Source organism: Tachysurus vachellii, chromosome 3 (assembly GCF_030014155.1).
Source record: "Tachysurus vachellii isolate PV-2020 chromosome 3, HZAU_Pvac_v1, whole genome shotgun sequence".
Taxonomy (NCBI): domain Eukaryota; kingdom Metazoa; phylum Chordata; class Actinopteri; order Siluriformes; family Bagridae; genus Tachysurus; species Tachysurus vachellii.
The window spans coordinates 25,240,106-25,382,289 of record NC_083462.1 but is presented as its reverse complement, the minus strand read 5'-3'; the positions used below and the strand labels follow the sequence as shown (position 1 = coordinate 25,382,289).

General features: G+C 37.4%; 15 protein-coding genes and 1 pseudogene across 20 annotated transcripts in view; 6 read left to right on the top strand and 10 right to left on the bottom strand.

Annotated features, from left to right (window-relative positions):
- gmds (GDP-mannose 4,6-dehydratase) overlaps positions 1 to 7,979 on the top strand; it is a 64,426-nt gene extending 56,447 nt beyond the window's left edge. For all 3 annotated transcript variants that reach the window (XM_060866450.1, XM_060866449.1, XM_060866448.1), the window contains 2 exons: positions 7,196 to 7,264; positions 7,356 to 7,979. In XM_060866450.1, coding sequence (XP_060722433.1) covers positions 7,196 to 7,264; positions 7,356 to 7,418 — 132 coding nt within the window. In that variant the 3' untranslated portion in view covers positions 7,419 to 7,979. The remainder of the gene's footprint in view (positions 1 to 7,195; positions 7,265 to 7,355) is intronic.
- A 7,685-nt stretch (positions 7,980 to 15,664) lies between these two features.
- foxc1b (forkhead box C1b) lies at positions 15,665 to 17,573 on the bottom strand. The gene has a single exon (XM_060865001.1). It carries the CDS (start codon positions 17,254 to 17,256, stop codon positions 15,982 to 15,984), a length of 1,275 nt encoding a protein of 424 aa, XP_060720984.1. The 5' UTR covers positions 17,257 to 17,573; the 3' UTR covers positions 15,665 to 15,981.
- Positions 17,574 to 20,130: 2,557 nt separating this feature from the next.
- On the bottom strand, positions 20,131 to 23,488 carry foxf2b (forkhead box F2b). The gene is made up of 2 exons (XM_060864999.1): positions 22,337 to 23,488; positions 20,131 to 21,519 (listed from the first exon to the last, which is right to left on the bottom strand). Exons 1-2 carry the CDS (start codon positions 23,253 to 23,255, stop codon positions 21,323 to 21,325), a joined length of 1,116 nt encoding a protein of 371 aa, XP_060720982.1. The 5' UTR covers positions 23,256 to 23,488; the 3' UTR covers positions 20,131 to 21,322.
- A 4,714-nt stretch (positions 23,489 to 28,202) lies between these two features.
- Positions 28,203 to 29,560, bottom strand: foxq1b (forkhead box Q1b). Its single transcript, XM_060864998.1, has one exon. The coding sequence runs from the start codon at positions 29,450 to 29,452 to the stop codon at positions 28,550 to 28,552; it is 903 nt and encodes a 300-aa protein (XP_060720981.1). The 5' UTR covers positions 29,453 to 29,560; the 3' UTR covers positions 28,203 to 28,549.
- A 25,185-nt stretch (positions 29,561 to 54,745) lies between these two features.
- exoc2 (exocyst complex component 2) lies at positions 54,746 to 77,470 on the top strand. The gene is made up of 28 exons (XM_060866447.1): positions 54,746 to 54,863; positions 57,708 to 57,835; positions 58,606 to 58,782; positions 58,933 to 59,059; positions 60,012 to 60,131; positions 61,116 to 61,240; positions 63,830 to 63,910; positions 64,375 to 64,520; positions 64,683 to 64,764; positions 65,054 to 65,156; positions 65,235 to 65,353; positions 66,342 to 66,455; positions 66,563 to 66,687; positions 66,775 to 66,843; positions 67,984 to 68,141; positions 68,236 to 68,357; positions 70,071 to 70,132; positions 70,247 to 70,327; positions 70,450 to 70,509; positions 70,698 to 70,759; positions 71,134 to 71,200; positions 71,623 to 71,739; positions 73,630 to 73,771; positions 74,773 to 74,828; positions 76,055 to 76,177; positions 76,292 to 76,353; positions 76,486 to 76,545; positions 76,963 to 77,470. The coding sequence occupies exons 2-28, from the start codon at positions 57,718 to 57,720 to the stop codon at positions 77,054 to 77,056; spliced, it is 2,772 nt and encodes a 923-aa protein (XP_060722430.1). The 5' UTR covers positions 54,746 to 54,863; positions 57,708 to 57,717; the 3' UTR covers positions 77,057 to 77,470.
- A 2,551-nt stretch (positions 77,471 to 80,021) lies between these two features.
- Positions 80,022 to 84,879, bottom strand: irf4b (interferon regulatory factor 4b). Its single transcript, XM_060866442.1, has 9 exons — positions 84,251 to 84,879; positions 83,783 to 83,980; positions 83,435 to 83,621; positions 83,246 to 83,328; positions 83,021 to 83,135; positions 82,792 to 82,899; positions 81,588 to 81,920; positions 80,696 to 80,808; positions 80,022 to 80,506 (listed from the first exon to the last, which is right to left on the bottom strand). The coding sequence occupies exons 2-9, from the start codon at positions 83,978 to 83,980 to the stop codon at positions 80,345 to 80,347; spliced, it is 1,299 nt and encodes a 432-aa protein (XP_060722425.1). The 5' UTR covers positions 84,251 to 84,879; the 3' UTR covers positions 80,022 to 80,344.
- Positions 84,880 to 86,214: 1,335 nt separating this feature from the next.
- Positions 86,215 to 89,273, bottom strand: LOC132843254 (syntaxin-11-like). Its single transcript, XM_060866443.1, has 2 exons — positions 89,166 to 89,273; positions 86,215 to 88,336 (listed from the first exon to the last, which is right to left on the bottom strand). The coding sequence occupies exon 2, from the start codon at positions 88,328 to 88,330 to the stop codon at positions 87,434 to 87,436; it is 897 nt and encodes a 298-aa protein (XP_060722426.1). The 5' UTR covers positions 88,331 to 88,336; positions 89,166 to 89,273; the 3' UTR covers positions 86,215 to 87,433.
- A 1,303-nt stretch (positions 89,274 to 90,576) lies between these two features.
- LOC132843255 (syntaxin-11-like) lies at positions 90,577 to 92,627 on the top strand. 2 transcript variants are annotated; one of them, XM_060866445.1, is made up of 2 exons: positions 90,577 to 90,702; positions 91,498 to 92,627. In XM_060866445.1, the coding sequence occupies exon 2, from the start codon at positions 91,498 to 91,500 to the stop codon at positions 92,323 to 92,325; it is 828 nt and encodes a 275-aa protein (XP_060722428.1). In that variant the 5' UTR covers positions 90,577 to 90,702; the 3' UTR covers positions 92,326 to 92,627. The 2 variants fall into 2 exon arrangements, with proteins under 2 accessions (XP_060722428.1, XP_060722427.1); XM_060866444.1 differs by lacking the exon at positions 90,577 to 90,702 and adding an exon at positions 91,223 to 91,282.
- Positions 92,628 to 93,177: 550 nt separating this feature from the next.
- LOC132843256 (syntaxin-11-like) lies at positions 93,178 to 94,347 on the top strand. The gene has a single exon (XM_060866446.1). The coding sequence runs from the start codon at positions 93,218 to 93,220 to the stop codon at positions 94,043 to 94,045; it is 828 nt and encodes a 275-aa protein (XP_060722429.1). The 5' UTR covers positions 93,178 to 93,217; the 3' UTR covers positions 94,046 to 94,347.
- Positions 94,348 to 97,465: 3,118 nt separating this feature from the next.
- LOC132842430 (leukocyte elastase inhibitor-like) lies at positions 97,466 to 98,525 on the top strand (annotated as a pseudogene).
- A 2,445-nt stretch (positions 98,526 to 100,970) lies between these two features.
- LOC132843251 (leukocyte elastase inhibitor-like) lies at positions 100,971 to 109,736 on the top strand. 2 transcript variants are annotated; one of them, XM_060866440.1, is made up of 8 exons: positions 100,971 to 101,102; positions 101,731 to 101,908; positions 106,985 to 107,065; positions 107,420 to 107,560; positions 107,935 to 108,052; positions 108,425 to 108,567; positions 108,830 to 108,997; positions 109,092 to 109,736. In XM_060866440.1, exons 2-8 carry the CDS (start codon positions 101,741 to 101,743, stop codon positions 109,497 to 109,499), a joined length of 1,227 nt encoding a protein of 408 aa, XP_060722423.1. In that variant the 5' UTR covers positions 100,971 to 101,102; positions 101,731 to 101,740; the 3' UTR covers positions 109,500 to 109,736. The 2 variants fall into 2 exon arrangements, with proteins under 2 accessions (XP_060722423.1, XP_060722424.1); XM_060866441.1 differs by lacking the exon at positions 106,985 to 107,065.
- Positions 109,737 to 113,969: 4,233 nt separating this feature from the next.
- LOC132843246 (trypsin-2-like) lies at positions 113,970 to 115,441 on the bottom strand. Its single transcript, XM_060866433.1, has 6 exons — positions 115,319 to 115,441; positions 115,087 to 115,237; positions 114,744 to 114,994; positions 114,381 to 114,517; positions 114,190 to 114,291; positions 113,970 to 114,106 (listed from the first exon to the last, which is right to left on the bottom strand). The coding sequence occupies exons 1-6, from the start codon at positions 115,356 to 115,358 to the stop codon at positions 114,059 to 114,061; spliced, it is 729 nt and encodes a 242-aa protein (XP_060722416.1). The 5' UTR covers positions 115,359 to 115,441; the 3' UTR covers positions 113,970 to 114,058.
- A 2,865-nt stretch (positions 115,442 to 118,306) lies between these two features.
- LOC132843250 (trypsin-2-like) lies at positions 118,307 to 119,755 on the bottom strand. 2 transcript variants are annotated; one of them, XM_060866438.1, is made up of 6 exons: positions 119,664 to 119,755; positions 119,413 to 119,566; positions 119,080 to 119,330; positions 118,714 to 118,838; positions 118,523 to 118,624; positions 118,307 to 118,419 (listed from the first exon to the last, which is right to left on the bottom strand). In XM_060866438.1, exons 1-6 carry the CDS (start codon positions 119,701 to 119,703, stop codon positions 118,372 to 118,374), a joined length of 720 nt encoding a protein of 239 aa, XP_060722421.1. In that variant the 5' UTR covers positions 119,704 to 119,755; the 3' UTR covers positions 118,307 to 118,371. The 2 variants fall into 2 exon arrangements, with proteins under 2 accessions (XP_060722421.1, XP_060722422.1); XM_060866439.1 differs by having other exon boundaries at positions 119,413 to 119,563.
- Positions 119,756 to 120,798: 1,043 nt separating this feature from the next.
- LOC132843248 (trypsin-2-like) lies at positions 120,799 to 122,310 on the bottom strand. The gene is made up of 6 exons (XM_060866436.1): positions 122,215 to 122,310; positions 121,954 to 122,104; positions 121,616 to 121,866; positions 121,228 to 121,364; positions 121,029 to 121,130; positions 120,799 to 120,921 (listed from the first exon to the last, which is right to left on the bottom strand). The coding sequence occupies exons 1-6, from the start codon at positions 122,252 to 122,254 to the stop codon at positions 120,874 to 120,876; spliced, it is 729 nt and encodes a 242-aa protein (XP_060722419.1). The 5' UTR covers positions 122,255 to 122,310; the 3' UTR covers positions 120,799 to 120,873.
- Positions 122,311 to 125,130: 2,820 nt separating this feature from the next.
- LOC132843247 (trypsin-2-like) lies at positions 125,131 to 126,675 on the bottom strand. Its single transcript, XM_060866435.1, has 6 exons — positions 126,565 to 126,675; positions 126,304 to 126,454; positions 125,966 to 126,216; positions 125,578 to 125,714; positions 125,363 to 125,464; positions 125,131 to 125,255 (listed from the first exon to the last, which is right to left on the bottom strand). Exons 1-6 carry the CDS (start codon positions 126,602 to 126,604, stop codon positions 125,208 to 125,210), a joined length of 729 nt encoding a protein of 242 aa, XP_060722418.1. The 5' UTR covers positions 126,605 to 126,675; the 3' UTR covers positions 125,131 to 125,207.
- Positions 126,676 to 129,466: 2,791 nt separating this feature from the next.
- Positions 129,467 to 130,996, bottom strand: LOC132843249 (trypsin-2-like). Its single transcript, XM_060866437.1, has 6 exons — positions 130,901 to 130,996; positions 130,640 to 130,790; positions 130,302 to 130,552; positions 129,914 to 130,050; positions 129,699 to 129,800; positions 129,467 to 129,591 (listed from the first exon to the last, which is right to left on the bottom strand). Exons 1-6 carry the CDS (start codon positions 130,938 to 130,940, stop codon positions 129,544 to 129,546), a joined length of 729 nt encoding a protein of 242 aa, XP_060722420.1. The 5' UTR covers positions 130,941 to 130,996; the 3' UTR covers positions 129,467 to 129,543.
- Positions 130,997 to 142,184: the final 11,188 nt, after the last annotated feature.

The window sequence follows — 142,184 nt, the reverse complement described above, 5'->3', positions numbered from 1 at the left end:
CTCCTTTAGGGTGGAGCTGAACGCAGCTGAAGACCTTTCTGTGAACTGTGTGGTGTGCACTCGAGAACATTCAGCGGTTCCATTTAGCCCGTTTGGATTTATACTTCCATTTTATTCATTCAGACGCTGATTTAAAGCTGTTTTATGAGCACTTTGGTGAAGATGGATTTCAGGCAGCCAAAAGGTTTTTTTATTGTTAATTTTCCAGGCAGTTTCGAGGAAGGCCTTGTCCATTCCAAAGCAAAAATTACTTTGACACAAATATCTTGAAATCTGACAGCAATTTATTATTATTATTATTATTATTATTATTATTATTATTATTATTATTATTATTATTATTATTATTGAGGTATTCTTGTGCCATACATGTGAAAATTGGCTAAAACCTTTGTATGCATGTGTGTCCATGTCTTGTCAGAGTGCACACAGGGGCAAGTTTGTTCTGAGCTGCTGTTTCTCTTAAATTGTGGAATTATGTGGATTATTAGGGATTAGGGTTATAGCCTTTTGACATTAAAGAGGGATTAGATCAATGATATTATTCTAGTAAACACGTTTCCAGACGGAATCTCGAAAGGCACAGATTGACATGAATTACTGCAGTTTCACCCAATTTCAATTCAGATTTTATTTAAGATATTTTGTTACTGTGAATTGGGAGAAGGGGGAACAAACGAGTGGTTTGGTGATTTAAAGAGTAAGGATCACAGAGTATAATGGCCTCATTCAGAAAATAAGACTCTGTATAGTTCTTAACCTTTTTATTCTACCAGCCAATAAAACACTCAATCCTGCACCTCATTTTTTTCAATTAAATATGAACTATTTGATATAATAGGAGGTATTGTTTTTGACATCCCTACTAATGATGATATAAGCTCTGTGTTGGAGTGTAATGGACAGCGTTTTGAAAACCGTGGTGTAGCCTGATATTGTCTGGTTTTTGTAGTTACTGTAGACTGTATGGATATTGATGTAGCTCCAGTCTCAGACTTTATGGTTATTTATGCTTCTCATATCTGGCTGGTTGGCTGTGTGTCTGTGGAAACTGAAGCTGAGCATCAGTAGACTACAAGGCTGTGTGCAGTTTGTAGTATGTGACTCTGTGTATCAGCTTGTGTGTGTGTGTGTGTGTGTGTAGTTTTGTTACTCTGGGAGACTCTGCAACTGGCTGCACGTGACAGATTTATGATGATATGCAGTGTAATAGGTCAGAGCCGTTAAATCCGAGTGCGAATGATGTCGTAAAGTGTTTGGCCGCGTGCCAAGCTGAGCTCAAATCTGTAGTAAACTTGCTCTTCGATGCCCAGTGTTTCCTCTAGGTGACCATATACATCAACTTGACTTTTATTGAGCACACTTCAGGGCTGTAAGTCTGCCGTTCACAGGCAGATCCTGTGTTCACACAGTTGCTACTGTGTTTCTCTACGTCTCATTTTCCCTTTCGCTTTAGGCCGTTCTTTTACCCGTCTGTCCATGTCACTCTGACTCAGAGACGAGGCTGTTCATATGGAACGTGCCCCGAGTAATACGCAGTTCTGAAACTGGAGGGATAGAGACGAGTCTGAGTGCAAGAGAGAGCAAGAGTGAGAGAGAGAAATGATGACAGATGAATAGTGAAGGGGACTAAGAAAGAGCTATGCAGCAAGGGAGGCTGAGGCAGGGAAATAAATGGAGAGAGGGAAAGAGGGTGTAAGTTCTCCCCTGGCCTTCTCTCTGGTATTTCCTGAAGGACTTTGACTGAGCGGAACCACCCTGGGCCCCACAGAGGGGAGAGAGGGAAAAGGAGAGAGTGTGTTTTGTGGAAGAGTGAAAGAGTTCATAGGAACTATAACTAGAAGGAATAGAGCATGGAAAATGTGGCCCAGAAACCAGGTGATTTTGGCTTTTGTTTGGATGTTTTTAAAGCATTGCTGAAAAGACAGGGTAGAAAATGTACATGAAAGAAAGATCACAAGTGTAATTTTCTAGGCACGAAACTACTGTCTTGTTCATGCTAATATGGGTGCATTTGAAAAGTTTTTATTCCACTCTATACGTGGCTGTATACGAGTTGCAAAACTTTCCGTCCACACTGAAATGTAAGGATAGGAAAAGGTCTATACTAAGCATGCACACACTACCTGAGCCAAATGGTTTGTCATTGACACCATGCGGTTTGATGTGCTGCATGCCAACCAAAAAAGGCATTTAAGGGTAGCAACTAAATATAAGGTAGCCAAAGCTCTGACAGTGATTGCAAAGTATTTATTCTGTATATTACTATGATCAGTTGTGAAACAGTGACCAAAATACATGGCACCAGACAGCAATGTTCGTGTTAACTTGTCCTCTATTTTAGATGCTTTAGAGTCAGGATCACATGACAACAGTGACCTATCACAGGAAAACAGACATCAGCGTTTTTCCAAAAATCTACAGTTTCAGTTGGAGAACAGTTTTAAAAAAAGAATCATTTTCTATTTGAAAAGAAAGAAGGAAAAAAAACCCCACAAAATAGCTTTTGTGCTTTTAAAATATATCTTTATTAGTGTGGACAAGATCTGAGCAGTTGTGTGGGAGAGCTATGAGAGTGGAGGTTAATTGCAGGTTGCCCTTTGTAAATGGCTTGTCTCTGGGCTCGTTATCTTGATTGACTAATTAACTCTGGCTCTCTCGCTCGCACTCTGTCAGTCGCTGAACTCCTGACACCTCACATTCCTCACTCACTCTCGCCAGAGTGGCCAATTTTTCATCACAACCACGAATGGTTGGTGAAAATATATGAGAATTTAATCTCACCAACATCGCCTTCTGACTGACTGCATCCTGTGCAGGCTCATATTAGCATCTGTGTGAAAGAAACGCTCTTTCCTGGTGCCGGCTTTAAAAAGGGGGAGTCGGCTTTATATGAGATCTGACTCAGGAATCCTCTTCTAAATAAAACTGAGGAATATTGATGATAACTGTTGCTTACCTGCTATCAAATTCCTTTAAAAGGTGCTTTAGTTATGTTAAGGTTTGGAATTTGAGTGTATTTAAATTTTAAGTAGTCTGTAATGTTATCCATGCAATCTCAGGAAACTTTTTGTGTTCTTTTTCAGGGGTGACTAAGCCTCAGAATCAGCTGATTTTATCCTTTAATGAGGACATGAGGCTAGATAAAGTAAGCTATAAGAAATGCTGTATACTAATTGTGGTACATTAACATTTTGGAGAGGTTTAGTCTTGTATGTGCTGTATGACATCAGAGAGTTTGGGATAAGGTTGCTGAGTCTTTCCCACACACCCACATGGCAGGCCCTCTCCTGTATGTGAGCATGCTGAGGTCAAACCCACAAAACACTGGATTGCCTGATTTTTTTTCAAGCCCTAGTGAGGTGGGCGGCAAACTTCCTGGCCCTTGCTCACACACCCCGGACATTTTTGCACGTTTTTGGTGTAAAAGACCAAATGTTCTTTTTTAATCCCTGATTCTTAACAAATTGTATTCACGACTTCCTGTTTTTGTTCTTGCTTATAGAGACTCTCTATTATATATAAAACTTATGAAACCTAAAATAGCCTGCAGACCAGTGTTTATGGGTAAAAATATGAACTTGTACGGCATATATGTATGTATATATACACACACACAGGGCTATGGTTTTCTAGTGAATCATTGGGAGTATGACCAAAAAGGTTTGATGATGGTCTCATTTGACCATAAACACAAAGCTAGTTGTAGTCCTAATGATGCTTGGCAAAGTGCTTTTTGTGTTCCCAGAAAGGGTTTTTTTCTCACAACAGTTAAGTTTAACAGCCACATGAGTCAAGGAAAGTGTGCAACTCTAAAACTATGGTCTGTGGGCTCTTCCCCCACCTCCTTCACAATTCTTCTCACTGTGTAGGGAATCAGCTTGCTTAAGCGCCTAATTCCTGTTTCCTGTTTCTAACAGTTTCAGAGGTGAAGCAGTTCTGTTATGGCCCTAATTGTGCTTAATATTACTGTTCAACTCTTAGGTATTTAGTGTATGCATTACCTGATTCGTGATTATCTGTCTGTTTTACATTCACAGCATTATATTGAAGCTCTTTGTCTTTTCCCATCCATCAAGAATGACTGAAGGTTGTTTGCGTTTATTCAAAATATTCCTTAGTGATGCCAGTTAGGGCTGCAGCAAGTAAGCGACCAATTTTAACAAAATTCAATGAGGAAAAAAACTATCAATGAATTTCATTATCAGTTAGAAAGGACTATATTATGGAGCTAGAAACTTTAGACTAAAAACGCACTCTTATGCAAAAAAAAAAAACAACACATTTTACGTTACTCTAATCTCTTTGCCTCATGACATTAATACTTTTGATTTGTAGATTCATTTGTAGGAATATTTACATTTATGCCGTTTATTGAGTTGTCCTAGCTTATACAGTTTTCTGGCTATTACACATTTTATGATGGCTATAAATTTATCTTTCCTGCCTAATTATAAACTTGTTTTAGTGCTATTTTTGCCAGAAAGTTGGTAGTTTCTTTGGCAACCCAGTAGGCTGAAAATGACTGGACATGGTGGTAAATGATTAGGTCACAAGATAAACATTTTCTCACTTCAATACACATCTTATTATACTAAATGTATTGTACATTCATTTTATTATAAATTTTATTATAAATGTATTATACATTTAAGTATTGTGCGGTACAGTGCTTTGTATTCTTAGTGTCTCTTATATGTTATGTGTCAAGTCATGTCACTGTAATACTTTTAGTTACCATTGAACTCAGTTCCTAAATGTTTCGATTCGATGATACCTAGCTTTGGAAATAGACAGTCAATCTTTACCCTGCACACAGGTTTTTCAGTTAGCAAGAGAGCTGATGGATATTTATTTTGCCTTTATCTTAAATTTCTCTGGTCAGAATTGAAATTCAGGCCATACATACTGCTGTGAAAAAGAAAGTGTTGAACCAGTAAAAAGTACAGATAATGTTAGTTAGATAATGTTATGCTGTGACAGATTATCTAATAAACGTCAGAAAATTAAAATAATGCCCTTCTATTTGATTTAGCTTAATTAGGACTTCTGTAGTTGATTAAAATGCTGCAAAGAAATACTTTTTTAAATACTTTCTTTTTTTGTTAAACTATAATCCAGTTTTCAAAGTAGTTCTAATGAGAATTTTTTCAGTTTTGTGATTTTTATTTTCAGTTATTTAAGTGAATAGTTTGAATAATTGTGTTTATTTTATAGGGTAATTTGAAACTGTAAACTCTAAAGTGTTTGGTAAGTCTTTGAATGGTTATGAAAAGATAAACTGAATAACCCTTAAGATGGCGTGCGGAAATTATGTTGGGGGGGAAAAACTGATGTATTGCATTAGTCTATAAATATACCAAGTGTGTCAAGTCCGTCAAAACACCGAGTGACAATAGGATTTGAATTCGTCATCTCGCTCACAGAAGAATCACTTTTAACAAAGGTGATCAGAATGTGTGTGAAAATGTTACCACAGGTTTCTTAACTCTCATGTCTCAACGCGCACCACCTTTTTATTGTGTCACTGTAAAGATCTATACTCACGGCAACACAGATTTATGGTGTTTGAATTTAATTAATACATTGGCAACGACAATACTTTCTCAGATCATTTCGATACCGATAGCAGATTAGAAGCTAGCAGTACAGCTCTGGGTGTGTATGACTGTGATTTATGACTGACATTGTTTTGTATGCGCTCGCGCACACACACACACACGCACACACACACACACACACACTGCTCAAACACCTTTCTCAATTAAAGTATGCTCACGCCCATGCTCCGTGATGAGTTGTCTGGTTCTATTTCTTTAGTTCCCAAGAACTTTTATTTGTCTTTTTTCTAGTCAGTCATGCTGTAGCTTCATGTCAAGCATTTAAAGCTACAGACCTAAAATTCCAATATAATCATAACAATAATCATTTAATTTATATCTGTCTTGCACAGACATCCAAACAAACATAAACACACGCACTGTTGTTCTGTTTCATCCTCTGACAGCAACATGAATTAACATGCACCTCTCTTTTTTTATTTTCCCCTGAATCTTTTTCACTGAATATATATATCTCTTAGGTTTTAGGTGATATTTGTTGAACTCAGTGAGTGGCCAAACCAGCTGAGATTCATTTAGCTGTCAGCAAATACTAATTATGATTAATATACTTCTTTAATACATGCCTTGGGTCTGAAAGTTTAATGCTCTTGCAGGGTTTTGATGAATGCTGTTTGACATCAGTTTTAAAGATTTATTTGTATGTAATTAAAATTGTTTACTTTTCAAATGCTAGAATTAGTATTAAAAAACTGCGCTGTTAAGGTAAAAGCTAAAACTACAATAAACATTTTTATACCTGAAAAAATTTAATGGTATAACTGATTTAAAAAAAAAAAAAACTTGCATCCAAAGCTAACTGAAGGTTTTTAAGAAAACAAATGAACTTGTTAAAATGTAAGTTTCTGCATTATAACGTTTGTCTAACTAAAGTTTAGTGTGCTAATATTCAACATCTTAAGCCTAAATTGTCATACGGTGTAAAATACACTTAAAGACAACTTTTAGGCTGTCCAGAACTGAAATTTCAAAACTACAAAAAAGAAATTAAAATTAAATGCAGAAACTGAATACAAAACTAATACAACCAATCAAAGAATACAGTAAATTAAAGCAAACATATACAAATTCATGCATTATAATCACTTGTTATGGTTCAAAAATGAGGGAGTGTTAAACTGGACTTCACAAAAGTGCTATTAATGTGTGTGAGTGTGTTTGTGTTCTGGTTCCTTAGCGCTTCAGTGTAATCAGATCAGCCATAAAGGCTTCTCAAGCTCTTTAAGCTGGCACCCTGAGAATCTCCACTAAAAACCCATTTCTCACTCTGCCTCTGAAGGAAAAGGGCAAAAAAATGGGGGGAAAAAGGAAACAGAGAGCATGAGATTGGCCATTCAAGTCCCATAATCCATCATGCTCCGTCACTGGGCAAGAGTTTGGGAGGGGGAGCCATGTTGGATAGATGGCTGCCTTTGCCCTCACTTGCCCCAAGAGATACCAAGCCTGACACCTCTGTGTGTGTGTCTCTGTGTCTCTGTGTGTGTGTGTGTGTGCTGCAGTATAGAGTGAAGGAGAAAGTATAGTGTTGTAAAATATGGGAGGAGAAAAGCTCAACTCTTTTGCTCTGTCTTTAGGATTATCTGCAAGGAGACAGCACTAAAGCGCTGCAAAAACTTGGCTGGAAGCCGCAAGTGACCTTTGAGGTGAGAACTGGAACCCCTTCACTTCAGTTTTCCATGTCTAAGAAACTGACCATGATTCTAACTGTGTGCATGTGTAATGTTTTTTCAACAGGAGCTTGTTAAGGAGATGGTGGATGCTGATATTGAGCTCATGAGGAGCAACCCAAATGCATGAGCCCACACGCTAGCACATCTACATACCATGGACCTGTGTGTGCCCAAGAAGGAACATGCTTTAGTCTCTTTTCTTTTTTCTTTCCAGGCACTCAGTCCTGCCTGCTGTCCTCTAGATACAGAAAGACTGAATGCTGATTTTGACATTCCACATTTCTTTTATACTATTATTTGTCTAATCACAATCAAGAGTGTATGTGGGGGGTGTTTAGCATTTATCTTTTCTCTATACGTTTTCTTTTAAATCCAGTTTTATATAGTTTCTTATTACTCTCAAAATTGTGATGAGGGTGTGTGCACATATGTAATGAAATTATAGTTTTTTAGCATTTTACATTGGGATGATTTTCTAAATAAACATTGGATTTCAGACAAAAATCTATATAGAGGCTTAATATATGCTGATAACCATCCTTGATAATTATTTGGATGATTTTAAACATGTTTAATCATGCCTTCTTTGATATTTAATAGTTTGATTTTTGATTTTTTTTTTTAATTATTATTTAAATTACATGTTTGTTTTATCTTGGTTATGCTTATTAAAAGGGGTTTCAGATAATATCCAGAATTGTATCTCTTATTATTGTTGCTTTATCTAATCAACGGTGTTTAGTTTTTTTGGTTAATGTTAATATTGAACAGATTTGATACCGTTGTAGTCACTAGCTGTAACAATGCAGGTCATTGCTGATTATAAGACTCATTTTTAATTTAAATATATTAAATAAAAATACCACATTAATAAAATTGTAGACACATGGCCAGCACATTAATATATGGTCCTTCCCCAAGCTGTTGTCACAAATTAGGAACCACAAAATAGTCTAGAATGTTGTATGCTATAGTTTAAATTTTTCTGTTCAGTGGAACTAAGAGGTTCAAACATGTTCCTGCATGACAGTGTCCCTGTACACAAAGTGGTACAAACACAAGTGTCCTCCAGAGCCCCGACCTTAAACCAAACGAACACCTTTTGAAAGAATTGGAACGTGACTGCACCCTGACCTTCCTATTGCTCTTGTGGGAAGCCTTCCTAGAAGAGTGGAGGTTTTAACAGCAAAAGGAGGAATGTGATGTTCAACAAACAAACATGCATGGAATATGATCGGGTGTCCACATACTTCAGTATAATGTAATATAATGTAATGTATATAAATACAACCTAATGCTTCCTAAATGGCACAGTGAGTCATGGCTATAGGGTCCTGGGCTCAATATTTCAGTTTATTGTCAATGTAGAGTTTCTCCCATGTTCTCCTTGTGTCTGCTGGGTTCTCTAGTTTCCTCCCACCTCACATAAAACATGCCAGTAGGTGTGAATGTGTGTGTGCATGGTCTCCTGTGAGACTGGAATCCCATCAGCAGTGCATTTCCAGCTCACACCGAGTATTCCCAGGTTAGGCTCCAGATCCACTGCAACACTGACCAGGATTAAGAAGCTAATGAAAGTGAGTGTCCCTGTGTTCTCTTGTGCACATAGAGCTTCTTCCAGTCTGATCAGTTCTAATGTAAAAGGTTATCCAAAATGTATATTAGATTAGATTTAGCTTTGGATGTAATCCAACATATGACGTTGCATGCTTTATTTGTCTTTTGAAGTGAACTCTAAAATTTTGGGAAATGTCACCCAGACATTGATGGGTTCTATTTTGAGTCTGGTTCATCTCAAAGGTTCTTCCTCATTTCGTCTCAGGGACTTTTCCCTTGCTAATGTCGAATCTGGTTTGCTCATTAGAGATAAATTTATTATTTAAAAAATTAGACCATGAATTTATATATTTGGATAATTCTGTAAAGCTGTTTCACGACAATTGTCTGTTGTTTAAAAAACGCTATGCAATAAAAATTTAACTAAATGATTAGCCACTATTTTTTTTTAAATATTTAAACTGTTTAAATCACTGTGGCAATTGTCTGTTTCATTTACATTATAAATCCCAAGCTATGTCTTATCTTTTAGCAGATTAGCAGTGGAAGCTAACTGTACTTCAAAGCGATATTTTTCTTGGCAATGCCTCTTTACACGTATCATTTTAATAATTAAGATGAAATAACGGGATAAAATGCGATTCTGAGATTTTGAGACAATCAGTTCATAAGAGCTAATTAAAGGTGAGGACTAACGCAGGTAAAGGGAAATGAACACACACGTTTCTGCGCGCCATGTGATTGGTCAGGGGAATCATTCGAGCCAATGGAATGAATGTGTCGCATCATTACTTATTTGCATTAAGCCCATTATTTGTACCCGAATCCATTTCATGAACCTGCTGTAAGATCTCCCAGGTAGATGTAAGATTATAACCACACAATACAGACCTGGGACACAGTAATGTGTAAAATATTTGTGGCATTCTGAGAGTAAAATTGGCTTTTTTATTATTATTAAAATAAATAAGGTTATTTTATGTTAAAATTGAAGTTTGAATCACTTCCATTAGAAGGATATGGGCTCATGGGTTTTTAGCGTGTAGAGGTCAGTTTAAGCAACCAATTTATATAATAAACATGCCATATAAGAACATTTTTTATTTCAATACTGTAAAAAGAAAGATTAATTCGAAAGACTAATACGAAACACCAGCACCGAATAGTTTACCAATTAAATCTCTAAGTTTTCTAGCTTTGTAGTTAAATGTTTTTTTTTTTTAATTAGACAGCTATGTAGATTTTTGGAATAGCAGAATGGCATGGCACAATTTATTTATTGTATTTTTCATGCCCTACTCGGGTACTCTTTTAATTCTAAAATGCCTCTGGCGCATCTGTTTATCATTTCACGTCAGATTCATTTCACTTGTAATGAGATACCTAGTGGCACTTGAATTTGGGAACAAGTCTGCAAATATTTCTGCATTTAAAAATAAAGCCTACATTTAAAGTCGGTTCCTGGGGCTGTTTTTTTTTTTTAGACCAGTCCCATAGATATTATTTTTATTGAAACGTGAGTGATAGAAATAACTAAGTCGGATCTATTTCCTAAAACCATGGATGTATTTACTTAAGCCAGGCCCCCGCCCCCTTACCAGGAGAAATAGTTCCAGTGCACACTCATGTCAAGTGTGACTTTGTCTTGTGTGCTTCACATCTGACCTTTCGTTTATGCATAATGAATTTGTTGTACCATTAATTAAACACCAATAATTCTTACTTGAAAAAAACCACTCAAATAGGATAGTGATAAAGTGTAAACAATTTGCCCAAATTCGATTGTTCTTTAAAATCAAGGTCACAGTCCACACCAAATGGGACCTCAAAGGTTATTTGGATAGTGAGGGGTTGGTGTTCTGTTTGAGAGACAACGCTCTGTTGTACGGTTAGCCATAGAATCTATAAGGGTTTCCCCAATGGAATAAAACGTGTAACTATATACTGTACGCTATTTTTCGAATTTTCAAATTTTTGTGGTTGCCTTTTCAAGCGTTACCTGAAGGCGTCAAACCGTGGCTCGTGCCAGTGTTCTCGGGTTACCGGAGGGTCATTGAGCTTCACAGATTTCCCCTGCGTGCTCCCCTGCCTGTCTGTGAGCACAATCACGCCCTTGTATTCTGAAGGAAATGCGTGTCCGCTTGAGCTACGTCCAAAACCGCACACTACCGCACTAAATAGTAGCCTGTCAAACGCCGGTTCTGTTTTTGGACGTTGCATTAAGACCCGTGGTTTGCCTTTCCAGATGCTCGATCCTAATACTGTCAAAAAAAATGATTTTACAGGTACAATTTTAATGCAGTGTTCAAATCGTTTACAGGTACTACTCAGGTACCGCGGTGCACAACTGTGTATGGAAAACATTCATTCATTCATCTTCTACCGCTTATCCGAACTACCTCGGGTCACGGGGAGCCTGTGCCTATCTCAGGCGTCATTGGGCATCAAGGCAGGATACACACTGGACGGAGTGCCAAACCATCGCAGGGCACACACACACTGTATGGAAAGCATTTTGGATTTAAAGCTGTAATTTATCTAAAGAAACAGAATTGAATGTTTTTTATCCTAAACCCAAATAAACTCAAAAACACGCAGGCCTAAATATGTTCAACTTGAACTTAATTTGCTCTGTCAGTCGAAATTAAAACTCATGTCTGTAATCAATAGATAAAATATAACCGTACACTGAAATAAACAGCATTTCTTTTATTTAATTTTTATTTCAGTTTAAAGGGTGCCTGGTTACAAAATGTAAGAGAACCCGTACATTAGAGAAACATCACAAGGGCAAATGTTTTATATTTTTCTGGGCATCCGACCTGTTAGTACCAAAGGGAGTAAAACTGCATGTAACTACTTACATTTGTATTTATTATTTACAATGTGATTTCCCTACGCATTTTTTTTTTGCATTCTTCTATCCTATTTGCCCATAAGCTATATTCCCATATTACTGATTTTTCACACACTATGTATCCTCTAAGTGTTGCCACCTCACGCAGCACAAGGAGCTATAAAGATAACCAAACCGCTTCAGTTCCGAAAAGTCCAACAATCCAAACAAGCTTTTTCCACGCAAACAGCTTTGTAATCGCGTGTTTTTGTTTACATGACTATCCTGTAATGCTACATATTAAATCGAATTTACGTGGAAACGTTTATATCACTGAAAAAGAAAATATAAAGGAAAAAAGAAAACAGAAAGCCTGCCTAAAAAAAGAGAACAATTATAACAGAAAAATGGTTATAGTGGTTAAAAGTTACTGTAGAATGTATAAACCTTATAACATTATAAAAAATTGTTTCAAGAAAGGAAGCTTAATTGCATGTAGATATGAATAGCATAGCCTTAAATATTACTAGTATACATCATGCAGCCATATTTAATAAGATATTTCCAATAACGAATGAACATCTGTAAAACCCAGCATACCAAACATCAATTTCTGAATGTTCTTTATTTTGTCCTAAGGGTGTTCAGAATTCTCCATTCAACCGTGTAGTAATAAGTGGGTAGACTAATAGTACGTTTCCTAAACGGTGTCTCTCAAGAAAATCGCACTGCAAGTTCTTGGAAGAAGAAATTCACATCAGCATTTTTTTTTTAACAACTGGAGTTTGAATCTCATGCATTAGAAGGGCGAGGGCTTCTGACTGCACCTCGAGCCTGTAGGGTTCCGTTTAAGTCACCGATTTAAAACATAGAGGCCTGATTAGAAGCAGACGGCAAAACCAGCGCTAATCTTCTGTGTTCACGCTGCAACACACAGGTGCAACAGGCCACAAAGCACAGCAGAGCGTGTTCAGAGGTTCTGTATTGTTAGGCTGCGTGTCAGTCCTGTAGCTTGGGCACATGAAGCCAAATCGTTAAGACAAACAGTCAGACATAGACCACATAAGAAATATTATCCTAAATATGGCAAACTGTGTCTTGGGGTTTCTTACACCCACACATGCTCAAGGTCAAACCACCTACTGAGAGTTTGCGCACCAAAATACGCAGAAAATAGAATCAAATTCAATATGCCAATTATATGCATATAGTTTTAGGTGAAAATACGAACAAGAAAAACTGAGGGAAAAATAAGATAGTAATATGTAAAATAAATGAATGAATAATTAAAACGACCAATGAACTACGGATGTTAGTCGAAAGTGGGCATTTCTTTAAAGCGCCAAACCGTTCATTTAGGTTAAAAACTTTTCTCTCGTAATGCCAAATTTACCAAAACGGTTTAGCTTGTTTTAAGAAACCCTAAATACATGTTCTTAATTAATAAGATAATAATTAACAAGGTCTAGTCTAAAGAATTGTTTTTAAGTAATCAAAGCATGTATGATTGTGTCACCAATTTTATTTATATATATAAAATTAGAAAATTATAAATATATATATTTAAAAAAAATGTTTGTAACCTCAGCAGTTGCACCACACTTTTATTTACATATTTAAAAAAACACAGAAATTTGACATGACCCCAGGACCAGTTACAAAATTAAAATTAGATTATCTATCTATCTATCTATCTATCTATCTATCTATCTATCTATCTATCTATCTATCTATCTATCTATCTATCTTTATATGTATGTGTGTAAAGGTGTATGAGAACGCATGTCTCCTTAAAATTGTTAGTTCTGGGTAGAACAATAACCAAAATTATTATTATAAATCGAAATTTATAAACAAACAAACCATTATTTCATTTTTAACCACGACGGCTGTAGACAGTAGTGTATGCTACTCATGTTTTAAAATCATCTTATAACCAAAAACTGTTATTGCGAGTAAATATTTGATGGTATTCTCTACAGATTATATTCATGTGTAATTTAGTGCTTTTTAACACTAGTTGTGGAAGAATATAACCTACGTGCAGCGTTCACATCGCCCACGGTTGGAGTGTTTAAAAACTATTGTAAAATGCTAGTGGTTGTGTTCTCAAACATACATACGTATATGTATATACGTATACGTATATATATATACTATTAAACCCATATCATATTTTACAAAAACTGTACAAATAAATTGGGTTATTCTAAGGTCAGTTAATGAATTAATAACGTTGCTTTATTAGGCAAGTTGTGAACCGTTATGAAGATGTGGCAAGGTTTGGCTAACGTTAGGCAATAATCTGGCTGCTTAAAGTTGTGTTTTCTGAATCATAATAACATTTTGTTCTAAAATGAAAGTAATTTAATGTGACTTTCTTACACTGCGCGTTAGGTGTCTGAAGTGCACAGCGAGTTTTTTTTTTCATTTAAAGTTTCATTTAAGTTTCATTTAAATCTTTTATTATTTAAACTAACACACATACTAATGGTTAAAAGTTGTTTATAAATTCCTTTACCTGAATTAAACATTATTAAACGTCAGACTGCATAGATATACAGGCCTGTTTGTGAGCGTGCATGTAGCTGAAGAGCGTTTGGCACGTTAATACCGGAGGGCCCTCTCTACGGTGTCGTGTTCCCCTCGTGCTAAAGTCAGCCCTTAAACTCCCAAACGATCACAACAAAGACACTTTCTTTTACTGCCACGAGCCTTCATCAATGTACTCTCGCTCACCTGCATTGCATTTTGATACTTTGGTCTGTGCAAACACATAAAACAAAACAAAACAAAAAAATCTTTCCTGGTTTTTCTTTCATTTGTCTTATAATGCAGTTCATGGTTAAACCTCTCCATAAATTATTTAGCCGATAACAAATCTTAACAACATCCAAACGTCCAAGTGCGCACTCATGCGGAAAACGCACTTGACACCGTGTTCATAATCCACAGTGCAGCAGTCTCCTATACTGTATAACGGAATTGGATTCTCTATTTATGTTGTCCAATTACATGTGCTTAGTATGTAATCGCAGCCTACTTTAACATGTCACGGTTTGTTTAAAGTTTGTTAAATAACACAAAAATGAAGTTCAGATGTGACCACAGGGCGCAAAGCATCTGCATTGGGTCGTGATGCTAAAAATAGACACCGCCTAAACGTAGTCATATGATTGGGCTAATTGCATTCAGTCCCCACATAAAAAAATGCGGTGTCTTGATGATTCAGCAGAAATTCGTAAGATATAACTACAAATCTTAGTCTTGCACACGTGCCTTGTATAACCCCAGTTAACCCGAGTCTAAGCAAGTTTGACCATTCGTTTACTTATATTTTTAGCTAATTATAATATATTAAAGATGATATTAGACAAATGTTAATCTGCCGTGTTATGCTTTGCATGTTTTGGGAGGCCTGGTAATTTATTTAGGCTGTGTGTGTAAAGAACAACAATAAATCTGCTGTAGATAGATTATTATTATTATTATTATTATTATTATTATTATTATTATTATTATTATTAATATTATTATTATTATTGTTGTTGTTGTTGTTGTTGGTGGTGGTTGTGGTGGTCACGTTAGTAGTAATAATAAGAGTAAGGCTGAGTAATAAACTGTATAAGTAAATCAATTAATAACAATAATAATAATAATAGTAATAATAATAATAATAATAATAATAATAATAATAATAATAATAATAATAATAATTTAATTAATAAACTTCTGCTGTAAATCCTGTAAAGACTTCTATCGACGTTCTTTTGCATTTTATCTCTGTAGTTCTGTTGCTGATAAAAGGCCTGAAACATGAAATTTGTAAATCGTGTAATACATAATATACGCACAATACCATCTTTTCTGCGCGTTACTGCAGGTTGTAAGAAAGCAACCCGATGAATCACTCGATTGTTACTTAAACAGAAAAAGAATTTATTTAACAAATAATATATTTCGAGTATTTTATAATCGCATATTTTGTACAAAGTAAGGTTCCGTTTTGCATCATATAAATAAGATTAACATTTGGTTGAAAATTGGTCCATCTAATTCTTAATAAAATAAATTAATGTAGTGATATAAAGTCTTACAAAGGCAAGTCAGGAAAATGGAAATCTTACACGCCTTTTCAGGCCTTTCAGTCCGGAGCTGCTTTGGTCTTCTCTACTCACCTCTCACGTCTCACTTCTACTCACTTATCTGCTCTTTGGCTCAAAGCTTTGCATTAAATTATTTAAAATGCAAGTCTAAGGGCCAAATTTAATGTGCATTTTGGATCCTATGATTTTGGTCAGAACTTGCTACAGTCGTAGACGAAAGTTCCCGAGGCCCGATACAATGGCTGACTGGAGGAGAAAGGTGTTTGACAGCCTCCGTCGCTTCCGGCCGCCGGTGAGGAGTTCAGCGCGAGCCGCTGTGCCTCGAACGCCGCGTGAAAGCTTGGTTGTTGTGCTCCAAAGCTCGCGCCTAGTTGCGCCATTTCTGCGTTCTGATTGAGGTACCACGGTGCGAGTCGACTCTGTTGCACGTGCTGGTTCTCCTGGCCTGAACTCAGGGTCGCGTGAGAGGACGCGGCTGCGCTTGTTGCGCTCGTGTAATCCGGTAAGGCTTCATTCCCGTGCCCGCGGTCACCAGCATACATGTCGCACTGATAGACGGCCGGCTGGCCACAGGGAGGACTATAGTGCGCCGGCTGCGTGGGGGGCGAGTAAGCAAGAGGCACTGAGCTAGGTAAAGCAGCACGCGAGGCGGGTAACTCGGCAGCCTGCGGCGGTGACCCGCGTAGCCCTGCGATTATATTATCCATGCTAAAGGCCTGTTGTGTCGTTTGCGTCTGTGGGCTCCCGTCGCATGCGGCCACATTGCTGCTGTCCGGGCTCTCCGTTTTCGTCACAGAACCAAGACCTGGTGTGCCAGAGCGCGGAGGTGTGCAAGCTCCGTTCTCCGTCTTGATGTCCCGGAGTTTGACTGGCTGCTGAGCTTCACGAGCCTGGGCGCGAGCCTCCTTGCCTTGTATCTCGCGCTCCTCTCTTTCCTTCATTGCGTCCTTCTTTTTAAAGCGGCGCCGCCGGCGCAGGAAACTGCCGTTTTCAAACATGTTGTAAGAGTCTGGGTCGAGAGTCCAGTAGCTGCCTTTCCCCGGCTTTTTGTCGTCACGGGGCACCTTGACGAAACACTCGTTGAGCGACAAATTGTGTCGAATGCTGTTCTGCCAACCTTGCTTGTTCTCCCGATAAAATGGGAAGCGCTCCATGATGAACTGGTAGATCCCGTTCAACGTGACCCTTTTATCCGCCGAATTTTGGATGGCCATCGTTATCAGTGCGATGTAGCTGTATGGAGGCTTGACCATCTCCTTGGGTTGCTGAGTGGTCGCATAGGGGCCATAGGCGCGAGCCATGCCTCCGGGGTACTGCTCGTGCGCTGCGTGAGAGTACATGCTCATTGGTGCCGGGATGCCCGTATAGCCAGCGCCGTTGGCAGCCCGGTAGTACCCCTGCTCGCCCGCGATGTAAGGAACAACGCCTAGAGAACTAGGGCTAGACGAGGGGTAGCGCGCGTGCATTGTGCCCCAAACTTCACGGTACTAGGGCGCGAACTTGGCCAGAGTTCTCCCAGTTCTCTTCTTCTCCGTATCGTGTTCAAGTTTTACTCAAAACATACAATATTTCAGAGTGTCCACTCTTACTTCAGTTGTTTGTTTGTATTTGCTGATTGTAGAAAGTTGTAGACTTTGATTACCTGCGCGGGCTGTCAGTGGTTCGTTGCGTTAAAAAATTAAACGTCTATCAGTCATTGAAAAGAGACAAACTTATGAACTTCCCGCACTTTCAGTCACTTCAGTAAAGCCTTTTGGACTGAAAACATAATTTTGGCTTTTTGGCTGTGTGAGCGCTCCTCCCAGAGAGCAGCCCATGTCCAATAGGCGTTCAGAGCTGTTTATGGAGTCGCAGGATCGAAGCACTTTTCACCCAGTCCATGGAGGCAGGATACTTAATTGAGTTTGAAGGCATGCATACACCAAAACAGTTCAAAATAAATGAATTAAAAAAAACTATATTAGAATGATAAAATTCGACAGCTTGAATAATATCATGTTTACAAGGATTGATGTGACTGATGTGCGTATTTATGTATTCACAGTCTCAGCCCAGTTTAACTGATCAGAGAGAAAGAAGTGTGAGATGGCAGAAGTTATAAGAACCGTGTGGGAACAAACGTATGTTTTTGTCTAGTGCAAATTTCACACATGGCTTCCAGCTGCAGTGGATGATCTTGCATTTGTCCAGACTGTTGCAGTGATTAAAATCGGTTCTTGTCGATTCATGTATTAATACTCCTGTTGAAAATGAATCATAACAAATATCCTGTATATATTCCATATATTTGTATATATTTCACTATATAGCTGTAGCTGTAATTACCAGTCACTGCCCGGTGTCTGCCTGCGGAGGATGGATTTCCTTTGAACTATTTTTTTTTTTTTTTTTTAAAGATTTAGATTCTGATGCGATGTCATGACGTTTTTGGTTGTCATTTTGTTTGACTGGAGCCTGATTGGCCAGATTTTTAGCCTTGTGTATTTATTTGAGCATGAACAAGGGAAATGTTCTAAAATACACATAATTATGTGTTGCTTTCAATGCAGTTAAGGGTAGATATGATTATTAAATTTCCAAAGGTGATTTTGAAGCATTTGTCGATCAGGATCCGTGGCAAAGATTTTTGAAGAGATTTCAGCTTTTTATTTTATTTTATTTTATTCTAACGATCAGCCTAATAATATCTAATACGTGTTGCTAATAATGCTCTAATGTCGAGGTGCTATGCATGGCGCTCTGTCATTGGCTGCCCCCTCGTGGCATATATATATATATAAATATAATGATTAAACTAAGCAATATTTAAAAGTTAGATGATGTATGTATAAATGTATAAAGCGGTTATATATATGCCATTTTAAGCCAAACGTTTTATCAATCGACTGGTTGTTATTCGACGTCTGCCTTGTTGAATCCGGTTTATATGACACGCAATGTAACACGTTAATGATTACGAATCCTTAGAGAGCTGGATATCTGGCTCAAAGCTTCCCCAGTACCATTTAAAAATATATAAGTATGTAATTAATATAATTAATATACAATAATATAACAAACAATTAATTAATATAACAAACAATTAATATATAATACATTAATTAAGATTTTAAATAATGTGAAAATATTTCGATTGACGAATTACATTATTAATTTGAGTCATTTTTTTCCATAGCAATGAATTCTGGACGTTTTTTAAGTTTTCACAGATATTGGAAAAGTCGGAGAAAGCAATGCAGTTTTGATTTTTACTCAATACAATTTATTTTAAACGTCTAGGTACTTTATGAAGAGATTATATTTATACAGTATTATATTACCCATCTATATTCCCTCACTATTCATCTAATTGTGTAGACTTTATTTCAGTTAGTTTTTATCCTTAAATTTATACTTGTGCAATTTCCTTTACTTTCTCCCTCTTACACTCATTTTTTAACTGCATTTTTCACACCTGTATTTTTCAGGTGCAGTTCTATAGGGAAAATTGTCAAAACATGTTCTCTATGGCTGTAGTTAAAAACACTTGTCTTAAATCAGGTGTGTGTGCAGTAGAAGGCTGGTCTGTCTTGAAAGGCTGGTCTGTCTTGCTGGCTTCCTCCTTTAGATATTCCAAACCTGTGTGTTTTAACCGATTATAAAGTAATGCAGCCTGGGGAATAATTGTAATCTTGGTCAGTTGTTCTGTATATCCTTATACATTTACATTTACAGCATTTGTTAATTTACATTTGTTAATACAGCATTTGTAATAATTGTAATCTTGGTCAGTTGTTCTGTATATCCTTATACATTTACATTTACAGCATTTGCCTCTTACCCTGAGAGATGGTGGAACCAGAAGAGCAGTGCTGGTAGATCGGAGAGTGCGGGGTGATGAGGGCTTTGAGGGCTTATACAGTTACATGTTATAATTCTCAACTGAAAAAAACTGGTTAAATTATGTTTCATTATTCAAATTATAAATCATGAAATACACACTAGATCACCACTGTTAACACTGATGAACTATTCACTTAAAATGGATTATTTGCCCATTTGAAACCCATGTATATCAGTGTGTGCATAAAGTAGTAAGCTTTAGCTGAGTTTTCATAGTATATGCTACTCGTATTTATTATTATTTTATTAAATTTCAGACCTTTTTTTATTTTTTGCGTGTTATTTATTACCAATTACTCTTACAGATAGGATTCTTGATATGTTGTCCATAGAAGTTAGTGCAGGTAGGGGCTCTTCACTTCCCAAAAAGATTTTAGTGATGCAAAATTATTCGCCTCGACACGTTTCTCCTATAACGATTGTGTAGGAGGTCTAGATATTTATTATGCAAATATAACATTTTATGGTAAGCCTCGTAGGTGTGCATGGTATTATAGGCTGAATAAGAATTTGGGCCCATTCCTGCATGGTCTCTTGTTGAAACTACAATTTTAATACGTGCTTAGAACATTCAGATAACTGGTTAAAATGTTAGAACATGAATACATTCCGTGCCACAATGCGCAAGAAACACTCAAAAAATGAAAAAAAAAAATTGTAAAAATTTAACAAAATAAAAAATTCATATGTATTTATTCTGGGAAGGTACAGTGTCATGAAGGCCTAATGTGTCACTGTGCCTAATGTGTTATTTTTTGCATTATTTTTATTTTTTTATTTTTAGCAACTTTGAAAGTACCACAAACAAATCCATATAAGTGTAAAACCTAGCCGCTAGATGGCGGGGCAACATCACAGTTTGTTACCGTTGGATCATCGTAGCTTTACTTCAAGGCCATCGCTCAAACCTCAGTATGAAGGTATACGAACACAATTCCAGATTTTAACTCCGTGTCCTTTTAGTTTTACGTTTCTGAAGTAAAATAAATATTACAAGCATTTTTAGCAAAAGCCCAGGTTTTCATTTTGACCTTTTTCTGATATACCGGTATAGATAACGTGATAAAACATGGCGTCTCTCCTTTAGTTAACGCCTCCAATTCCTACAGTTATTGTAGATTTTCTTTGCTGGTTTATTTGATTGCATCTAAAGGTGATGAAATCATCTTTGGCTTAGCATTCGAGAAATGTTGCAGTAATGTGTAGCCTACATCAAATTGGGATTATAATAGCATAGTTGTACATAATTGGGAATGTGATGCTAAATGTCATATAATAATAATAATGATAATAATAATAATAATAATGGTCACAACTCCTCCACCAAAACATAATATTAGTGTCGAGAGCTGTGACAATTTTCTGCAAGCACTAAATGTGTTCTTATCATAAATTTTTGGTTAGATCTCGACTCAGTTCCTGCTCTGCACATTTAGTTATTTCCCTGTACTGAACTGAATATTTAAAGCATAGGCCTAACACTGCCTTATATATATATATATTATGCTGATATACATATAACCTAATGGACGTCAAACCTAATGGACAAGACCAATAAGGAAAATAATAATAGAAAACACTATTGGCTTAGGTGTGTTGGACTATAGGATCTTCATGTTCATTCTGCAGACATAATTTAATATGATTAGATTAACTCCACATTACACACGGCTTGACGTCCTGCTGTACGTTGGCGTGAACATACTGCTGCTGGTGATAATGATGATGGTGATGAGAATAAAATCCACTAGTAGGCGGATGGAGAGTTGAGATTCCACTGAAGTTTAACACAAAGTCTTTCCGTTCATCTAAAGGACTGGAATGGGCCTGATAGCAAGATACACCCACTGCAAATAAACAAACAAGATATGAAAGTGTACAACAGATTTTAAAACTTATCTCGGCTGTGTTGTGTTTTGTTTAGGTGAATTCCCAACCAATATAGACATTTCAAAATGTGGAAAACCGACGCATGGAGTTACGTGATCTTAAATGATCATTTTTCATGTACAGTGTAAGCAGAAATTAATTTGGCAGTTAAAAGCTGAACGTAAATTGATCGGTGGGCAAAACTGTAAAAAAAAAACAACAAAAAAAAACGCAGCATTGTTTTAATTTTCTGCACATTTATTTTGACATCGTAGTAATTACCAGCAATTACACGAACCGTTTAAATAAATATAAAATGTAATTATTTAGTAAAATATGGGTTGTAGATACAAATTGAGATATAAGTTGTGCCATTTCAACCTTGTTCCGAATAACCTTATAATAAGATTTCCCCGTTTGTCAGCTGTTAAAACAAAATAAACAGCCCAAATTCAGTAACCCTCATAAGACACTAAAGCGCACTGCTAAGGTTGCTATTTTCAAACGGTTATATCAGGCATACTGAAAGATATAAACTTTTTATTCAATATAACAAATGTTTTTTGTTTTTTTTTCGAACAAAAATTTTAAAATCAAAATACCACTAATTTCGCTTTTACTACAATTGCACATCATTTAGGAGCAGGTCATATGCGTTTGATGTAAAAAAAAAAATATTTATGATAATAATAATTAAAAAAAATAATACTTTAAAAGAAGATAAGTTAAAATAATTTGAAGAAGAAGAAGAAGAAGAAGAAGAGGAAGAAGAAGAAGGTTGTCTAGGTCATATACCTGTCATGTCTGCACCGTGTCTATTGCTCGGCTGCATATAAGCTTGCTCCATCGAGTAGGATGAAGATAAAGATGATGTACTATGCTGCTGTACCGATGACTCTGGACTAGAGCTAACAGGAGTGCGCTTCAGGTAAGAAGAGGAAGGCCAGTGGTACGATGTCCCAGAATACTGTGAATACCCCTCAACTGAATTGCTTGTAGAGCAAGAAGAGACTGGACTATTGGTGTTTGCCCCATAGTTGCCATTTGTCTGTAGTGGACAGTTAGTCATATGTCCATAGGGGCTAATTTTCAGTGGATCATACCCGCCTCCAGCCACTGATCCTGAGATCACGTCTAAGTTGTAGGCATTACCGTGACAAGTTTGAGGCTGCATGTCATAATTTTGGGGTAAAATGGCGGGAGTGAACCCGAGGCCATTCATCATGCGATACATAGGCTTCAGCACTTCACATTTTCTCCGAAATCCCCGAGGTCTCCGCCGGAAGGAACCTTCCTCAAACATGAATTCACTTGCAGGATCTATGGTCCAGTAGTGGCCTTTTCCAGGGCGTCCCAGGCCTTTTGGCAACTTAATGAAGCACTCATTTAGGGACAAATTGTGTCGAACGGAATTTTTCCATCCCTGGTAAGAGCCTCTGAAGAAAGGAAACCGCGTCTGCAGGAACTGGTATATTTCACTCAGAGTGAGACGTTTAGTCGGTGCGCTCTGGATCGCCATCACAATGAGAGCAATATAAGAATAGGGTGGCTTTTCGGGACGCCGCATTCCCGAGCTGTTCTTGTTACCTTTGCTGGTCACAGTGGCCTGTCTTTCAGAACCGGTCGGAGTGTCCAATAATCCGGGATGCATCCCGTCTGACGCCGAACTCGTCCTCATGGGACTGGTGGAGTCCAGGCAGCTTTCGGTGGTCATCGTCTTCAGCTCTTAATCTCAAGTTCAATCTTTATCACTGGTGTTCCATGTCTTCATATTTGTCTACTAAAGCTTAAGTCAGACAGAGAACGTATAGAAAGAGTTAAGCCGTGCATCATCATATCGTTATCGTATGATCCGTGTCGCTATAATGTACGTCAATTTTAATTCTGCTGTGTTGCTGTTCAGTGTTGAACAGGATATCCATAATCCTCTTCTGAAAAATGAAATCAACGGTGCCCAAGGCCCCTCAACTAAACAGACCTCTGGAGCAGAACGCTCAGTAACACTCAAGATTCCCTCCTCCTCCATCTCCGCCTTCGTCCGGGATACCCCCACTTATCCCCTCCTACCCCCTTCCCCCTTCAAACCCCCTATTAACCAGCATCTCAAACTGCTATATCGTTTGTCATCCACGAGGCCGACAAATAGCCATGCCAAGCGTAGAACCCACGCATAAGCGAGTACAGTTCCTCTTTCACTACGTATTGTTTACTATATTCAATATTCATTTGTGCTCTACTGAAAATTGTGTTCTGTTTAGTCATAAACTTAGTGGGTCTGAATTTACTGAAATGATTTTTGTGAAAGAAGTAAAAAACACAACCTGGCTACCAAAAGGAGGGGTATCTATTTCAGAGCCTGTTTGTTTGACAGGGTGGGGACATACTGTTTATTACACATGATTTTGACATGAGTGGAAACAGACTTTTTCCAGCAGGCGCATGTTGAGAACCACACACAGAGAGCCAGGATCAGACTTCAGTCCGGAGGCAAAAGCAAGTCCCCTGAGCTTCACATTTATTAAAGTAACAAAAACCCAATTAGCCCGACAAGCCAACACAGAATAATCACCACCTTTTTGGAAATAACAATTCCAAACACAGTGTAGTATTAAAGTGTTAACTCTCACTGCACTCTCAGTTTTTGACATTTGCGCTACACGTTATTGTTTGGGAAATTCGTTCCAGAAAGGCCTATTTATTTTCTTTTTAAGAAATATATCTTTTAAATATTTTAAACACCCGTTGTATTATTATTATTATTATTATTATTATTATTATTATTATTATTATTATTATTATTATCATTATTATTATTATTATTACCATTATTATTAATAATAATAATAATGATAATAATAATAATATTTATTTATTTAAATATTTTATTTATTTGGTTATTTTTAGGCTATACAATAAATCTAAATATAAGAACAAATAAATGTTATTGTACACTGTTATTGAATGTCGTGCTAGTTTAAACTTTATACATGTGGAGCCATTTCTTTATCAGAAAGAGTATTCATTATAATTATTATAACAGAAACATAAGAAATGTATGTTTTCCGATAGGTTTTTTTCTATGTATATTCCTTGCTTGTACAAAAGGCACAAATTGTGTCAGGAAAGCCCCACAACCCCAATGAGCACATTCATAAGTGAATGACTAAAGGCTTGCGAAATAAACAATGCGCACGAGCTTTCTACGCGCAGCTCGCTGAGGATGTGGATGAAACGTTCGCAGATCGAGTTTTTCGGGTCGTTTTCCGCCGCCTGCGGAGCTTCTTTCACCCCTGCTGAGTCTCGGATGTCCAGTCGGAGTGAAGGAAGCTCAACTCTGTGCTACTGTACTTTGAAGCTACAGTTACTGACCTAGACAAAGACTCACCGGTGTTCTCTTACGCACGAAACTATTTTAATACACACTTTACCACAGCAAACTGTATTTAAGGATATAAGCTGCTTTAAATTCTGATCTATGGCTTGATGTCTGTAGGCTATTGTTTAAGCTCTAGACGTTCCAATGTCTTGACGATTTCTCTATTTTGGGTCTTGAAGCCTATTTGAAAATGAAATGCTTTTACAATTTTTTCCTGTTTGGCTTTGTTTGCCCGCCTCGCTAATAGAAAAACTATGCACAGTTTAGTGACTTAATTGTTCTAACACATTCAAATCTAAGAATAGGCATGTTAGTTAGCTGATTGAGTTGAATCATGGCTTTTTCTACAGTCCAGGGTCCTGATATAGGCTTTGTAAATAGGCTTTATAAACGTGTTTCATGATAGATAGGATGATTTTAATTTGACCAAATCTCCAAAAAGTATGGCAAGACAACTTACATTACTGGCTTGTCTGTGCTTTTGGGAAACCAGGCCAGAGTTTGGTAAACATGTTACCTAACGCTAAACATGACAAAATATCACCAGTTATTGTTTTTGGATTTTGTTTGGTGGAAAAACACCATTACAGACCTCTTGTTTACAGTCACTGGAATTTTTATTCATTTATTTTTGTATTTTGCAGTACATTGCGTAGATATCTGTTTTGCATCACACTTATGAAAAAAAAAACAAGATTATGCATGATTTTGAATGTTAGGAATAGAAAGGGTGTGTGTGAGTGAGTGGCATAGGACAGTTGTGAATGTCTATTGCATAGAAAAACGATGTAGGTTTTAGGGTCTTAACTGTTATATTACATTCAAACAGGCATGTTAATTAGCTGAATGATAGGATCATCTGACAGTGAGTGGCAGATGCTGCAAGTGTTAATGAATGTCAAGTGACAGTTGTGGGTTTTGGGTGATGATTGTGATTGTTGATTGAACGGTATTAAGTGACGGGTGCTAAGTGAAGGGTGTGAGTGTTGAGTGATGGGTGTGAGTGTAGAATGATGGGTGTGACTGTTGAGTTATGGGTGTCAGTGTTGATTGACAGTGTGAATGTTTTGTGATTGGTGTAAGTGTTGAGTGATGGGTGTGAGCATTGAGGGATGGGTGTGAGCGTAAGTTTTAAGTAATGGGTATGAGTGTTGAGTGATCGGTGTGAGCGTTGAGTGACAGTTTGTGCGTTGATTGATGGGTGTGAGTGGTGAGTGATGGGTTTGAGCATTGAATGGCAGTGTGAGTGTTGATTGATGGGTGTGAATGTTGAGTGATGGGTGTGAGTGTTGAGTAATGGATGTGAGCTTTGTTTGATAGGTGTGAGTGTTGAGTGACAGTGTGAGTGATGAGTGGTGGGTGATATTGTTGAGTGATGGGTGTGAGTGTTGAGTAACAGTGTGAGTGTTAAGTGACAGTGTGATTGTTGAATGATGGGTGTGATTGGCGAGTCTTGTGCCTACCAATATACTGTACCTGGCATTGTGCAGTGATGGGTGTTATTGTTGAGTGATGGGTGTGAGCGTTGATTGATAGGTGTGATCTTTGAGTGACAGTTTGAGTGTTGAGTGACAGTGTAAATTTTGAGTGATAGGTGTGAGTGTTGAGTGATGGATGTATGCATTGAGTGACAGTGTGAGTGTTGAGTGACAGTGTGAATGTTGAGTGACAGTGTGAGTGTTGAGTGACAGTTTGAGTGTGAATGATGAGTGTGATTGGTGAGTCTTATCAGTCTTATGCAGTCTGTAGCAGGAATGGCACTCTGATGTGTATTATTAAGGCACACTTAAGTATCAAGAAGTTTCACAGAACCATAAACTATAACTTACCCGGTGCACTATTATATTAATTTAAACACGTCTAGAAATAAAACACAGAAACACATAGAAAAAAAGAGTTTGTTGGGTATTAAACAGGAATGTGTGTGTGTGTGTGTGTGTGTGTGTGTGTGTGTGTGTGTGTGTGTGTAAATGAATTGAAGTGCTCAGCACGTTATTTTGCTTTTCCACCTGCAGGTCGCAGCATCACACCTGAAAATCGGGTATGGGAGGTGTATCGTCAAAACAGCAGATGTTAAAAGGTTCCAACTTCTGATGGTAGGCAGCTCTATTATTCAACAGTCTGAAATGATGTGAGATTTTATTTCCTGAATGTTTTTCTACATGTTTACATACTGTACGTTGTAGCTATCTTCAATGCTGCCGACTGTGTAGTGTTGCACACTGGATTTATATATGACTAAGAATAAACAAACTTATCATTCTCATGTCAGATCCTAATCAAAACACTTAAATGTCTGTGAAAAACAAATCTGTGCCTTTGTCTTTATGGTATACTTTCTTTAGGTGCACATTACATCAAAAAGCATGACCCGTTTGATTCAAAAGCAAACACTTTATAAAGTTAGACTTTCAGAAGGATGGTTGTAAGCACTAGTGTAGAGGTGCCTTCTTTGATGAAAAGATAAAACATATGATATAAAAATATGATAGGGAGCTGTGAAATGCTGTGGTTTTTGTTCACTCCATCCATGGCAAGATTTTATAAAGAAATCACAGTGATGCCTACTTCTCTGACATTGATGGTTGATGTTTTAAGTTTATCAGGCCACAGAGCATAATGTTTGATTCCTCAATTATTCAGATGTTATAGTAAGAAATTAGATGCTTTTGACCTTTTGATTAAAGCAAAGCTCATATCTAAGAAAAAGGTAAATATACTCTTGAAGATGTTTTTAACGTACATCTAGGCCTGTAGAGAAATGTTAATAAGGTTGTAATAATAATAATAATAATAATAATAATAAGAAGAAGAAGAAGAAGAAGAAGAAGAAGAAGAAGAAGAAGAAGAAGAAGAAGAAGGAGAAAATTACATTACCATTCTGGAACAGATTTTAGAAATTTTACACAAGAAATTTGTTGTAATTCATCTCATGTAGTAACAACACAAACAACAACAAAAACATTAATAATAATAATATTAATAATAATAATAATTAGTAGTAGTAGTTGTAGCCGTAGCAATAGTATTGTGGTGGTGGTGGTGGTGGTGAAGAAGAAGAAAAAGTAGAAGAAGAAGAAGAAGAAGAAGAAGAAGAAGAAGAAGAAGAAGAAGAAGATACTCGTGTACATTTTGTTACATTTGGTTATGTGGCTAAACATTAGCACCTGTGCCAAGATTTTTTATTTGCATCAAGTTCTCAGAAATAATTCAAGATCTTTATTGGCAAACTTTACAGGTTCAGTGTAAAAAAAAAAAAAAACAAACTTGAAAAGGACACACACGTTTCTCAGGGTTGCATTTCTTTCTTTATTTGCAAACATATCAGTGATACAGTTCTGTCCGTCTGATGGAGCACAGCTCACACAAATAATCTCCACATATTAACATCACTAAAGGTTTCCGTCCATATAACTTCACTCATACAAACTATATACATGTAAATACATACAACATTTCTCCAGTCGTTTATGATAAATAAAAATGTAATTAGTAAACACAAGTGAATGCAATGCCTGAACATTTAGAAGATTTGGATTTTGGAATAGTGAAAGATACATTAGTTACAGCAAATCACCAAGTTTTCAGACCATACAACAGAGAAAGTGCACATAACTGGGGTGTATTGTGTCTCATGAAAGTAAAGAGTCGATTCTAAAAGGGTGGTACTGGGAATCCTGTGCAGTGTAATGGGAAATGTGGTGATGATGCAGATCCTGGAGCTGACTCTCGAAATCAGACACGCGTTTGGTTAAGTTTGAGGAGTCGCATCTGTCCACTTGAGACGCACGTGAGACTTCAGAGCCGACATGGAATAACGGTACGGTGACCAGTGGATAGCTCATGACCAGCGGCATGAGGTGAGATCCTGCAGGCATCATTAGCTCAGTGCCGTTAGAAACTCTTTCTTTTGCTTCGTCTCGACATCTGAATGGTTTACTGAGAATGCTGTCGATGGCGAAAGAGCTCGAAAACTTGGTGCTGTTCCTGGTGTTCTCGTCGCGCACTGACATGGTGTCTCCATCCAGCGTTTCAAAGTCTTTTGGGTTTTTTTTACCAATGCGCTTCCTCCTGCGTCGGAACACGCCATCCGCGAAGGTGTACTCGCTGTGTGGGTTCAACATCCAGTAGTTGTCCTTCCCCCAGGGACGTGATGGATCTCGCAGTACTTTCAGAAAGCAGTCGTTCAGCGACAAGTTGTGTCGCACGGAATTCCGCCAACCGGTGTAGCTGCCTCGGAAAAAGGGGAATTTTTTCATCAAGTAGTCGTTTATCTCGGCCAGCGTTAGGCGGCCCGTGGCCGAGTCTCGAATGGCCATCGCAATGAGTGCGATGTACGAGTAGGGTGGCTTGGGCCTGCGGGTGTATGGCTTAGCCGTGCGGGCGGAAACGCACGCCGCGGGGGCCGGGCTGTTAGCCGCGCAGTCTCCGTCCGAGCCCAACTCCTCTTCGGCGCAAAGCGTTGAGTTCACTTCAGCCTCTCCGAGTGGGTCCTTCTCCGAGATGCGAGTGTTGGAGAAAACCTCCAGCTTCATGTTTTGCTTCTTGCTCAATAAACAGATGCTCGATAAACTACCACAATACTATCCCTCGTCCTCTGCAGAGAAAAACTCATTGGAGAACTGAGCGCTACAGCAGCAGCTTGTTAAATATAATAACCGCTACAGGCCAACCTTCAGGGGCGGGTCTTTTTCAAAGCGCATGAATTACCGCTTCTTCACCTGCTGTAAACGTGTGTGTGTGTGTGTGTGCTTGTGTGTTTGTGTGTGTGTGTGTGTGTGTGTGTGAGAGAGAGAGAGAGAGAGAGAGAGAGTTTGGAAAGAGTGATTCATTATTAGAAATAATGATTTATTATTACAAGTCATTCATTTATTATTGGTGATATATCTTTAGGCGTTTCTGAATATTAAGCTTGTCAAACTATCCCTTACCTATATCAAGATTTAAGATATTCAATTCTTCATTGTATTGGATAAGGGATAACAATAAGAAATCTGTTATAGTGTTATTAAATAATAAAAAAAAAACATTCTCTAAACAAGTAAATTAGGTAAATAAAATGCATAAAAAAATTATAGTGTTTGCGAATTTGGACACACTGGACACAAGGAGAGATTACTCTCTGACATCTTTAGCCATGGTGCCTGGAGCCACAGTAGATAGTTCCAGGGTACAGGGTTCAATCTTGAGCATTAATGTGTATATTAATGTGTGGGGCTCTATTAGACCACCATAATATTAACTATAATGATGTTTGAAAACAAAGTGTAGAACAATGTTTTCCAAAGCATAGTCTGATAAAGTGCTGGAGGCTGTTGACATTTTAAAAGAATGGTAAACCATCAACAGTCATGTGTCAAAACATACATTTACCTGCCTGCAGTGCTATGCAGCATGTTTTTGCAGAGCTTCAGCCTGAAAATATAAGTGCATGAAAACAATTCACAGTCTAGTCTAATCCTTGCATATTTTTTACCTGTTAGCATCCAAGTACGTAGAATTTGGGCATGCTTTTAGGAAAGAAGCCATCATGTACTTTGGATGGCTGCCAAAATGAAAAGCAATGCGTGCAGTTGAGAACGGCTAAAGAGGAGAAGCATTCTCATGGTACAGGTGAGCACAAGGTCACTGACAGGTCAGTCAATTACTGTCTCTATTTAATCTATTCAAATTGAGTCTGGATCAGGGTAGGAGACTAATTCAGAATTTGATTCAGATTTAATTCAGAAGTTGCTTATTAGCTATGATTTTAAGTGTGTCAGGAGAGGAAAAACACTTCTTGCTGCTGTGTTGTGACCCTACATGACTTGTGTTGAAAGAGTAATATCAAGGTTCTTCTACAATGGCACCCCCTTGGTGGAATCAACATGCCCTGGTTATTCAGGGGAGGCTCAACTGGGCAGCTGGTAACATTTCCACCTTGCAGCTCCAGTCTCAGCTGAGCTCTTCATCTGTGTGGAGTTTTTCAAGTTTACATAGCCATGTGGGTTTTGTCTAGGTTCTCAGGTCCTAAAAACATGCTGGGAGGTCGATTAGGGAAACTAAATTGCCCCAAGGTGTGAAGGAGTGTGTGCATAGTGATGGACTGGCATCCCATTCATGGCATATACCCACCTCATGTCAAGTCTTCATGGTATGGGATCTGGATTCATCATCACCATGCAGAGAATAAAGTTGTTTGAATGAATGAATGGATGGTCATTTAGAGCCTTTAGAATCATTCACTGTCTTCAAATATGTTTCACAGTCCAGTATTGCCCACTGTGCTCGTCTTACTCTAATTCACTTATGATAAATCCCAAATAAATCTAAACCCCTATGTACTGTAGTGTGCTAAATCATGGCATAGTCCCTTCAGACTTTATGGCCAGTAGGAATCTTCTATTATTTGGCATACTTATTCCATATCTCGCTCTCTCTCTCTCTCTCTCTCTCTCTCTCTCTCTCTCTCTCTCTCTCTCTCTCTCTCTCTCTCTCTCACAACTAGCAGAGGTGAGACTGCTGCAAAAGGTCATGTAAAGTTAGTTGAGTTCCTCGCGTGCCATGAGGCAAGCTATAATCATTAAACTGTCTTCACTGCCACACCTACATGCAGCCCACGGGATATTTTCTTCCATGTGAACAATTTTCTTTAGCAGTGTGTATTTTGCCAGGTTCATCGGGCAGGCAAACAGGTCTCTGCAACTTGTGGGCTCAACACACAATCATAAGCACAGTATAAAACCACAGAATCAGTCACTCAACCCGCTGGGTGTTTTATGATCAAGGTGGTGACATGAACTCATTATTGTTGCATCTAAAGCACCTTTAGCAAGCATGACTGTCCAAATAAGTCAGTCTCAACAACCGATAGAGTAAGACTGTATCTATATAGATCATTTAAATAATCTGTATAGATCATTTACATAATATGTCATAATATTTTATATATATTTATATATTATCAAATATGAAAAATACATCATTGCATTTGAGAATGACATTACAAAGTAATTTTGATTTTGCGGGTCGAGTAAAAAGTGCCCATTTCCCCATTTGGAAATGTATAAGTGGAAAATTTCTTAAAACCTGAGTCTGTAAATGGTTTGTACTTAAATCTTAATTCTATAATTACTCCAGAAGTTAATTTTAAAGTACAAGTATTTTCCACCCCTAAAAATACTTAAGGTTTTAAAACATTAATTTAATTAGACAGCATTAAAAATGCAGGTCTGGTCATATAATTGTTAAATAATAGTGTCATGTAATCATTTTTATTAAATATGGATACAGAGATGAGATCATATTCAGTTTTTGATTCATAGACATGTAACATAGATCAGGTTAGTAATCTATGCTGATCTGAGAGTTTCTACACTTCTGAACTACTGATCCTAAAAGAACCTTCAGCCCAGCTGTCAAGCCCATTTATAAACAGTTCACGTTCAGCCGTCAAACCCTCTTATAAACAATGTGACTACGGCTTTATTTCAATCATTCCTCTCATGAATCGTTCCGTAATAAATCACATCCTGATGTACAAAGTTGACCACATTTTGTTGAGCAATTACAATGCATCTGAATAATCCTGACTGCATGCAAATGCCACAGCTGCTTCTGATTTTGCAGCCATAACTAAAACAAATACAAATCTGGTCATTTGGCCTGAAGAACAGCTCCGGACCACTTTAGTCAGATTGAGTTTCTGCTCTGTGTTTAGTCACTTCCCTTCCCTTTCCCAAACAAAATGACTTCCAGCAGCCTAAACACTCAATCAAAGTTGACAGTGAAATTTAAAGCATGTCTTGACTGTACTTTATAAGCATGTTTAATGTTTGACAAATAGTAAAGGAGGTGTGTTACATGACGTGAGTTGAGCTGATATTTATGAGCCTATAAATCTCAGAGAAAATAAGAAACATGGTTCTAACTGCATCACTTTGATTCTGGTATCTGGAGCCTATCTTTATTCTGAGAATTGCCCAGACATCTGGTAGTGCAATGAAAATGAATTGTACCGAATACAATTAAATCTGGTACAGGTAAGATCAACAATTACTCATATAGTGTGAAGATTTATTCCATCCTTTGCTATTTTCTGATGCTATACAGGTGGTATCCAGAACTTTGCTGTGTATATGAACTCCTTTTCTACATGGTTCCAAGAAAAAGTAACAAAACATCCAGCATTTACTGCAAGGAGGATAGAATGACATAAAGTGCTTGTTCCACATGAGGAATCACAATGAGTATCTATTTTGTTGTGTGCTTTGCAACTCAAACATACATATTTTCCCTCATAGCACACCAAGAGTATAATTTTACCAAAGAGAACATGGTGTTTAGATTGTCGTTAGGCAATGCAGTGAATTGAGAATTTGTCAGTGATGACTTTGGCATCGATACACTCGTGTTGTTCACACCTTTTCAAACCATGCAAAAGCAACTTTTTTTACACGACAATCCTCTCTCTCAGGCACCCGTTCTTTTAAAAAGAAAAATAGGTGAAAACACTTCTCTTAATAGTCTTCTTTTTCCTACAAACTAGATTTGTTTCTACAGTGCATGCAAAATTGAACCTATGATCGTATCCAAGTGTAGCTGTTTAAGCCTGCATTAAATACTTCTTGACTTTTTGACCTGTTGGGATTTGGATGTGCCTGTCATGATTCTAGCACAAAAACATGACAGCAGCTTCTGGCATGATGGCTTGTCTTCCTTCAAGGTTTGCGGCATCAGTGCAAATTAAAATTACACAGCTATCATCTTATTAACTTTTTTTTTCCTTCTTTCACTGTTTAAGTTGGAATTATTGTTTAAATTACAGTTAATGCAATCTGGATGTAATTGTGTGTGTGTGTGTGTGTGTGTGTGTGTGTGCGTGTGTGTGTATGTGTGTGCGTGTATTATTTTGAGTATTTTAGAAATTGCTGAAAACCTGAGATTTTTACATATAACAAAAATAACTAAAAAGCTGGTTTGAATTGACAGGAATGCTACAATAAATTAAATAACTACCCTTTCCGATCATGAGCTGAAGAATATCTCAGAATGAACAACCTCATTGTCATAACTTGAATGGACTACTGTACATCAGCAGAAGACCACATCAGGTTACACTCATGTCAGTCAAAAACAGGGATCTGTGGCTAAATATGAGGCCTATGCTCAAAGAAACTAGACAGCTTAGAAACTAGACAGATTTGAAAATGCTACTTGGTCTTCTGTCAGTCTTTAATTGTACAGTTTTTGTGAGCTCAATAACCTTGTTAAGGCTAATAACAAAGATCATACTCTTCCTGATTCAGATATTTGATGTGAACATTAAGTGAAGCTCTTGACCTGTATCTGCATGATTTTATGCATTACACTGCTGCTCACATGATTGGATAATTGCATGAATGTGTAGGGATACAGGTGTTCCTATTAAAGTGACCGATGAGTGTACAGCTAAGCTTAAAGCTGTGGAACAAATTTTGATTATGGAGTAACAAAACAAAACAAGAAAAATGCTAGCAAACGGCTGGTGGGTGGTAATACAGCTTTGCGTGTGCGAGTCAGAGAAAGTTTCCCATTTAATTACATCCTTTATCCAAACACACACCTGCCCAAAATACAGTTTCTGTGGGAGCTACTGCACCTGTTTCATGCATGGCTAGGTTTATTACTCTTTAGCGCTCTCTCTATATATAAATTCCTTAAACTTTTCCCAGCTTCGTTTGTTTGTACTTGTTCATACTTTATAATTTAATACCCTAGACAATATTTGTAGTTCAATTTGTGTGTGTGTGTACATATGTGTGTGCGTGTGTGTGTGTGTGTTTGAGGGGAGGCAGACTTCTAGGTACCCCATTTGAATCATTTGTGAAAGATACAAGCTTTTTCCATCAGTAATAACAAAATAAGGATGACTTGTTTATTGTTCCTTGAGTTCATTCAAGACTGGCAATTATAGAAACTACAAAAAATTAATATCATGTAAGCAATGATGTAGTCATACAGTGAAATTACACTGCACAATATTGTTTGCTCCATTCTAACACAAGATTCAACACATCCTGTAATTATCCAGCACATAAAAATTGCCCATATGGTTTCCAGCACTTGGCTTGTGCTTCAGTGTAGATATATTTTACAGAGAATTTGAATATTAAAAATGTATCATGGGAATTATTTTTATCAGGATTTTCCCCTTTATAATGGGTTTTTACAAATGCCAAAGTAATTTTAGGTATTAGGTATTAAAGCCAGACTTAGTATTAGTGTCTATTTATTGACTCTCTCATTTGTATATTTTACTGCACATGCTTCTATTTAAGTATATTCTCAACTGATTTATAGCATGTAATATAATACATTTGCTTTAATTCATTAAAATGTATGTACTGTATATGTACTAAAGTGACCTAGATAGCATGATCACAGTGTTGGGGCTGTGAAAGCTTCGTTCTTGTTATTGTTGATCTAAAATTGAACTACCACTTGAAATCTAGTCTAGTCTTTCAGTCTGGTATGCAAAGCATAGCTTTAGAGCAATTCATGCTTAAGGATTGGCTGTTTGATGGTTTAAAACCTGTGTGTATTCATGCAAAAGGAATTTTGCTCTGTGTCTGTTAAAAACAAGTCTGTCCTCACTGTGTTCACCTGCACCACATTGAAAGTTCTTAGCTGACACAGACAAGAACAGAGGTCATGGAGAGGTTGTGTGTGTGAGTGTGTGTGTGTGCGTGTGTGTGAACGAGAGAGAGATTCTGTACTAAGGAATGTCTTTGTGTGTTGCTATAATAGGCAGTCTGAGGATAGTCTACAGAAGTTATTAGACTCTATATCTTCGACAATAGCTATAACATGCAGCTTCAGACACCGTTTCTCACCCTTTATCTCAATTCCTCACACGCTATATCCACACAAGGGTTAGGAGCTCAGAGAAAGAAAAAACATATTTCCCCAAATCTGAATAACCTGTCATATTATACACATAGCTTAATTAATAGGTTACTAGATATAAAAAATTACAAGATTAAAAATGATGTTTATTACATTTATAGCTTTAAGCAAATGAACCTAAAGATTTTAAACTGTGATTAGACAGAAAAATATTCGATACAATCTTGAAACACTGAACAGCAGAGTTCAACAGCTGCTATGAAGTCTTTTGTCAAATGATGAAATCAGATCTACAGACTCATGCTGTTTGACGTGCAGCGCTTCGCACGACACGCTCCACCCAGCAAATGCATTGCATCCTGGATATTGTGGCCTTCAGAAACAAGTCTCAGTCAGACAGTCATACAAAGCAATACAAAGCAATTCCAAATAAGTAATTGACTATAAACCTAGACTATAACATTTAAGTCCTTTAACCTTCTAAAAACCTTTTTCAAACTGATATATTCAGTTGTTGGATTTTACATAGAATCTTTATGTGTAACTTTTCTACAGTAACTTCTGTCAGCAGTGTTGCACTAAACCCATGTATAGAATACAGTCCCATGGTGACATTTATTTTAAACAGTCTTTTTTCGTAATTGCTTATTAGCTAACCACATGTTTTAAAAATGCTGTGTAAAAGACTTAAAATGTATTTTGTCAAAACCCTGCTCTGTGGTTCCACAACACAAACATAACCAGTTGTTTTGTGTTGTGTACGTAAGATCGTGTGTATGTGTTTCCGTTGCACTCCAGGAACCTTGGCAACCAACCAAGTTCTGCATTTGTCCAATTAGAGATACAACATTCAATCATCCATCTTCACTAACAGATTTATCTTGTTAAAGAACACAGTGTAGATGGAGCCTGTAATAGAAAAACTTAATGCAAGGCTAAAGAATTCAACCCAAATAGTACATTCTATAGCAGGACACCAAACACACACACACACACACACACACACACCCACACACATACAGTACACAAACCCTTTTTCCTACTACTACTACTACTACTACTACTACTAATAATAATATCATATTGCTGTGGTATAAGTATAAACACTTTGCAACATGAAATTAATTTATAGTAGACTGCAAATGGTCCTATGGCTCGATAAACCTGCATAGATTTAGCTCCTAGAACTCCTCAAAAGCTTGATAATAGGCTAAGAGGCCCTTCATAAACATTATGAGGCGTGTTTATAGAAGAGAAAGGCAGTAAGTTCATATGAGTTGAGATACACCACTTAATCTTTTACATACTAACTTTAATTGAAGTTAGTCATTTGTATTTGATATTTAATTACTAATTGTAATTTTCTTACTTTGGTCTAGGTTTAGTCCTTTCATACTTACAAGAAAACTAACTTACATAAAGCTGATTCGTATAAGAAGGTAGTTAGAGACACTGGAGTGCTAGCAGATGTTGTTGTTGGTTATTGCAATCTTGTATTGATCTGGTTTTAATCTTTCCTATTTGCTCAAATCATTAGGAGGAGGAAGTGAGACAGAACAACAGGGGGTTTGAGCAGAAATTGAAGTAATATGTCTTCATAGTATAATTCACCATTGATCCATTAACTTTAGCAAAACATTTTTCCCTACTTGTTTTGATGGCTCCTTGGTTTTTATGATGCTTTTAAAAAAGTGGTCTGTGTGCTTTGATTTCTATACTTTTTGAGTCTTAGTCCCTGACTTTGTGAACCAATGCCAGGCTGTAATAATTGATAGAGATTTCAATAAAGAGACTTCTGTAAGTCACCCTGAAGAAAAGGCTTCTGCCAATCTCAATCTAAGTGGCATAGATTTAATATAAATATTTGTTTCAGCATGTTCTTTAACAAAGCCTGGAATCTAATTATATTGAGATGTGACACTTTGTACAAAGATCTTTGTACTGTTGAATTAATTATGTGATTTACGATGGCAACTGGTTAAAATCTGGTTGGAAATCTTTTGATGGAAGCAGAAACTAGATTTTTACTCATACCTAACTGCAGATAACTGTATTTCATAAGATATATACCATATAATCCCAATTAAGTACATTTAGTTGAAGTTTGTAACACTACAAAATATAGAGAATGAGATGGGGTGAATATTTGTGCAAGCTGCTGTATATATGTATGTGTGTATGTGTGTGTATGTATATATGTATGTATGTATGTATGTATGTATGTATGTATGTATGTATGTATGTATGTATGTATGTAAGCAGTCATGTAACAGACTGAGACGCATTTTGTCAAAAAAATAACTAAAGTTGAAAGCACATCTTCAAAAACTAAGTTAAAAACACAGCAAATCAGATAACATCAAACACTAGCACACAAAACACTGTGAGGAAAAAACATTAGAGACAAGAAAGGCAGGAGAACATTTAATGTGTATGTTGTTTACTTTGGCAGAAGGATCATTCTGTCTGTTTTAGTTAAAGACTTACTTTAATAAGATTTGTTAAGTGAATAAGCACACAGGAGTAGCACAGTGATTACAGTGATTAGAGCCTGAGAGTTCATGCCCTAAACACTCAGCAGAACTGAAACCTCACTGAAACCTAATCTGGGAATTTAGTATACAGGTTTCTAGGTGAAAAGCTTCATACTTCTGAACTTGGCACTAACATCTGACTTCCTCTCATTTCTATAAATGGGTACAAAATGAGAGGCAAGAATAAGAATAATTTAAAAGGCAAGAGCTGACTGTAAATAATCAGTCTTTTACAGTACAGATTGTGTAGGTGTCTTTAGCCTTAACCACACAGTCAAAGACAGTCTTGGGATTCTCATCAGACTGGATTTTTCCCCCAAACAATTTAGAGAAGAGACAAAACAATTTGAAAATACTCTGCTTAAAATCCATTGTTGTCAACTACAAGGTTAAAAGTACACTTGTAAATAAAGCAAATATAAAGTAGCAGTTTAAAAAATCGTAAATTAACTTTAATGTAGCAAGAAGTTTAGAAGTTTAGTTTTATATATGTGTATTATACTGTCTATTTTAAAAAACACATCAGGAGAAATCAGGTGCAGAAGTTTCTGTACTCATCATAATTTATCATATCTTAGTTTAGGTCTGGTGAAGACAAAACCCTAATTGAGTAACCTATTATAATATATCGCAGGGCTATTCAACAAAAAAATGTAAACTGTCTAAATATTCTCCTCACAAAGGTCCTGACAGGCATCTAACCCAGCTGACAACAGTTATATTCTAAACAACAGTAAAAATTTAAAGTGCTTGATGTCCTTGGGACCAGTTCCACATTTTTAATTTTTTTTAAAAAAAAAATAGAGACATCTATTTTAAATTTGATATAGTAGTTTATTAAATACATAAAAGTCTTCACATTCTGAGCTAATGCCTTTGTTGCCTTCAGGTATATAATTAACCAAATAAATAATAGGTACGTAGTTAGAATAATGGCCAGAAGAGCTTATTGCAGAAGCCATGTTGTTTCATGTTTATTATGACTATAGTTTATTTTTCATATGTTTATTAGCTCTGGTACAGTATTTTAAATTTTTTTAGTACATGATACTAGCTAGATAATGGGTGCATATCTGGACCGTGAGCCAGTTGACCACCACAATGTATTGTTTTACTACAGGTTATGTTACAGTGCAAATATTAAAAAGTTGCTTCTTTTTATCCTTATGACTTCAAGACAGATGTTTTGTCTTGTTTGCTTGTAAGCATATTGAAAGCGCTCAGTGCACTTTAAAAATGATGTGAGAAAAACACAATGGCCTTATTCACATAGACATACAATGCTCAATCTCTTGTATTTCTCTAGTGCTTCTGACTGTCATTTGTATATCTTTGCAACTCTAAGGATCAAATGTTGCCACAGCTTCACATATTAATATAAAACACTTCAGAGCTGAACACTTTAGATTCCTTTCATCTGCTAATGTTTTATATGAGAGACACACACACACACACGCAACACAAAGTTGTGATACTCTTGTGTGCAGAAGACGAGTCAGACTGTTGGGGTTTTTGAATGGGCTGCTTTTTATATCTGTGTTTTTACGTAAACTAATCTTTGAGCAAATATTCAGTCTGCGCCTCAGGTTTTAAGGCATTTTAAAAGTGGCAGTTGTGAAACGCATACACATGCAGGCAAGTACAGCAGGATCAAAGCCTGCAACACAATGTGCTAGATTTAGAATAAGGCCAGCTCTCAGCTTTGCATCCATTGTCTCGTTCTTTTTCTGATGAAAGTTCTTTGAATTCCTGCGCAGTGTAAACCTTTCTTTGTTCAGCACAGGTTAACAGAAGATATACACTCTTAAACATTGCCCTGCACTGTGCTCTGTCTCTTTCTCTCTCTCCTCACCCTTGCTATCAGTCTTTTATTTCTTCCTTTTCATTTATGTTTTGTGGCTCAGTTCTATTCAGATAGACATGCACAGCAGCATCAAACAGTGTTTAGGGTGACTAGGTTGATCATAACTAAGACAATCCCCCGCAAACATCACTTTTCTTTGCATCTTTGCTCACCTTTCCTATTTGAAGTGGTTCTCAAGCCTTGTCGGTGTTTGTGCTTGGGTGTGCCCCAGGTGTATTTGCTTTAAAATGCAAGAAAACATGTCATGTGTACACACACATTTATTAGAATCAAATTAAGTGATACGTGATAAATCTCAGGTCTGCGTCATGACGAACCATTGTGTTACTATGGCTGCAGTTTGTTTATTCTCAGAGGAAGAAAACTTGACAACTAAACATGAGGTAAGGAGTATCTAACTCCAGTGTGATGGCATTCATTAAAGACAGTGTTTAAAGCAGTGTATGTGATTAGTGTCTCCTAATGATTTCAGTGCATTAACTTGTGGCTTATCTGAAGTAATTTAAGGAGAAAAAAGTTCACTGAATGCATTGATGATGTGTCTGAGTCATTGGTTCTGTCCACATAAAGGTTTAGTGAATTGAGAAATGTTTATTTTATTGTAGCAATTTAGATTTAATCTAATCGGGAAATGCCAGAATCTTTATTAGTCAATTAAGCATTCTTAATGCACCATATACTATGTTTTGCAAATATTACAAACACTGTCTATGAGAATTTTTTGTTGTCTAAACTCAGAATAAATCCATTACGTGCAGTAAAAAAAGTTCACAAGGTAAATAGATTTTATTAATGAGTCATACAGTTTTTTACTAAATGCTAAATCTCCTGAATTAGGAAATAGGATGTTTCTTGTATAAAGAACTACATTCATGTACACACCTCTGGTCTGACTTTAAAACTCTTAGTCGTATCACTCTATCTTTAGGCGTAGGAGTTGTGTGGTGCAATGCAATACAGCTGAGGCGATAAGCTAATGAAACAGCAATCCTAGATGAATCTGACATCTCTCGTTTCAGCAATGTGTCAGTGTTCAGTAGTACAATGCTTAAATCCCTATATTATATAATAAGAATATATCCCCATATCTCTATATTAATATGAAATGTGAAAATATAATGATATTATATTACATTCTTTAACACCTGTCAAGTAAATCTAAGTTTTTTTTATGTGCTGTTTATGTTCATTCATCTTCTGAATGATTTTTTTATATGGATTATATAGGTCTGCAATATGCAGTCCCAGTCCAATTGTTTAACTCTTTGAGAATCATTTTTTCACGTTTTACCTTTCCTAATCTTTGGGTACTCTACTTTGCCTGTGCCAAGCTGGAGAGTCAGATGAACTAGCTAAAAATAACAGTAGTTTTTACATTAATAGACAGAATGAATAGAATTCAATTTGAATGTTATTACACAGGTAACAGTTTACCAAACCTACTTGCACAGATATCATCTATGTCAGATGCCTGGAAGGCTAGCTAGCAGAAACATTGATTCCACTGTAACTAGTGTGTGTGTGTGTGTGTGTGTGTGTGTGTGTGTGTGTGTGTGTGTGTGTGTGTGTGTGTGTGTGTGTGTGTGTGTGTGTGTGTGTGTGTGTGTGTGTGTGTGTGTGTGTGTGTGTGTGTGTGTGTGTGTGTGTGTGTGTGTGTGTGTGTGTGTGTGTGCAAATATAGCCTAGGTTACTGTGTATATGGTGAACAGTTTCTCTGCATATTCTACAGATTCACAACATTTAACCAGGTTAATGTGGTTACTAAAAATGAATAAATGAATAATTCTAACTTCTTTATTAATTAATTAATAGAGAATATGCTTATAACTATGTGGTTTACTGCTTTATATATATAGGTCAAGGTCAAGCAGTCACATTTTTATATTCTGCTGTTTCTTTTCTAGCTATTTTATGTTTTTTTAATCAGTGATTGACAATACCCTTATCTGCCATTTACAGAATTTGTTTCATCTCTTCATTTCCTGTTTCTTTTCAAATGGATTAACAAGAAGGTATGAATGAAATTTGTAAGTTGCTCCTCTATGCTCAGCTGTTTGAGCTTTACTAATCTGCGGTAGTGCCTTAGATTTATATTATATTTGACAGAAGAGCTTGAAAAAAACACTCTGTTATGTACAGAGAGTTTCCCATGATACATTTTTGGAGCAGTTTGCCATTTGGCCTGGTTTCCTAAGCTTTTCCCAAATCAAAGTTAATGAATTATATTAAACTAAATATTAAATTAAATAATAGAGTATTTCATGTTTATCTTAATCTTTCACTTTCACAAATAGACCTGTATGAAATAGAGAGGAGAGAGAGAGAGAGAGAGAGAGAGAGAGAGAGAGAAATTAATTAAGTGAAAACATTATCCATGCTTTTAAGCTCAGTGGTTAAGACGTTAGACTACTGATCATAAGGTCCAATCCTAAGCATTGCCAAGTTGCCATTGTGAGGCCCCTGAGCAAGGCCCTTAACACTCAACTTCTCTCTTGATCTAAATGTAAGTCACTCTGGGGATGGACTGCCAAATATTGTACTGTAAATGTAATAAAATGCATAACATCCATTAATACATCTACCTTGTTCTGTTTGGGAGGCACTTTATTGTTTATATATATATTTTTTTTTGATAGTAGTCGTAAAAAGTGCTTTTCATAACAACTCTTATCACTGGCTTTTTTACATAACTTTTTATAGTTATGTGTATAGGTGGTGATTAGATGGGACTGCTAATATCTAATATCTATCAATTGCTTGATAATAAAACTATTAGGGTTGAGCAATGCTTTATGTTGCAAAGCCTTGACAGCAAAAGATTGATGTAAGGCAAACACTTGCACACACATACACACACACACACACACACACACAAACACACACACACACACTCACACACATGCACGCACACACACACAAACACACACACAGTTAAAGAAAGACATATTGTAATTCCTTAATGTTTACATGATATACATCCTCTGAAAACCAAGCACAATAAACAGAAAAGTTTTGACACTTTGGTTCAGACCAAATATATCTTAAATCTTTCTTTTTGTGTACTTTGAACTTTGATTGAAGCATACAATAACAATGTGTACTTAGTCTATCTACTTTTAGGGCGTTTTCACAATTGGTCCAAAAGCTCAAGTCTGCACCAAAGACCAATTCTGGCATTGTTTTGAGGACAGACTCATAATGGCAGGTTTGAGTTTACATACAATAATTCCTTCCCAACCGGGGTTCAACTGTCCAGTTCATAAGTCACTTTTATGTTTACAAGTTTGTAAAATGGAAAGCCCAAAACTCATCCAACAGCAAATGGATGAGTTTTGGGCTTTCCATTTCCATCAGTGAATTGGTAGGTATGTTGCACTTAAATAATAAACTTTAAGAAATAATCTGTGGGGGCCAGAAGGGAATCTTATATTGAAGATAGAGGGTTTATCCCTACTAGCTAATTTATACCAATCATGTCTTGTTATGTTTAATATTGTTGAAAATACAGATATGCATCTTTATAATTCCTTATTTACTCTTCTAGTCTACATTTTACACACATTAAACATATAAGGCAGATACTCCGCTGCTTTATAATTTATGTAGCCCTTCTATATTATTGTGTTAAACTGTAGTTCTGGGGAAATGCCATTTCATTCCACTATAAATGTGTTTATGGAAGGGATGACAATAAAAAACTACTTACACCAATCGAGCACTATACACAGTGCAGTACTGACGCCACAGCTGGGTTATAAACCTGCTGGCCAATAGGAGCCTCTGCTTCAGGTTTTTCCACTGATTTAACTCCAGCAGTGAAACTTGCTCTCATTAATAAAGTTAAGCAGATTTAAATATGACTATTAAGTATAAAGATAAACACATGTGCAGCAGTATGCTCATAAACCTCAGCACATATCAACATTAGAGAACCAGAGTGATAAGGCTTCAGGTGTTGTATTGATTTTGACTGGTGAGGACAATTTAAAGATTTATGACCAGAGGCAAAGTGATAAAGAGTTGGCCTTCTTGTTTTCAACATATTTCTAAGTTAATTATTATATTTAAGTAGAATATATAAAATGATGTGTTGGAAACACATTGATGTGCGAATTAAATTCTTTTGTACTTCCTTTACCGTCTCCTATATTTCCTTATATTTATCGTGGATTGAACTAATAATTAACAATAATCAATAAAGTTATAAGCTATGTAATCTGTTCCTCTGTGCAATACAAACACTAAACAACCTGTTCTTTATGCTAAAGGTTTTGGCCTATCAAAACCAATGATACGGTTACCATTAGACTTTATTTGCTTTCTGATAAGCTGAACTTAATTATTAATGTGTGTGCAAGATTTATTTTGCCTTTACATCACTTCTGTTGTTATAGAAGTTTGCTGCTCTGTGTAGTCTTGATATAGGGATGTAGACTTCATAGGGATAGTGGCAGAAAACGTGAAACAGGACTTGTAAAAGCATATAATTTTGTTATTAGGCTGTTTGGGATATAGACAGACAAAATCAGCCGCTGTACTAAGATCTTCCATGTTGGATTTATAGTTAGTTTACAGTAGCACAGTGCAACAGGCTTATCTGTAGGGGAGGTCAGGAGGTGTGTGTGTGTGTGTGTGTGTGTGTGTGTGTGTGTGTGTGTGTGTGTGTGTGTGTGTGTGCGTGAGTGTGCGTGCATTGTTATTGTGATGGTTATGGAGGTTGAGTCAGTTTCTCTACTTGCTTTCAGGATAAAAATGTCTTAGGGATCAAAAAGTTTGGTGTGTTATGCTAAGAGTGGATTGTGACAGAAGCAGAATACACATGCACATCTATAATACACACACTCAAGAATTAGAGCATACAGCAGAAATAATCCTACCTTCTGTTTCCTCCCCTCTCCTACCCGATGTGGGCTTTATAATGAAAATGAGAGACTGTAAATACAGGTGTCTGATGTATTTCAGCAGTTATTTTCTTACTTTTAAAAAAGCAGCTTTATAGGTTTCTCTTTTACTCCACTACATTTCTATATTCAGTTACACTTAAAAGCCTGTGGTAGAGTTTGCAGTACCTGCTTGATAAAGTCAGAGAATTATGAGTTATGCTGCAAAAAATGGCATTTTGGCCAGGGAAAATATGGCCAGGGAAAAAAGATTACAGCAACCCAAATATCTGTTTATTAAAGCAACTGAAGTAATTTCAAGCTTGATAGAGTCTTGCCTTTGAAAGGGACAAAGCTCAGCTGAAGTATACAGTTATGGATGAGGATAAGATGCTTTCAGTGGTAGATTTGTAGAAGTGGCTTATTATAGAACAGGCCTATTGTACAAATATACAGGTTTTCTCTCTCTCTCTCTCTCTCGCTCTCTCTCTCTCAGTGTGTTGTAAGGCAAGGGTCACAGCAATGATTGTGATTCACACAGCAGGTTTTGGAAAGAAGGTTAAGAAAATTAATGAAACCAGAGAAAAGGAAACACACACACTTAAAAATCAGATATCATCCCTACTGTCTGAGGAAGCTGTGGGCCATTAAAGCTGTTCTCCACAAATCAACAATATTTCCTTTGCATACATTTTACATGCGATCATAAAGTGAATCACTTCTGATCTCTGTTCACATGTCAATAACATGCGCTGTAACTCAAATGTGAACCCAAATACACTTTTGTTTCATGAGAATATTTGGTCATATGTAAAAAATTAAAATGTAAAAAAAACTGAATCATTAAAAAAAACATGCTAAAAATATAAATATATGCATTACAGGTGACGTCCACATGTAAAAAAAGTGTGAAACACATGTACATGTGCTCACCAGGGGAGATTAGTGTGTGTAACCTTCTCTAATTGTTCCTACAGCTATTCGGGAATTGATATATTTAAAAAGTACAGCTATTCTGTTTAAAATTAACAGATTCTTCACCAGTAATATACACTAACAGACACTAAACCAGACACCCACACACACACACACATCTATGGGTGGGACTATTATATCAGTACAAGACATCTTGGCTGTGCATTCAAATATGTGTGCGTGCAACCGTTCTAGCTGACAGTCAGGAAAAACTATACTCTATCTCATCTTCAATTCTACAGTTAATGTCACATAAAATACACAGAAACACAATCAGCCAGCACGATAGAGAGTTGATAAAACTCATGAAGAATATATTTTCAGTTTTACAAAATTTACTGTTTGGCAGTGAGGGCCAAGAGACAATTAAGATTTAATGGCTCACTTATCATCCATTATTTCAGATTGGCAGCTCATTTATCTTTTTTCCTCTGAACAATGTACCATTCTAGTGTCCTTACATAAAGTATTACACTAAATAACTCTATCAACTAAATAAATATACTTGAAATGTTTAGATAGATAGATAGATAGATAGATAGATAGATAGATAGATAGATAGATAGATAGATAGATAGATAGATAGATAGATAGAGCTGCATTAACTTCTGTAAACAACCTTATCGCAGGAGAGCTACCAGGATACACGAACACACTCACACACACACACACACACACACACACACACACACACACACACACACACACACACACACACACACACACACACAAATGTGTCACACTGTACCATGTTCTTGTTCTTGCAAAATGTGACACAGTTGTAACAGGACAACAGCCCACTTACACTCACCTTCCACTTTATTAGGAACATTAGATTTGTTATTAGTTTTCTAATCAGCTAATTATGTGGCAATAGCACAATGGATAAATACATGCAGAAAAAAGTCAAGAGATTCAGTTAATGTTCATATCAAATCTGAATAAAGAGAATGTGTGATGCAGGATTTTGAGTGCCAGACTGGCTGGTTTAAATATTTCTATAACTAGTGATCTCCGGGGATTTTCACACACAACAGTCTCTCGTGTTTAGAGGGAATTAGGCTGTTTGGGATATAGACAGACAAAATCAGCCGCTGTAAGGGAATGATACAAAAACTGCAAAACATTAAAAATAACATATTCAAACAAAAAGAATTTACTTTTAACACATTAACAGTTTAGATATACTGTACTACTAATCTCTGCTGTGTTTTAAACATGCTACAAGTTTAAAAGCAACCTTATATGTTCATGCATTACATAGAGAAGATAAAAAGAAACTTCATTTCAAAGGAGCTTTATTCCATTTGCACAAAACAGGTGGAATTCACACAAACATGCAGGTCTGTCTGACTCCTTTAAGCAGAATAAAGTTCATCATGGCAGATTAATGCAGAGGTATGAATGTGGTGTTGTGTGATTTTACACTAGCTGTGTGTTCTTGTGATAGGTTTCCCCTTTTGATCACAATATGGATAGGTTTACATTAGGCATATATTATCATTTGGATAAGTATATTTACATATAAGTATATAAGTAATTTATATTACTATTTTATATAACTAAAACTATTATTATTCGAAAATGAATGTATCTTGTCTCAATCCTGATGCAGTATGCAGACTTTGCTGCTGTGATTATGGGATGTATTAGTCAATGCAAATTCCTGCTGTTCCGTTTCCTGTAGGAGAAGGGAAGAAAGATGAAGGTAATTAAACTAAAGGCGGAGATTGATTCCCAATTTACCTAAACTCCCTCTGTTCTCATACCGCCTACACTATGGACACACAGTTCCTGATACACACAGATGCTCTCTTTGGTATTTCTTGTTATAATGTGGTTATTTGGCTTGTAAGGAAGATAAAGAAAATTTCCTTTTTCACTGTTATGTTAATTTTGCTATATGTCTATATATAGAGACCTTATTTAGAATATAGGGCAAGTATGTAGTTACAAGTATATAAGTTCATTTTATGAATTATATTATACGAACTATATTATTTCAAATGAGCATTTAAATAACAGTAAGGGATCACTTTTTTACACATGCTTTGAAAATCATACTTTCGAGCAAGAGCAAGAGAGATATGTAATGCTTTTGGAGTTGGTATTGATCACGGTTGTGGACTCTTCTGTCCATTATCTGTCTACTGTGTTCTACAGTTTAGCAGGGACTATTTGCATCCACCCACTGTTCCTAATAGTGTTCCTATCAGTTCTATCCCCAGGTCACACACAAACACAGAAACTGAGAACAATAGGTCATTAGTCTTTCCATGTGCTTTTATGAGTTTCCAAGCTCTGCACACCGTGTCTCTTTGATATTTCAAAGACTGTAAAATGTGACATCATTTCCATCCTCTGTGAGTGAACGGGTGTCTGTGTGTGTTTCAGTGTTTCATACATTTGAGTCTAGAATTTTACAGAATATTAGACCTGAAACAGATTATTCAGTGACCTCCTTCTCCATGGAAAGACCTGATCAGGATATCATTATTACACATAGGCTTTGGGACCTTGCTCTCCCCTTTTACTAACAATATTATAAAGAGCTAATAATTTCTATATATTGTAGTATATTATTTTATTTACCCATTGTATGTTTTCATAACATGGTAGACATGATGATTATATCAGACTGATATAATTACTGAATTGATTTGGATAAATGTTTGCAGGATCTCCCTGTGCTTCAGCGATTTCCTCTGGGTACTCCAGTTTCCTCACACAGTCCAAAAACATGCATTGTAGTGTGTTTGCAGTGTGAGAATGTGTGTAATTGTGCCCTGCGTACAAGATTTTCCCTGCCCTTGCCCCAAGACCCCTGGGAAAGAGTCCAGGCTCCCTGTGACCCCGTGTAGTGGTTAAAGAAAGTGGATGAGTACTGTAAATATATACCTGAAAAGTGAACTGTAATAAAATTACCGGATTAAAATTTAAAAATACTATTAACAGCAGCAATCAATAATAAACTAAACAATATTTGATGTGACATGTCTTTGGTTTTTCAAAAAAATGTAATGTTTGTGCTGCATTATAAGGAAATTAGCTGGCCAGTTTTACTGAGAATCTGCCACAGATTTTTTGGAGAATTTGACTTATTATTTGATAAATATTTATTATATGTATTATATTTATTATTTAATAAATATTCATGCATGTGCAAAAAGCACATGCATGAATATTTATCAAATAAATCATTTGAAATACATAAATTTGAATAGACACAATTTGAAATTCATAAAGAATGAATATTTCTACTGTATGTTGATTTTATTTTGTTTAATTTGAAAACCTTCTTGATTAGCACATTAAAAGTTATATATATATAGTTACAGAAACTGTATTTTGTAAATTATTTATGTTCATAATTTATAAAAAGCATAAAAAATAGTCCTTCAAAATATAAAATTTTGGAAATATATATAGTTTATTATAGTTTGCAGTGATTTAGGATAATGACACACACACACACACACACACACACACACACAAGAAATGCAATTAAAATAGGGTTTTAATTTTATCTTACGGCTTTATTACAAATATTAAATTATTATAGTCCCTGCAAACACATTTTTCTATAATAGAATATAAAATTTATTCAAATTAATAATTTTTGTAAAACGAAGACACAAAAATATACCTTGCCATTTAAATAACATAGTTAGTTAAAAAAAGAAAACAAACAAACAAAAACAAATAGCCAAATAAATAAGTAAACTACAAATAAATACATAAATCAATCAATCAATCAATCTAGACAAATAGGACATTTGTGATATTTAAGGTTCTTAATCAGCAGTTACACTGAAGTGGTAATCATTCTTTAGTTTTCCCAGTCTCTTTATGAATAATTAAAAGCTAGCTTCTAAAATGAAGAAGCTCTTCTATATTTTCTCTTTCATTTATGGTTTTATCCAATATTCAATTGAGCCTGAATACAACAGAAATGACTGAACACTTAAGTTATTACTTCTCACAGTGCCACATGTTGTCACTGGTCACTGGACCCTGCTATCAAAAAGATCTTTGACACATTGAGAAGTAATTCAAGAGACAGGAAGTCGAGTGGGCTGTTGATTTATCAGGTTTATATTAGCAGGAAAATGTCCTAGTGATTTACATAGTGTGGTTGGAGATGCAATCTCACCGTGTCATTTACTGTGATTGTCAGTAATCCTGCTACTAATCCTTTTATATTACAACAAATGACTAATGTACAGAATACAGATAATGGACAGATTCTGTATAGTGGTAGTGCTACTTATTAAAGCCTGAATTGGTGCGGGGGTTTTTTAAGTGTTGAAGATGGAAGCAAAATGCAATTTCAAAATCTACTTGGATTTTAATGGATTTGACTATCCTGCAACATCTTTGTCTGCTGCTTATGCGCCTGAGATTCCCTTTCATCTAGTGTGTGTGAAGTAAATCAGAGCTTCCTAAATCTGTCCAGAATCTCTCTCTCTCTCTCTCTCTCTCTCTCTCTCTCACACACACACACACACACACACACACACACACACACACACACACACACACACACACACACACACACACACACACACACACACACACACACACACACAACGTGTTATATTCTGTGTTTCTTCAGTTCCCCCTTCTGGTTAAAGTGGCAATAGACACTTAAACTTAACCAAAACCAAATCTAGATTTTGTCAATTTGTTTGCTTTGTTGTTTTACATTTAAACGTATTCTGCCATTATTGCAGAGTCTGTAATTATGACTTTGATTAAAATTATGGCTTAATGACATCCTTAAAACCAACATTCTGACCTATTTTTTGTCCAATCAGCTCAGTTGTGTTTCTCGGCCTCATTTAATGCTTTAAACTCTGGCTATCAGGAACATTAGCAAAAGGCTGATTTTTTTAAATGTCTTTCTTTAGTTAAAGCAATTAAAGTTGTGTTATTATTAAAACAAAATATATTATTTTATCCAATTGAAAATCCTTTTAATGTGCTCCTTTAATCCATGTATCATTGTCAGAAAATAATTAGATTTGTTATCATTTTTATGCCAAAACCAGCAAACAGAATATTCTGAACATTAAACACCAAACTGTAGTGAATTAAATTAGGATCTTAAGACAGAAACAGATTATTTGGTACCAGTGAAAGAAGCAGACATTCCTCATTAAATTAATCCTTTAATTTGCGATCAGGGTCTGTATTTATAACGATTCTAAGAATTATCTCAGGGAGCTCCTAACTTAGCTTAAAATCTAAATCTAATTAGCTTATTTCCATCTAGGAACCTTAGCTTAAGAGTGAATTCAGGCCCAATCTCGAAGCCACTCAGCTTTTATCTTATAGAGGAGGCAGGGCCGACCCCGTTACTTGGTATAACACATTCTTTCGAAGACTAGTTGTCCAATAAAAAAAGAGTGCTTTTAAAATATGGTCTATTATAAGCCTTCACTTTGTCTCTATGTCAAGATATTTGACGCTATATCGTGTAGGGATACGTGCAGGGATATAGTGTACGTTCCTGACCGATATTAGATATTAGAGACGTGCTAAAATCTGTATGATACAAATGCTTTAAATGTAATGTAAATGTAAATGTAAACATCTCTGACACAACACAGAAATTCCATAGAGCCAAATTATATCATTTCTGGCACTATGACATTCCTGCGCTGTGTCGGAGATATTTACATTTACATGATGCTATGGCATTTCATCTCTGTTTCTGAGATGTTAGCATATCTCTAAATGCTATAGCGGCATTTATATATAGTATCTCACAGAAGTGAGTACACCCCTCACATTTGTGTAAATATTTTAGAATATCTTTTCATGTGGCAACACTGAAGAAACTGTGACATACTGATGCAGAGCATGACCCCCCCCTTAGGAGACTGGGCTGCAGGGCAGTATTCCAACATGATAAAGACCCCAAACACACCTCCAAAATGACCACTGCCTTGCTAAAGCAGCTGAGGGTAAAGGTGATGGACTGGCCTAAACATTTGCATCCTCAAACCAAAGGTGGACGAGCGCAAGGTCTCTAACATCCACTATCTCTGTGATGTCGTAATGGAGGAGTGGAAGAGGACTCCAGTGGCAACCTGTGATGCTCTAGTGAACTCCATGCCCAAGAGGGTTAAGGCAGTGCTGGAAAATAATGGTGGCCACACAAAATATTGACACTTTGGGGACAATTTGGACATTTTCACTTAGGGGTGTTCTCACTTTTGTGGCCAGCGGTTTAGACATTAATGGCTGTGTGTTGAGTTATTTTGAGGGGACAGCAAATTTACGCTGTTATACAAGCTGTACATTCACTACTTTACAGTGTAGTAACGTGTCATTTCTTCAGTGTTGTCACATGAAATCTGTCACATGAAAAGATATTTACAAAAATGTGATATATATGTTATATATGTGTGTGTGTGTGTGTGTGTGTGTGTGTGTGTGTATGTCATTTCTGCGCTGTGTTGGAGATGTTACCTCTAATATGATTGGTCACAAAAATAATCCCTACATGATCTAATCTGTAGCATCATATTAACTCACTATCATTATTACATATTGTATGCAACACATTTCTTCTCCATCTTCACCTTTTGGCCATTTTCTCCTCTGCTACACAAAAGCCTCTTAAAAGTCCTCCTCTCTACTCCTAACACTTTTTAACCTTGTGAGCTCTTTTAAGGGTTAAGATGATTTATGAATAACCTTTATCTTTACTAAGATCTTCTCTTTAATTATAAGGGGAAAAGCTCAATTTTTTTAAGAATTACATCACTAGGAGCAACTGTTTGCTCTAAGAATCTGTATGAATATGGTGCTTATGTGTATTAAACTTCAGAAAACTTTAAATTGTACAGGGACTGCAGCCAAAAGCCTTTCAGTAAAATGACTAATCTGTGATGTAATATGTGTGGGGTGTTAACATGGAGAGACTGCAGTAATTATGCTATTCTTCCGTGAAAAGTACAGGAAGTTGTGAGCTGGATATAATTCTCAAGATACATCACTATCAAGATATTCACTGTGCCACACAAAACACAATATGCTTCAAACCACAAAGGCCAAAATGTTTTTGATTCTTCTGATTAGGAAAGCATAATTGAAAAAAATGACTTCCCATGAGTCCTCATCAAAGGGAGAGTTTCTTCGCCTTGCACAGATAACAGTACAGGCTGGGTGGGTGGTCTGCAATGAGCAGTGCAGTGACGTCTTGGGTGACTAGCATATGAATTGTGTCTGATTGAATGATCTTTTTAAGGCAACCAAGCTGTATAAAATGAGTTCACTTAAAATGTATTTGAGTGGGCAAACTGTCACTGTAATGGCTGGTTTATTCTTTAAAGTAGAATATTGAAAGAACATTACCTCAAAAAAATACAAATTTTGTTCCAATCTGCAAGTATAAAATGAGGGAGAGGATGGTGATGTTTATGGCGGGGATGTTTATCTTTTGCATATTAATAAAACCTGAACATACTGTACAGGATATAGACTTTCTTAAAAATGTTGTTTCATATTTTGCTAGATTTCTGTAGTTTTTAAGCATTAGGAGGCTCATTAGTCTGGTTTCTCTCAAGGTTTTATCCCACCGTTGTTTCAGAGAGTTTTCCCTTCCACCAGAGCCTCTGGCTTGCTAATTATAGAAAAATCTAAATCCTTGTAGTACTTGTGACAATGTCCAATGAAAATTCTAGTCCCTGGTTTAAAATTCGCTCTAGTTACTACAGTTGTGTTGTCAACATCGTCAGCAGGCATGGCAAGACTATATTATATAAAAAACACCTTTAAGGTGTTTTTGTACAAATCATCGTGAGCTAGGTAGCATCTTCAGGACGTATTTCCCAGGGCTGTCAAGTGTCACGCATTGAGAGTGACAGTCACGCATTTCGGTCTTTCGTCACGCTCTCCCGCCACACATCGTATTTCTCACGCAGAAACACTTTTTGACTATTTATCATATATTTAATAAGCCGCAGCGCCCAAAATGTATCAGTCCGCACCGCTGTCTCTATGGAACCGGGCAGGAATCAAGCGCGTCTCACCTGGAGCTCTTAGTCGAGCCTGACACTTATCAGCCAATCAAAAAAAAAAAAAACAGGCTACACAATAGCCAATCAGAAATATCACTATCGTATCTGGGTAAGATTTAACGCAACAACCAATGAGAAGAAACATTCATTAGAGAGGGCATTTTCGATGTCACGCTTGCCTGTCTTCAAAACTTGAGAGCCCTGTATTTCCGCTAGTGGAACAAAAACCGACGAAACGTGTGAGAAATGTCAGTTACATAATATTAATTTCTAATTTACAGAACTGTTGTATAAAGAACTCGCAAGTGTGCAGACATGCTGGTAATAACTGCATTCACTGGATATTTTTATTTCTAAAAAAAAAATCTTGTTGATTTCAGTTTTAAATTTGAGTTGAAATTCCTCAGGATGAAGAATTTATTTTTTAAAGCTAGAATTTACATGCTGACATTTTTATTTTGGGGGGGGGGGGGCATTTTGAAATGATAACTTGCTATAAAAGGCATTTTGTGGGACATTGTGCTAGGTTTCAGATTTAAATAAGAATAATACAAAATAACCTTCCTGGATTTAATTGATTTTTATGTTTAAATATAGATACAGATAGATCAGGGCAGAGGATAGATCTAGGAGAAAGGATTTCCAGAGGAAGCAGATGTTTTCAGAGTGAATAACAAAACAGGTTTCTAGCCATACTGCCTGATTGGGGGAGGAGTCAGAAACCGAGTGACCCGGATGTGCTGTTAGCGGTGCAAAAACGTCTAGGGCCTGCTTTCATCTGAGCTGTTGGGAATTACGTGAGTAATAATGTACTATTTTATAAAATATCCTGGACGCGGTAGTGAGAGTGCTAGAAAGATATGACAAAACTGTGTTTTTTTTCTTGTCGTGGCCCCGAGAGAGAAAATGCCTCCTCTCTGGTAGCTTAAAACGTTAGCTTGGTGGCTAATTGTTTTTAGCTTGCTAGCAGAATTTTGGGCGACAAGAACTGGAGCAGTTTGTCATCGTTGTCAGCGACGCATATGACATCAGTTCGCTTTTTAAAAACATTATTCTGCACACTTGACATTTTTAGGCTAAAAAACAAACAAACACTCATTCCTTTGCTATACAATCGCACTACATCAGGAAGAAAACAATGGCTTTTTATTATACAGCTCGTTATTTCCATGGTTCAATAGCTTTACTGTATTTTCATGTAAAATATCATGGTACAAGAATGAAATTAGAAATTATTCATTCATTTTCAACAGCAGCATCTCAGTAGTGCCGTTTGTGCACATTACACTTGTAATGATTTCTATACTAACATCTAAACACTACATCATCTAAGCTGATGCTTTGTGTATGGAGGTTTCATTTATTTATTTTTTTATATTTCATTTTTATTTAAGAAATCTTCAGTGTCACTGATGGTCTTAATGACAGAGAATATTGCGTTTTTATCTCTTATGACCAAGGAGAATTATTGTCTTATTAACTTAAGCGAGGTCGACCTTCATTATAGCTGATATAATGTTATGGACAAATTATGTACATAAATAAAATGGAATCATTTGCATATTGAAGAGGAATGTAGTGGATTAGGAAAATATTCAACTCCAAGCTGCTAACAGTAACTCCATTTTGTGTGTCAAACATCAAACTTCTTTGCAGTTATTTCTCACTTACTCATGCTCAGGTATAAACTAGGGATGTACCGATACCACTTTTTCTCTTCCAATCCGATTCCGATACCAGGGTTTGCCAGTATCGCCCGATACCTATCCGATATCTGTGTTCTTTTCTACCTTTAAAACTAAAGAATGTTTAGTTATTAAGATTTATTTGTTTCTGGCAAAGAAATACAAAAATGCCCTTTACTGGATGAAAAATGAAAACACAAAATAACGGATCGGTACATCCCTAGTATAAACCTGACCACAGATATGGAGTTCGACTAGATGATGAGCCAAACCTACTCCCAAGACAGCACACAAATGCGTTAAACCGTTTCAGTCTCTGAATATTGTATCTTATATGTTCTAAATTTAAGAGAGAAACACGATCCCCTGACACCTCCAGTGTTGTTAGACATTACAGCAAGGAGTGTTGTTATGCTCTGCAGGAAAAACAGTTTCACTACTTGCAAAAGCACTACTGGTTTGTTTGAAAGCATGTTTAAATGAATCTGTTCATTGTCCATGTACATTGAACTGAAAATTTAGGATGCAACTTGATTGTTTTAGTAATTGATTAAATAATTGCAATATAACAATGCTAACATTTATCAGATAATTTGTCACAGAACGGAAACATTGTCAGGTGTTTGTGAGATACCCAAATGACTGTAATGTGATGCAGTTCTGTAAATTATAACATCCTGTTTGCAAATATGCTGTATGTGCATTACCCCAGTTTGTTCAATGACATCAAATTCAAAATGAGGGCAATATAAATATCCTCTGGCTGTCTCACTAACTGAAACACTCTGATTTTTGCTGTGTGTACAAGATAGATGATTTGGGGTTGACCTTTAGTTTTCAGGGACTTGAATCAGTGAATTGACTCTTTTTGGGCTTGACTTAAATGTGAACTGAAAGCAGGTCTGCAGCCTGATGACTTGGCACAAGATACTTTAAAAATATGACAGTAAATGTGTAATACATCCAGAGAAGTTCAGACAGCTGAGCAACACACAGTGAAGTGTTATTAGTTCTCTGTCAAAGGCCTCTCTCTCTCTCGCTCTCTCTCGACTTCTCAACTAATTACTAAACTTTCATGAATGAAGTCGGTTGAGTTGAGCAGGGAAAATGCAAACTGAGTTCAAGTCTGAGGTCTCTGGGGATTAGGCCTAATTTCAAAAGTGGTTGGGGTTTCAGAATGCATGAATGTCACACTGATCGTTTGCAATATCTACTTACACATCATGTACTTTGAAGGGCTACATTTTAGAAGGCCTTAAATAGATCAAGATGTGTGCATACGATGGTCACATCCAATGTCTGTGCCCTCACGTCATCATCTCGACAGAGAAGAGTGTTTAGTAGACAACGTTTTAAAGTGTTTAAATGACCTTGTGAATAGACACTGAAATGCAGAATTGGCTTACGGACTGAAACAGTGATTGGAACAATGGAAGTATTTGGCATAAAAATTTATAGGTAGACTGTAATAAATTCATATGCACTTTAATCTGTAGCTTGAAAGAAGGCAGCTGTAAGGTAACAGTCCAGTCATATGCCATATGAACTGTGAAATTGTTACAACACTACACTTGGTACACGAACACTCTCAGTCTTTATTTCATCAAGGACCGGATGGAGCGGTTTATTTTTTCTTGTCTGCAGTGATTTTTTTTTTGCTCTGTAAGTGTGCATAAGAGGGTTTTGTAATATGTGTCCTTTAGTCGAACTGAAAAACTAGCTTGTCTCCTAAACCTTTAAATGACCTTGTTTTAGGTTTTTCTAATAAAGTTTACAGTAACATGACAACATAATGTAAAGATCTAAAAGACTGTGAAATTAATACATGTAAAGTACTCATGGTGTTATAAACCCTATCTCAGATTCTCTACCTGTACTACATGCAGTTAAAATAATGAGCAACAAATAACTTTTTTCTTTACCACCACCTCTCTCTTTCTCTGTATTTTTCTCTAGTTTGTGAGCCATGTCTCGTGCACGACAGCCTCCGCTAGTTACTGGCATTTCACCCAACGAGGGCACACCATGGACTAAAGTCACCATCCGAGGAGAAAACCTGGGCACTGGACCTAATGACCTTGTTGGTGAGCTGAAGTCATTTCTGCTTCTTTTGAGACCTTGCATGCCTCAACATTTCTGTTTGGCTCTACGGATAGTATCTTTTGATTTCATATATATGTTTTATGAGTAACTATGTTGGCTTTGTAGAAGCCAACATTCTGTTTTCCTATTTAAACTTGGACAAAAATTTATCAAGAGTAACTCCTCGAGCCATATGCACCAAATTCGGATATGTTGTAGACCCTGGTCTGAAGTTTGTTGCTATTACTTATCTAAGCGATCCGAGTACCGGTACTTCCGGTACCGGGTCTCAAAATGGCCTTTTTTTCCCATAGACTTCCATTATAAACTTTGGAGGTTTATAACTCAGCAAGCTTTCGAACTATCTACACCAAACTTGGCCAGCTCCATTAAGGTGATACTCTGAACAAAGTTTTAAATTGGTGTATCGACTAGCCTTTCGCTTGTGCCGCAGCCCCGCCCCCAAAATATGCAAAATCAAAAAACTTTTTACAACATGGACATGTGACATATCAAAACACTGAGAACAATGAGGGGAACTTCCTCATAGGTATTCTGATGACGTCACATGCTCGTCTCCACTTACCTCCAAATGTTTTGGCACCCTAGCTTTCTGTTTACTTGCTTCCAAAAGGAACACTGACCCGTATGTCCACTTGCCACCAAAAAGCACTGGCCTTTGCGAATACTTGCATCGTCAAAGCCAACATCAAAGTTTGTCGCAACGAACGTTACAAATCTAGTTGGTACTTGTTTGTCTCTACCGCATCAGGGCTGTCCATCTGTGGGCATAACTGTCTGCTGACGGCTGAATGGATGTCTGCCAGCAAGATCGTGTGCCGTGTCGGACCTGCTAAAGATGACAAAGGCGAGATCATCGTCACGACCAGGAGCGGAGGCTTAGGCACATCCACTGTTTCCTTCAAAGTCCTCAAAGCTGATAAGATAGGTTAGAAGTACACTTGTGCACACCTTTGCGATGATGTTATGCATTCTGGTGCATATTAAAAGTTCAGTTTGATCCATTGGTTATCGACGCATATACTGTACTGCAAATTACTCAAATGTGTGAGTTGTATGTTTGTGTGCAAATGTACAGATATTCTAGAGCAGTCTGCTGTGTGGGTAGATGAGGTGAATTACTACGACCTGCGACTAAACCGAAACAAGGGCATTTCCCCACTGTCTCTGCGGCAGGCCGACCCACTTGGCATCGAAACCGATAAGTATGTCAAAGAAGACACAGACATTCACAAACAAAAATAAACCTACAGAAATGACTGTGGCGATGGTTAATTGGTCCCCTGTCAATTAGAGCAACACTTAACCATTCACAGGCATCTGTAAGACGATGAATGCGAAAGAGGCAGTCAGTGCATTTCTCTTTTTTTGGCTGCCTTGAGTAACAACTGACTCAGAATAAGAAGACAACATACAGTCATCTCCAGAGTTATTGGCAGCTTTTTTAAAGATGGTTAAAGATGTTAGTTTAATCTCACGTTCAAATTTGCTAGAAATTATAAATGAACATTGAAGAAGATGTTTAGAGAGATCACGAGAGGAGATTTTTGGGAGAGTCTCGGGATTTCCAAATCTACACCACCTCTCTGCCAGCAAACTGGAATATGTGCTAGAAAAAAATATTTTCTTTCATCTAACCACAAGCATCTGCAGATAGAGATCACTAGACAATACTGAACTTTTAAGTGAACTGGGTTTTATGGTCAGAGCCATGTGGGACATTAAAATGTTTTTTAAGTGAAAGTCTATGTGTTGTAAAAATAGCTAATTTTCTACAGAGTCAAAGTTTGTAAGCCCCAACGTGTTCAGTGCAGGACACTTGATTTCTTCCACTTTAGCTTAGCAAATCATTTCTTATTGTACAAAAGCATGCAGATTATGACTTTGCATTGTGCACAAGGTTAATGTCCATATTGTTAATGTTTCTATAGTGAAGGGAAATTGTAATGCTAGAGCATACAAAGACATTTCCGATAATTGTGTGCTTACGACTTTGCAATAACAGTTTGAAAAAGAACCACAAAATCTTAGAGCACTGTAATAAATATTTAACATGTAATTTTTTCAAATGTACAGAGACACACAGGCGACACTTATTTTATCTATTGTATTTTATTTGTTTGCTAACCCTTGGTCATATCTCATCATCTTTTGTAGAGGAAAGGTTTTGGAAAAAGAAAAAAATTTAGAGAGTTTGTTTCCGGGGAAGAGCGGAGATTTCACAAGTGAGAATTTCTCTGCCACTTGGTACCTGATTGAAAACCACTCCTCAACCAGGTTAGTCACCTCTAAGCTTATCTGGCACTTATGAATGCTAAACGGAGCACAGAACATGATTTTAAATAGAACAGGGAAAATAGGGTCCAGTTTAACTGCAGGTTTTTATTCCAACCAGACAAACAAATCTACTTAATCAAACAACCATGTGCTCCTATAATATTTGTATTGTACCAACCTTGAGTAGCGTTATACACCTCCACATCTGAACTCACTGAGCCAACAGTGTGAGCTGTCAGATAACTCTCAGATATGGTCTAATATTTTAATGAAAAACAGTTTGTTAATGTAAGGTTCAAATTAACTAACAGATTGGGGGGAAAATGTGATATCAATGATTTGACCAGGCAATGATTGCTGGTGCCAGACTGGCTGGTTTGAGTAACTGCTGATCTTAGGCTCACATACGACAATCTATAGAGTTTACTAATTGTTTCTAATTGTATATTAAAGAAAAAACAACCCTTTAGCAGCAGCTCATGACAATGAGTTCCCTTCCCAGTCACCAGATCTGAATCCAATTGAACGTTTCTTGGGATGTGGTAGAACAGAAGATTTGTAGCATGAACGTGCACCTGAAAAATTTGCAGGAATTTTGTGATGCAGTCATTTCAGCATGGACATGGATCTCAACAGAATACAAGGCCAAAGACTTAAAGCTGTTTTGAGAACAAAGTGAAGCCCTACCCTGTGTTATTATAGTGTTCCATGATTAGCTAAGATCAATTGCTCATAGTCTCCAAAACAAGTTTAGGGCAACTTTAAATACTCTACATTACCTAGTTTTCCGAGCTTATCAGTGAAGTGATAATTAATCTAAACGCTTTTTCAGTGCAACCGCTTATAGACAGCCTGTCTGCTACACATGATTGTTTTCTAAAGCAATATTTATTTTCCTGGAAATAAGCAATTATAGGAGGAACCCAAACTCTTCATATTGCTTAAAAAAAAAACTCATTGCTTTTTTTCTCCTCTCTGTGCTAGTTTTGAGCAGTTGCGCATGGCAGTGGGAAATTTGAAAAAGCAGGCAAGTAAGAAGAATGAGGGCAGTCTGGCTTGTGTGAAAGGAGGACTCAGTACTTTCTTTGAAGCCCAGGATGCTCTAGCAGGTATGCACGAACCAACGTTGCATTTCCAGGATCCTTTTGCTCATGTTATGGAAATCATTATCTGTTCTGCTTCTCATGACACAGCAGATTTATAAATAAAACAAACGAGAACTAATACATGGGTGGATTAATCCGGATTTCAGTAAATTGTGAAAAGTTGGGGTGGTCAACATTTAGCTGCATGTGTGTATATAAGAGTGGCAGGTACCATGGGAGGTCAGGGGGACTGGTGAGAATGATGTGAGGCTGATGTAACAGTAAGGGTGGTATTTGAATCATGTTTAATAAGATTATTAACATTGTCCTGAGAGGAAGTGGGAGTGAATTTAAAGGACGCCGCATAGATTCCCAGAGAAAATTTCCAAAACTCACATTGCCCAAGTCAAAACACTGAGTGAGGACACAGGAAATGATCCACACAGCACTCAGGACCTTAGGGGCCTGAAGGTTAGCTCTGACGTCACCAGTCTTTCTGTGTGGGTTTGTGTATTGTATGTGTGTGGGAGCACACTGCATGTCAAGATCTCCATTAAAATCATATGTGATAATGCTGTCATGAAGCACATGGGAAGCAGTCTGTGTGTGTCTAATGGTGTGCATCTGTGTCTCTGTGTGTGTGTGTATGTATACACTGTGTAATGTGTGCATGTCGAACATCACTTTCTGGAAATTATACCCTCTTTCTGTTATAATAACCTCCACTCTTCTGGGTAAGCTTTCCATTTAATTTTGGAGTGTGGCTGTAGGGATTTGTCCATGTGTTCACACGAGCGTTAGTGAAATCAGACAATGATATCATGCAAGGAGGCCTGGGGCAAAGAGAATGTTCCAATTTATCCCAGTGTTGTTCATTGGGGTTGAGGTCAGGGTTCTGTGCAGGCCACTAATGTTGGAGTTTTTTTTTCCACGCCAACCTTGGCAAACCACGTCTTTATGGACGTCTCTGTATGCATTGGGCCAATGTGATGCTGGAACATGTTTGGGCCACTTAGCTCGCGTGAATGGAAATTTTAAAGTTAAAGCACACAGTAACATTTAGGGCTGGGGCGATTCAATACTATCCCGATACTTTTGTGCCGATTCAATACATATTGCGATTCTGTAGCTATTGCGATTTATTGTTTAAATTGTGATTTTTGTTTGCTTAATAAAGATTAGACAATGGCAAATACTTGATCATACCCTTAAAGAGACTGTATATGAGTTATATTAACAAAAACAATGCATCACATCTTTCTGAATTTTTATTTCAGGAGCATACACATACATAGTGCATAAAGAACCTTGAACCATAAAACTTTCAAGTACCAAAAACAAATATAATATTTAAATGTGCAACACAATAACTAAAAACAATACTCTCAGAAATAAAATAAAAGTGCTGTTAAACTGTTCCAATAAATAACAACAAATAAAAAAGCTCCAGACCAATTTATTTAAAATTGAACTAGATTTATTTAAATTTTAAACCCTAGACTGCAACTAAAATATGCTACAAACTTAAACTGAAAGTTCCATTCAATCGCTACACCACGAAGCAGCTCTGCAAGATTTGCCCCCGTGTGACTCTCGTGAAAGGCTCTGGTTTGGAGCACGTGAGAAGACAAATACCAGTCATCTGTAATGTGATGGGCTGTCAGGGTTACATAGGACTCTGTAGCTCGTGATGTCCAGGCATTACAGCTAAGTGCGACTTTTTGAGCTTTGCTTAAACGTTTTTGTACTTCTGACGCAACCTCGTCATAGATTTTAGGCACGACTGTGTCTGCGAAAAGCTTCCTCGATGGAATAACGTACCTCGGCTCTAAAGTATGGATCATATTTCGAAAACCTGCATTTTCATAAGGTTGAATGTCTTTGCAGATAAAAAAGAGCAATCGACTTTGTGATGCGTTTTGCCTTCTCCGAAGTGCATGGTAATTCACTCAATGTCACATCCAGAGTTTGTTAAGATGCTGCAGGTTGTTTGGCGTTCAGCCCAAAATTCAGCTCGGGAGCAAGGTGGGCACTCAAGTTGGTCATATTGCCACAATATGCTATCACTGTATGGCAGAGTTTGCATACCATTTTAGTCCTGTCCAGCGCAGCTCTTCCTGGCAGTGTGTACAATCCAAAGTGTTTCCACACTTGTGATTTAAAACGTGAAGGTGCAGAAACAATTCTCAAAGAGGTTTGCTCCCCTGCCTCTGCCATGGTTTTGCTTTCTCGCGCCATCTTAAAACGGATATGACGTCGTCTAATACAGACAACACCAAAATACCCTCTGTTGGAATAAAAGCGATAACGTCTTCCCACCACCTCTCTGGAAAAGTAAAATAATTAAATATATATCGATTCTGAGCTAAACAAATTGATCTCAAAATCGTTTTAAAAAGAATCGCGATAGTTTGGTGAATTGATTTTTTCTCCCACCCCTATTAACATTCTAGACAATTGTGTACTTACAACATTTTGTGAGAAGAGTTCAGAAATGCCCATGTATGTATGCCATATAGTGTATGTTTCTCTGCATGTCTGTGTTCATTTCAGTTTGTGTTGGGGTAGCAAAATCTTCCACAAATTAAGTGTCTACCATTCTCTTGTTTACAGCAATTCATCAGAAGCTCGAATCAGATGGCACGGAGAAGGTGGAGGGCTCTATGACACAGCGATTAGAGAATGTCCTCAACAGTAAGATCATTAAGAAGCTTGCTCTTGTGTACATAAATAAACACACACACACACACACACACACACACACACACACACACATTCTCACAGTTAGAACCCTAGTTCTCCTTGCTGGATGTTAATTTGAAAGATGTGATGAAAGATTAATAAACACACTTGTTTCCTGAAGCACATGTAAATAAACCAATCACACTGACAAGCTTTCATCCTAACTCCCCTCAGTGCCTAACTGTCTCTCGCTCAGCCAGTGCAGGGCACAGTGTGGAAAACAGGAATAATTTGGCCAGCTGCCCTGATTATTTTTTTATTGTAGTTCAAGGTCTTGTTCTAATTAAAAGAATCTGACCTTAGTGCATACAGCAGGGCCATGGCCACCCAAGCCGAGGAGACCGGCAGAATGGATTTCATCTGTGTGCAAGCTAGAGATCTTTAACTCTCTTTCATGTGTTCTCTTCCTCTTACAGGGGCAAGCAATACCGCAGACACTTTGTTTCAGGAGGTTTTGGGACGAAAGGATAAAGCCGACTCCACACGCAACGCCCTCAATGTACTTCAGCGTTTCAAATTCCTCTTCAACCTGCCACTCAACATTGAGCGCAACATCCAAAAGGTGAGACTCGTGTGAAAATGCACAATACACAGTGTCCACTGTATGGGAATCCTTTGGTTTAGTATGTAATATGCAGTAGCTTCTTATGATGGTGGTTTGTCTTGTAAAATATAACATTATCTCAATACTCTAGTAGATTCCTGATGTTTCTGTCTCTTCTAGGGGGATTATGACGTGGTCATCAATGACTATGAGAAAGCAAAGTCCCTGTTTGGAAACACAGAGGTTCCTGTCTTTAAAAAAGGTATATGAGCCTAAGAAGAATCCATATTTTTTTATGCATGATGGTGTCAATATTTGACAATAATTACATGTACATCACTACCGATACTAGTTTACTTAGAAAGGATATATCAATACTGATGCCAGGTCTGTGTGCAAAATTGTATATTTTCAGGCTAATGACCAAAGCTATTTCAAAGTAAAGCAGCCTGCAAACTAATCCTAGAAAATATCAAAAGGGTGAATTATTGCATGTTCTTTTAATGATTAAATAATCTGATAAAACACATTAAGCATAAAACTGTGTACAGTGTATACGGAGGTGGAAACACGTATCAGTGCTCTGAGGAATTTACTGCTGGATAAGTTACTGGAGATGCCTTCTACTCTGCATGATCAGAAACGCTACATCAGGTGAGTGAATATTGTGCGGGTTTAATGATTACTTTTTAGCTCAGTACAAAATTCTACTCAGATTTGTTTGCTTTACAGGTACCTGTCAGACTTGCATGCTCCAGGTGATCCGGCATGGCAGTGTATCGTGGCCCAACACAAATGGATTCTGCAGCTGATGCAGAACTGTAAAGAAGACTTCATTAAAGAGCAGAGAGGTCTGGGAACACACATACTCTAAACTTGTGGGCTTCAGCATCAAATCTTTTCTTTAGTTGAATTGGAAAAGCAATTACATTTAAAAGGTTCTGTAACAAGGCTCTCACGAGACTTATGAGCTCTCTTTATTTATCTCTCTCTGTATATATGCACATAGTATATATCAGTGATGAATTTGATTAATCTTTTTAGCCAGGTTCCATACTTTCATGCCATAAAAAAAAAAAAATAAAGGTGCAGACCTTTCATTTAGTCATACAGTCACAAAGACGTATTAATTAAACTCTTTAGTCACACTATTAAAAATTACAAATCCCAAATTTGTAGGCTTAAACTAAAGCCCTTAAGTTGCCTTGGGCTTGAGAGTTCCACTTATGGTCCTGATCTTCACTTTGCATGGCCTTGATGTAAACCAACACACATTTTATTGTTGTCAGATTTATTTGATAGTTGTATCTTCACTATCTTGGGTGATCTCTCTCTGAGTGGACTGTGTTCATAAGACCATGTGGTGTGCCCTTGTGTGTTTAGTCAGCGAGCAGCATATGTGTGGTCTGGTCATGACCTGACAGAGAACAGGAAGTCCTCAGTTCCACAGAGTAGCAAAGGAGGGGAGCAGCCTGACACTGAGAAATGCAGAATGAGAAAATAAAAAAGTCTGCAATGTATGAAGGCTTTATAAAGTGAGGCAAGACAATAAAATCCTAAAATTAAAGAACACGTCAGATTAACATTTGGTCAAATATTTTTCCAAAAAGAGAAGAGATTTCAGCTTTGAATATAAAGGATTTTGTGTGTTTACGCGTAAAGTGTCCAAACCAGTATTAACTTCCATTTCTCAGTTTCTGGTGCCCACTGAAAATCAAGTGGAACCTGAAAGTCCTTTAGTGCCATCTAGTGATGAAAATAAATATAAATTTTAATATTTCCTTCTCTAACACAGTGTTTTGTACTTTATCTCTTTTTACATGTTGCGTTCTTCTTAAGTGGGAGGTGGAGTGCTGGAGCTGGATGGAGAACCTCGTTCATCAGCTCTGAACAGAATCAGTCACACTGCCTCACTGAAGAGAGGCAGCAGCTCCCAGACACCTAGAGATGACTGTAAGGATCTTTACTTCTGACTTTCAGTAATACACTATTAATCTGCTGTATCATTGTAAGTAAATAGTAACTGCATTTGTGGTAATTTTGATCATCCTCTCTCTTAGCCTGGCAGTTCAAGAGCCCTCAGCAGGTCAGGTTCGTGGAGAAGCTATCAGATGTTGTCATCAGTCAGCTGCCAAATTTCTGGAAACTGTGGATCTCGTATGTTAACGGCAGCCTTTTTAGTGAGGTATGTGCACAGATGAGAGTGTATAGATGAAATTTGTTTAGGTTCATTGGCTGATACGCTGTACAATGTGTGCATGCTCTCTGACAGACTGGGGAGAAGTCGGGTCAGGTGGAGAAGCTGAAGAAGAACGCCCGACAGAGACAGAATGACTTTAAAGTGAGTCTTACAGCCTGAATACATGCCAAATTACTTGTCGCATAGTGTATTATAAATGTCTGTGTACCACAAGTACTGATGGGTAGGTCCAGTGGGTTTCTCTATAAGTCCACATTCCTTTGGCCAGTATATGACATGGTTATTCTGATCAAATACCAGTCCACAATTTACAAACTTCAGTTTAATTGTTAGGAATTAATTCAACAACTTCAATTAGACAAATTGAAAAAACAAATTCAACAACAAATTCAGAGGCAAATCTGAAATATATAAGTAGCTATGTTAGGCATACTTGTCTCATGTTCTCTGGGGTTCTTTTGTTCATGTTCATGAAATGTGAAACTCCTTGCTGTACCCATTTCAACTTAATGTTTCCTAGATAGCCAATATTAATATTTGATATTTACAAGGACAAAATTGCAGATAGCTTTGTAAAGTGCGCATTGTCTATATTTAATTCAGAAGCTAGTTAAGATCATTAAAATTAGCTAAGAGACAAACATTTTGGCTGGCCTTGGCTTAATAATTTCCGGTCCTATGCCTCACAACCACATGTTTCCAACACTCATTTCAAACACTCATTTTTTGTATTCATTTGGTTCAGATTCAGTTTTATGATTTTACAACGAAACGATAGAAAAACAAGTCTCATTTAATGTTAATTTGGACGATATAAATTAAGAAAAAAAACTGTATGGTTTTTGAACATGAAAAATAATGACAAAAAGTCAACAAAAATTCTTTCTACTCAGGATGATTCTAAAAAAACACCAAGCTGTCTATTTACAGGCATACAACATTTACTGCATTAATATTTATTCAAGCAAGTCCCATGAAGCAAGGATAAAACTTAAAACCTCATAATTTACCAGAAAAATACACAAAAATGAAGCAACATAAAATTTTTAATCCTTTTAGATTGAGAAAATATTTAAGCTACTTGATTTATAATGGAACAGTGATATTACCTCAGCACTGGAACATGTTAAACTCGCTATTGATTCATCATTCCCAGTGGATCTTCCAGTGGATCTTTTTTAAAAAAAGTGTTGAAAAGTCTAAAAACTAGCTGTCACAACAGCATTCACAACATATTTGGTATGATTGATAATAAACCTGTGTGTGTGTGTGTGTGTGTAGGGCATGATCGAGGAGGTGATCAGGCGTTTGGTTCAACTGGTGCGCGGTGCTCTGTTGCCCGGTAGTCTCTCTGAGTCTGAGCTGCGTGTGTACGGGGGCTGGTATACCCGGGGCCCCCTCACTGGAGCCTGGCTCACACAGATCATACACACTGTCAGGTGAGAAAACAGAGGGCCTTACTGACATTCTTATCCAAAACCTAAGGTGTTATTGTAAAGAGCCTTCTTTCTTTTTCTCATCTCTGACCTTCAGGCTGAGTCATGAGGCTCTATCGGCTTTAGAGATTCCTAATGATCTACTGCAGGTGATTCAGGATTTGCTGCTTGACCTGCGAATGCACTGCCTGCTCATCACCCTGCAGCACACTGCTGAAGGTGGGTCACTGTGAAATAATAAATGTTGCCACAGTTACGTTCATTCATACATATTAAAGTGTGAATAATGCCACCTAGTGTGCCCTTTACAATCTTTTGTGTTTCAGGATCATTCTGATTTGAAATGGGATTAAATCTAAAGTATCCAAAAACTTTGTCAGAAAAACTATGTGTGCCTTTTCTTTCAGTAACTGGTGTGACCTCCTTGAGCAGCGATAATTTCAACCCAAAGTTTCTAGTAACTGGTGGATTGAGGAATATTGTTGTATGTCTTGTTATATGACCCATGTATAGTTCTAATCTGCTGGTACATTTCAGATTTCATGTATCCATGAATAATACCAGCAAAGCAACCACACACCATGATAATGCCACCACCATGCTTCACATTTAGGTTGAGGTTGGAACATGGAATGTGGAATTTTTAATGATTTTTTCCATTAGGCTTCTGGCTTATCCACATGGGAGCAAACTTCTCATGGGCAGCACTGTTCTTTTTGGACAATAGTGTCTTGCTTCTTCCTGTTTTGCCATTCTCACCATTTTTATTCACTGTTTGACTGATGATCGACTGATGAACATTCACATTACTCATGCAAGACTGTCCTGTTCTTTGGGACTTCTTATTATAACACATTAAAAATCTCTATCAGTACATGTTAATGTATAATTTGAAACAAACAAATGTAAAAACTATAGTGTTTTGCAACATTTGTATAATTGTTCTCTATCTGTAGAGATCTGTTCACATTTCAGGTAAAATATATGCATAAATATAATACAGAAAAGTGTCAATGCTTCACAGGCTTCCATTATTAATTGTGTTACCTGAGCTGGTAACCAGAGCAGGTAGCAGGTTTTTTAAAAGCTTAAAGTGTGAAAGCAAATAAAACCACTTCAGTGAATACAATCCAACACAGAAAGTCCTAAGTGCAATTATTTTGTGAATCGCTGTTTGTCAGTTATCAACCAGTCATTATGCTGCTGGTGCAAATTAAGCACAGCTTTTCATTATATTTTTTATCTGATTTTGAGGCTGATCTTGACATGACTCACTGAAAGAGTCTCTGTCTGTTTTTTTCATCTCAGACATCTTGCTTTGACTATTACTTTAAAAGAGAAATAAACTTTTGCGTTATCTTTATATCAACAGACCTCTTCACATGTTGAATGATAGTTCTCAGTGAGTGCTTTAGAGGCTGTGGAACTAATAATAAAATTTCCTACAAGTTTCATGAGAACCATTTAGAGTTGTATAGTCAAACATGTCAATTTGGTTTTTCTTCTCTCTTCCCTAGAACATGTCAAAAATATTGTTGCACACTATTGTCCTGTTGGACTTAAAGGCCAGTAGGGGGAGGTAGAGAGCAGCACTGCACAAAGTACAGTGCTTGGCATCTGGTTCTTCTTATGACCATTAACATGGTTGTATTAAGGTTACCTAAATCAATCCCCACTGAATTGTGTAGGTTTATGATCATTACTATGCAATCATACCTGAGAAACCATAGTGCAGCATGGGACTATAAAGGAAGTCAAGTGTAATATGCCTAATATTCTCAGTGATGAAAAGGGTTGAGATCTGTTGGTTTGAAATCATTTCAAAACAATTGGGCAAAATAATTATGTTTTTTAAACATTTGAGTAAAATAATTATGGCCCTTTATTATCTTGTTGTTATTTTTTCTATATGTAATTATTGTTTTTATTTAGATGTCAAGAGACTTCCAGAAAAAGAAGACTGGATTGTAGATAACGAGGGGATCACATCACTGGTGAGATACTTTTATGCTTTCTTTTTTTTTATTATTAAGTCTGAAGATCATAATTGAAAATAATGTACACAGAATTGAATTATTGTGTGTAATTTGTATCTGTGTGTGTTGCAGCCATCCCAGTTTGAGCACTGCATGGTGCAGATGCTGCAGTCTCTCAAGGAGCCCATGGAGTGCAAACATGGAGAGGTCAATGTAAGAAACTCTTTACTGTTTATATCCCAGTGCAACTCTTTACAAACACAATAAGTGAATTGCATAAGAGGTGCTGTGGTTTTGATTATCTTTTCCTTTCCAACCCTCTTCACGTTCTGTAGGTGTTTCAGCTGGAGCTAGCTCAGAATAAAGCCTGTGAGCTGTGTGTGGGCATCATGAAGGTGTGTAGAAAAGCAAACAGTGCAGATATCCGTTTTCACTCTACACCATTGATGATGATGGTTGTGTTTTGAGTTACCAGTTGCAATGATGTCTCAGTCAGTAGTTTGAAGCATAATTACAAATGCATATGAGTCCAGACAGCATTATGTGGAGGTGCTGATGACTTGATGACTATGATGATTTTTAGGTGTTCATCAACTGTCTGGAGCAGCTTAGCACCAAGACTGATGGAGACATTGATACCTCCCAGTAAGTTCTGTGTGAGTTTGTGTGTTTGTATAAAAAAGGCTATCAGAACAAATTTTACATAAAAATATATGTATTTTATCTACAGTCCTCACCGCAAATTTTGGAACAGTAGGGCCTATTGTCTTTTCTATACACTGAAGACAGTTGGGTTTAAATTCAAAAGATAAATATTAGCTTTTATTTACTGATATTTATACCTAGGTGTTTTGAAAAACTTTGACACCTTTGGTGGAAGACCACCAAATTTTATGAGTTATTATTCAGATGCATTTGGGTGTTTTTATTAAATGAGTTTTTAATGAATTTGACAGCCCTCATGCTCATGCACCTGTTAGTGTTTTGGATAGTTCTAATATTCTGATCTCTGTGTTTAGTTTGTCTGTAGAGATGACATCGCCTGATTTCTTTGGAAGCGTTCACGAAGACTTTGCTCCATCATCAGTATGTTTTTATAATTTTCTCTTTCATGATATCTTATGATGTTTTATATGTCATAACCTTAGAATGATAGAAAAATAGCCTAAGCACATAATAAAATAGAATGAACAAGATATATATACTGTGCAGAAGTTGGGTGGTTTCCCCTTGCATGTGGTGAACGGGCTGCAGATTTCCCCTCCGTCCTGTAGCTGTTTGCTTTCAATCAATGACATTTTCTGTTATTCTCTTACTCACCCTGCATCCCCTTCACTTCTTGCTGAATGACTCAAATGTTTTATAAAATCTGATGTAGAATGCTGGCTGTCATATCACTTCACTCCTCATGGCTTTTTTCTTATACATTGCTGTGCAGAGAGCTACAGTTTAAGGCCTGTTCAATAGACCGTTAATGGAGTTGTGTGTGTGTGTGTGTGTATGCACAGGAACAACGTCTTCTCATAATTCTAAGTAACTGTCAGTATTTGGAGAGACACACTTTCCTTAATCTTGCTGAGCACCTGGAGAGACATGGCTTCACCACAGCCGAAAAGATCACCAGAGTAAGCAAAGGCAGACATTCACACACCTACACGCGCGTGTGTGTGTGTGTGTGTGTGTGTGTGTGTGTGTGTGTGTGTGTGTGTGTGTGTGTGTGTGTGTGTGTGTGTGTGTTACTTTTTGTTTTGCTTGTTGGCAAATGATTCATGGACAAGCTTCTCAGAAGTGGCATGAGTGTTCTCATATTAATGCCACAACAGTCAGACAAGTGATATAGGCCTAATATACCAGTCATTATGTAAGTTATTACTATAGAAACGATTATTTATTAGATCAAGCACATTCATTTACATCTTACAGCTGGACCTGCTGTCCAAATCAGGCAAAATGAAGGAACATCAGATTCATGCTGTAGTATAAAAACAAGAACAGAGCCGTTGAGTTGTAACATAGGTCTGTGTGTTTCAAAGAAATAAATACTAGCTGTATTTATTTCTTTGAAACACACAGACCTATGTTACAACTACAATTACATGTAGTGAGGTCAAATGGTAAAGTTATAATTATCTTATTAAACAAAATGGTACTAGTAAACAACTAGGGATGTGGAAGCTCCATGGACAACTAAACTGACCCTGTGGTCCCTTAACCTTCAATTGCTCAGTTGTATAAATTAGATAAATGGACATCAATCTGGATCAGGCCGTCTGACTGAAATATAAATGAATACAAAGTTTTTACATTAGTATTAGTTTGGACATTAAATAACAAGAAGATTTTATTAGCTGCTCAAAACACCTACTCAAAGAAAATTGGAGCTGAATTTTTTTTATTGGCTAGTATCTTTTAGTACCAAAGGTTCCAGTTCTTTGTTTCTCTGTTAATGCCCAGTATGAACAAGTATAAACAAGAAGCAGTTTATTGCTCATTACACTGTTGATTGTTTATTGCTATGTGCAACACCATGTATACACACAAGCACAAAGTGTATGTAATCTGAACTTAATCTTAACCTGAAATGCCTCAGTTGCCAACTAGTCTATTTCTTGTTAATACTTTAGTTTTGAACTTTATATGAATTTGATCAGTTGATCTGAAGGTCACAGTGATGAGTCTCTATAAATCCTGTTTCCTTCCTATCAGTTGTTCTTGATGTATATTAATATATGGGCGGACATGCTGATGGGTAGACAGGTGCACAAGCATTACCGTGTTAATATCAGAATCAGAATCAGAAAGAGCTTTATTGCCAGGCATGCTTTCCCATGCGAGGAATTTGTTTTAGTGACAGAAGCTCCACAGTGTAACAGAATGACAGAATGACATACTATATAGACACATTGTATGTACACATGTACAGGTGTGAAATGTGCAATTAAAATATACATATACAAATATAGGCAGTTTGTATGTACAAATGTGCAAGTGTGAAAATGTGCAATTGGAGTATACAATATATACAATTTGTATGTACAAATGTGCAATTGTGAAATGTGCAATGAAGTGTTGTGTGTTCCATGTGTGTTAATTGTTCATCAGATGGATATAGAAGTCGAAAACTTTGCTATCTAACATTTTTGCATCGTTTTGCAGATTTATTGGGCTAAATAAAGTCTTTATTACTGTTATTGGAATTTGGATGATTCAGCTATACTTAGTAAAAAGTATTGAAATGAAAGGGGGGAAAAAATCACACTTAGCAATCAATTCCTTTACATTTCTCATTAATTAGGCGGTGGTTTCTTAACTTCATGTAAATGCAGTCAAGCTCACAGGCATGCATGACTGGTTTATTCATTTTGTGTGTGTGTGTGTGTGTGTGTGTGAGAGAGAGAGAGAGAGAGAGAGAGAGAGAAAGAGAAATCCTTATATGTACATATGTGTGTGTATATATGTGTGTATATACATACATATATTTGCTTATCAAACATGTCAACATGTGTTTGTTTTAGGTGAGCATCGATGCAGTACGGCAGTTGGATGATCGCCTGCTTGAGTCGTACATTGAGAAGAAGTCTGATCCCATTGTGGGATCTCTGGAGCCAGGAATCTATGCAGGCTACTTTGACTGGAAGGACTGCCTACCACCTACAGGTACTGCTGCTCACTGATGTTTAGTCTGATGTTTTTATTATTAATGCAGTGATAGGAGTCCACGTTTCTTATGAACTGTTTTTATTACGAATTTATACGTTTTCATGTTTCTATGAGATTAACACTTTTTCCCATAACAAAGTTAGATATTTCAGAAAAAAAATACGTAGTCCTCAAGAGACTGAGTGGAAAATGTTTTACACACTGAGACACACACAACTGCTTTTTTCTTTTTTCTTTTTTTTTTTAAAACTTTTTACAGCTTTTTTTTGTAACTTATGCATTTTTACGCTTGCTCTCTTTTGTTAAGAAATGAGCCTCTTTTTATGTATAAAATGTTAATTTCAAACATTCACCATTCCGAGTCTTCACTAATTTGTTATCCAGAGCTGCATGGCGTTGGACTACTGATCAGAAGGTCATTAGATCAAATCCCATGTCCACCAAGGTGCCATTGCTGGGCCCCTGAGCAAGGACCTTAACCCTCAATTGCTCAGTTGTATAAATTAAGAAATGTAAATGTGTAAATTATGTTTAAAATCTAAAGATTCAATCCAAATGCATCCTCAGCATTATTGCTCTCATAGTAAAGAATCTGAAGGTATTTCACGAATTTCATAGATTCACATTTTTACAGAAATTTTTTTTGCAATACATGTGCAGAATATAATGCATCAAGTCAAAGATCCTGGAACACAAGAGAAGTTGGGTCAGGGAATGAAACCTCACCTGAAGCGTTTAGTAGTTGAAATTAAAGATTCTTGCAATTATACATCTAAAAGATTTCAACAAGGCAGTTCATGCCCATGATAATAAGCGTGCTACATTAATTCCACCTTAAGCAGCCCCTTGACATTTATCAGGTGTGGGAAGGAATGACAAAAACCCTGTATGTGTCTGCATACATCAGTGTTTACTTGTGTCACGTGTTTGTGTAACATTCTGCCACTTTCTGTGTCTCTGTTTCTATCCTTCATTCTGTATTTGTCTCTGTCTCTTAGGTGTACGGAGTTATTTGAAGGAAGCTTTGGTCAGCATCATCTCTGTTCATGCTGAGGTAAACTATAAAACCTTATCATACTTCAGGTTTGTCTCAGTCTTTATGTTGTTACTTTTATTTTTGCACATCATCCACTTCTGCTATGAATAAGCTAAAGGGTGTGTCCCTGTCTGTCTCTGCGACTAAATTCGAAGTGCTCAGACATTCTCCTTTAACACACTAATGCTCTAACTGACAAGGTTCCAGAGTGTGCTTCAAAACAGTTAAAATCTGCTGTAGGGTCATGGCTGATTGGTCAAAAGGAGCTACTTTATTTATTTATTTTCATCCACAGTTTCTGTTAATGTAACAAAGAGTTTACACTTTAAGGTTTCTCAGTAACATGACAAATTATTTTTTATTTCACTTAAAGAGAGTGAAAATATAACGGCAGCCTGTTTATAGCTGCAGTAACACCAGTCATTTGTGGCTTGTCCATAGGGGCAGGTGGGGCAGAACTCCGCCAAATATATCAGCTGTTCATTAAACATTTGTTTTATAAAGTTATTAATATTCTTGATTCACAACACCATACATCTTAAATTCTACTAAAATGTTAAGTACATCTTCTGAATAGACAATGATTTTGAAAGGCTTTTTAAATTTTGATAATTTTGTGTTGGAGAAGGAGGAGTAGACCTGGTCAGTTAATGACATGGTTGCCAGATTGGGCTAATCTAAAATTCTCTGTGGCTTCCAAGATCTTGTGATTCTTGTATCAAACAATAATTGGGGTGATCTGAAGGCTGTGAGTCCAGAATCCAACACCACCAAGCTTTCACTGTTAGGTCAGTTTAAGCAAGACAATTTGCCCCACATCTCTTATATCCTTATATAATTTCCAAGACATTTTGCTTAAAAACTTTCTGCTCAGTTGCAATTCAGTCAAACCAATCATTGTTGTCTGCAGGCTCATATATGCAGAAGAGGACTGAGGGTGCTTTCCTCTCAGTGTGTTATCTCAGAGCAAGCACTTGATAGTTCTCACCTTTTTTTTTAGCTGGTTGCTGTCACATGATGGCACAGGAATTGGCAGATGACCAAATTATAAATGTTTATATACAAATCAAATAAAAAGGGCCTTGGTATTATCTGTATTTCTAGTGTAAAACTAAAGAGGCAAACTTAAAAATACTTGAGGATATTCTTGTCAGTTATGTTTTTGCAGTAGTTTCTGTGTATTCTTTCTTGTCTTTTCTAATTTTTTTTTTTTTTTACATTACTGTACATTTTTTGTCTGCTAGGTGTTCAGCATTTCCAAGGACTTGGTTTCACGTGTTCTGTCAAAGATCGTTGAATCTGTAGCTGAAGAGTTGAGTCGTCTAATGCAGTGTGTGTCATCCTTTAGCAAGAATGGTGCACTGCAGGTACACACACTATACATTTACATAATACAATTATATACATATATAAAGGTTGGTATACATGAGATGATCAGATGACTTTGACACATACTTTTTTTTTTTACTTTTTTGTTTTAGGCACGTTTGGAAATCTGTGCACTGAAGGATGCTGTAGTTTGTTACTTGACCCCAGAGAGCCAGTAAGAGTCCTTTCATACACAGGCTCATCTTTCCCACAAATGAAGTGTCATTTACAGTAACCTAATCAGTGAGTAGTGAGTCATGTTTTAGTCTAACAGCATAAAGATGTGATGATTCTTCTTATTTTTCAGTGCTAGCTTTAAGCAAGCAGTCGAGGCCCTGCCACAGCTTCAGAGCGGAGCTGACAAGAAGTGAGTTTGTGCTTTCAGATCCATCTCCTCTTTCCACTAAAGTAAAGGACATAACAGCACATTTTTCCTTGTTTATAAGAAGACATTTATGTGGAGCTTCCAGCATACAGCAGTCTGTAAATGAGTTGCTATAGAAAACATAATGTATTTGTCAAGCATGTTAATGTAAACTTGCGATTTGAATTCCAGCTGCTATTATAGAAAAATAATCAACACGTTCCGTCCGTTTGGATTCAAGAATTCCCAAAAAATGTTTTTTTTTGTTGTTCGACCTTCTGAGACTCTCCGTAGCGCATTAACAAGTGGTTGAATGTTTGAATAAATGTACTGTTGGCATCGAGATCTATTTGTTCAAGGGATTTTTTTTTAAGTGATTCACCTTTATTTATTTATTTTTGACATTTCTGTCTCTCTCAGGCTGCTGGAAGAGTTGCTGAATAAGTTCAAGAGCAGTATGCATTTTCAGCTCACCTGTTTCCATCCTTCTTCTGTTCAGCCCATCAAAAGATAAGCCAATAATCTTCACCGTGCCTAAACAGTGATATACAGCACCAAGCATTTCATATACTGCTAGTACATTACTAAAACTTTGATTACACTGTTACTACATGAATAATGTTTACTGGTTCATTAAAAGGATCCACACACAAATAATGTCTTTCTTCTGTCATTATAGAGTAGAAGGCCTGGGTTTGTGTTAATCTATGAGGTGTATTCATGCAGTAGAAATAAACGCATATATACATATCCAAACTTACATTGTACAATATGAAACCCAGGTTTAACTTACAAACTCCTTGGCATTTCTGTAACAATAATTATTCATAAAAGACTTTAATTTTAATAAAGTGCTTTCCTCCAAATGCAAGTTTCAAAATTGTACACGTCACTGTAAACATAAATAAATGACCTGTGTTATGTTGAATTGAGGTCTGCAGGGCCAGTAATTTTGGGTTTGATTTTGAAAATTTACTAAAACACTAATTTAGTTATTATTGGTGTTGTATTAATAAAATTAAGTAAGTAATATTCTGTATAGTAAACTTTACTCATATACCCTACCTCCACCATCAACACACATGCGCACAACCACACACACCCTGTCTGGTGAGTATGGATACACACCCCATCCACCGTCTGGTACAGAAAGCCTCACACCCTGTCCCTCCCTAGCATCTGGGTTCTTACTGTGTCACTGGGATAACTGAAAACAAAAGTGAAGTAGATATCCGTTGATCAGCTGTGCTGTGAATGAGAAAAAAATTAATCGGTTGGTTAAAATTTGCAAGTTTAAAAGATTGTCCTTGATTGTCCTGTGTGTCTTCTTACTAGAAAAAACTGAAAAACAATTCATTCAAATCTTCAATTTTTTTTAACCATTAATGACTTTCTGAATTATTTTAGGATAATTGCACAGAGTACTTCATATACAGTTTGTTAAATAAAATCAAATTCTCTCTGCCACAATCAATTCAATTACGTTACATTTTATTTGTTTAGTACATATAACAATGGATGTTGTCTCAAAGCAGATTTACAGAAATCTATAAATTCAGGATAGAATACATATTGTGTTGATTGTCGTTTTTGACAGTCTTAAATAGGAAGGTATTGATGTTTAAACTTTTGTACAAAAACCTTGTTCTTAGTCACCATTGGATCACAAACGTGTGTCATTTGATAAATTATTTTATTTAAAACTAATGACATGTCATAACTTTTTCCTGTTAATGTTTTTTTATGACATTTACTTACTGGAACTGCATCTGTTCACTGAAATTACATTCCATCTCCTTTCATCAGATTTGTTTATTTACTTTTCTAAAATAGTTCTCACCTACTATTTAAAGAAACAGGTTTAATGGAGGACTTTTTCAAAGCTCTGTGGTTTCAGGTAACCCTGTGGGTGTCTAAGGTGTTAAGGGAAGTTTTTCTGCTTTTGTCTTTCCATTATACGTAGGCAGAAGGAAGTTGATCCAAACATGTTTACACAGTTTGGTATAATCCCCGCACGGTCTAGAAAACAATGTCAAATATCAAGATAAAATCAAGATATGCTTGTGCTTGTTATTTATTCCCTAACCATTTCAGTGTAGGTTGTGCTTTCTGAATTAGAAAGATATTGCAAATAATATGCTTAGTATGTTTTCCATAATAGGTTTTTTTTTTTTGGTAGGAGGTGATTTTGGTTTGAACCTTTTTTTGTGTGTGCGCTTGTGCCTGTAAAAAAAAATAATAATAATCCAGTTGCTTATGCTAAAGTCATAAATAAGTTTCTTGTGAATTAAACCCCATTTCTCTCTGATTTGCACAAATATAAGAAACAGTAGCAATCATAAAATGACCAATTGTAATTCTGATCATATCAGTCAGATCTAGTAAATACATTATGAACTAAATCTAGCTAATATTAATCTTGAATTTTGCATTCTATTAATCTTTATATTATTCTTTATAATAACCTTTTGTTCTATGTTTATGTTCTGTAAAGCTGTTTTGAGACAATGTCAATTGTAAAAAGCGCCATACAAATAAACTTGAATTGAATTGAATTGAAAATACATTAAGCATTCTGAATTATTACTGGTGACTGATTACCTACTATTGGCGATTTGCATTCTTTTCAGGCTCACTGTTTTCTCCTAAAATGCCATTTTCCTTTCATAATGTTATTTACAGTTACGGCTAATTTTAACCTACATCCTCAAGAAATATTATCAGGTAAAACTAGCATGCTAATCATTACTGTTATATCAAGAGCAAGAAGACAACCCGACACAAACTGTGTGAAGAAGTATTTAGAGGAAGTATTTGTGTGTCTACTAAAATGGCCTGTAAGTGCACACAGGTAACAATCCCATATACAATCATATCAGTGCAACACACTACCGAGTTAATGCTGGTCCCTTGCCATTGGGTTGTGTAGAGGGGGTTGTAAATCAGCATGTTAGTTACAGTCTGCAATTGTATGTATACAACATAGCAGCAATATGGATGATGATGCTGAAGAACTATAAGCCAAAATATCAAGTAGGGCAAAAGATATTGAACAACCTGGCTCATAAGCTGATCTGTATTTTTTTCTTCAACTTAGTCCTAAGGCCTGTTGGAATTGAGTACAATAAAATGTATATGTTGTTTTTTTCAGCAAGTGGAATAATGACTGGATACACATTTTCCTTTCTGGGGACTAAACTACATAAAAAATTATTTATGTTAAAAATCCACCTCTTCCTGTGTGATGTCATCAGCCTTCTGGTCTATCAACCATCACCATCCTGTCTCAGAAACCACATTTCCTGTGCTCTCTCAAATATATTCACTCACTGCTTACTACTTACTTGTTAAAACTATCAGCATGTATGATAGATATAAAAGGCTAAAATCCAGTAACCTGAGTAACCAATCAATCTCTTTAGATTTCTCGCAGGCATGTGGAAGCACATAAGTATATATAAACCACAATAAAGCTGGACTTTGGTTATGAAATTTTTTTAATAATGTTTCATTTACAGTTCCCTGAGGGTATATTAAAAACAAAACAACAACAAAAAGATGACGAATAAAAATAGAAAAAGAATGTGTAGGGCTCAACAGACATGTCTGTGAAATAAGTGCAGTTTGTTTTTTGTCCATTTTTCAAGTCCAACTGCTTGAAAGTGTGTGGAGAAAATAGGTGGTGATGTTGATACTCTGTCAGCGTCACACATGAGCCATGGTGGTGCATTTGTTGCGTCCATCCTTGTCCATGCTTCAGTTCGACTTACCCAAAGTTAGCTTTCCCAGGTGAAGATACATTTTAAAGGCTGTTGCTGTGGTGATGGCTGATGACTCTGTGGAAGTCCTGACTTGGTGTAATTGTGTGCTCTGGACTCAGAGGGGAAAGGTTGTGGTTGCGGATGTAGTTCATGCTGCTCTGGTGGGTGAAGTACAGAAACTGACGAGCAAACATAGGCTCCACCTAGAGCAGAATGGAAAGTGGATTTTACACACAGTGCACATCTAAACCCAAAGTAGGTCTAATGCATGGCTCAATGCCTTATGCCAGTGCTAAGGGGTTGATATATGGATCAATGGTGAATTGGTTCACTGGTGAGTTAGAGCTGAGTGATCAACAGTTTGAAAGAAAGTGAATCACTTTTCAGAATACCTGTACAGTAAGAGTCCTTCCAGGTCTTTGTGGCTCCGTGCTGTCTTCCTCAAAGTACAGGAGCACATGGGTCATGGGTGGAGGACGTATGTGCCGAGCATAACTTTGTAACTCTGGATGAGGGAAAACACATTTGATCATGACCTTGTTAAAGATAAATAATATAATCCACCTCTATCTCACTTCTAATATAAAAGAAAAAAATCCCAAAACAAAATAAATAGACAAAATACCTAACACAGCAACAAATCTGTTTTCTCATTTATCCACGATATAATGTGGTAGAGGTTTTTCCCCACAAGCAAGAGTAGTATTACGGTAACAGCTCATTCATTGAAAATACTTGGTCAAATAAGTTGCTCACACTTTCTGCCCTGATCGCCATCTGTCTTACAAGAAGTCATTTGATGGAGTCACGATGGGGATTCTCATCTGTGTACTAATCACATCCTGGAAAGTCCTGTGTGCATTTATGCAAATGTGCTGCAATCAGTTAAGCGTGACGCGAGAAAGGTGGGTGGACGCTGTAGCACAGAGATTATCTGTTGTGGTGCATTGTATCCTGAGTGTGCTGTGGTGCAATATTTACTGTAAGTCTCAGTGACCTTATTTACTGTAATAATTGGACATAATTTCCCTGGTGGTCTTTGATCAGTGGTTAATTCACAGAAAAAGAATGATCTATAGACTTTTAGCTGATTTACATGGCTGCTTGCTTTTTAACTAAAGATGAGAGAAATACAAAACTGCAGTTGATCATAAAACTTTACATAGAACAAGTAATCCTAGAAAAGAGCAAACCCCCAAATTGGGTTAATTGAAATGGAACCTGATCAATTGAAATGAATTCCTGATCAAGATTAAATCATTATCATCTGATATTCACTCTAACCTGTGATGAAATGCTGAGTGTCCAGCAGTTTGCAGTTCTGATCTCTCTGTAGTTTGCTGGGTTTGTTGTTGGGCAAAGTTTGCCCTCCCTCCCAGTACACCCTGCAGGGGCAGCAGCGGCGAGCATACAGCCCATCTGGTAGCATCCACAGGAGAACCCCATGTTCCAGAGAGTTGTGTTCAATCTGTGGAAGCTCTATAAACTCTGGACCTTGAGAGGCTCCAAATGGCATACTATCTTTGCTTGCACCCAGAAAGCAACCTTCTAGACTGCTCACAGTCACCTCCCGCAGAAGGACATCCCGAAAATATACAGCCACATGGAACCGATAATCTAACCAGGAAAGAGACCAGGAAGATCAAAATTTAGACTTTATTAAGTCAAATAAGAGCTGCAGTCAATAGATAAATGAAGACCAACATCAAGTTATCAACAGGTGGGTACTCTTTTAATACAGAATAAATGACAGCCTTGGCCTTTAAATGTATGGTCAGCTTTTTTAATGGAACTTAAATCAAATGAACTGTTAAAGCTAATGCTCATTTGACTGTTCCTCAGAAAAATGTGTTTCCAAAAGCACAAAACATGCTTAAACTTGTATTCCAGTTTAATACTAATTGGATTTACAAAATAATTGACGTTTGGCATAAAGATGCCTGAAACTTCTACTTCCTCCGTAGCTCCCCACATCTGTTCCCATCCTCCTCATTCAGCTCTGTTTCTCCTCCCAATATTGGAGAATTTCTCAAAATTTTGTTAGATTTCTGCCGTCGTGCTTCATATCACCATACGTTAAAGGAGGGCTTAGGTTTAGTCTACAGTTCAAAAATGTCCATCTGTTACTCAGTATTAATGAATCAAGGGCATACATGAATACATGGGTAAGTCCACATGGGAGGTAAAGAGGGCAAGTGGAAACATTAAAATAATCTTGCCCACCCATTTCTGCGAGGGCTTCTACTTTTATGCCGTTCATACAGACCAAATGAAAATCTTGCTTTAAATAGGTTTGTTTTAATTCCACCTTGAATTGATGATATTTTTACAAAAATGTGTTAGGTATTAGGAACAACAGAGCATCTGTGAAAGTAGATCTACTTGTATTCTGGCATTTTGTTGTATAAGGGATGCTTTTAGGCATCACATGAAAAAATCTGGTCATGACATTCTTAATGTAAACGCATGTGTATTTATGCATGTGCACCTGAGAGGGCCATGGCTTCTGCTGACTTCATGCTGGCATCTAGTGTAAAGGCAGATGGCAGGGGCTCTGAGGCACTGCAGCTATAGAAGGAGCCAGTGAACTGATATCCTGATCAGAGAAACAGAGGAGCAGCCACTGCTACATTTACAGTGCATTAACCTAGCACATAAACAATTGATCATTCAGAACATCCTCTCTGCACCAATATTGTGAGACGTCTCTAGTGTACCTGCATCCCATCGAGAGGTGTATGGACTTTGGTTGTAAGGGATGTCAGTTATAGGGGGCTTTTCTGAGAGATATTCCCTCCAACTTCTCTCTGCTGGAGAAATGAAACTGCAGACCTGCGTGGGGGTATAATACGTTTTTACTGATTCACTCGTGCACACACACACACACACACACAAGCCCCAATATAATCAAAGTGTTTTGTAGTCTAACATTTAACCCTTACCTGACTCTGAATTGGCGGATAGGATTGTAGTGGATAACTCGGAGGGCTCGGATTTGATGTCGTATCCTCTAGAGCTCTGGAAGCTGTAATACAGAAATCATATATATAACAAACACGTTAACGGATTCTGCAGCATGCAAAAGATTTCAGGTTTGCGCGCGCACGCGTGTTGCTTTGCGCATGACTTGCCTTTTTTGGCGCTCTCAGGAACTATACGGTAAACTTTATAAGGGTCCGAAATGTCGAGCTGACTGCGTTCCATCAGCTCCTCGAAGTCGTTGCTCTTGTTAAGCGCACAACGGAGACGCGTTTTCCACGTGGGGGGGTCCGGTTTGTCGATGCCCTCCCGGTATTTGCCTTTGAACAGCGCCCAAGCCTACGGAAAGGACGAACACGTGAGCGCAATCAGACGCTGAAATCATCCAGTCCTCACAGTATCAAGTTGTTTTTTTTTAAATAAATTCTTCATCTCCATCACTCTTCAACTTGATCTAAAGTCTGATGCACTATGTCGTTTTTCCTCTCATTTAATTCTACCTTGAAGAGCGCTGCGTCCTCGTCCCGATTGTAGTCCTGTTTCCCCGCGTGCTTCCACGGGATCCTGAACACAGTCTTTTCTTCGTTCTCCCACACGAGTCCCGGGTATTTACTGGTGTCCACCTGCTCAATGAGCCACTGGCGCAGCTTACCGTTTCCCGAGCTGCCCAGCGCCGCGCGTTCTCCATCCGAGCACATCTAACACCACACATGCCCAAAATGATCAGACTAAAAAAAACCTCAGTTCAAAAGGAACCTTAAATTCAACTACAACCAGAAAAGTTTCTATTTAAGATTTTTATTTAAAATCCATTATGATCCAAAGCCCATAAATCATCAATCTCAGTTTTACTGTTATCATGAACACCTGTCTATTTTATATATATATATATATATATATATATATATATATATATATATATATAGAGAGAGAGAGAGAGAGAGAGAGAGAGAATGGCTTGTCCTTACCTCTCTGCAGAGTTCAGGGGGTTTGATGACTGTCAGGAGGATGCAGAATGACTCGAACCCGCGATTTTTTCTTAAATGTTTTGCGTGCAAAAAGGGCGAGGCTTCAGCGCGCACACGTGAGTGTTTTAAAAGCGCACGTCCCGTAAGCGAGACTGCGGGGAAACGCGTGGGTTCAACAGCGTGACTGGATTTTCTCGCTCACTATGTTTTTAAATTATTTATCGTTCTCTGAAATCACGACCGATTCTGTTATTGATAGTAGGCCACTATAAACTATAAATAAACCGCATCTTATAGAGTATAGATTGTCTCAGGTTATACGTCATTTATGTCACTTAATCTAATCACTTTATAAAACATGAAGCACTAAAATAAATTATGTGAAGCCTGTAAACAGTGATGATTCTGACAATCTGATCTGGCCTGGGCTTTGTTGATCCACCGTAAGATTCAATAAGGCGATGATTTTTTACCATTCTGTATAAAAATGAAACCCTCATTGAGTTTTACTCCCTCATTGAACGTTTAAAGACAAACCAAAGAAACACATTTCAAAATGGTTAAATAAAGTTCACATGCTCCCTTGCTGAAATTTGATGATAACCTTTGTTTCAACACTCACAGAAGTCAAAAATAGTCAAGAGAAAGGATTACTAGAGTTTTAAATAAATTAACTTATAAACTACAGTTCAATATCTCAAAATTGTCATGACAGTTGGAGTTAAAGAGAAGACGTTCACATATATTATGACAGAACTGTACGTATAAGCTAAGATCCATTAAATATTTGCTCTAAATGCATATGTAATATATTGACATGGAGGTATTATTACTGTTATAGCACATAAATGCAGTTGGGGTCTATGCAATCAAATTGAAATGAGCTCCATTAATATGCATTAATATGCATAGAGTGAGACAAAATAGCATCATTCTCTGGGCAAGGCATAAGCCACTCTGATATTAGAGCATGGTTGTTTTAAGATATCATGATATCATGCAGTATAAGTGAGATGGCTTATCACCTGCTTTCTTGTTTATGTTTTACTTATGTCTAAAGACAAAGAGTATTCAGATTAGTTTATGTGAAATGTTTGTGTTTCTGCATTGTATTATAATGACTGCACTGCCAAATATTCTGGTCTTTGTTTATAAGTGTAGCATATGTTTACAACCTAGGTTTGGTCATTTGATTGTTTGTGCTTGTAGTATTTACTTAACAAAAGAAGACAACAGAACAGGTTTAGTTAGGATTTAAGTTAGTCATGAGAAGAATGGGGAAAGGGAAACAGGAATCAGACATGATGAACCTGGTACTTGTTATTGTAACTTAATGCTCTGAAAATATTTCAAGAGAGCACTTTATGGCTTCAATCAATGATTGAGCAATCAATTCATTGCTCATTATTGCCTGTTTTTGTTTGTGTTTTTGTTTATAGGGTTCTTGATGGAGGTAATTTAAATTTAAAAATCGTTTTTCTGTTATAAAATATTCTCTTCCTCTTAAGTATATATTAGCACTGAATATATGTCTTTAGACTGCTACCTATGTATCATCAAATCTATACCTCAAATACCCTGTAACAGCCATTGCAAAAAAAAAATAATAAATAAAATAAAAAAAAGGCTAAATAATTGCTTGACTTCCTCATGGTTTGGATATTCAAGATATGATAGTTATAGTGATGTTATAGCTTACAGTCATAAGTAGTTACTGACATAGTTACAGTTTGATAGAATAAAGCTGACTGTGTGCTGTTGGAAATCTACATCACCTTCGTGGCTGTATGGTTTTTCAGTCCTTTCCACTAATACCGAGCAGACCATCCAATCTTCACTGCAGTAGATGAAGCAAATGAGAAACTTTTGTACCTGTTACACTGGCAGATTTTTTTAATTAGTTGACATAGCTTAGATTTTTACAATTCTCCAACCTTTTAAGGCATAAAGATTAGCAAGCTTCGTTGATGTGGTTCAATTTTTATTTTACTTTTGGAAGATGGAAGAATGTGTTCTTGTAAGATGGTAATGCAGACTGTGTGAAGATCTTGGCCTAAATGTCATACATATTTATCTCATTTATAAGGAATGTGTGGTATGTTCTAGTTCAACCATTGTCTGATCTTAAAAGTTTACTAGGCCAAAAACAAAATAAGAGTTATTTTATGATATTGTGTGGTTTATGTGGTTTAGAAGGTTCCATGAAATGTCTTGATTGTTGTGATTTGGGTCAGAATGTCAACATATTTAGATCTGAAATATGAATCCAGAGGAACAACATGTTTCACTACCTTTTTGTTGTATTCAAGTTAATTACAGCTAGGAGCTGGGCTTATAGATGAAGGGTTAGATATCATGTTAAATGATAAAATATATTACAACCTACTGTTACTGAGGGAGAAAACACTTGGCAAAACACTTCTCTGAAACTAATCTGACTTCATGAAATCACACTCTATTTTAAATGGATAAATTCTAACCAAAGGGCAGTCTGAAAAGGGAGTATTGTGTGGGAAGACCCACAGCCAAATACACAGTGACTTACCATGTTTTCTATTTGAACTGCTACTGTAGAGTAATATCCAGCCTCAGAGACAAGGGAGATATGAATATACATGTCCATAACATCAACAAAAAGCACTGAAACACCTACTTTGATTTGAGTTTATCTCCTCATGTTTGGATCCCGTAAAGGTCAACATAACTTATACTGCCCGGTGTATTAACTGTAACTACTAGAATATAGAAGGATAAAGAACAATGATACCAGTATACTTAATACTTGATTAATCTTAATGAGTTTACTTCATTTTAAACTGTATGACTACTTCATAGCATCTTTAAAAGCTGCAGTTTCTAAAGACATAATTCATGTGTCATACTGTACAGATAATTTATATACTATCATATGTGCTCTTGTGTTTTTAAACATCCATTACTTTACTGAGTACGAAAATTACGAAAATTCTATTGTTTTCTCTAGGTTCATTATACCAGCAATTGACAAACAGATCTATGTGAATAGCTGTGGCATCTACATTTTATATGAATCTATTTATATCTGTATGAAAGCTACCTACTGTATAATTTCTCAGTGTAGCGAAATAGGGATTATTAAAAACACAAACGACATTCCAAACATCATTCACATAATCAATATACAGGCATCTTTCACCAAAGAAATTACTTGTAGCATGGAAAGCAGCTACAGAACATCTTCTTGAAAGGGTTGTTTTTGTCATGTCTCTTAGCTCGGTCAAGTCGAATCAGGACTTCTTCAATTTTAGCATCAGTTTTCTGAACATTAGTGAATATGTAGTCTATCATGGGCCCTTGGTCTTCCACAAGCATGGCCACATCCAGGAAAACCTCATGGATGCTCTGGAGTCTGTTCTCCAACTCCAGCAAGTCACGGTGTCGACTTTCGATTTGGGTGAGTGCAGATCGTGCTGTTTTCCCTTCTGTGAGAATGTTATCACTGAAGATGTTCCACTGCCCATTCTCCAGCATTTCCTCAATCTCTTCACCCGTCACCTCTCGCCCTACAATCTCCATCTGCCTCTGGATATGCGTCTTACACTTTTCTCTGTGGTTCATCTCGGCTTCGTTGTATTCCATCATCACGTTACGGAAGCTGTTACTCAGGCCAGCATACTGTGTTCGAGCAATCCTGGCTACAGCCGAATTGATACCATGTTCCTCCTCTAGCTCTTTGGCATGAGAGTCCATTTCATGAAGACGTTTCAGCAAATCCTCCCCACGAGATTTAATGTCAGCAGCAATAGCATTGGAGTCGCGCTTGACCGTGCTAGTACGAGTTGGCTCATTAAGGATGCGTGTGTTTTGCTCTCTGAGCCGCTTTACATCCAGATGGATGAACTGAATCTCACGCCTTGTAGCTTGAGCCTCATCGAACACGGCATCCATCTCATTGTTGTCAAAGACGATGGCCTGCTGATGGAACTCATCTTCCAGTTCCAGATTGCTGAATGAATCTGAGACTGAATCTGCATATTCCTGCTCTTCCAGATTATTTCTGGATGCAGAAAGAGCCTGTAGGTTACTTAGTCTATCCCTCATGGCTGCCTTCAATAGAGATGAAAAAGACGGGTTAATAATAATAAAGTTAATAAACAGGCAAATCTGAACAGTGAATTCTAAGCATGTGTGTCAAACAGTGATTGAAGCAACTTGTTCATAGAACCACCAGTGAGCATCTCACACCTAGTATTAAAACACTCTATTTTACTCTAAAATGCAAATTCAAATCAAACATTTTGACAACAAAGACCCCTTTTTAATGATGGCTAGAAAATGATGGTCTGTAAAATGTTACTTTTACTAAGTATATGCAAATTATTTTAACGACTGGCTTAAATGCGAAGAATGGGGAAAAGTCCTACTTACCACTGAAAGAATAATGTCACACAACAAGTTTCTCTTAGCAAACCTATTCAAAGGTTGGCGTCACTCACCCAACGGGTTTGCACAAATAGTTTAGAACTCTTGCATGATGATATTTTTGTCCAATGTCAGGAAATGTTTAGAAATATGTCTACACCATTTTAGAAATAGGTTTTTGGGCTTATTAGCTTCTATTTGGAATATTTTCAGACAGGTTAATGCTCCTTATTAGTTTCCCCAGACAGAAAATCAAAGAAGACCTTATTTATTATATAAGTGTATGTTCAGTGTAATGCTTTAAAATCTGTCTAAATATGTATTTGTTAAAGAATTTAATAACAAATAATAAAAAATGTATAATTCAAAAGCATTGACTTTTGTGTAACCAAAAAAGTATTTTAAAAAGAGGTTTATAATTATGGATTAGAGCAGTTATACTTAATCTAATATAAATAAGTAATAAAATCTAAACCTCACATTGTGAGCAATTAAACATTTCATATCACAATACCTTAATGGTGTGTCGGACCTGTCAGCAGTGTAAAGGCTTTTTGGAATCACGACTTCCAGATGTTATATCATGGTGAGTGGTTCAGATTAGTGAGCTCCAGAAGCGTGCGTGAGAGATTGTGCGTGGCGGTGCGTAACCACACCTTTTTACGCAAGACCCGCACTTAAACAGCGTCACTGATTGTAGGCGGAAATATCTGCAAATGTGATGTTTTTTCTTGTGGAATGAAGATGAGCTGCATATTTATAGACAAGAGAACATGTTCATTACCAGCATGATGTACGAGGTATGCTGGAATTAAAACCAAAGCTGAACCATTGTTAAGAAAATAAATAAACAAAAGTTCTATGTTTGAACACACGGTGTCGCTATCACCTAAAAACGAATCACATCTTATCACCTCTGCATTTTTATGACCAAAAAACAAATAGAAAAGACAGTATAGAGAGTAGTGAAGCAGAATATATAGTAATTGTAGGAAGAGGACACACACACACATCAATTTATGTGGGTATCTGGTAGCCTGTGGTTAAGGTACTGGACTACCAATGGAAGATTGTGAGTTAGATTCCCACGTCCACCAGGCTGCCACTGCTGGGCCCCTGAGCAAGGCCCTTAATGCTCAGTTGTATAAAATGAGATAAAATATAAGTCCCTCTGGATAAGGGCATCTGCTAAATGCTGGAGATGTAAATTTCAAATTCATGGCAAAAGTATGCATCAAAATATGGGGTGTCGTTGCCTAGTGGTTATGGTGTTGGACTACTGATTGGAAGGTCATGAGTTCAAATCCCAGGTCCACCAAGCTGCTGAGCAAGGCCTCTGAGCAAGGCCCTTAACCCTCAATTACTCAGTTGTATAAATTGTAAGTCACTCTGGATAAGAGTGGGAAAGACAGGGGATTTATTCATATGACTAAACTTACATCTCTAATTGTTTGTATTAAAAAAAAAAAATTATATATAAATGTATATACTTCATGTCAGATATACTTACTCTCTCTCTCTCTCTCTCTCTCTCTCTCTATATATATATATATATATATATTCCAATTATATTAATTAATATTACATAATAATTTCTAAGGACTAGCCTAAAGACCTAGATCCAAAGCCACAGTCTGGCAAGATATCCTATTATACTCTATGCAAAACAGTAGCAGAGTCTTTTTGACCAAGAGCTAGCCAATATATGAGTTTTGAAATATAGCATACAGGTCAATTATAAATGTTAATTCATTTTTAAATGTATTACGCTACTGCCTTTTTTTCTTGAAAAACGTGCCAGAGGTATAAAAAACACATAGGTAAACAGACGTCATGGCAGTTTATGGAGGCGGAGTTTTGTAAACAAAAAGCAGGAAGCACAGACTGATATGTGATCTATATTTCATGTACACGCTGCACTTTCCCTCACGTAGTACTAGCACATCAGCTCAATTACTCAGGTCTGACAGAAGCTCGAACACGCCTCAAGGTCACGTGACTCGACTACCTGTCTCTGGAGAAGGCGAAGGCCGGGATCTTATCTTACAAAAGTGAGTATTTTTAACGTGTACGGTTGATTAATGTGTATTGTATATCCTGTACACACACGCACACGTACACATATGTATGTGTTTATTTAGCTTTGTAGACATAATTCCTCACTATATGTTTCAAATAGAAAAAATAAAATAAAGTGCCATAAACACGCAATCGGGGCAGGACATGTATAATATTAGCTATAATATTAATGTTAATGTAATCTTTGCTTTATTTCCAGGTGTACTTTGAGGTTGTAGAGCAAACTAGAACAAATACTGCCCGAGCCTTTGTGTACATAGGGCCAGTCAATTATTTACTCAGGTTATTAAACCAAATACATTGTCTTCTATATAATTATAATAAAAAAAATCATGTTACACAAGTTTATAAGACTTGTAGTGTAGTGTAGTGTTTAGCATACAGGACGTATGGTAAAGTGGCACAATGTTTAAAATGCATAGTAACACTCCTGCAAATGATACACTAATAACACCCCACCCCCCCTCTACCCTCTCAGCCCCTCACCCCCTCAGCCCCTTACTCCCTGTTGGTGTCATTGAGACGTCTCGTGCATAGTAACAGATGCTACAGGTACAAAGCCTATCTATAGTATGTGCATGTGCCTAAAAATGGCCACTTTGTAGATTTAAAACCAAGATTGTTGGAAATCTCAAACTGGTCTGCAAACATGTCTGTCGTGTTAAACAGGTCCAGCAGGTGCAGCTTAGATTAACAGAGAAGTAAGAGTGAAAGCTGTCACTCTGTCTCATTATATTTTCAAATGTGCCCATTTGTCATTTTTCCAGATGTTTCCAGCTATAAAGGACAGACTAAGCCATCTTCAGGCATTCTCACCATCCTGCAGTGATGTGGATATATGGGAAAGCAATCCCGACCCTGAGATGGAGGCCATATTTGATGAGGCTGAAAACATTCGCCACGAGATTCAACTCATCCATTTGGATGTGAAGCGGCTTGAAGAGCAGAACTCTCGTGTTCGAAATGAACTACCAAATTCCAGCACTGTGAAGCAAGACTCTAATGTCATTGCTGCTAGCATCAAGTCCCATGCTAAAGACGTGCTTGGACGTCTTCGCGGTCTGGACATTCATGCTAGCGAGCTGGAGAAAAAGCATGGGATGAACAGTGCACTTTCTAGAATTGCACGAACACAATATGCTGGTTTGAGTAGCAGCTTCCGTGATGTGATGATGGAATACAACAAGGCAGAGATGAGCCACAGGGAGTCGTGCAAAGCACATATCCAGAGGCAGATGGAGATTGTGGGGCGAGAGGTGACTGGTGAGCAGATTGAGGAAATGCTAAGTAATGACCAGTGGAACATCTTTAGTGAGAACCTGGTAACAGAAGGGAAAACAGCACAGTCTGCTCTGAACCAAATTGAAAATCGACACACGGAGCTGCTGGAAATGGAAAGCCGCATAAGGAGCATCCATGAAGTTTTTCTAGACATGGCCATGCTGGTAGAAGAACAGAACAGCATGATTGACTACATACAGACAAATGTCCAAAAAACTGATGCAGATATAAAGAATATGCTGGTAAAGCTGGAAAAGGCCAAGAAATATAACAGGAACGGCCCCTTCAAGAAGATCTTTTTCAGGAGGCGTTAATCAACATGTAACTGCACTGTTTGCAGTTTTGGGACTTTGCTTGCTCTTGTGATTTTTTTTTGTGTACTATTTAAGAGAGTTTTTTTTTTTTATTTTAATTGATAATATTAAATGGAGGATAATATACCCACACTGACTTACTAAGCTATTAATACTGTTGATAAGTTTGTCTACTGAATAAATCAGCCTCGTTTTACATATCAGGCTGTAACAAAGATTTTTTTGTACGAAAAAAGTTTTTTCTCTCACATATTTGATTTTGTGTGAATTTTGGAAGTAATAAAGAAATGTTGAATGCTTAACAGTGTATTATTGTATGACCTTCTTATTTACTGTATATACAATTCGATACACTATATAACTAAAGGTCTATGGACACCAAACTATCACACCACATATTAGACATATCTCTTGTCATTTCTAGACTGGATTACTGCAATGCACTGCTGGCAGGTCTACCTATGAATGCAATCCGTCCTCTGCAAATGATCCAAAATGCAGCTGCCCGGCTTGTTTTCAACCTGCCAAAGTTCTCGCATACCACCCCGCTGCTGCGATCCCTCCACTGGCTTCCGGTAGCTGCACGCATCAGATTCAAAACACTGATGCTGGCCTACAAAGCCAAAAATGGACCAGCTCCCTCTTACCTCAAAGCCCTCATAACTCCTCGCACTGCACCCCGCACCCTCCGATCTACCAGCACTGCTCGACTGGTTCCACCATCTCTCAGGGTAAGAGGCAAGTATACTACAAGACTCTTCTCTGTACTGGCACCAAGGTGGTGGAACGAACTTCCCCTAGAGGTCCGGCTTAGATTAACAGAGAAGTAAGAGAGAAAGCTGTCACTCTGTCTCATTATATTTTCAAATGTGCCCATTTGTCATTTTTCCAGATGTTTCCAGCTATAAAGGACAGACTAAGCCATCTTCAGGCATTCTCACCATCCTGCAGTGATGTGGATATATGGGAAAGCAATCCCGACCCTGAGATGGAGGCCATATTTGATGAGGCTGAAAACATTCGCCACGAGATTCAACTCATCCATTTGGATGTGAAGCGGCTTGAAGAGCAGAACTCTCGTGTTCGAAATGAACTACCAAATTCCAGCACTGTGAAGCAAGACTCTAATGTCATTGCTGCTAGCATCAAGTCCCATGCTAAAGACGTGCTTGGACGTCTTCGCGGTCTGGACATTCATGCTAGCGAGCTGGAGAAAAAGCATGGGATGAACAGTGCACTTTCTAGAATTGCACGAACACAATATGCTGGTTTGAGTAGCAGCTTCCGTGATGTGATGATGGAATACAACAAGGCAGAGATGAGCCACAGGGAGTCGTGCAAAGCACATATCCAGAGGCAGATGGAGATTGTGGGGCGAGAGGTGACTGGTGAGCAGATTGAGGAAATGCTAAGTAATGACCAGTGGAACATCTTTAGTGAGAACCTGGTAACAGAAGGGAAAACAGCACAGTCTGCTCTGAACCAAATTGAAAATCGACACACGGAGCTGCTGGAAATGGAAAGCCGCATAAGGAGCATCCATGAAGTTTTTCTAGACATGGCCATGCTGGTAGAAGAACAGAACAGCATGATTGACTACATACAGACAAATGTCCAAAAAACTGATGCAGATATAAAGAATATGCTGGTAAAGCTGGAAAAGGCCAAGAAATATAACAGGAACGGCCCCTTCAAGAAGATCTTTTTCAGGAGGCGTTAATCAACATGTAACTGCACTGTTTGCAGTTTTGGGACTTTGCTTGCTCTTGTGATTTTTTTTTGTGTACTATTTAAGAGAGTTTTTTTTTTTTATTTTAATTGATAATATTAAATGGAGGATAATATACCCACACTGACTTACTAAGCTATTAATACTGTTGATAAGTTTGTCTACTGAATAAATCAGCCTCGTTTTACATATCAGGCTGTAACAAAGATTTTTTTGTACGAAAAAAGTTTTTTCTCTCACATATTTGATTTTGTGTGAATTTTGGAAGTAATAAAGAAATGTTGAATGCTTAACAGTGTATTATTGTATGACCTTCTTATTTACTGTATATACAATTCGATACACTATATAACTAAAGGTCTATGGACACCAAACTATCACACCACATATTAGACATATCTCTTGTCATTTCTAGACTGGATTACTGCAATGCACTGCTGGCAGGTCTACCTATGAATGCAATCCGTCCTCTGCAAATGATCCAAAATGCAGCTGCCCGGCTTGTTTTCAACCTGCCAAAGTTCTCGCATACCACCCCGCTGCTGCGATCCCTCCACTGGCTTCCGGTAGCTGCACGCATCAGATTCAAAACACTGATGCTGGCCTACAAAGCCAAAAATGGACCAGCTCCCTCTTACCTCAAAGCCCTCATAACTCCTCGCACTGCACCCCGCACCCTCCGATCTACCAGCACTGCTCGACTGGTTCCACCATCTCTCAGGGTAAGAGGCAAGTATACTACAAGACTCTTCTCTGTACTGGCACCAAGGTGGTGGAACGAACTTCCCCTAGAGGTCCGGACAGCTGAGTCACTGGCTATTTTCAAGCGGCGGTTGAAGACCTACTTATTCAGGAAACACTTCAACTAGCACTTCTTCATTATCTTTTGCATATTAAAAAAAAAAAAAAAAACACACCTTTGACACTTTCATTGTAACTTTGAACAAATGTTTTAAACTCATGGTATCTTAAGTATGTAACTTAGTGAGCCAGCATTAATGTATTCAATGTTAGAGATTTAAGCACTTATGTACGTCGCTCTGGATAAGGGCGTCTGCCAAATGCTGTAAATGTAAATGTAAATGTAAATATTAGATTAAATCTGCTGTTATAACTTCCATACTTCTGGAAAAACTTTCAGTGATGGTCAGATGTTCACATACTTTTGGCCACAAATAATATTTATTTCCTTAAATTTATCATAAATACTGTATTAATACTGGATCAGGACAGTGTGAGACATTACAAAATGTCATTACAAAACTGTTGGTCAATTGTTTACTGAACTCCAAACTTTTATCTGAGTCCTTAAGAAACATAGGCGCCCCCTAGTGGCGGCTGCGCAGCATCTTGGATTTAGAAGTAGTGTAATGCTGCACTGAAAGTATACATAAATATATTTTTTATTATAATTATATATTATAAATATGTAGATTATTTTACTTATTGAAAATATAAAGTTACATTTTACGTTTTGTTTTCTGCCTTAAATGGAGTTTTTATAACAATCTTTTATAACTATTTTAATAAGCAAAGAAATACTGGGAAATATAGAAGTCAGTATGCAAAGTTTTTTACTTTGTCCATTGTATTTCATCATTAGGCTTATGATGGTTTTAATTTATTTAAATCTGTTATGCTGCTACTGCAAGAAATATGAAAAAATTACATCTTAGTGATGTATTTATCATGTGATTGTACTTCTTCTTTTACTTCTTCTACATCTAACCATGTAGTTAAATTGACTTATTTTCATGTTATAAAAATGGATTTATACCATTTATATATTTATGTATTTTTATTTATATATAAGATAAATATATGAAGTATATACAGACACACACACACTTCATAATGTAATAACGACAATTGTCTGAAGTTTACTACCATGTCATCTTGTGACACCATCAAAAAAGTTTAACCAACCACAGTTGTTTCTAATAAGTTTGGAACAAGGTCTTAAATTGTGGCCCAATATATATAGAGTTATATCAATATATAATCCATTTGAGGTGTGGTCTTAAGAGTAATAATCTGTAAGATCAAATGTTTGCAATCGTTATCAATAAAAAGCTCATTTTTGGTTGACGGAATTCTGGACAAAATGTAATTTTAAATGAAATAAGGCTGCCCTGCAGATTTACATGCATTTTTTTGTACAGTATTACAGCAGTATGTAATTTACATTATAGAATTTGGCAGTAATTTTGCAGGTTTCCAACTATAATTTGTCCTGTAACACCTGCTATTATTTTCCCCCAACATCTCTGATTTAACTACTCATCTAATAAACAGCCTTTCCTCTACTGGGAATGTGATAAAGCATGTTCAGAACAGGAGATACTCTAGGAACCTGTGCTTTGAAGGCATACCCATTTCATTATCATTATTATTTATTTTAAAATGATTTAGAATTGCGACTCTATTTAGTTGCTTTTCACAAACTGTGAAGGTGGCACATTCTGAGTAGCTTTGCCAATGAACAAACTGATTTGCCTTCTGTGTGAGGAGGCAAATCAGTTTGTTCATTGGCAAAGCTACTCAGAATGTGCCACCTTCACAGTTTGTAGTAACATATTGAAAGTGTGGTTCACTTCACTGAAATAGGAACTGTTGTAATATGTTCTCAAGGGTTATTGATAGTCATGCAATTTATGTTAATTACTCAGAGCTCTTTCTGTCACAAGAACAGTACTGTATATAGTACGATAATTGATGGATGTTATTTTACCAGACACTGCAATGCAACTTAAGAAAAATGCTTTTTATGCTTGTGTAGGCAAAGCCACTTGCACAATGCTTATATCATCATGAACCATTTGTTACTCCATCCTATGTACTTTGTTTTCCTGCAAGCATTTGTATGTCTTTGTCGGTGGTAGGCTGGGTGTCTTTTGCTTCGTTTTCTTCCGCAGACCTACCATAGGCCATATGATCTCCTGTTATGCCATGCTCTGCCCACAAACTCAGAAGTTCCAGTTACCAGCGGCTTTACAAAAGGTTATTGGTTGCAAATACTCAGTTGGGTCACTAACATCCATGGGGGGAAAAGGCATAATTTTGGCAATAACATTGGTGATGGTAGTTCATGGCATACATACAGTATAAGTGCTTCTCCTCGGTGGTGGATAACCAGGATCCAGTGCTGCCCTGCTTTCTTCACGTTCATACTACACAGCTTACATAATAAAAATGTATAACGCATATGAACAACAGTTTTCACTTGTTTACTTATTTAATAATAATAATAATAATAATAATAATAATAATAATAATAATAATAATATCATCATATATTCTATTTAACTGCACTATAGAAAATGAGTTCTTCTCATGCAGTGTTGCTCCACGAATGTTTTGTCTGCTGAACAATATGTTTGAATTTTAATATGTTGAATTCAATTGCTCATTAAAGATAAGATCAAGAACTTGCTGGCACAAGGAGTACTTGATAATTTGACTAGACTTGTCTTGGTCAATGTCATCTATTTCAAGTGCAACTGGGAGAAGCAGTTTAAGCTACAGGGAACAAAGGAGCTTCCTTTCAGGTTGAACAAGGTGGGTACTACATACTGATAAAAATGTGGTTTCCTCTCCTTTTTCATGTCCTCTATTGTGCAGTTGTATGCAGTTCTATCGTCTGTCCTCCTCTGTGTACTTGTCCTCTCCTGTGCACCTCTACCTTGTCTTGCACCACTTTGTACCCTCTTTTTGTGTTTTTGTAAGAATTGCTTATGCCTTGACCTGTTTTGATCTGTGAGAAACTGCACTGAATAATGCAGAAAAATATGCAGATTATATGCAGAAAAAACTAAACCAGTGCCAATGATGAATCAGAAGGCAAGGTTTCCCCTGGCATTTATTCCTGAGATGCAGTGTAGGATTCTTGAAATGCAATACAGTATGTGGGCCAGGAGCTCAGCATGCTAATTATGCTACCTGTTGAGATTGAAGATGATACCACTTGAGAAGGTAAATTCTTGATAAGGTAAATTCTTTGTAAATCTATTTAATCTCTCTCTTTATCTCACCTATGAGAAGTTCAGGGAGTGGACACGGCCTGATTTGATGAACACTGTGCAAGTGCAAGTGTCTTTACCACGGTTCAAACTGGAGCAAACTTATGACATGGAGATTTATGACTTATTTATGATGACTTATGACATCAGCATGGGCCTGGTAGATACCTTTGACCCGAGCAAGTGTAACACATGTCTCCTTGCAGTGATCTGGTGCTCTCCAAAGTGGTGCATAAGTCATTTGTAGACGTGACTGAGGAAGGCACTGAAGCAGCTACAGCTACTGCAGTCACCATGATTCCATTTTGTGCAATACTTATATCAGAGAGCTTTATGGCCATCCCTTCCTCTTTTTCATTCAACACAAACCAACCCGAAGCATTCTCTTCTGTGGTCGCTACAGCTCACCTTAAATTGCTTAACTTGAAGATAGGCAGATTGGTTACACTAAGTTTTTCTCCTATGTGTGAACGAGTGGGTGAATATAAAGATGACAGGTGAGGTGTTACAGTTTATGGACTTTGCTTGCTGTTACTGTATGTTTTCATTGTGTACTGTTTAAGAGGTTTTTTTTATTTCAGTTAATAATATTAAATGGGGGGGCACGGTGGCTTAGTGGTTAGCACGTTCGCCTCACACTTCCAGGGTCGGGGTTCGATTCCCGCCTCCACCTTGTGTGTGTGGAGTTTGCATGTTCTCCCCGTGCCTCGGGGGTTTCCTCCGGGTACTCCGGTTTCCTCCCCCGGTCCAAAGACATGCATGGTAGGTTGATTGGCATCTCTGGAAAATTGTCCCTAGTGTGTGATTGCGTGAGTGAATGAGAGTGTGTGTGTGCCCTGCGATGGGTTGGCACTCCGTCCAGGGTGTATCCTGCCTTGATGCCCGATGACGCCTGAGATAGGCACAGGCTCCCCGTGACCCGAGGTAGTTCGGATAAGCGGTAGAAGATGAATGAATGAATGAATATTAAATGGAGGATCAAATGTCCACACTGACTGTTACTAAGACATTTATACTGTTTTTCCAATCAAATAATTTTATTTGTATGTATGAATTTTGGAGGAAATAAAAAAATAATAATAAATGTTGAATGTTTATCAGTGTATCATTGTTATTTTCTTATTTACTGTAAAATATACAATATGATACACTATATGATTAAACGTCTGTGGACACGAGACCATCACACCACATCCATATGTACTTTTCTATAATCTCATTTGAGATTAAGTCCCCATTTGCTGTAATAATAACCTCCATACTTCTAGAAAGACTTTCCAGGAGGGTCAGGTGTCCACATAATTTTGGCCATATAGAATATTATTATTTTATAGGGAACACTGTACTAATACAGGATAGAGCCAGTTTGAGATGACGTTTGTGTTGTGACATGGTACATTATCATGCTACAAGTTAGGGTATCATGTTATAAGATTGTTGCCCTGAAGGGGTGCACATAGTCAGAGATTCATTTTCCTAGTCTTCCACTGTACATTTTTGGTGAGCATGTGTTGACCCTAGCTCAGCTTTCTGTTCTTGGCTGACAAAAGTGGAACCTGACACGGTCTTCTGCTTTTGTAGCCCATCTGACTCAAGATTTGATGTGTTGTGCATTTGGACATACTTTTTTGCTCATCGTAACTGTACGGTGTGGATACTGAGTTACTGTAGCCTTTCTGTCCACTTAAACCAGTGTGGACAATCTCTGTCAAAGTCTCTCATCAACAAGGAGTTTTTGTCCACAGACCTGCTCACTGGATGTTTTTTTCTTTATTTCACCATTCTGACTAACCTCTAGAGACAGCAGTTATGGTATAGTCAGATCCACATTAAGACCTCACTGGGCCCAAGGGCTATGACTTACTTCAGCCAACCCCATTCACCCGTCCACCTCCAGATATTCAGAATAACAGTTGCCAATTCAGTTAAAATATACAATAAAGAAAATGGCTTACTTTAAAAAATTGACTGTATTTTTCACTGTATGAAATCTTTCTTATTTAATATGGAAGTTATTCATTCAAGGACAGTGAGTGATTTTCCTTCTAATGTTTGTTTAACATTATTGACACAGGGAGGGCAACAGCAGCTTTATTAGGCTACGGTGACTTTAAAACCTCAAGATCACGGCCCATCCCTTATGCGAATATATAGTTTGTTCAAACACAAAAAGCAATACCCCTGCATCAAGTAAATAAACAAACTAACCTAAAACTGGTGGGGATAATGATGAAGCTGATTTTTATTCACCGTCACATGCCCAGCCCCGGTTTACTACCAGTTCATCAACTTCCACTCCATCAACAACTTTTGTAAAATAACCTGGTAACTCATGTTTCCTCTGTTGTTTTTCTTTAATCTTTTACTCTTACAAAAAAATATAGATGACATTTATACCTATCGAAGACTTCCTCATGTGTGATCATTTCCAGATTAGACTAGAATGAAATAAAGACTGAAGAGTGATGGGTGGATGTGAGCCCCAGGGTTTCGGCACCACCTGGCCCTGTTGTTAATGCCACCCTGGGTACAGTTATACTGAAACCAGTTCATCTGGCACCAACAATCATACCATGGTCAAAATCAGTGAGATCACATTTTCCCCATTCTGAAGCCTGATATGAACATTATCCAAAGTTTCAGCCCCATATCTAGACAGGCGTTCCATATACAGTGTCCAGTGAGCGTGTGCTTATGTACTATTATCACTTTACCAAACTAAAACATTCAAAATCACAGAACCTGGTCAAAACTACTACAAGGATCTCTACAGGTTAATTTTTTTTTATTTATTTCCCTATCTGAAGGTAGTTAAAAACAAATTTATACACTACATGTAATGCACCATGTTGGAATCCATTACAGTTGCATGACTTTTCAAAACACATGACGTCATTTCCTGGTTCGCCTCCAGAGAGGTGGGGCACTGATATATTACATACAGTCACACACACACACACACACACACACACCTTGAGGAACACTGCGTTTGATCAGACACTTGGTTCCTTGACAGTGCAGGAGCAGAAGTAAGTGTTCCAACATATTCTGGGTATTTTACAGTCTTAATGTTATCTCTAGTTGACAGAAGACGGCTGTTTGTCAGGACGATCACACATGCTGTAGTTACTAAGTAATTGTCAGATCTTGGGTTTAGGTTTCTGTGAACTATTTGAGTTAAATTCACTTTCACGTGTCTTATTAGCTTAAGAACTTTCTCATAGTCAGACGCACTTTAAAGTCGCTATTTTGAATGTAGTCTCAAATACGGAAGAGGGACTGGGAGATCGGGAGATCGGGTGAAAGGGGTGGCGTGGGGTGGGGGGGTTGTCATGGTGCTCACTGAATATTTGATACCCCATGGGGGCTGTTTATAATGATGATAAACTATTAAGTGATCAGGTCGGAAATCAATCCTGTTTGTTATTTATTTGATCTTGTTTGACTCTACTGTGCTTTTATTTTGGCCACCTATTGATATTAATTCCTCTGTACCTTAATGTTCTATGTTCAGATCTAGACTTTCTGTATATGTATTTATATTCTTTCATTTTGTGTATAAGCACATGGGTTTACACTAGAATGAGTGATCACTGATAAATACATAATATGATTCTTGGTCAGTTTGCTATTTAAAATGATATATTTCTTGTACAGGTTTTGCAAAATGGATTCAGTTTCAATGGCAAACAACAATTTTGCCCTTCACCTGTTCAAGAAGATCAAGGAAGACAACAAGACCAACAATATCTTCTACTCTCCTCTCAGCATCTCTTCTGCACTTTCCATGGTGTCTCTAGGAGCTGCAGGAAACACAGCAACTCAGATGTCTGAGGTCAGAACAGAAATAATAATAATCAACGAAAATAACAATTATATTAACATACATAAGACATTAAATGTCAATAATAGGGAAGTAAACAAGGATCAAAGAGTAAGACTGTTGATGGGTATTGTGGGGATTTTTCTCTAATATTCTTTTATGTATCTTTTTATTTATTTGTATAACTACCTGTACATTTCCACCATTCACAATATTTTACAAACAAATATTCCTTTCATTTATTATATTTATTGCTCTTTGTTTTTTTTTTCCTTTAACAGTTCAACTATGGTTTCTGTCTTGCATAATTAAGTCTGATTTTTGTTTTTTAAGGAGTTACTGTAGGCCTCATTTACATGTGATTTGTTTATGAATCAAACCTGTTGGTTTGCATTCTTAGAGATTTGTGACTGTTCAAACATGATAAATCCTGGGTAGGCCGTAAATATAAAAGAATTTGACTTTAGCCTGTTGAGACTGAATGCAAGCATTGTTAGGTTGCAGCATATTAATCGATTATAAACCATCCACAACTTGACCGACATTAAAAGAACTTTGTCAGTTTATAGATCTTTGTAGACTCGCATGTTTCCACATTTATTTACTGCTAAGATAACTGTCTTTGGATATACTGTTATCTTGAGATACACTCAGCTGCACAAGTCCAGATTGCCTAGACTTAATCACACTTGTGTTCAGCAAAATCCTATTGTGTTGTGTTGCAAAATCCTATTGATCTCAAAGGTCTTGTGATCTTTAAAATGACTACACGCTATAGCTTTGTAGTCTAGTCATTCATTCATTGAGGTGTGACTTTGTGTTGTAACTATAGTTACTCTGTTGCTGTCAGCCATAAAATATCTTCTCTCTCATTATGGATTTGACCTGGTTTAGACCAAGTTAGAACAGTCTGTTATAGTGTTTCACAGACAAACTACATTTAGGTAGGTCATATACTTTTATAGATTTCAGCAATAGAATAAATTACATGTTCCAATTACATGTTACAAGGTGGAAATTGGGCTACTGTTGGTCGAAGGAGTAGAGGAGGGAGGAGAGTGCACAGACAGAGAGAGAAGAGGAAAGGTAAGAGTCTAGGACTGAGAATAGGGACTCTGAATGTTGGTACTATGACAGGGAAAGGTAGAGAGCTGGCTGATATGATGGAGAGAAGGAAGGTGGATATACTGTGTGTACAGGAGACCAAGTGGAAGGGTAGCAAGGCTCGTAGTATAGGAGCAGGATTCAAGCTGTTTTATTATGGTGTGGATAGTAAGAGAAATGGGGTAGGTGTGGTCCTGAAGGAGGAGTTTGTGAGGAATGTTCTGGAGGTGAAGAGAGTGTCAGACAGGGTGATGAGTCTGAAGTAAGAGATTGAAGGGGTGATGTTGAATGTTGTTAGTGGTTATGCCCCGCAGGTAGGTTGTGAGTTAGAGGAGAAAGAGAGATTCTGGTGTGAATTAGATGAGGTGATTGAGAGTATTCCCAAGGGTGAGAGAGTGGTGATAGGAGCGGATTTTAATGGACATGTTGGTGAGGGGAACACAGGTGATGAGGAGGTGATGGGCAAGTTTGGAGTTAAGGAAAGGAACCTTGAAGGACAGATGGTAGTAGACTTCGCTAAGAGGATGGACATGGCTGTGGTTAACACGTATTTTCTGAAGAGGGAGGAACATAGAGTGACTTACAAGAGTGGAGGTAGGAGAACACAGGTAGACTACATCCTTTGTAGAAGAGGCAATCTGAAAGAGATTAGTGACTGTAAAGTGGTAGTGGGAGAGAGTGTAGCCAGACAGCATAGGATGGTGGTGTGTAGGATGACTCTGATGGTCTGTAAGAGGAAGAGGTCAAAGATAGAGAAGAAAACTAAGTGGTGGAAGCTGAAAAAGGAGGAATGTTGTGAGGATTTTAGACAGAAGTTGAGACAGGCTCTGGGTGGTCAGGTAGTGCTGCCGGATGACTGGGAAACTACAGCAGAAGTGATCAGGGAGACAGGGAGAAAGGTGCTGGGTGTGTCATCTGGAAGGAGGAAAGAAGATAAGGAGACTTGGTGGTGGAATGAGGAAGTTCAGGATAGTATCCAGAGGAAGAGATTAGCCAAGAAGAAGTGGGATATGGACAGGACTGAAGAGAATAGACAGGAATACAAGGAGTTACAGCGCAGAGTGAAGAGGGAGGTGTCTAAGGCCAAGCAGAAGGCATATGAAGAGTTGTACACTAGGTTAGACACTAGAGAAGGAGAGAAGGACTTGTACAGGTTAGCTAGGCAGAGGGATCGAGATGGGAAGGATGTGCAGCAAGTTAGAATTTTTAAGGATAGAGATGGAAGGGTGCTCACAAGTGAGGAGAGTGTACAGAGGAGATGGAAGGAATACTTTGAGGAGCTGATGAATGAGGAAAATCAGAGGGAAAAAAGAGTAGAAGGGGTGAACTCTGTGGAACAGGAAGTAGATAAGATTAGAAAGCATGAAGTCAGGAAGGCTTTGAAGAGGATGAAAAGTGGAAAGGCAGTTGGTCCTGACGACATCCCGGTAGAGGTCTGGAAGTGTCTAGGAGAGGCAGCAGTAGAATTTTTAACTAGTTTGTTCAACAGGGTATTAGAAAGTGAGAGGATGCCTGAGGAATGGAGAAGGAGTGTGTTAGTGCCGATCTTTAAGAATAAGGGTGACGTGCAGAGTTGCAGCAACTATAGGGGGATAAAGTTGATGAGCCATACAATGAAGTTGTGGGAAAGAGTAGTGGAAGCTAGGTTAAGGAAGGTGGTGGAAATTTGTGAGCAGCAGTATGGCTTCATGCCGAGAAAGAGCACAACAGATGCAATTTTTGCTCTGAGAATGTTGATGGAGAAGTATAGGGATGGTCAGAGGGAGTTGCACTGTGTGTTTGTAGACTTAGAGAAAGCGTATGACAGGGTGCCAAGAGAAGAGCTGTGGTACTGTATGAGGAAGTCAGGAGTAGCAGAGAAGTATGTCAGAGTGGTGCAGGACATGTATGAGAGGAGCAGGACAGTGGTGAGGTGTGCTGTAGGTCAGACAGAGGAGTTCACAGTGGAGGTGGGACTGCATCAGGGATCGGCTCTGAGCCCCTTCCTGTTTGCTATAGTGATGGACCAGTTGTCAGAGGAGGTCAGACAGGAGTCTCCTTGGACGATGATGTTTGCAGATGACATTGTGATCTGTAGTGAGAGCAGGGAGCAGGTGGAGGAAAACCTGGAGAGGTGGAGGTTTGCGCTGGAGAGAAGAGGAATGAAAGTCAGTCGTAGTAAGACTGAGTACATGTGTGTGAATGAAAGGGAGGGAAGTGGAACAGTAAGGTTACAGGGTGAAGAGGTGAAGAAGGTACAGGAGTTTAAGTACTTGGGGTCAACAGTCCAGAGTAATGGAGAGAGTGGGAAAGAAGTAAAGAAGCGAGTGCAGGCAGGTTGGAGTGGGTGGAGAAAGGTGTCAGGAGTTCTGTGTGATAGGAAAATATCAGCAAGAATCAAGGGGAAGGTGTACAGGACAGTGGTGAGACCGGCCGTGCTGTATGGTTTAGAGACAGTGTCACTGAAGAAGAGACAGGAGTCAGAGCTTGAGGTAGCCGAACTGAAGATGTTGAGGTTCTCTTTGGGTGTGACAAGATTGGACAGGATTAGGAACGAGTACATCAGAGGGACAGCCCATGTTGGACGTTTGGGGGACAAAGTTAGGGAGGCGAGATTAAGATGGTTTGGACATGTTCAGAGGAGGGAGAGTGAGTATATTGGTAGGAGAATGTTGGACATGGAGCTGCCAGGCAGGAGGCAAAGAGGAAGGCCAAAGAGGAGGTATATGGATGTAATTAATGAGGATTTTAAGCTAGTGGGTGCAAGTGTTGAGGATGCAGAAGATAGGGTTAGGTGGAGAGAGATGATTCGCTGTGGCGACCCCTGAAGGGAAAAGCCGAAAGAAGAAGACGACATGTTCCCAACCCTGGTCCTGTAATACCTGCTGCTATTACCTGCTGCTATATTTTAGTGTTTTTCCAGACAAATCTGATTTAACTAATCAGATAATTAACAACACTTTCTCTATTAAAGTGGGTGTGATAAACCGGGTAAAATACAGTACTAAAATGTGCAGGACACCAGGAACCAGTGATACAAAGGCATTTCCATTTAATCAGCATTATTTCTTCTAAATTGGGACTCAATTTAGTTGCTCCCTCAGCTTGGCCACCTTCTTTTGATTTGACTGGATTCAATTTGTTTACTGTAATTATAAAGAAGGAACATTTACATTATCCAGAGAGACAGCCTTATACAGCCTTTAGATACCATGAGCGTAAAACAATCATTTAAATTTTTTCCTTTTTTTTTTCCACACACGTACAACAAGGGAAAAAGTGCAAGTTCAAGTATTTCATAAAGAAGCAGGTCTTCAGCCACCATTTGAAGATTTGAAGCCAGTGACTCAGCTGTCCGCACCCCTAGGGGAAGTTCATTCCAACACCTCAGTGCCAGAACAGAAAAGTTTTGTATACCATCCTCTTACCCTGAGAGATAGTGGGACCAGTCAAGCAGTGCTGGTAGATCTGAGGGTATTTTTATTTCTTTATTTATTTTTTCCATTTCCAGCATTTAGCAAAATACTACAGGACCCATGGTGAGTGTGGTGAATATGGTGGAAATTCACCCATATGGTATATTAACATGATACATGAATATAACCTTTCTCCATTTCTCAACCCTGTGCAGCAGTTTGTGGGAACGAGTGATGGCAGTTGTTATGCACATAAGCAAGACTCTTCACACAGCAATGAATCAGATTTTTCTTTGGGCAATGGAAAAGTTTCCCAGAATGTGCCACTGTTCCAGCTTGTAGCTACATATTGCAAGTGATTACTCGGAACCCTTTCTTTCACAAGAAGTTGATGGATGATATTTTACAAGCCACTCCTTAGTTGCATTGCATCATAAGTTTGCTTGTTTATACAAGACCATTTGCGCAATGCTTAGATCATCATGAACCATGGGAAAGTTTAGCACAAATACTATTAATGCTCAGAAAAACACCTGATGGATGCAGTGAAAAGATTTTTGCAATTCTAATGACTAATATGTTGCTGTAGGTCTTGTGCTTCAACAAAGCAGAGAAGCCTAAGTCTGCACAACAAACTCAGAAGTTCCAGTTACCAGCGGCTTTACAAAAGGTTATTGGTTGCAAGTACTCAGTTGGGTCACTAACATCCATGGGGGAAAAGGCATAATTTTGGCAATAACATTGGTGATGGTAGTTCATGGTATACATATAAGTGCTTCTCCTCGGTGGTGGATAACCAGGATCCAGTGCTGCCCTGCTTTCTTCGCGTTCATACTACACAGCTTACATAATAAAAATGTATCATGCATATGAACAACAGTTTTCACTTGTTTACTTATTTACTCATGATTTATTGTGTCACTCCAAAATGGAGAACTCTCAGGATGGAGTTCATTTTTACATACAAAGATTATGTATTACCAAAGATGGTAATTTGAATTATATCTTCTTCCATAATACCCAGACTCTTCACCACCACACAGCCAAGGATGATATCCATGTCAGCTTCAAAAAACTGATGAGTGAACTGAACAAAGCAGGAACTCCATATACCCTCAGCCTGGCCAATAGGCTTTATGGAGAGCAGACCTACCAATTTGTGGAGGTGAGATGTCTGAATACAAAATGACCCATATACACTATGATCTACATCTTTGCTAATGCAAAATAGTAGCCTTACATAAAAAAAAAAAAAAAAAAATCATATATATTATTAGAATTATTAGATTGAAGATAAAGGAGACAAATCAGTCAGTCAACGAAGAAATAGCAGAAGTTGAATATATATGTAAATTATGCTACTTATGCAATGCCTTTAACAACTGCCCGGCGCCCAATAGCAACTATAGAAAAATAATCACAAGATAGTCGATTGTCCCATAATTTACACTCAGCTCAGTTGAATTTATTCTACAGCAATTCAAAACAAAAAAATCCATGTAAATCAAATTTTAAATTGATCTTCTTTTTTTAAAACAGAAATTTCTGAGTGACACAAAAACACACTACAATGCAGAGCTGGAAAGTGTTGACTTTAAATCTAATTTTGAAGCTTCACGTGTCAAAATTAATAACTGGGTGGAGAAACAAACAAAAGGTTAGTACTTTAAAAAAGTATATATATATATATATATATATATATATATATATATATATATATATATATATATATATATATATATATATATATGTATATGTATGTATATATATGTATGTATATATATATGTATATATATATGTATGTATATATATGTATGTATATATGTATATATATATATATATATATATATGTGTGTATCTTTGACCTTCAGAAAATCGACTACTACTTCTTCTTCTTCTTTTAGTATTATGTTATAGTATGTTCTATTTAACTGTACTATCCGAAAATGTGTTCTTCTCATGCAGTGATGCTTTATTAATGTTGTGTCTGCTTAACAATGTCTTTTATAAATTTAAATGTCCATTAAAGATAAGATCAAGAACTTGCTGGCACAAGGAGTACTTGACAATTTGACCAGACTTGTCTTGGTCAATGCCATCTATTTCAAGTGCAACTGGGAGAAGCAGTTTAAGCTACAGGGAACAAAGGAGCTTCCTTTCAGGTTGAACAAGGTGATAAAACATACTGATAAAAATGTGGTTTCCTCTCCTCTTTCATGTCCTCTATTGTGCAGTTGTATGCAGTTCTATTATGTCCTCCTCTGTGTACTTGTCCTCTCCTGTGGAAGTAAAAATGCTACAGTTAAAAATCACAGCATGTCAAAACACTGTTGATCTGTCATGCACTTTTGTGAATTGTGCTTTTCCCTCTCTTTTATTCAGATTAATGCTAAAGAATGTACTTTAATGTGTTTTCATATTTGATTACATGCAGAAAGCAACTAAACCAGTGCCAATGATGAATCAGAAGGCAAGGTTTCCCCTGGCATTTATTCCCGAGATGCAGTGTAAGATTCTTGAAATGCCATATGTGGGCCAGGAGCTCAGCATGCTAATTATGCTACCTATTGAGATTGAAGATTATACCACTGGCCTTGAGAAGGTAAATACTAAATTGCAATGCTTTGTAAATCTACTTAAACTATGTATAAAATTAACTTTTATATTCTGTGTGTGTATATGTAAATATATCTCAGCTTGAGAAACATCTCACCTATGAGAAGTACATGGAGTGGACACGGCCTGATATGATGGACACTGTGGAGGTGCAAGTCACTCTACCACGGTTCAAACTGGAGCAAACCTATGACCTGAAGAAGCTCCTCATCAGCATGGGCATGGTAGATGCCTTTGACCTGAGCAAGTGTGATTTTTCAGGCATGTCACCTTGCGATGATTTGGTGCTCTCCAAGGTGGTGCATAAGTCATTTGTAGATGTAACTGAAGAAGGCACTGAAGCAGCTGCAGCTACTGCAGCTGTCATGATGATGCGTTGTGCCATGCTTCCACCAGAGCGCTTTATGGCTGACCATCCCTTCCTCTTTTTCATTCAACACAAACCAACCCGAAGCATTCTCTTCTGTGGTCGCTACAGCTCACCTTAAATTGCCTAACTTGCAGATAGGCAGATTGGTTACACTAAATTTTTCCTGTGTGAACGAGTATTCTCTTCTGTGGCCGCATTAGCTCTCCTTAAAGTGCCTGGTGCTCAGAAGTGCATATTATACATCTATGTTGTCATTTGACGTCATGTATACACAAAAATACCAAATAATTCACATATCTGCATAGACTGGCAGTATTGTGGTCCTGACCAGAATAAAGCAGTTACTGAATATGAATGAATGATTGATTGATTGATTGATTGATTGATTGATTTGATGTATTCCTGGAACAGAGGCTGTCTCATCCACTGCCAGAAAAATACTTGAAGTTCTGTTTCTGGAGATGACTCAAAAGATTCTTTATGATCCATATGCAGGAGGTTTATTATAGTAATGTATGCACCTCAGGGTTTTGAATTAAGAAAATCCAAATTACAATTCCAAGAATGAAAGTAGTGACAAAGGCAGAGGGTGATATACCTTAATCCACAACAGATCCTTAGTGAGGCTGCCCTCTGGTGTTGGTGTTTTGTCCATGACAGGTAGTGCAGTACCTCTGTTCTTATTATTCTGTCAATAATAGAAGGAATATAAACTATGTGAGTCTACAATGAGCACTTGGCCTATAACTGTGCATAAAGTGTAGGTACATGTACTTTACCTGTTCCCACTTCTAAAATATGTTTTTATCTTGTAGTACATGTTTCCCCTAAGCACAGACATATCCCCAAGACAGAGCACACTGTTGAATAGAGTAGGGTTTGCAGATATGTTCAAGAATGAAACAAGGTAATCAAATTTATTGATTGCTTAGAAAGCAAAGCACTATATAAATACACAAATGTATCAGATAATGAATAAAATAAATAAAGATCAAATAAGAGTTGCAGTAAATACATTGTGATAGATCATATCAAAGCCAATATTTGACAGTTATTTCTTTAACTAATGATTAATAATGCAGTAAACTGTCAGCATCAGTTATCTTTGTCAATACATTTTGTGAGATGAGTATATTTCTATCTAATGGCCAGGAGATGGAGATGTTTGGTATAGAATTTGGAGTCCATTAGCGAATGTTAAATGATGATCTTTATGCTGCATAGGAAAGAACTGAAGAATGTTACAACTTGTGGGGACCATAACAAATAGGACAAACTCATGCTGTGGGAACAACATCCTTGTGGGGACCGAAGTAGTGCACCATGCACATACACCTGATACCTGTGTGTTCGGCTGTGTGTTCACTAGCTCCCCTGAAATCTGGAACTGTTATAACACCATGGCTGGAAGAATTATTTTTTTATTTTTTATTTAAAATTTTTTTCTTTTGCACATTAAAAAGCAGGTGTGTTAGAACTAGATACTTTTTCAACAAGGTAAATTATAGATATTAATTGTATAATAATAAATACTTGCATAAACTTGATTATGTATTATTTTGCAGAATTAGAAATTATTTATTTTCAAAAAATCTAAGGGTGTCAACACACTTGCTTCAAACCTAACTTTAAGCACAACCCCTTTTTTGGGTTCGGCTGCCCAGATATTACACCCCCACCTCTTCACCTTCCACATCACTCACACAGATTCACCTACACTCACATACCAGAGTCCTGGCTGGGGTTTGAACCAGCAACCTTTCAACCCATAGGCAATGCTCACCCACATGAGCCACAGGTACTCACACCTGAGTTGCTGAGTAACAGGAAGTGTATCTTCTGGCACCAACAAACTCTTTCTGTGGATGTTCTTTTGCAAATTAAATTTTTTTTTTATTATTCATTTCTTATTCTTGGGGCTGATGAATACGGTTTGGGCTCTAGTTGTAGCGTAATTCTTAGCAATCCTTGCTGCTGTTTTTCACCTAAATGTATTTACTATAATCGTGGACACTGCTAATCATCTTTCTGGGCTTACCCTATATGTTGTCAGATTTTTTGACCTCTCCTATCAAAAAGTTTAGCTTATGTGTCAAATAGAGTGGCTTTACATACACAGTCATAATAAATGTAATATTTCATGGATGAAAGAGCAAAGTGTCAGGCAGGATCAGTTTATTTTATGCTAGCTTATAATCTCCATAACCTTGATTTTCCACTGGAAATCTGACAACAGGTGGTGTTCTTCTCACTCGCATCCTGTTTATGAGTCCATGTTGACCTCTTGTTTTGCAATGCAATATAATGTAATCCAAGACAGGTAAAATGTTTGAAATATGAAAAAAAAAAAACATATTTAACAACAATAGCTAAACACTAAGTAGTGTTTTTTTTATTTGGATTTTTATGCAGGATGCCCTTCCTGATGCAACCCTCCCATTTTTCTTTCGGGCTCGGGACCATCACTGAGAGTTATCCTGCCGCTAGACCACCTGGGGGCCCAGCTAAACACAGTGTGTTTGTGAGAAATTATATCAGGTTGTGTGCATATAGGAGACCATGAAAATGTTGGCAGGTTTTTACATACATGATAGGTGTATGTATTTTTTAACCTGATTGCTCTTTAGCACACGCGTAGTGTATGGGTGATTAACATGGAAAAAATCCAATACACTGTCCTTTACTAAGAAAGCAGTGTTTACTACATAACCTAACTAACTTTAAGCTCAATAATTATTTACAGTTGTGCTCAGAAGTTTGCATATCTTGGGAGAATTTGCAAGATGTGTACCATTTTTCAAGGTGAGTGAGAAGGCAAAACAAATTTATTTTTCATTTCTTATAGGACTTAAGTTGATATGTAAGGCATAACAGAAAATAACGAAATAATCTCTGTTCAAAACTTTGCACACCTTTAGTTTAATATCTCAGGTGGTACAGCTGCCCATTCTTCTTGCCTCCAGTTACTGTAAATGTCTTGATTGTCTTGCACAATCTGCACATTTGAGATCTCCCCAAAGAGGCTCAGTGATATTGAGGTCAGGAAACTGTGATGGTCACTCCAGAATTTTCAACTTTTTCTGCTGTAGCCAATGAAGAGTCAACCTTGCCTTATGCTTTGGATCATTGTCATGTTGAAACATCCAAGAGCATCCCATGTGCAGCTTTCCTGCTGTAGAATACAAATTGTCTGCTAGTATTTTCTGATCGCATGCTGCATTCATCTTGCCATCAATTCTATATCCCTGTGCCACTGGAGCTCAAACAGCCCCAAATTATAAGAGATCCACCAACATGCTTTACAGTGGGGATGGTTCTTTTCACCATAGGCCTTGTTGACTCCTCTTCAAGCATAGCGTTTATGGTTGTGACTATAAAGTTTAATTTTGGTCTCATCACTCCAAATAACTCTGCTCCAGAATCTGTGAGGCTTGTCTAGGTGCTGTCTGACATACTGAAGGCGGGCGTTTTTGAGGCATGGAGACAGTAACGGCTCTCTCCAGGCAACTCGACCATGCAGGTCATTTGTGTTGTCAAGTACCTCTTTATTGTGCTCCTTGAAAACATACCAATTTTTTCCAGAGCAGCCTGTATTTCTCTCGAAGTTGTTTGTGGGTTTTTCTTTGAGTCCCAAACAATTCTTTTGTGGGTGATATCTTTTTTGCTCTACCTGACTGTGACTGAGTATCAACAGAACCTCTCATTTCCCACCTCTTTATCAGAGTTTGAACAGTACTGAATGGCATTTTCAAGTGTTGAGATCTTTTATCTTTTTCCTGCTTTTGGGTTCCTCATGGTGCAGTATCCAGTCAGTGCATCACCTCATGAGCTCACTGACTATCTATGCGCAGACACTAATTACAATTACAATACAATACAGTTGTGGAAACTTCAGGGATATGTAAACTTTTGACCAGGGGTGTTTAAGAGATTTCAGTTATTATTTGGTTTAAAAAATGAGGCAAATTACTATTGGATAATTAATGACTACATGTGACCACAAAAAAATCTGTTGCATTATTAATCTTTTTTTTTTCCCCCTCAAATAAATGGCGATGTTTAACAATTTCTTTCCTGGTATGCAAACCTTTGAGCACAACTATATATATTTATTTATGAAATGAAATGAATGATTCATTTAAAAGTACTTTTACATATATGCATGCTATTGAATTAAGCTTAAAGTAAACATGGAAGTATTGTACCTCAATTAGACCTGCTTGTGTGGGGATAAAAGAAAATGCTGTTAAGTGAATCAGAGGAATAATTTTAACTGTGATGCTCCATTTTTGGAAAGTGGCTAAAACTACATCAAATGGAGTCATATCAACATAGCTTCTGGAAGTCCCATGGTTACTGTCACAAAACCCTTATATCCAAAGGTTAAAATAAGATTTCAAATTATTAAAGATATCTGGCCATCCAGGGTTTAAAAAAAAGTTGCATTATAACTATGAAAAGCATGAGCTAATGCAAGTAAGCTACTGGGTCATGCATCTGTTTATCATTATTAACAAGAGGATTATAGTGCATGAAAGTGGTTTAAAAAGAAGCTCAGTTTTCAAGTAAAGAGTCAAACAGGATAGTATTATTGCTTCAGGAAAAAATATTTATTTTAATATAATGATGGTAATTGATTTCACAGTATGTTTTTGCATTGTGTGGGCTGTGGTAGATTTAATTGCTGGCCATTGTCTGGGAAATCCAGGTTGTGAAAATGCAGACCTGGAGACAGTGAGACAATGGTTATAATAAAGACATTTTAGATTATGTTTGATCATATCACAACAGACAGCACTTGATTTTACCTTGGTATAGACACCAGGGTGATTCTTCTCAGCACATCCATAACCCCAAGACACAACACCTTGCAGTTCACCGTTGCACACCACAGGGCCACCAGAGTCACCCTGAATGAGGGACAGTTACCAATTTATGAGGCCCAAAATATAAATATTTTACCCTTTGCTTCTCACCTTACTCTTATATCTCATTTTACCTGGCAAGAGTCCTTGCCTCCCTCCAGGAAACCAGCACAGAACATGGAGTCAGTGATCATACCAGGGTAAGAGTTATTACAATCGCTGTAAGACAGAATAGGCACCTCCAGACACTGCAGCTTGTTACGATCAGCGGCTGCAAAGAGATAACCCAAATAAAAAAGCAGAATTAAAAAATAGCAGTCAAACAGGGCTTTTTTGTTCTCGTTCTTCATCTTGTTCAGTGGATCATACACTTACAATATTCTTAATGCATTTTAGGAAAGTCCTTTAACTCTCAAGTCCTATAACATAGTTTTCAGCATCAATTCCCACAAGTAAATAAATTGTCCTGGGTAGAATAAACTTGAATCTGTACTTACTGGAGCTCATGGTGTTTCCCCATCCAGAGACTATGCACCAGGTGCCTGCAGGGGGGCAGCTCTTGGGCAGTGCCACAGGCTGCACATAGCTGTTCAGGGTAGCGGGTTTACTCAGCTTGATGAGCATGATGTCATTGTTAATGTTCCAGGAGTCATAGTCAGGATTGGGGATGACCTTAGCAGAGGAGATGAACTGCTCAGTACCCTCTTTAACCTGGATGTTGTGCTCTCCCAAACGAACTTCCAAACGACTTGAGATGGGACAGAAATAATTTTATTTTGATAAGTTTAAAGATGTAATTTCTATAATTAATAACTTGTAATAAAATACAGTGTCACTTACGATTGGTAGCAGTGAGCAGCAGAAACAACCCAGTTCTGATTAATCAGAGAACCACCACAGAAGTGATAGCCAGCGTTCAGAGACACTTGCCAGGGCTGGGAGTTGGGTTTGCACTCATACCCTCCAACGATCTTGTCATCCTCCAGAGCAACTGCAAGCAGAAAATATCAGATTCTATTCAGCATGGTTGTCATATTATACTGCTCATGAGTTAAAAGAGGTTTATACTTACAACAAGCTCCAACAAGCAAAAGCAGGACCAGAGACCTCATGATGGCTGTTGATCACCTACGATGTGGATCTCAGTTCACACTCCTATTTATGTGTAATAGCAGTCCCATGTGGACCAATCAACAGTTAGTACTAAAAAATAATCTAAAGACTGATAAGTTTATTTGTAAATGAATAACTTTTGTTTTTTGGCAAAAATAACTCACTCACTCTCACTTCCACTAATCGTTCATGGTCATGGGGGCTCATAAGGCAATACTGTCTGAGTGCAACCCAAATTCAGGATTGAACTTTCCACTAATGTCCACCCCCAACCCCCCAAAATAATTAAATTAAATAATGGGAATTGCAAATTTTTTAGTTGTATTTGTCAAAATACGATCAATACTAAAATCCTGTTAAATTTAAAATTTGTGTATTAACTGTTTGTAAAGTAATTTTGAGAATGTGATGGCTGTTGTGGGGTATTCAAGTTAGCAAACTGCAAAAAAAAAAAAAATCATTATTTATTTAATTCAATTCATGTAATTCTGTAGTTTGCAGAACTACATACTATTGAAAATTTACCAGATTTTACAATGAATTGGATATCCAGGCTATTACACATATTATAACCTCAATGGAATTACATTAAAAATCATTTATATAATTAATTTATTGTGTAGGTTTTGTCACGCTTTAAAATTTAATACACAGAACAGCACATTGTGGAATGATTAATTTATTTTCCAGTTGTAGGTTTGATAATCTCTGTAACCCTCAGGGAGCTGGGAAGCAGACAATCTATTAACAGGTGAAGATTTTATAAATATTCTCATGCCTCTTGCTGTAAAAAAACAAACAAAAAAAACTCATGTTAATTGGAGTTTAATTTAAGAGTAGGTTTTGATCCAGAGTTAAATTTTGTATATATTATCCCATTCAAATAGCTGCTCATTACAGCTAGAGAGTGCAAGTTTAAGTGGAGGATGTGGTAGCTTAGTGGTTATGGTGTTGGAATACTGATCGGAAGGTCGTGTGCTTGAATCCTAGGTCCACCAAGCTGCTACTGCTGGAGCAAGGCCCTTAAACCCCAGTTATATAAAATGAGATAAAAAATCTGACAAATGCAGTATTGTGTTATGGATAATAAAACCATCTATTGCTATGTTTAAATGAAAACCTAAAGTTTCTTGAAGTGTTGGACTCCCCACATCAAAGCAGTTTTCAAACAACTCAAAACAGTAGTGGTATTTGGCTATTCAAGCTTTTTGTATACTGATGTTTCTGTAAAACATTATGTAAGACCTTTACTCTGAGTAAAGAGTTAAATTGTTTTTAAAAGCTTTATAAAGATTTTTTTTACATTGCATTATGTGGTGCTGTTCTACATTCTACATCAATGATCTAAGTGGCATGAATTTTTAATCTCTCTGAGGGCTTGAGGAGGCAGCCTTTCTTACAAATCTTAAAAGAAAGAAGCAGACTGGTGGCTGTGCCATTATTTTCAATGTACCCCTTCAAAGGAGCTGCAACCTCCAGCACCACCCATCTCAAGGGTCCTGCACCTCTGGGCAAACCTTCCTTCACATAGTCGTGTGACAGGCATAGTCTTTCATGGAGGGTTTCTGGTCTGGAAGCAGTTGGGTCTGGCTTGAACAACTAGAGCACGGAAAAAGACAGGGCCTGGAGCAGGGTGAGACTTGGGATTCGGGTGGCTTCTGTGGCCCATCATGAGAGCTAGGAGCACTGGAGCCATTCCAGGAGCATGGACACAGCCTGGGCCTGGAACAGTCTTCATTACAGAGGTCCAAGGCAAGCTCCTCCCATGCCAAGCTGCATGCCAAGGCTGATGTGGCAGCCACCCAAGCCTCCTTTGCTCACTCAAAAATTGGGTGGTTTGCCACCAAACATACAATGCTTATCTACACATCTAGATGCAAATATCAGGAAATGAAAACTGAAATGATATCATCTCATATTCATTATTTATTCTGAAACCCAAATTCTTCAGTGTATAGCAATGACAAAAGAATAGTCTTTCAGAAGGGAGTGGAAATCATTCATTCATTCATTCATTCATTCATTCATTCATTCATTCATTCATTCATTCATTCATTTTCTACCGCTTATCCGAACTACCTCGGGTCACGGGGAGCCTGTGCCTATCTCAGGCATCATCGGGCATCAAGGCAGGATACACCCTGGACGGAGTGCCAACCCATCGCAGGGCACACACACACACACGGAGTGTAAACCAACTTCATTGTAAACTACCGGAAGCAAACTTCAAAACTCTTAGAAAGTCATGTTAATATCTGTTTGCACCACAAGATGGCACCAAAAATTTTGATTTACTTGTAAAATTCAGAGTTCACTTTAATGCCACCCTCAGTAGCTGCATTCAGATGTAATTATACCACCCATCATGACCCACCACCCACCTTAGTACAAAAACAATATAGAGACTTATGATGGAAGCCACAGTGAGGCCAACAGTAATTTTAAAAATGTTCGGACAGAGTGGACTCAAAGTGACTACATTTAAATATGTTTTTGTTGTTGTCACCTGAGGTTATTTATTTGCTTATTACAGATGTTGACAAGGCCCACACAATTATTATTTAGCCATCCAAACATTCAAAGCACCCAAAGAGGGTGTACTTTCTTTTTCTTGGTGACTGTATATTTTATTGGCATAAGTATTCATAACTTCTACCTCTGAGAAAGTCTTGTTTTGCCATCTACCATTTTCAGTAAAGTACATTGTTTAAATTCATCACAATTAACTTTGCCTTTTGTCAGGGTTTTTTGGGATTCACCATAAGCAAACCAGCTGTGCTAAACACATATCCAGAATATTGATGTAAACTCATGAATATAACCCCAGCCAAACAAAGCCAACAAAGTGGCACCATATTCACAAAGTACTCACAGAAATGTAAAAAATAGTTTTTTGAGGCACAGGATTATATTATTTGATATTTATACAAGGAAGTCAAGCTGAATACAAAGTGAAACATGATCATTTTATTCCTTCATATTGTTCATTGTGTACAGGAGGCTGGGGCAAATTTAACTGTTGGCCATTGCTTGTGAAATCCAGCTGGTGAAAACACAAACCTGGAAGCAGAGTGAGAATTAACTAGATTATTCATGTAACAGAAATATTTGGTATACGGGTTGTGGATTATATCTGATTTTATCAGATGGTACTTGATTTTACCTTGACATATACACCAATGCAGTTCTTCTCATTGCATTTATAGTTCCAAGGCACAATACCCTGCAGCTCACCATTACACACCAGAGAGCCACCAGTGTCGCCCTGTATCATACAGGTAGAGCAATCAAGTTAAATTGATTATAAGGCCTTTAAAAAGAGATCATTTTTATGCTACAGTATTCTTATGTTACCCAGCAGTCCCTGCCTCCCTCCAGGAACCCAGCACAGAACATGTTATTGGTCTGGTAACAATATTTACAGTCCCAGTCAGAGAGAACAGGGACCTCTAGACACTGCAGCTTGGTGTGATAGGCAGCTATGCAAAGATAATACACACATGTTAGTATTAGAAAAGAGAAGTAAACTATCATATTATATATAATCTAATACATAATCTGAAAATCTATGTTCAAGCCACCAGTTAGAGGCTCTTGTAATATTTTCAAATATTGTTAATGCATTTAGGCATAAAAACATTTTTTCCTACCTTTAACATCATCTATCAATTTCCAAAGCAAACAAATTGCCCAGTTTTACTGAACTGGTTCCATACTCACTGGAGCTTCCATAATTTCCCCATCCAGAGACTGTGCACCAAGTGCCCACTACAGGACAGCTGTTAGGTAGCGCAATAGGCTGGACATAGTTATTCAAGGTTGCAGGTTGTCTCAGCTTGATGAGCATGATGTCACTGTCACCAGTCCAGGAGCTATAGTTGGGATGGCGGATTACTTTGGATGCGAAGATCACCTGCTCAGTACCCTCATTATTCTGAATGTGGGGCTTACCCAAACGAACCTCCAGACGACTAGAGATGGAATGGATCTTTAAGTTCAATAGGTGCATTTTGCATAAGGTATTATTAACTAATCACAAGATAAATCACTTACGATTTGTAGCAGTGAGCAGCAGACACAACCCAGTTCTGACTGATCAGAGAACCACTACAGAAGTGATAACCGACATTGAGAGATGCTTGCCAAGGTTTTGGGTAGGATGTACACCCCTCATACTCTTCAACAATCTTGTGAAGATGCAGAGCTACTGGATATTGGACACATGCTTGTATATCAAAATATATTCAGTATTGTTTCTGTCATATCATACAACCCAATGGTCTCTAGAAGAGCTGTATACTTACAACAAGCTCCCACAAGCAAAAGCAGTACCAGAGAGTTCATGATGGCTGTTGATCACCTATGATGCCGATCACAAATGACATTCCTACTTATGTGAACCAGCAGAACCATATGGACTATTTCCACAGTTGGTACCAAAAGATAATGAAAAGATTGTGATAAGTGATTTTGTAAATGAATAACTTGCTTTATACCAGAAATAACTGGGAAACAACTCTGACTAATGCAATGAGTTTGATGACTGTATGTCATAACAGGCATTTGAAAATGAAGTCAAAATCCTGAGACCCTCTTGTGGTGGCTTGAATATAATTTTAACATCCATACACATGTTAAAAAGATCCAAACTTAAATTTTAAATTACATCTCCACAAATTATTTTCAGAAATAGTATTCTGTATACTTGATAAATCCTCTATAGGAGTTATTTGATAAATAAAAAGAAATGGCTAGCAGGGTGAGATTTAGAGTTGGGTTACAAATAACAGTCAAACCTCACAAACGTGCATCAATGCTGCAACACAGACATAAGGGTCTTTCTGAGATTACAACTTAGTGAAGTTCAATTAAAACTCAGTATTCACATTTTTGAAATTCTCAAGCAAAGACATGTCTTGTTTTGCAGCCATCGGTTGTGTCAGGGTAGTGCCCTTGACTGTAATCCCTTATATTTGAAATAGTTTAATTCATTTTTCTGCTATTAAATGCAATTGTATATGTGTTTGCAGTGTCCTACTGTGATGAACAAAAGAGCAGATAACTGTCATCATTTCAGAGGAATAGAAAATACAGCACCATCCAACAAACTAGCACCAATACAGTATATAAACACCTGAGAATTATTTCAAGGAACATGTTTTTGTAAATGTGTTTTTCAGGGTAGAAATTTCAAAGTATAGGAATACAGCAATTTCATTCATTTTCCATTCATTCATTCAAGTTTGGTGACTAAGTCGTATAAGAAATTTTATTTTAATATAATCTCAGATTTTAGAGTAGATTTTTCATTAAGGATTTTTCATTTTCATTAACCCAAGCGAAATATTTCAGGAGAAATGTGTTAAAAGTTTCCCAGGTCTGGGATTATAGTGATTTGTTTCAATCAAGTTTCCTGAATGATGAGTCATATAAGAAAACTTTATTCGTATATATTTATTTATTTGAATATCTCAGATGTTGGATTTTACAGATATTGCATTGAGGAATGAAGATTTAATTGCTGGCCATTGTATCAGAAATCCAGCTGGTGAAAATGCAGACCTAGAAGCAGAGAGAGAAGATTGATTTAACAGAAACCTCTGATATACATAATGAACATACATCTTATACATATCTGATCACACTGCAACAGACACCATTGATTTTACCTTGCAATAGACACCAGGGCGATTCTTCTCAGCACAGCCATAACCCCAAGACACAATACCTTGCAGCTCACCGTTACACACCACAGGGCCACCAGAGTCACCCTGATTTAAAAATAAAATATATTTTTATTGTTTGAAAAGGCTTTAAAAAGCCTTGTTCTAATAGAGATTATCATAGTGAAGTAGTATTGCTTTTTACCTGGCAAGAATCCTTGCCTCCCTCCAGGAAACCAGCACAGAACATGGAGTCAGTGATCATACCAGGGTAAGAGTTATTACAATCCTTGTCAGAGATAATAGGGACCTCCAGACACTGCAGCTTGTTGCTATCAGCAGCTGCAAAAAGTTGCCAAAGTGAGGTAACATAAGTAAAGAGCAGTCAACAGCAGCATCTTATTTACAATACAAAACACAAATCTGAGGCAAATGTAGTTCTAAATAATTGCCTTCAGAGCAATGAAAAGCAGTCAATGTTGTCACATCTTAAGGCATTTTAGCCATAAATCTCCTATTTCTTTGCACTTTTAAACTGCATTTTAACATCATCTCCCTCATTTTCACAAATGCTGATCAAAGTATATACTCACTGGAGCTCATGGTGTTTCCCCATCCAGAGACTATGCACCTGGTGCCTGCAGGGGGGCAGCTCTTGGGCAGTGCCACAGGCTGCACATAGCTGTTCAGGGTAGCAGGTTGACTCAGCTTGATGAGCATGATGTCATTGTCAATGTTCCAGGAGTTATAGTTGGGATTGCGGATGACCTTAGCAGAGGAGATGAACTGCTCAGTACCCTCTTTAACCTGGATGTGGTGCTCACCCAAACGAACTTCCACACGACTAGAGATGGGATGGAAATAGTTCTAAGTTTAACAGTTATTTATTCCATAATTAATAACGTTTGTAATCTAAAGATAAATCACTTACGATTTGTAGCAGTGAGCAGCAGATACAACCCAGTTCTGATTAATCAGAGAACCACCACAGAAGTGATAGCCGGCATTCAGAGACACTTGCCAGGGCTGGGAGTTGGGTTTGCACTCATACCCTCCAACGATCTTGTCATCCTCCAGAGCAACTGCATATAAAATTATAAAAAGAAATCATATTACATTTCAGAATATATTATTATGGTTTTCTGTCAATTCATACTGTTGCGGAGTAAAAATACAGTAGGTTTAAACTTACAACAAGCTCCTACAAGCAAAAGCAGGACCAGAGACCTCATGATGGTTGTTGATCAACTATGATGGGGATCTCACTTCACACTCCTATTTATGTGAAATAGCAGTCCCATATGGACCAATCAACAGTCGGTACTAAAAAATAATCTAAAGTCTGATAAGTGACTCTGTCAATCAGTGACTTAGTTTTTGCGAAAATTTAATGACACGCAACACTCAGCGTTTTTTTATTTCATAGTTTCAATCACTTAATTGAAATTAAATTATTTATCACTTTTTTCATTAATGTAAAAGGTTAATTTTTCTATTTTGTCTCCATCTTCATGGTTGAATGTAGCTATTCCATGCTGTGAAAATCCAGTGCAATCAATACCCTTAAATCCAAACTAAATTTAGAACAGAAGATTTTTTTACTGGGTTTATCATTTGGGTCAGACTTAAATGGAAATGACATTAAAAGTAAAGTTCTTTTGTACATAATTAATTATGAATAACAATCATGTTTTGTTTAATTAAATGTTTTGCCATACAATATGTCATTCATATTGTAAATTATTAAAGAGAACAGCCAGTATGCAATGGGTTAATTATTTATCAGTTTTGATAGTCTATAATTTCTTTAACTTGAAGCACGTTTTCTGCTAAAAGCCTATCAGTCACTTAACAGCTGAAAATTTCATACATGTTCTCACACTTCCTCCACACATACCTGATATGTACTTTATAGCTATGGTTTTAAAGCCAACGGCAAATAAAGGAATAAATTAGCTACCATATATTTGATGACATTGTATGCAAATTTCTGAATAACCTTAGTGGTTAAGTACACCATGTTGTTTATTAAATCATTAATAAGATTCAAGATGAATCCCGGCAGACATGTGCCAGCTCCCTAACCATTGGCAAAGTGATATTTTTATAAAATGCTTCTTTCACAATTGTGATGTCTCAGGTAAGGTTTCCTTCTGATGACTCTTCCATGCAGATAATGTTTCAAAATCTTTCTGCCGTTCCTTTTTTTTTTTCTGTTTTGCCTTTCTGCCAAGCACATGGGCAATTCTATATGAAGGTTTTCCTGGTGTTCCTGACCTTGCATGATTTCCAAAGTTCTCTTTAACTGCTGTCCATTCATGATCTTTCAGACAGTGGAAATTAATAGTAGGAAGCAGTGTAATATGTTTTTTAATAGCCTCTGATATATTCATCCTCTACTTTGTAGGAATTTAATTTGCAGGTTGATATATAAAATTGTTAGAAGATTATTTTAATTTTAAATGAATTACATCATTTTGCCTGACAGCATCATTTTTAATCTCTGTTTGTTTGCTTGTCAAATTGTGTTGGATCAGAATATGATCAAAATTACAATATTTTATACAAACAGTACAAGAACTTTTCCTGGTTTTAAATATTTACACAATATACACTATGCAATTATGGAATATTCTTCCTTCTTCTCCTAATTCTCCCCCCACTTCTACTACTAACAACAACAATAACAATATAATAAAAGTTTCACTTATTTATTTATAAAAGTACTGTATGAGCTAGCTGGTTAATTACTGAACTAAATGCCATGTTTTAGGAAACAGGAATAATAATTATTGGGCCTTACAAATTATATTTCCCTATGGTGTTTTTTTTTACTTTTGTATCTGAATCACCCCATTGTACAGTGTGTTTTTTTTTAGTATTAATTTATTTTAATCAATGAATGAGACATACATCTGCCTTTACTTATACCTAAGATGTCATGACTAAAAATTAGTGTAAAGATGCTTTTAACATATGGCTGCAGCATTCCTACAATGTCAAGTTCAATTTCAAATTCGATCTTCAGGTCACTTTATTATAATAACATTTATAGTTATGCCATTTAGCTCACAGGATTACTCTGTGCAACTTACAGAAGTGCTTTATTAAAATGTACCTCTCTGTTTGGTGGACAACTTTGACTAGAGACTCCACTCTGATATTCACATGCAAATCAGTGACAGAGTTCAAATATTGTTCGTTTTTATTTCTGCTGTGTTAACTCTTTGTTCTGTTAAACATTTGCTGTTGTTTTTGAAAAATATAATATGCTGAGACTTTTTTTACTTGCACATACTGGTCAGACATTACTGTCTGATGGAATTAAGGGGTTATGGAGCCATTACTCAGGTCATCAGCTTGCAGTACAACTGAGGCTGACTGTCAGTTTTTTTATTCTGAATAATTGTTCATCAGTCTAGGTGCAATGATGTGTTGCAGTCGGAGACTGGCACTCCGGGTGACACAGGTAGCCATCCTGTCAATACCCTTGCCCACAGCTGACTAATGTGTTGGGGAATTTGAACTTCTATGTGTTATATTGTTTCTGTAACAATTCTGTCATTATTCATACCACATTTTTAATGCTTGAGGGAACTAACTGCATTTTTATTTAATTTGATTTGATTTTTTTAAAAGGTGTTAACAACAGACATGTTGGAACAATCAAGCATTGCCTGATGTCCTGACCAGCCTCTCTCTGAACTGATAATATAAACAATGTATTTGGAATCAAGAAGGTCAAATGCAAAGATACAGAATATAGGCAGATTGCAAAATGTTGAATAACTAGTAATGAGCGAAGAGGAAAGGGGAGTATTTGAAATTTCTCATTAACATGAAATTGTATTCTTTTTTTAAAATGGTGAGTGAGAGAAAAAAAATAATTTTTATTTTGAAGGTTGCAGCTATAAAATACCATTATAACTGTGCTAACTGTTTCACTGTGATGACAAAAATACAGCACCAGCAAACAAACTAGCACCTGCATACAGTATACAGTATAAACCCAAGACAACAGAAAATGTGTTTTTCATGGTAGTGATTTCCAGGTCAAGGATTAAAGTGTTTTGTTTTTCAAAGACAATCAAGTTTTCTGAATCATGAGTCATATAAGAAAGCTTTATTTCTTATTTTATATCTCAGATGTTGGATTTTACAGATATTGCATTGAGGAATGAAGATTTAATTGCTGGCCATTGTATCAGAAATCCAGCTGGTGAAAATGCAGACCTAGAAGCAGAGAGAGAAGATTGATTTAACAGAAACCTCTGATATATATAATGAACATACATCTTATACATATCTGATCACACTGCAACAGACACCATTGATTTTACCTTGCAATAGACACCAGGGCGATTCTTCTCAGCACAGCCATAACCCCAAGACACAATACCTTGCAGCTCACCGTTGCACACCACAGGGCCACCAGAGTCACCCTGATTAAAAAAGAAAATATATTTTTATTGTTTGAAAAGGCTTTAAAAAGTAAATATAGTAGGTTTGCTTGTTCTAATAGAGATTATCATAGTGAAGTAGTATTGCTTTTTACCTGGCAAGAATCCTTGCCTCCCTCCAGGAAACCAGCACAGAACATGGAGTCAGTGATCATACCAGGGTAAGAGTTATTACAATCCTTGTCAGAGATAATAGGGACCTCCAGACACTGCAGCTTGTTGCTATCAGCAGCTGCAAAAAGTTGCCAAAGTGAGGTAACATAAGTAAAGAGCAGTCAACAGCAGCATCTTATTTACAATATAAAACACAAATCTGAGGCAAATGTAGTTCTAAATAATTGCCTTCAGAGCAATGAAAAGCAGTCAATGTTGTCACATCTTAAGGCATTTTAGCCATAAATCTCCTATTTCTTTGCACTTTTAAACTGCATTTTAACATCATCTCCCTCATTTTCACAAATGCTGATCAAAGTATATACTTACTGGAGCTCATGGTGTTTCCCCATCCAGAGACTATGCACCTGGTGCCTGCAGGGGGGCAGCTCTTGGGCAGTGCCACAGGCTGCACATAGCTGTTCAGGGTAGCAGGTTGACTCAGCTTGATGAGCATGATGTCATTGTCAATGTTCCAGGAGTTATAGTTGGGATTGCGGATGACCTTAGCAGAGGAGATGAACTGCTCAGTACCCTCTTTAACCTGGATGTGGTGCTCACCCAAACGAACTTCCACACGACTAGAGATGGGATGGAAATAGTTCTAAGTTTAACAGTTATTTATTCCATAATTAATAACTTTTGTAATCTAAAGATAAATCACTTACGATTTGTAGCAGTGAGCAGCAGATACAACCCAGTTCTGATTAATCAGAGAACCACCACAGAAGTGATAGCCAGCATTCAGAGACACTTGCCAGGGCTGGGAGTTGGGTTTGCACTCATACCCTCCAACGATCTTGTCATCCTCCAGAGCAACTGCATATAAAATTATAAAAAGAAATCATATTACATTTCAGAATATATTATTATGGTTTTCTGTCAATTCATACTGTTGCGGAGTAAAAATACAGTAGGTTTAAACTTACAACAAGCTCCTACAAGCAAAAGCAGGACCAGAGACCTCATGATGGTTGTTGATCAACTATGATGGGGATCTCACTTCACACTCCTATTTATGTGAAATAGCAGTCCCATATGGACCAATCAACAGTCGGTACTAAAAAATAATCTAAAGTCTGATAAGTGACTCTGTCAATCAGTGACTTAGTTTTTGCGAAAATTTAATGACACGCAACACTCAGCGTTTTTTTATTTCATAGTTTCAATCACTTAATTGAAATTAAATTATTTATCACTTTTTTTCATTAATGTAAATGGTTCATTTTCTATTTTCTTCATGGTTGAATGTTGCTGTGAAAATCCAGTGCAATCAATACCCTTAAATCCAAATTAAATTTAGAACAGAAGATTTTTTTACTGGGTTTATCATTTGGGTCAGACTTAAATGGAAATGACATTAAAAGTAAAGTTCTTTTGTACATAATTAATTATGAATAACAATCATGTTTTGTTTAATTAAATGTTTTGCCATATAATATGTCATTCATATTGTAAATTATTAAAGAGAACAGCCAGTATGCAATGGGTTAATTATTTATCAGTTTTGATAGTCTATAATTTCTTTAACTTGAAGCACGTTTTCTGCTAAAAGCCTATCAGTCACTTAACAGCTGAAAATTTCATACATGTTCTCACACTTCCTCCACACATACCTGATATGTACTTTATAGCTATGGTTTTAAAGCCAACGGCAAATAAAGGAATAAATTAGCTACCATATATTTGATGACATTGTATGCAAATTTCTGAATAACCTTAGTGGTTAAGTACACCATGTTGTTTATTAAATCATTAATAAGATTCAAGACGAATCCCGGCAGACATGTGGCAGCTCCCTAATCATTGGCAAAGTGATATTTTTATAAAATGCTTCTTTCACAATTGTGATGTCTCAGGTAAGGTTTCCTTCTGATGACTCTTCCATGCAGATAATGTTTCAAAATCTTTCTGCCGTTCCTTTTTTTTTCTTTTCTGTTTTGCCTTTCTGCCAAGCACATGGGCAATTCTATATGAAGGTTTTCCTGGTGTTCCTGACCTTGCATGATTTCCAAAGTTCTCTTTAACTGCTGTCCATTCATGATCTTTCAGACAGTGGAAATTAATAGTAGGAAGCAGTGTAATATGTTTTTTAATAGCCTCTGATATATTCATCCTCTACTTTGTAGGAATTTAATTTGCAGGTTGATATATAAAATTGTTAGAAGATTATTTTAATTTTAAATGAATTACATCATTTTGCCTGACAGCATCATTTTTAATCTCTGTTTGTTTGCTTGTCAAATTGTGTTGGATCAGAATATGATCAAAATTACAATATTTTATACAAACAGTACAAGAACTTTTCCTGGTTTTAAATATTTACACAATATACACTATGCAATTATGGAATATTTTTCCTTCTTCTCCTAATTCTCCCCCCACCTCTACTACTAACAACAACAATAACAATATAATAAAAGTTTCACTTATTTATTTATAAAAGTACTGTATGAGCTAGCTGGTTAATTACTGAACTAAATGCCATGTTTTAGGAAACAGGAATAATAATTATTGGGCCTTACAAATTATATTTCCCTATGGTGTTTTTTTTTACTTTTGTATCTGAATCACCCCATTGTACAGTGTGTTTTTTTTTTAGTATTAATTTATTTTAATCAATGAATGAGACATACATCTGCCTTTACTTATACCTAAGATGTCATGACTAAAAATTAGTGTAAAGATGCTTTTAACATATGGCTGCAGCATTCCTACAATGTCAAGTTCAATTTCAAATTCGATCTTCAGGTCACTTTATTATAATAACATTTATAGTTATGCCATTTAGCTCACAGGATTACTCTGTGCAACTTACAGAAGTGCTTTATTAAAATGTACCTCTCTGTTTGGTGGACAACTTTGACTAGAGACTCCACTCTGATATTCACATGCAAATCAGTGACAGAGTTCAAATATTGTTCGTTTTTATTTCTGCTGTGTTAACTCTTTGTTCTGTTAAACTTTTGCTGTTGTTTTTGAAAAATATAATATGCTGAGACTTTTTTTACTTGCACATACTGGTCAGACATTACTGTCTGATGGAATTAAGGGGTTATGGAGCCATTACTCAGGTCATCAGCTTGCAGTACAACTGAGGCTGACTGTCAGTTTTTTTATTCTGAATAATTGTTCATCAGTCTAGGTGCAATGATGTGTTGCAGTCGGAGACTGGCACTCCGGGTGACACAGGTAGCCATCCTGTCAATACCCTTGCCCACAGCTGACTAATGTGTTGGGGAATTTGAACTTCTATGTGTTATATTGTTTCTGTAACAATTCTGTCATTATTCATACCACATTTTTAATGCTTGAGGGAACTAACTGCATTTTTATTTAATTTGATTTGATTTTTTTAAAAGGTGTTAACAACAGACATGATGGAACAATCAAGCATTGCCTGATGTCCTGACCAGCCTCTCTCTGAACTGATAATATAAACAATGTATTTGGAATCAAGAAGGTCAAATGCAAAGATACAGAATATAGGCAGATTGCAAAATGTTGAATAACTAGTAATGAGCGAAGAGGAAAGGGGAGTATTTGAAATTTCTCATTAACATGAAATTGTATTCTTTTTTTAAAATGGTGAGTGAGAGAAAAAAAATAATTTTTATTTTGAAGGTTGCAGCTATAAAATACCATTATAACTGTGCTAACTGTTTCACTGTGATGACAAAAATACAGCACCAGCAAACAAACTAGCACCTGCATACAGTATACAGTATAAACCCAAGACAACAGAAAATGTGTTTTTCATGGTAGTGATTTCCAGGTCAAGGATTAAAGTGTTTTGTTTTTCAAAGACAATCAAGTTTTCTGAATCATGAGTCATATAAGAAAGCTTTATTTCTTATTTTATATCTCAGATGTTGGATTTTACAGATATTGCATTGAGGAATGAAGATTTAATTGCTGGCCATTGTATCAGAAATCCAGCTAGTGAAAATGCAGACCTAGAAGCAGAGAGAGAAGATTGATTTAACAGAAACCTCTGATATATATAATGAACATACATCTTATACATATCTGATCACACTGCAACAGACACCATTGATTTTACCTTGCAATAGACACCAGGGCGATTCTTCTCAGCACAGCCATAACCCCAAGACACAATACCTTGCAGCTCACCGTTGCACACCACAGGGCCACCAGAGTCACCCTGATTAAAAAAGAAAATATATTTTTATTGTTTGAAAAGGCTTTAAAAAGTAAATATAGTAGGTTTGCTTGTTCTAATAGAGATTATCATAGTGAAGTAGTATTGCTTTTTACCTGGCAAGAATCCTTGCCTCCCTCCAGGAAACCAGCACAGAACATGGAGTCAGTGATCATACCAGGGTAAGAGTTATCACAATCCTTGTCAGAGATAATAGGCACCTCCAGACACTGCAGCTTGTTGCTATCAGCAGCTGCAAAAAGTTGCCAAAGTGAGTTAACATAAGTAAAGAGCAGTCAACAGCAGCATTTTATTTACAATATAAAACACAAATCTGAGGCAAATGTAGTTCTAAATAATTGCCTTCAGAGCAATGAAAAGCAGTCAATGTTGTCACATCTTAAGGCATTTTAGCCATAAATCTCCTATTTCTTTGCACTTTTAAACTGCATTTTAACATCATCTCCCTCATTTTCACAAATGCTGATCAAAGTATATACTCACTGGAGCTCATGGTGTTTCCCCATCCAGAGACTATGCACCTGGTGCCTGCAGGGGGGCAGCTCTTGGGCAGTGCCACAGGCTGCACATAGCTGTTCAGGGTAGCAGGTTGACTCAGCTTGATGAGCATGATGTCATTGTCAATGTTCCAGGAGTTATAGTTGGGATTGCGGATGACCTTAGCAGAGGAGATGAACTGCTCAGTACCCTCTTTAACCTGGATGTGGTGCTCACCCAAACGAACTTCCACACGACTAGAGATGGGATGGAAATAGTTCTAAGTTTAACAGTTGTTTTTTCCATAATTAATAACGTTTGTAATCTAAAGATAAATCACTTACGATTTGTAGCAGTGAGCAGCAGATACAACCCAGTTCTGATTAATCAGAGAACCACCACAGAAGTGATAGCCGGCATTCAGAGACACTTGCCAGGGCTGGGAGTTGGGTTTGCACTCATACCCTCCAACGATCTTGTCATCCTCCAGAGCAACTGCATATAAAATTATAAAAAGAAATCATATTACATTTCAGAATATATTATTATGGTTTTCTGTCAATTCATACTGTTGCGGAGTAAAAATACAGTAGGTTTAAACTTACAACAAGCTCCTACAAGCAAAAGCAGGACCAGAGACCTCATGATGGTTGTTGATCAACTATGATGGGGATCTCACTTCACACTCCTATTTATGTGAAATAGCAGTCCCATATGGACCAATCAACAGTCGGTACTAAAAAATACAGTAATCTAAAGTTTGATAAGTGACTCTGTCAATCAGTGACTTAGTTTTTGCGAAAATATACTGGGAAAGTTTACACAACACTCAGCATTTTTTAATTCATAGTTTCAGTAATTTATAATTAAATAATTGATAACTTAAATTATTGATTTAATTCAATTTTGCTGTTTTCTTCAAAAATGTAAATGCTTAATTTCTCCAATTTTATGGCTAATATAGCTATTTCACATAGTAAATGTTTTGCTTTAATGTTTTGCCATACAATATACAATATAATATATGAATACATGGTAATTTGTTGAAGAGAACACAGCATGTAATGGTTCAATTATTTATCAGTTTTGATAGTCTATAATTTCTTTAACTTGAATAATTTTCCTGCTAAAAGCCTATCAGTCACTTAACAGCTGAAGATTTCATACATGTTCTCACACTTCCTCCACACATACCTGATATGTACTTCATAGCTATGGTTTTAAAGCCAACAGCAAATAAAGAAATAAATTAGCTACCATATATCTGACTTGCCATATTTTATGCAAACTTCTCAATAACCTACAATGTTGTTTATTAAATCATTAATAAGATGCAGGAGGCATCCCAGCAGACATGTGCTCACTTCCTTACCATTGGCAAAGTGATATTTTTACAAAATGCTTATTTCACTATTGTGATGTCTCAGGTAAGGTTCCATTCTGATGACTCTTCTATGGAGATAATGTATGCCAAATCTTCCGTAAGTTCTTTTTTTGCTTTGCCTTTTGCCAATGATACAGGCAAATCTACACAGAGGCTTTCCTGCTGTTCCCAACCTTGCTTGACATCCAAAGTTCTTTTTAACTGTAAATAAAGAAATTATTTAGCTAACATATATCTGGTCAGGCAGGTAAATACAAATTTGTTAATAGAATTTGATGAATAAGCTAGCATAGCTTATTCATGCACATAGTTCAGTAAATCACAATTAAGATTCAGGAGGAATCCCAGCAAATGCCAGCTGTGGACATGTTTCATCAATGCTTTATTGACTGCTTATTTATTTCTACAATAATGTGGTAGATTAGATGCTACTGGAGAAGTGGACGCTCAGTGGTCAGGGATCTTAAGGATCAGATGGATAGCAGGTCAAATTCTAGCATCCTGGCTTCTTAACCTCGGGCTCTATACCAGTGGAAGAGGCATAGCATCTAATATCTTGTGTAGAATTCTGGCCACATAATAATCATACTACCTAAAACATCCACAACCGATTCTGTATCACCTTAGCATCCAGACCTCTGTCTGAACCTGTAAGAAGGTCTAATTTCTCATATCTTCAAGAGTTTAATTGGTTAATTACGCAGAAGCCGAACAATGAATATTTTTCCCCAGATGCTGCTCTGGTGTGGATTTCTTTTGTCCTAGGCTGCTTTAAGGGGGGGAGTTTGAGATGGTCAGGAGAAGCTACATGGCAAACATTATCCCTACAGGAAACAGAAGCAGAATGTACACTTTAACACTGTAGACAAAAAGGACAAGGAATCCATGATGTGTTTAACCTCAGAACAGCAGACACATTCTTGTTACAGTGAAATAGACATAGACCATGACTCGATGAAGTCAGCAAAAGGGGTATTCCTGGGAGAGATGGGCACCACAGTCACCTACCTCTCCATAAGGGCAGCGTTGGGCATATGGACACCCAAACTGCTAAAATCAATGGTGGGCTACATGGATCTCAGGTTTACTTATCTGACTAGCTGTGAATCTGTCTCACGTTTGTTAAAAAATGTCTAATAAATTCATGTTAGTTTTCACTTATGCCATAAGATGGCACCAAACACACATTTTTATTATGATAATTCTACTGGGGTCCAATGCAATTATCTCTATCTGTACTGTATGTTTTCAGAGTGAGTATTCATCCATACATAACATTTTTCCCTTTTTGTTTCCTTTAAATATGTGGACTGGGGAAACATACCAAACCAAAGTGCAAACAAAGCAAGTGTGCCCAATTTCTTTGTATGCTGTAGCATACAGCTTCCTTTCACTGGAACTAAGAGGTTTGTTTACCACTGTCCTTGTGTAGAAGCCAGTCTCTTTTCAGCTTCAGATTCACAAGTGATGATCACATGTTCGTCCTTTTGCAATAAAATTCATTCTGCCCAATCTACCCAAACAATGTCTCCTGTGCCACTGGCTCACGCTGCTAAAATGCTGGAGCTAAAATTCTACAATGAACAATTAACCCTTGACTCACTCAGCTACCTGCTGATTCTCGACCACCTGGCTGGTCTCGACGATCTGGCACCTCCCTGCAATAAGAGAGCTCCTCCAGAAATCAGTACCACTGTGGAGCCCATGCAGCTCAGCTCAGTGAAAAAATGAGAGATGCATTAAAGGCATCTTTGCTGCTTTTACTGTGACCAAGCTGATCACTACATATGGAAGTGCCCACTCCTCTCCAAGACCAGTGCCACCATCAGGGTCTTGGCAGTGAGGTCGTTTAATTAGGGGAGGCGTCAACACTCATGGTACTCAACCACTCTGCAAACTGGGGCACTTTACCATGAGTAGAGAACCACACAGCATGCAACACTCCCTCCAAATACCAGAAATTGAGGGAGGTCTGAAAAAACTCCATGGTACAGTGTGTGGGTGTTTTTTTAATTTTTTAATAGTTTTTGTTTGTATTATCAATTTACTGAGAATTACATTTACCTCTATCAATACCTTAATGTACAAAACATGTAAGAATGACTGTAAAGTATTTTTAAACCTAGTATGGCAGCATTACTGCCATCTGCAGGTAAATGAATTACATTCACTTTTGTTTGTCATTTTGCTGATACCCTTTATCCAGAACTACCTATGGAAGTGCTTTTATTAAAAAAAAAAAAAAAAAAAAAAATTATTATTATTATTATTTTTTTTTTCTGTATGCACATTTGACTAGGGACTCCAGTCTGATATTCACATACAAATATTGAGAGATAAAATATTCACTAGTATATTTTCATTTCTTGCTCTTTTGTTTTTCCTACCATGCATTCTCGTTGTTCCCTTTGCTTACTCTAACAAATTTTATTAGAATTTCAAGAAAATATATATATACTGTATAATGAGATGTTTTCTTTTCCTCTTGTGCATACTGTGTAGTCATTATTTTTGCAATTGTTTGGGTTGTTCCAGGGAATTTTGAACGTTAAACATGGGGTGTCCCATTAAAATTCACTTTGGGAGTGTGTTCTCATTAACTGACCTGAAACCACTCGTAAACTTGGCTGTTTCTCATGTGGCATTCCATCCGTCTCACTTTCTCATTTTAGCAACAAAAGGTGACTCAGGCTTTCCACCATCGAATCAGCCTGTCCAGTCACAAAAATGACTCTAACCATGTGAACTCCTTGTAAAAGCTGCCAAGCATTACAGCAGAAGAAAGAGAAGTGCATTTACTCAATATTTACTGTTTCTCACATGAAACAGCACAAAGGCATACTGCAGTAATGTTAACCTGAATCTAACCTAAATGAAGAATCTTTTTAACACTCAGGCTAGCAAGATTATAGCTTGCTCTTAAATCTTTAGAGACGTATAAATTGCATATTTAAGCATTTTTTGTTCTGTTAAGGCCCCCTGTCTTGTGAATGTCTCATTATAAGGGTCCCAGCAATGTCTTTCCAAGCAATGTGTAGATAAATTTTTCATGGTGAATAGTGGCACAATCAGTTTTCTGTTCAAGTATAGCAAACAAACTGGGTTACTCAATACATCCATACAATTCCTTTCTACTACTATAGAATATACTGTATGCAATTTCTACAGTTTTATTAAGAATTTAGCTAATTAAGGTTTAAAGTTGTGAAAGTTTGTTCTTTATAATGTTGCACAGATCTTTAATTTTTTGTTTCTTTCTTTCTCTGTTATGAACCTTCTGCAGAATTGTAAATGTTCTTTACAACATGACCCCTGCATTGCATTGCCTGTATCACTTTGGTGTGTTCTCCACTGAATTAAGTGCACAGTCCAGCATGCTTTCCAGGTTGTTATGGTACAAAAAAGGTTATGGAAAAAGTAAACACTTTATTTTGCAGAGCCTGAAAGAGAGGAACCAGAAAAGCCTGGATTGAGTGGAGAGTTTGTATCACACAACATTATCACCATTAGTTCTAGTTGCTTGAATCATACTGCTTTCAAATTGCAGTTCATGCACACAAAATAATTGGCAATATTTATACCGATTTTAATGTCATAGTCTTTTATACCATTGATGCATAGTCAATGAAAAAAGTTATATGAAAGGATATGAAAGGGAAATGATTACATAAACCTCATACAGTTAGTGTTGGTCAGTACCACTATATAACCTGTAATTACACATCAATTGAATGACTGACCAAAAAAGGGTAAAAAGTTTATTTTTAGAAATTTAGTTCATTTAGTGTCTCTTCTAATTTCAGGAACTAATGAATACTTATAAGTGTATTACATTTGATTAAAGAAGTTAGTAAAACTAAATTGATACCAGCTACATTATTTTAAGAAAAGAGCTAATCATGCTGTTTTATATGCTTTTGCAGGTCCCATGTCAAATAACAATTTTAATACAATACTAAAACTCACTTGGCTTTATTGCGCTTTGCTGAATTATGGCATACAGAGGCAAAGGAAAAACTTGTAAAATGTATATAGGGAGTCAGAACCCTACATACAACAGGTAACAGGAGCTCTTTGTTTGCTGGAGCTCCACAAACAAGAGGAATTGTGTCTCAAACCCTAATTTCACAATAGTGCATCTAACGCATGTTAGGTTTACTAATATTTTCATTTTGCTCAGACTTAAAACATCAGTATGTGACATTGTATTAGAATTGTTCTCAGTTAAACTGCCTCACTTTTGCAGTTTAATATGGACAGGCTACAGTATCATGAACATTGCATGTGAAGATAAAATATTTTCACCCCACCAAAACAGTGCATTCCATTCAGAAAAGTAGGAGGCAGGCTTACAGACAGGTCATCACTTTCTTTTGAACTTATCTGGAAGCAATTAAAGATGCTGTCTGTCTCCAGGAGTTACACTTTCACATAAAGATAAAGGTAATTTTAAGTAAAATAAAGAATGCAAGATGCCAATTTTATTGCTGCAGTGTATAGCTATATTCTGAAGAAAAAAATGTAGCATTGTTCATACTTCAATATTACACGTCGGTTTGGGAAAAGATTAATAATGGCTGTTATGTACTATTAAATGTTATACATGAATTATTTCGTGCAAAAATGTTTATCCCATATTTACAGCCTTTTTTTTTTAGCATCAAATGGAATAGTTTAATTCCTATTGCAATAGTTATTCTCTGTATGTTTTAGTTAAAAGAACAACCCCAGCCTATTAGAAATAGTAGGAGGAAATCTTTGACAAATCTTTTTTTATTTTAAATAAGGTTGGATTAGTTCCTTTTAAGTCATGAAGTGTATACTGGACTTTTGTCTCAGTAATTCACTGATGGCCTGTGTTAACTTGATGGCCATGCATACTGTAGGTGTCATGTCCATTCAAAGATTGAAGACCCAAATGGATTTATATTACAGATATTAGCATTTCTTTGTTTTCAATGTATAAAAAAATGGTTCACGTATAAACCTAACACACTTCAATAAACGTCAGGTGCTGCTTAGCGATTTATATAGTAGGGATTTACATTATTCTGCATCTGTGCTTAGTCACAAGAACGGGGTTGAACTTTCTTCTGAATAATTACAGCGTTGTCAGTGAAAACCCCTAAAATGATCAGATAACTTGCAAACACAAGGTTATGTGCAATTTACCCTTGTGGTGTACAACAATGATAGTTCAAAATCTCAACATCACTTATTTCTGTGTTGTTCACACTGTGTCCCTTAAGAAAAGTAGGTGCATGATGCCCCTGGCCATACATACTCAGCTGTTAATGGGTGCAGTGCATCCTGCACCACCCTGCCCTCACCCATACCCATATTAAGAAACATGTGTTAATGTGGTGAGGCTTTGCTAACTGTGCTTGTGGGCGGTGTGCTATTTTGGAGAGGGTGCTGTATCTGGAGGCTGGTCTGGCAAAGAGGGCTGTGGGTGGTGCGGAGGAGAGCCATAGTGGCGTCTGTATTATGGAGCCTTCCGCAGAGATACCATAGAGAATCTGCACTATAACACTCATCTGGTTGTGCAGGGGAAAAGAAACAACATGTGGAGATTAATGAACTGTGGAGAATTTGTGCTTTCTGCAAAAAAATGGAACTTTGTTGTTATATTAGAATTGCTATTCTCACACAAAAAAGACACCAGGTATTAAAAATAATTGCCTGTTTAAAAATAATACCATTTTTCATTCCCTTGGGTGTCGAGATATATGGCCTTAGGATCTAGTAACATTTGTTCTCTTGCAATTTACTATTACTCTTGAGGTGGGTAATTGTAAGTTGATACCTGTTGACCTGTAAATTGTTATGTATATAAAACTGGAGTCAGAAACTGTGAAAGTTTCAAGTTTACTGTCAGAGAACAGGAAAAGTTGTGACTAATTCATACAGAAAAGTGTTCTAGACTGTACATACAATTTACATATTCAGATACTTTTATATAATACAACGAACAAGTTCCATCTTAGTATCAGTATTTAAAGCTTAAAAGGAATATGAACCTCATATTAGATATATTATACAGTTCATTAAAGTTAAAATTAGAAATAGGAAGGGGTTTGGAATGCAACATGTGTGGTCTTAAACCACATTTTACCCATGTTTACTGTTAACATTTTTCATAGATTAATCTTGGACTTTACTGATAAGATGAACATTTGGGAAAAGATTAACACATCCAATGACTGGCCAAGGACAGAAATGACCTTCAAACATGCATCTTCTGTAATCATGGATCCAAATGCAAAGCCTCTGTTTTTTGTTACTATGTCAATATACACACTTCTTTTGGATTAGTGCCTAGAGAGCATAAGAAGTTTAACCAATTTCTCACTTGCTCCTTAGTGGAGCAGCAATGCAAGGCAACATTTATATATATATATATATATATATATATATATATATATATATATATATATATATACATATATATATATATAGATATATATAGATATAGATATATAGATATAGATATAGATATATAGATATATATATTCTAATGCAGATATACAGTGCAATGTCCCATATACAGTACATTTACATTAGTGAACCAATGCCTTTATCTATCTTACAGAAGTCCTTTGAAGCCCTTATCCATAAACACAACAATAGTATAATTCATAATTCATTGATGTAAACGTAAAGCAAATGTATCCCGTTAATATACATTAATTCACCTTATCTTGGACCAGTGAGCTTTCTTGTCTTATTTAGCATAATCGTTCTAATGATTTCTTCAAAGATAATGAATAAATACCACAAAAAGTATCTTCTAATATTTTAATATTTTAAACCAAAGCTTCTGTAGCGGTGGCATGGTGGCTTAGTGGTTAGCACATTGGCCTCACACCTCCAGGGCTGGGGGTTCGATTCCCGCCTCCGCCTTGTGTGTGTGGAGTTTGCATGTTCTCACCGTGCCTCGGGGGTTTCCTCCGGGTACTCCGGTTTCCTCCCCCGGTCCAAAGACATGCATGGTAGGTTGATTGGCATCTCTGGAAAATTGTCCATAGTGTGTGATTGCGTGAGTGAATGAGAGTGTGTGTGTGCCTTGCGATGGGTTGGCACTCCATCCAGGGTGTATCCTGCCTTGATGCCCGATGACGCCTGAGATAGGCACAGGCTCCCCGTGACCCGAGGTAGTTTGGATAAGCGGTAGAAAATGAGTGAGAGTGAGAGAGTGAGTGAGCTACTGTAACAACTGTCCTCCCTTTTTCTATCCTTCTGCACTGAAGACTATATTTTAGTCATTCAAAGTCTAAACATCCTCTTGAGTGTTCAGGGCAAAGTTATGTAATGTTCACATATCCTCCCTCACTCTCTAAGAATTTAGTTTTTCAAAACAAACAAACAACCTCTGGCTTCAGACCAAATGTGTGTGAGGCAAACCAGAATATTAGACTTTTTCACAAAGTGTAACAGACCAAAGAGGAAGATCAACTTAACTTCATCTTACAGATAATATCTGTCCTGTCTCACATTTAAACCAATATAAGACAAACAGTGAAGGTAAAATGTGTAATGTCCTTATTATAAAGTTTTATTTCTCATTATTTTCTAATTATTTCTCTAACCCAGAAAAAGACCTAAGACCTCTAATACCTCTCTAAGACCTTTATAATTCTAATGCCATAATATGTGCCTTACATAGCAAATCTTAAAATAAAATGTCTGACAAGGCCTTTGGCTGTTTTTGGGAATACATTGTGTTGTGTATATACTATATATTATATTCATTCATTCATTCATTTTCTACCGCTTATCCGAACTACCTCGGGTCACGGGGAGCCTGCGCCTATCTCAGGCGTCATCGGGCATCAAGGCAGGATACACCCTGGACGGAGTGCCAACCCATCACAGGGCAGACACACACACTCATTCACTCACGCACTCACACACTACGGACAATTTTCCAGAGATGCCAATCAACCTACCATGCATGTCTTTGGGCCGGGGGAGGAAACCAGAGTACCCGGAGGAAATACCCGAGGCACGCGGAGAACATGCAAACTCCACACACACACAAGGCGGAGGTGGGAATCAAACCCCCAACCCTGGAGGTGTGAGGCAAACGTGCTAACCACTAAGCCACCGTGCCCCCACTATATTATATGATATATTTAATTTTTTTTTAAATATTTGCTTTTCTTTCTCTTTGCTGCTGTAAAGGGAATAGCTTAGATGTTTTATTATCGAGGAAGGTCAGTGTTAAAGCTGGGGTGATGCATGATCTCATTTTGGGGCCTTTATATTTACTAGATGTGGAGAGCAGCACAATTGTAATATGCTTGTGCTCTCTGATTTTGCATATAAAATCTTTACTAAATACATGTACAAGAACATCACTTCCCCTTGTTTATCTGAATCAGTAAGACTTTTCCGGTCGTGCTGGAGATATTTATCATGTAGTTGAAAAAAAAATATAAAAACAAGAAAGAATGTTAATTATATTCTATTTTTTTTTACCTTTAAATGTTAAAAGAACAATCATTGTCAATCAATTATGCAAATACTTCTCAAAACTCAAAAAAAAGCATGATCTCTGCACCATCAGATGATTACAATACAGTGTGATTCTTTTGTGTGCTTCTACCATTAAGTTCGCTCTACTCTAATAAGGGCCTGGGATTTTGAGCCTTGGTTCCAGTTATTGCCAGTGTGGAGATTGCCCTTGTGGGTTTTCTTTGGTTACTCCTATGTTTAAGTATTGTCCAAAACCATGCTGACTTTAATCTAACCTGTGGTGTGAACTATTTGTGTGATGCCCAGTGCTGGACTGAAATGACGATGCTATTTTTCAACGTTAAACCCTGTTCTCATAAATATATTTCAAGGCTATACATTGTCGTGATGCAGGACAAAGGAGAGCGAGGATCCAAATGCAGTTTAAAGTTTAATTATCCAAAACACAAGAAACAGACAAACAGGCAGACAGAACAAGGCAGAACACAGAGCTAACAGGGAACGGGAACATAGAAACAAACTTCCAACATGTAACAACGACCAACACCAGGGAAGTGGACAAACAGTATATATAGCTGATAGGAACCAATGACAAAGCAGAGACAATAAGAGACAAAGACAACACACCTGAGGGGATGAATGAGTTCAATCAGTGTCCGTGGGAACAAACAAGTGGGCAGAGCAAACAATTAACAGGGAAAGACAGCAGACAGAAACAGGGCAAAAACACAGACAGACTCATCACAGAACCCCCCCCAATAGCGGCTTCCAGACGCTCCCAAGGCCGCAGAAAACTAGTCCAGGGGGGCGGAGCGAAGGCGCAACAGGGTGGAAGGGCGGGTCGAGTTCGTGTAGAGGTGAGGCTGACCGGGCAGGTGGCCAGGGCAGGGCCGGCGGAGCAGGAAGCCAGGGCGGAGCCGGCAGAGCAGGAAGCCAGGGCGGAGCCGGCAGAGCAGGAGGCCAAGACGGTGCTGAAGGCCAGGACGGGGTCGGCGGAGCAGGAGGCCAGGGCGGGGCCAGCGGATCATGCGGTGCCAGAGACCATAGCAGGACTGGAGACCAGGGTGGTGCCACAGGTCGAGCCAGTGACCATAGCGGAGTCTGTGCCCAAGATGGTGCTGGAGGTGCTCCGGACCTACGGGTAGGGACAGGAGAGAGAGAGACTGACAGAGACAGGGAGGCAAGACTAGGGACAGACAGAGCAGGTAGGTGGAGCAGTTCAAGCGCAGTCATTCTTGACCAGGCAGAGGGTTCACGATAAACCATCCCGGACAGGGCAGAGAGTTCGGAGCCAAGCCCTTCAGGCAGGGCAGCAACCATGCTCGCTGAAATACCTGACTCTGTCATTCCGGGCGACCCGACCAATCCGGTAGGCTCCAAAAACCTGGTCGGCCCGGCTGGTTCCGTCGACCCGGTCGGTTCGGCTGGTTCTGTCGGCCCGGCTGCTTCTGTCGACCCGGTCGGCCCGGCTGCTTCCGTCGACCCGGTCGGCCCGGCTGCTTCCGTCGACCCGGTCGGCCCGGCTGCTTCCGTCGACCCGGTCGGCCCGGCTGCTTCCGTCGACCCGGCTGATGAAGCAGATGGTTTGGGGACGCCGGCCGGCCGAACTGACACCATCATGGTGATGCATCTTGATACTAGCCGTTTCATAGCAGCCATCTTGTGGACAGGCTCTGTAATAGGCGTACGAAGGACTGGGTTGGGCCAAGGTATTGTAGAGGCCTCGGGCGTCCGTGGCTGGTCTGACTCTGTAGCCCACGGACCCCGATGCCTGCCGCCCCCCCAAAAAATATCTAGGGCCGGTGCCACTCTCTACCCTGCTCACGCTCAGAGAGGATTCGCCCAAGAGCAGCGCTAGGTTGACAAGGTCTGTAAAAGACCCTGTCTCTCGGCCAAGAGGCATCAGATAGCGCAGCCCGTCCTCCAATCCATGCCGAAAGATGTCCTTTAGCTCCTTCTCGCCAAAGTCCACCCCATTACACAGGTCCACAAACACTTCCACGTATTCCTCGACTGGGGAATCTTCC

Coding starts and splice junctions, on each gene's coding strand:
- foxc1b (XM_060865001.1), bottom strand. CDS start 17,256: ATGCACGCGCGCTACCCCTCGTCTAGCCCTAGTTCTCTAGGCGTTGTT.
- foxf2b (XM_060864999.1), bottom strand. CDS start 23,255: ATGACCACCGAAAGCTGCCTGGACTCCACCAGTCCCATGAGGACGAGT. Junction 21,520..22,336: donor ACACGGTGCAGACATGACAG/GTATATGACCTA, acceptor GTTTATTTGCAG/TGGGTGTATCTTGCTATCAG.
- foxq1b (XM_060864998.1), bottom strand. CDS start 29,452: ATGAAGCTGGAGGTTTTCTCCAACACTCGCATCTCGGAGAAGGACCCA.
- exoc2 (XM_060866447.1), top strand. CDS start 57,718: ATGTCTCGTGCACGACAGCCTCCGCTAGTTACTGGCATTTCACCCAAC. Junction 64,521..64,682: donor TTGAGCGCAACATCCAAAAG/GTGAGACTCGTG, acceptor TGTCTCTTCTAG/GGGGATTATGACGTGGTCAT. Junction 65,354..66,341: donor CTTCATTAAAGAGCAGAGAG/GTCTGGGAACAC, acceptor GTTCTTCTTAAG/TGGGAGGTGGAGTGCTGGAG.
- irf4b (XM_060866442.1), bottom strand. CDS start 83,980: ATGTGCTCGGATGGAGAACGCGCGGCGCTGGGCAGCTCGGGAAACGGT. Junction 83,622..83,782: donor AGGACGCAGCGCTCTTCAAG/GTAGAATTAAAT, acceptor TCCTTTCCGTAG/GCTTGGGCGCTGTTCAAAGG. Junction 80,507..80,695: donor GAAGGACTCTTACTGTACAG/GTATTCTGAAAA, acceptor ATTCTGCTCTAG/GTGGAGCCTATGTTTGCTCG.
- LOC132843254 (XM_060866443.1), bottom strand. CDS start 88,330: ATGAGGGATAGACTAAGTAACCTACAGGCTCTTTCTGCATCCAGAAAT.
- LOC132843256 (XM_060866446.1), top strand. CDS start 93,218: ATGTTTCCAGCTATAAAGGACAGACTAAGCCATCTTCAGGCATTCTCA.
- LOC132843251 (XM_060866440.1), top strand. CDS start 101,741: ATGGATTCAGTTTCAATGGCAAACAACAATTTTGCCCTTCACCTGTTC. Junction 107,561..107,934: donor AGACCTACCAATTTGTGGAG/GTGAGATGTCTG, acceptor TTTTTAAAACAG/AAATTTCTGAGTGACACAAA. Junction 108,053..108,424: donor GGTGGAGAAACAAACAAAAG/GTTAGTACTTTA, acceptor TGTCCATTAAAG/ATAAGATCAAGAACTTGCTG.
- LOC132843246 (XM_060866433.1), bottom strand. CDS start 115,358: ATGAGGTCTCTGGTCCTGCTTTTGCTTGTTGGAGCTTGTT. Junction 114,518..114,743: donor GGGAAACACCATGAGCTCCA/GTAAGTACAGAT, acceptor ATCTCTTTGCAG/CCGCTGATCGTAACAAGCTG. Junction 114,292..114,380: donor GAGGCAAGGACTCTTGCCAG/GTAAAATGAGAT, acceptor TCCCTCATTCAG/GGTGACTCTGGTGGCCCTGT.
- LOC132843250 (XM_060866438.1), bottom strand. CDS start 119,703: ATGAACTCTCTGGTACTGCTTTTGCTTGTGGGAGCTTGTT. Junction 119,331..119,412: donor GCTGCTCACTGCTACAAATC/GTAAGTGATTTA, acceptor TTCCATCTCTAG/TCGTCTGGAGGTTCGTTTGG. Junction 118,839..119,079: donor GGGAAATTATGGAAGCTCCA/GTGAGTATGGAA, acceptor ATCTTTGCATAG/CTGCCTATCACACCAAGCTG.
- LOC132843248 (XM_060866436.1), bottom strand. CDS start 122,254: ATGAGGTCTCTGGTCCTGCTTTTGCTTGTAGGAGCTTGTT. Junction 121,867..121,953: donor GCTGCTCACTGCTACAAATC/GTAAGTGATTTA, acceptor TCCCATCTCTAG/TCGTGTGGAAGTTCGTTTGG. Junction 120,922..121,028: donor GCCCTGGTGTCTATTGCAAG/GTAAAATCAATG, acceptor CTCTGCTTCTAG/GTCTGCATTTTCACCAGCTG.
- LOC132843247 (XM_060866435.1), bottom strand. CDS start 126,604: ATGAGGTCTCTGGTCCTGCTTTTGCTTGTAGGAGCTTGTT. Junction 126,455..126,564: donor TTTGCTTGTAGGAGCTTGTT/GTAAGTTTAAAC, acceptor TTTTATATGCAG/TTGCTCTGGAGGATGACAAG. Junction 125,465..125,577: donor GAGGCAAGGATTCTTGCCAG/GTAAAAAGCAAT, acceptor TTTTTTAATCAG/GGTGACTCTGGTGGCCCTGT.
- LOC132843249 (XM_060866437.1), bottom strand. CDS start 130,940: ATGAGGTCTCTGGTCCTGCTTTTGCTTGTAGGAGCTTGTT. Junction 130,791..130,900: donor TTTGCTTGTAGGAGCTTGTT/GTAAGTTTAAAC, acceptor TTTTATATGCAG/TTGCTCTGGAGGATGACAAG. Junction 129,592..129,698: donor GCCCTGGTGTCTATTGCAAG/GTAAAATCAATG, acceptor CTCTGCTTCTAG/GTCTGCATTTTCACTAGCTG.